The sequence below is a fragment of the Pieris napi genome, chromosome 2 (assembly GCF_905475465.1).
Source record: "Pieris napi chromosome 2, ilPieNapi1.2, whole genome shotgun sequence".
NCBI classification, from domain to species: domain Eukaryota; kingdom Metazoa; phylum Arthropoda; class Insecta; order Lepidoptera; family Pieridae; genus Pieris; species Pieris napi.
The window spans coordinates 13,779,010-13,900,905 of record NC_062235.1 but is presented as its reverse complement, the minus strand read 5'-3'; the positions used below and the strand labels follow the sequence as shown (position 1 = coordinate 13,900,905).

Sequence of the window (121,896 nt, the reverse complement as noted above, 5' to 3'; positions counted from 1 at the left end):
TTTGATTTTTTTTTAAAATACAGGTCACTTGTTTGCATCGTATCGGAACGTGTTCTACGAAATTTGAAGTTTTCGGAGATTTTCTCCTTGGAAAGAAAAAAATACTGGCAGGCGTAGCCCAACCTTTAGATATAATGATAATAATAAGCAATCAATTTTATTTGGTGTTTTTAAAATAGAATTCATTTGTTTGCTTTGTCTTTGTCGGATCGTGTATTTAAAAATGTCATAAATGTCTCATCTTTAACTCTGAAGAAATTTTAGGCCATTTATAATGTCATGCTTATTTTTCTGGGACAGCCAAGGGGTGTAATAATCGAATACCTTCTAACCATGGAGCAACTATTACGGGGACTTTGTACGTAAGACAAGTAACAAAGTTGCGTGAGGAAATACTGAAGCAACAGTGTGGCAAACTCGCTAAAGTTGTTTTGCGTCACCAAAATAATTGATATAACATCCTTTTTACAGACCGGATCTAGCTCCTAGTCATTTCAGGGGTCATATATTCGATGACGCAGTAGTCGCCGCTGTACCAGATTTTTATAAGTTCTGATGCGTTAAAATATCGAAAAAGATTATATTAACCCTAGAAAGATAACGTGCGCCTTAGAGGCGCCCGCGAAATATATATTTCGCTGCCATTTTGTTACCGACGCGCATACAAGTTTGTGTTTCCGCGCCAATTCAGTCCTTGGTCATCACTTCCGAGAGACGGCTTCTTCTGTTCGGTAAGTACCACAGGTTTGCTGTTAGAGCGATGCGCTGCGCTCGGGAGGCGCATGTTTATCTTTTGTGTAACTTTCGCCACTTTCATAGTGATTTTGTTTTATAATTTTTTAGCAATGTACGGTAAGTTTAATGCTGATTTTATTTGTTACTGGGGATTACTTATTGTAATTAATTGTTTTTAGGAGCGTTTTCGCATCATGGCGAGCAGAAGAGTGTTGGATGAAAGAGAAATTGTTTCTTTATTGAATGAAGAAGATGAAGGCGCAGATGTCGGCAGTGACAGTGAGATCGAGGACCATGTAAGTGAAGACAATGTGCAAAGCGATACTGATGATGAGTACGTAGATGAAGCTATGATTTATGAACATTCGAATGATCCTTCATCGCAGAATGTCTCTGAAAATACTGGACATGACCAACGCCGCCTAATGATGTGATCAGGGGCAAGAATAGGCATGTTTGGGCTACTGCTAAAGGACAAAATAACAGAAGAACGTCTGCGATCAATATAGTTCATTCCAATAGAGGGCCTAGTCGCATGTCTCTAAATATTTTTGAACCACTTCCATGCTTTGAGTTATTTATAGCTGACGAGATTATGCAAGAGAAAGTATTGAGAATATCCTCCCTCAAACTAACCGAGAGATGTCTGAAGAAGCTGATGAGGAACCTCCAGCTAAAATTCGACGGTACTGTAGCTTATATACAAAAAAAAGAAGAGAATGTCCAAGATGAGTTGCAAAAAATGTAAAAAGACAGTGTGCGGAGAACATAAAAAAGATGTTTGCAACAATTGTCTTTAGCCGTTGATTTTTCCAGTATTTTTTTAAAATTGAGACTGATTATATTATAATTAATTAATTAATAAGAAAAAACACTATAAAAGTTACCTATTTTTTAAAATTTCTACCTAAGTACAGAAGACTTCTAATTTTTGTTAAGGGTTTATAAATACCTACAAATTTTCATATTTTGAATAAAAATTTATGATAATACTTATGTATTTTATTTACTTATTAATAATTCAACATTTTACAGTAGTGAATGAAATAAAAATAATTGACATTCATAAAAAAATCTGCTATTAAAATAGTGCGCCTCACAGGCGCATGTTTATCTTTTCAGTACAAAAAAATAACGTTATCTTTCTAGGGTTAAAAAGGGAATTTTTGCTTTAGAAAAAAGATACACAAAGTGTATATAAAGTAAAATAACATTGAATAAAAGATAATTGCGTCATATTCATTATCACATTTTGTTGAACACCCGTAGTGTATAATAATAAAACAAGTGTACGATGACTAAATATGTCTACTGTTTTTAGTTTTTATTATGCCTATATAACAATCCTTATCGCTGAAAGTATTATCAGTATCAATGTTATATTAATGTAAGTGCATTCCTACGTGATTTTTTTTTCTTACAATAAAGTTCACAAAAAAGACTGCTGCGTTGAAGTGGTGTCCGACCTTTAATGAGACATTTCAGTTAATACCCTGAAAACGGTTAAACGGATTAAGAATACTATACGAAACTCTTTGTGTGAGTATATTATGTATGTATATTTCATCGCTTGATACACTCTTTGTACGGCTCAACTTGCATTATCAAATAAAATACTCTTGCTCCACGGACGGAAAAGTTAAGTTTGAACGTACTTACAAAACTTAAACAAGGATATTTTGATAATTATAAGAATATAACGTGAATTATGGAATGTGATTAGGTTATCACTGATACACTATCAGGATAACTATTAATTCAATGCGGTTTTGACAACTTTATTTCGGAGATTGATTTGTTTGTTCATTCGAGTTTATTTATAAAACAATTAAAAAATCTCCATATGACTTATTGAGTTGTATTTGAATCTGCTACATACTGCAAATCATTGTAAATAAAAAGACGCTTATTGTGACGTAACTATAAATGATAGAGACATGCTGTCGCGACATTTTTTATAGATAGTGATGTGTCCTGAAAAATTGAAATACATAATTTTGTTCTATCAATAATAGTTATCGCAGCGCACGCGATTGAAGGAAGTTTTTTGTTCATTTTTTACATCTTGGGTTAGATTATTCAAGTTTTAGTCAGCATCCCTAATTTTTTTGAAAATGAAACATAGCCTATTTCACTCGAAAATAGTGTAGCTTGCAAATGATGAAAGAATTTTGAAATCGATGGAATCGGTCCAGTAGTTTCGGAGCCTATTCATTTCAAAGAAACAAAAAATCAAATCTTTCCTCTTTATAATATTAGTATAGATAAATAATTGTCTTGCATCTATTTAAGGATTTTTCCTTAAAAGCTTTTGTTTGTTTGTGTGAGACTGATGCCTGCTAAAGGTAAGAGTACCTGTGTTACAGGTCATCAGAAGAATGACACGTGCATCACTTAACCCTGAGCTCGTGCTTTCGATCACGGATGGGCATTGGGCATTCTTTCTATGTGTATGGCGGTTTTTTGTATGTGTTTTTGTATGAGATATGTAAATACTTTAGATAAATGAAACACTTTGTTTGAAGCTGGGTAACAACTGACTTTAATTGTTTAAAATATAAGCTTATAACTAACATAAATTATGGGTAGTGGGTTATAAATCTAAGTGACACTTCAATACAAGTGCAGCATATTTACTAATGCAATGTTTAAGAAAATGTGCATGATTTTTGAAAAAATATAGCCAAAAATCTCAAAATGTATTGCTTACTACTTAACCCTTATCCAAAATGGTTTATTTTTTACAAATTAGAGTTTTTCTTATATAACAGGTCTCAGGTCAGGACTCATTGCCAGAAAGTGCAGCAAATCAGCTAGTGCGTTGCCGGGCTTTTAAGAATTGGTACGCTCTTTTCTCGAAGTACCCTATTTCAAAATTATTCGGAAAAACTTTTGTGCCACAAAGTAGTGGTGGAGCTGGTACTGGGGAGCTTCCGCCTAGAGGTGACACCAATACCGTTTCGCCCAGCATACCAAGCTTCTTATGAATGTTGCTAAGTCCCAACATATAATTGATATGCAGGAGGAACAGGATCGGGGATAGGACACAACCTGGATGTTGAACCCAGCGTTCACGCAGTTACCTCAGGAGCTGGCCGTTAATAATGGTTTCAATTATGTTTGAGAACAAGGAGACTATAGCTATTAGTTAGGCGATAGTTGGCGGTCAGGAGCACACATTCTCAACACAATTGGGGGGATGCCATCAGGCCCACTCGACTAATGAATGTCCAATAGGTTGTCCGGATAGCACATTGCCGGAATATAATTTCGAGCACCGAAGCATCACAACTTGGTCATCCAAAGTCGAGTTCCACGCAGTGACAGCCTAAAAGATCGGCCTGCTCCTTCGCGGTGTGGACCAGTGAATCATGCTCCCTGTGAAGTGGTGGCTGGCCGAAATTCCTTTGGACAGCGTTGGCAAGAGACAAGAAGAGAGAAAAGAAGGCGGGCCAATTTCTCGCCAAATCTGACAATGTGCTCAGACTTTCCCTAGCAATTTCCCGTTTGAAGGACCTGGAGGCTGAGTTAATGCTTTTTTAAGTTCGCTAATAGTCGCATACAGAGCTCCATTCACCATTTATTAAAACATTCACACTATCGCGTTTAAACCAAGGCTGGGACTTGCCACCGATTGACATCGCAGAGAATGCAATAAATAGTTCCATACCTTGCAAGACCACCTGGGTGACAGAGTCAGCAACGGCGCGTGAAAGCACAGTGCGCTGGATCGATGCACAGGACCGAGGCACAATGATCCGATGAACCTAATGGCCGGTCAACAGAGACTCGGTAGTTCTCCGGATGCGAAGTTCCGAAGTACGTTCAACAAAGAGGGTTTGTATGACCATCCATATCTGGTAGTCGCGTAATCGCAGGATCTATTTGTGTCAAGTCGTATGCCAAAGCATAGTCGTGAAAGGATCTTTCCGCGTAATTGATGATATCAGAGCCGAGCTAATCGGCATGGTGAGCGTAAAAATTGTCAAACATCACGAGTTCAGCGGTTGCAGCCCTTTCGCGCAGAGAATCTGTTTGGATTTTTTCGATGAGTCAGTCAGTTTTGTCGTTTCCGCTATGCGACCTACACAGGCATGCGAAGAATCGCGGATTGTCGGGCACTGAGCGTCCGAGTGGAGCTCGACTAGAGGAGTATTCTTCACAGCGAGCGCGTGCGAAAGTTCGATGGTTAACATCGAAATAATAAATTAAACGACTAAGAAAACGGTTTTGAAAATGGTCGTTATCTATTATTATTTGTGGGAATGCGGTACCGTAAGCGTTAATAATAATGAGCGTTTGCGGAAAACCGGTGCAGTCGTAACAGAGTTGGTATCAGGTTGTCGGAAGTCAGAACAGGACGCTCAGAGGATTTTGAACTTGACTTTCCCTCTGCCGGCCAGAACCACTCGCGACTCTATACGGCGAATATTTTGTTGGACTTAGAAAGTGCCTATTTTATTATGTTTTTTGCAAAACGAGGCTTAGCATGAAGACGAAGAGGTACAGACTTTTCATCTGATTTAAAAGGCATGCTTTATGGAGGGAAGTATTGCAGAATTTTATGAGTTAAAAGTTAGCTAATACTTCGCTCCCATTCAGGCTCCCGGTCTCTAGTGATAATAATATTTAAGATTTCACTTATATATATCTTAAGAACCATAGATTAACAAAAAACCTTTACAAGGCCTCATAATGTCCTTCACAGTCGCAAGTCTTTGTGAAAATAAATAAAAGTGACAAAAATTTGCGTATGTTTGTTTACTTTCGTAGAAATTGTCAATGTTAGCAGTACCTACTACGAGTACGGAGCTTTTTAAAATTATGCAACGAAGGCATTAATTTGACATTCATTATTGTATTACGTTCAATGACTGGGCAGTTTGAAATCGCCGTACAAGAGTCGCACGCGCAGAGGTGGAAGCGAACTTATAAAGTAAGGCGCGGGTCTTTAGCACTTTCATTTATGTTGCATTTGTGTGGAGAAAAGTGAGATGTGCTGTGGTCATAAGGTAAAAACATTTCTCAATTAACCTATTGCTCCATTAAATTAAATAAATTTTAATTGGCTTTTCTTATCAGTACTTAAAACAATATATGGTCTATTTTCTGATGCCAGCTTTCGTAAGTAGCTACTTAAGCATATCTTTGGTTAAAGAAATAATATATGAATTAAGAGATAATTAAATCTAATAAAGAACAAATTTACTTTTTTTTTAAACACTAACAAAATTAACGATGCATTATTTTTATAACATAATGAATATATTATCTCATTAAATTAGAAAATATAAGCACCCGATACGAATCATTTTATTATCACTTATTGACAACGTGACTTTTCAATAATTGTTATCTTTAGGGCCAAATATAAGTAATCTTCTACTTTCCTAATCTTTTGGTAATTCCACTTTTATCTAGTTAGTACTGACTAACTTATCCACTGGGATCAAAATATTATCATACTGGATGTTATCTACAAAGTTTTTATGACGTATCATGAAGTATATCATTATAACGATATATATCTTTAATAATTTACGACATTATTTAAATATAACCTACTGGGGAAGAATACAATAAAAACATAATAATAAAATACATTGAAATAAATAATTAACCTTAACATAAACTAAAATATATTATTAAAAGGAGTCCCTTTAGGCAAGGTTCCGAAAATACTGGCAGCGTTCCCCCTTTGAATAGCTAGACTAATTCTTTGTCCGAGGTAGCTGCCAGATCTTCGGTCTCCTGTGATGTCGACTAACCTTTTTGATATTTCTAAATTATCTTAGATTTCTAATTCCTTACATGCATTCCCCATTAATAACTCTTTGTAAATAATAATGTATTTTTTAATTTGTGTGAAAATAAAAAATTTGGAAGTTGGCCACATTCGTGTTTAATAAACGTTATTTTAGAAAAGATGCGGCTTTGTATTTTGTTCTTTATATTTTTTTTTGTTTTGTTATAATAAATAAAGATCGAGTTAGAATTATAATTGGAAATAGACTGAATATTTATTGGCTACTGAGAAAGGAAATAAAAGTAGATTCTTCTGCCAATACAGGGCAGTTTGCTTTTAAGCAACTGTTTTGTGTAAATTGTTCAATAAAAATATTTTTTTTGTGTACACAGTCAGTTTACAGATGAATTGTGGTATGATTAAAAGCTTTATACTCCCTGCACTCCAGTCGGCTGTATGATCTGATGCATTTCTGAGTGTTTCTGAGTTATGCTCCATGTTTATATAGTGCTCTTACAATTATTCTTAAAAAATGAATCAACGGAAAAAAACATACTTTTCCATTTATAGATATAATTAAATATACTAAAACTGTTTGTGTGTGTTTTTTACTTCAGTAACTAGGAGATTTTTTTTTTGGAAATAACCACAGTTAAAATTTTATAAATAAAGGAATATTTTTTATAGTTGAGATTAGATATGCTGATGCAAGAATAAGTGTTTAATAATATTTTAAGTTTTGTTATGGGGCTTTGAAATTCAATCAATTTATTCGATTTTTCAAAAATTTTTGTAAATAAACAATTGAATTTGGCCAATGATTTTTTTTAATAAGAGATTTTACTTGGTGCAATTAGCGGTATTCGCTGTATTACAACTTTCCCATAAAGACTCGCTTATTTTATAATACAATAAATTTATTGCTTCAATAAACGCGATAACTTTCTTTTGCTTTCGTTAACATTTCAAATGAGTAACAAAAACACTTAACTACAACTTCCTTACTCCTGTAACTATTTATATAATAAACAGAATAATATTAATAAATAATAATAATTTCAGTAAAAAATGGATGCGCTGTGTGGGTTGTCGATTATGTTAGCGGTGTCTGCGGTGCACGGCGGTGGAGTTACTAAGCCTTCTGGTAATATTCTTTTAAATACTTTAATCTTGAAATAAAAAAATATTAATTTATGATTGAGTCTTAAAAAATACCGATACAGTATCGAGATAGATTCGAAAGTGTTGTGAGAAGAATCAAACTGCGTACTTTCTCAGTAACAAGTTTAGAGAGTTATTGCATAAATTTGACCACAGACATTATTGATATAACACAATACTCTTACACTCAACATAAATGACTTAAATATAATTTAAAAATATTATTTTGTCATAATTACTTACTTTTTTGTCAAATTTTCAGGTCTTGCCCAGTTTTGGATGGATGACATTAAAGTGCTAGACCAAATATATGGAAAGACGTCCGATAAACAGCTTTACGGATCAACTTTACCACCAACTATAACTTTTGATTTTGATTTAAATAAAAAAATTAAAGCACAAGAATCAAAAAAGAAGGAACGCTTTGCCTCCATTGACAATGAAGATTTAGGTTCTGAAGAGCAATTTCACCCTTTTACGTTCGGAGACCGTTACGCTCAGCTATTCAGCAAGAACCTTAAAAGTGAAAAAACAAAGAAGACGAAACCGTTGAATTTTGTAGGATTATCAAACTTCAAACCAATTAGCCATTCAAGTGATCCAGAAATGTACAGTTACCTCAGACACCTTGAAGATTTCCAAAAATACAAAGCCGATCTATCAGAAACCGAAAGTGATTTTAAGCCCTATACAGCGAAAACGGAAGAAGAAGAAGCATATAGAAGCATTCAAGATATCCTTGATGCTCACGAATCTAATAAGGGACGTAAGGCTGAATCAGATTTTAATGATAGTATCGAGAAGTATCCAAAATATCAGCCTAAAGATGAGGAGGAATTCCCTCGATACGCTGCAAAGGCAAAGCCAATGAAGAGCAAAGTCAGGTTCTTGAAGAATAACAATTTACGTCCAAGATGCCGTTCGGGTAGGTGCAGGAAAAGACTTTCCACTTCCTACAGATCCGGTACACGACCTTACATCCGGAAAATCAAGCGTTATAGAATTGCATAATTGGCAATATTTCAATTATGTTACATTCGATTTTATTGTAATAGGTCTGCCAGTTGCATATTTGAATTGGCATAATAAGCTTTGAGACTGCCCACTTGTGCAATATTTATAATTAACTATTTAAGATTGTTATGTTTGTTAAATTATTATTGTAATGTTAAGTTAAACACTGTTGATCGTGTGAAATAAAACTCATTTTATCTTACTTAATTTTATTTATAGATTAATTATTAAAATAAGTTTTCTAATTCCTTTTCGAATATTTCAAAAGGAACGAAAACTACTGCATTTTTACTCCCAGTTAGCAAGTGGTTTTGATAAACTTTAGGAAGAGCCATGACCAACACGCTCAGTATCAAAGTATTAAATATTTTTTATCAGTTTGTTGTAATATTGTCGCGAAAATAAACATAATTTGCGTCCTCAATGTTTGAATCCTTGGCAATATCACTTTTTCTTTTTGGTGTGTTTTAGGTATACTATGAATATAATTGTTTTATTACTGAAAAAATTTAAAATATAAAGTTTGGATTAGTGTCACTCTGGCGTCCATTATTTGTAGTCGGGTTTGCCATTTGCCTGCTCTTCCTCTTGTTATCTTCTATGCTCTGCAGTAAGAAGGGGGGCGCCTGGCCATTAGTCTGACTCTGTCTGTACTGTCTGTCGTCAATCTTACGAGTCAGCTCCTCTACGAACTCCCCACTCGTCTGCCTGGAATACATTAATTTTTGTATAAATTCTTACATCAAACTCAAGCAAGAAGCCTATAATTTAGCTATCTGTTATATGTCATATATTTATAGTTGTATAAATTGGTTATTTACGTCAGGCAATATAATTAATTGGAGAAAAAGAAACACAGCCACATAGCCAGATACTAAATTCATATCTCCAATGTCAAGCAATGGATTGTTTGGAGCAAAGCCAGACATTACCAACAGAAGAAGTGTTTTGTTCCATCAAGACAGTGCCACACTCACTTTGATGCGGTCATTATATAATCGTAGTCTGGCCCTGACAGCAATAAGACTGTGAAAATCGATTACTAGAGATTTCGCTAATTAGGACCAATACTGACAGAGGCATTATGAAGCTACCTTTAAAATGGCAGCAAGTAATAGAATTTTATTCTGTAACAAATTTTGTCGGTGCGTATTTGATTCAAATGGTAAAATTCGGAACAATAATAAAATAGTCCACGCAAAACAACGGATTTCTTTTTCCCCAACCGAACCGAAGTATGGTTGATTGAGAGTAAAATCATGATTGAAATTGGCTAGACATCGAAATTCAAACTATTACACTGAAGTTATGCTCAGTATTGTTCTTATGCATGAAGAATATATATATCATACCGCTCAGTACCTCTACCACTCTCAACGTCCTCCTCCGAGGGCTGGTACATAGAGAAGCCACGGCGAGATAATTCCTCATCGGGCACAAGGCTGGGGTTGTTGAACGCGTGGTTTCCCTCAGGACTCATTTTAAGTTTCCTAAAATAAGTACGAATATTTTTGTAATGATTGCATTATGATTTACTTACTGTAACGTGTCTTTACAATACGATGAAATATATGGAAAATCACTAACTGCACTCGCAATCGTCCTGTGTTATTCAAATCGTGTATCTTGCGCCGGAGGCTGGCCACCTGCGTGCACAGTACTATACACACCAACAGGAGAAAGATCCACGCACCTCCGAATACACTTACGATTATTATCGTATTGGTGTCCTGAAATTAATAATAATTAAGCGTTAATGTTTATGCGCTTTCCAAAATAATATGTAGTGATTCATAGTTTTATGATCACAGATATTTAAATACCTACTGAAAGTATTTTCAACTTATTAAGCAGCTTTTTTCGGTCATTATATAAACTAGTTATATTAATGAAAATCAAGAGATATTGTATTTTTTTAATTAAAATAAAGTTCGTATGCTCCTATTAAACTTTCTGTAGCAAAATACAACGTATTATACAGACGGACCCAAATATCTTATATGAATAGAGATAAGCCACCGTGAGAGACTTGCGAAGTAAGAGATCTTTTAATGCAAAAGTGTAAATAAGTACTCAAGTTCTTCTTTATTGCATTGCTCCAGCTGCGATTGGACGGGTGTCCGATGCGACTTCAGCATCATAAAGGCAGGATTAAGACGGATAGCTTTATGCCCTTGTCAGAAGCTGGGGGGTGTTCAAAAACCGCTACTTCCAAATTTAGAGTTAACAATTCTTTCTTAGAAAATCGCTTGACGAACCCAAGACCTCAAAATCTGCAGTCGAATATGCCAACCAATAGAACAATAATTAAATTACATATACATACAATTTGGATTCAGATACTTTAACCATAAAAAAGATAATTCAAAGATACTACTTTGTATCCCACGATTAATCAACGTGTATATTTTTGCTTTAAGAAATAGAACAGGCGTTATCTTTTGTTAAGAATATAAATTCCTTACGATAAGAAAGATAAGATACGTATTGATATAATTAATAACTATATTCATGTTTTGTTTGTGTCGATAAATACGGATATGACGCAGGTATTCGAAGCAAAGCTTAAACAAATTATTTTTTTTATAATTAATCAAACTAAATGTACCACTTTCTTTGCAAATAAAAACTTATTATTATTATCTTGTAAAATTTTTAACTTTGTTTATTAGTAATCGAAAAGCCCCCAAATAGTAAATGAAAAGCTCTAACTCACATTTAATGTGAATGGAATATTGAAGAATTTATGTTTTGAATAAAGTCTGTACGTTCCGATTCCCATCTTCGATTACCTTAATTTCTTTTCAATAACATGTTACCCGTGAACTGGATATAGATAAACAAAGATAACAGATTGTTGAAACAATTTGTAATACATCATTTCTCACTTATTTGATAGAAAATTCCGCGAATGATGATAGCATACTAACGAAGCTGTTGCATATATTCTTAAAATGTATTTTCGAGTTTCTTTAAAATTAATTTAAAAAAACAATAAATATTTAAGAAATATTTTATAGTTTCAAACTAGGGTTGCCTGGAAGCAATCGCATGTTAGCGATAAGGCCGCCCGTTGCCTTATACCTTACGTAACTTGTTTTTTTTATACGTATGTATAAGGTAACAAAGTGTGAATCAGTCAATAATAATAATAGCGGGGAATACGGTAAATGGAGCTTTGCATTCCTTTTGTTTACACCAAACGTCTTTTGTCTCTAATGCATAATATTTTATAACTTTAAAACATATTTGGATAACTGTATAACATGGGAAATTTAGATGTCTGTTTAAATAAATATTGACAGTAATTGAATAACAAACTTACCATTTTGCTACGTATTGAGGAACATTGTTTTAACTCCAACAACTGAATTCACACTGGCGCCTGTTATCAGCACTTATCTGTTATCAGGTGGCGAAGTGATAACAGCTGATAGCGGACATCTTGGACATATCAAAAGATAATAACGGAATAGTATCACGTCTTAATAGACAAAACTTAAATAAGAAATTTGATAAAAATTACAAAACACGGGTTAACAATATAAAAATATATACTTAAAGTAATGTTTATAATTACATTAAAAGTATCGCAACGTAAATAAATTAAAGAAATATATATTTGTACTATACTATCTACATAGTGGTGCAGTATATTTGAAATCTAATACGGGTACATAAAGTTCATTAATTTTCTTCGACAATGTGTAATTTATATTCTCAATAATTCATCAAGTCTCATTTGTATACATCATTATATATTACGAACGAACGCCGTTGGCGATTTCAAACGTGCTATAGAAAGGTGTAGAATAATTTTTTTTTTGTATATTATTTAGCCAATGGCAGCCATTGTAATATCCTAATTAAACATATACGAAGAATGATCTTTCAAACAGATATAGTACGATTAGACGTTAAATAAATGAGTGCTCTTCTCGTGATTCATATATCATTCAGTTATGCGAAGGTTGAATCATAAAAATCGTGATCCATTTGGAGTCAAGGGTCAGTGGCGGAACGGTAACAAAAGCACTTTTAAACAACAAACCGAATACCAGCATATATGTACTGGATAGAGCTCCAAAGAGATACTTCGATACATCGATATGTTACTGTCAGTTTATGATATAATGAAGTTTCCTTACATATTTTATACTGAAACTTATTTTATTACGTTTACATAGTAGGTTCCTTTTACGTCAGGAACTTTAGAAAACATATAGGTATATACATTTTAAACAAAATTTATTTGCACAGAAGTCGACGAAGATGAATACAATAAACTAGGTACTTGACCTTCCATGTTCAAGATATGAAGGCGGTTTAATAATGTTATTAGATGCTAATTATTAATAAGTTTGGTTGTACTTAGATTTTCCAAATAAATTACCTAAAGGTCTATCCATAAATATATGTGCGTGTCAGCGATTACTAAGACAGAAGTGACAGACGCCTTGTCACTTATCAAAATCTTCATTGATGTATTGACTTTGAATATGACCATGTGTCATGAATACTACCTTTAATGATACGGCTATCATGTCTAAAAGGTATGAGATTCTCGAAACTATTGACGAAAGAAATAGAAAATAATAAAGTGTCTTATTTAAATCGGCCTTATGTTAAAATGAGATTTAAATTTGCTAATTGCTAATAAGTATACAAAATAAACACCCTATGAAGACAATTTTTGTGATATTTAATACAATATAGTATACCTACATTTAGGAGGAATCGAAAACAGCTTCACTCGTTGGTACAGAGAAAATACTAGTGGCCAGTAATCCCAACTTGCGGTTTTAGAAGGAATCAAATTGTCTTGAGGGTATGTATCGGGTAATTTATTTGAAATACTCTTAAAAATTGCACGATTCTATACAATTTATAATAAGCCACACAACCAACAAACTAAAATATAAACTCTAAGCGTAGCTATAACTTAAATATCAAGAACTACTTGAATATATTGTATAATAAATCGGAGTGTACAACAAAAACTTAAGGGGATTTAATTAGACATTTAGGGGTTGTTGAAGTTGGTGTAAGGGGGAACATTTTGGGGAGTTTGCATCACTGCCAGAGGCGCGACGGCCGGCCATGGCGCTTGGAATTCCAAATTATATCTTAAAAACTAAGTGTATCTTGATAGATTACAATAATAATAACTCGGTCTTAGTTGGTATAAAACCAGCTATGGTGGGGCACGGACAGCAGCAGCATTCATCCTAATCCTGGTCTGCAGAGGGAGAAACTGTATTTAAATATCAGAAAAATACGTGTTGTTTGTGGAATTTTTGTTTTGTTCTGTGCTTGCATCATAATTGGAGTTTGTTTGCTGGAAAAAAATTTAACATTTCTTGACATATTCAAATTGATGCAACTCACTTCCAAGCACTAGTTATCATTCGAACTTTATTTAACAACTAGTCGTTGACCGCGGGCTTCTTCGCGTGACATATAAAATATTAAAGCCAAATATGTGAGTTGTCATTGTCAATGTCACTTAGAAATAATGTTATATTTTCCTGGAATTATAAACTTGACTAATTATTTTTTTCTTAAAGTATACTTATGACACCAGCTTTCAAAAAAAAGGCCGTAAAACAAAGGAGAGAAACTAGAAACACACTTGCCAGCAATGTTTATAAGTCACGAAAAAGCATGACTCATTGTCCCATTACGCTCATTGTACGCTTGCGCCGCATCTATCTCTCTTCCACTCGATTGGCCTATGCGTCCGAGGAGAAGAAAGACAGTGGCAGCACACAACTTACATAATATCTACACGTGAACTGTTTCGTTGTGTGGTTTTTATTGTTTATTACAACAACAATTGCAGCAATAATGGTTAATTATTTTTGCATTTTAAAAATCTGATTGCTAGTACAATTTTAAGTATTTATTCTATTGTTATAAAAAAAGTAGCATCAGTTGGCGGGTGCAGTAATAATAGGTTGTGTACAATTGCCTAAAAAAATATGGTGATTCATATAATTGATGATAGATAACAAGTTATCTCTTTCTAATTAAATAGTGATAATTCAATAATGATTCAGTTTTATTCGTAAAAGTATGCAATCATTTAATCAATGATTTGTTATGACGTTGTCACGTTAAACTATCGTAAACCGACTTTACATCAACCATTTTTTTATTTTTTTAAGAGTGTAAGGAGCTGCATAGATACTGCATGCTCTATATGACAAATTGAGAAAAAGAATAATAATAACACTCACTTACTTTAAAGACAGTGTAAACAACAATGGCGTACCAATGAACAGACGTACGCTTTATGAAATGTCAGTGTAAATACGATGTTACGTAGTTGTAGTATTGTGCTAGGAAAGGTGTCAAGTTGAGTAGAGCTAAGAGCCCGTGGGCAACCTGCCACGCCTACACAATAAAGATGTCTTAAATGTATTGAGAAATTGTTCAAGGTATTGTACATTTTCATAATTATCATTTATCGATCGATATTAGAAAGTCTATGTCATGGTCTGTCATTAATAAAGCTGTTAAACTTTTCTTATTCAAAAAAAAAAATCTAATTCGGTTATTAAAAAGTTAAGTGGGTAGATTAATATTTATCCACGAGCTACCCTCACTATCTTGCGTGCCATGACTTTGTTGCGAGGAATCGTGGTTATGTTATAGTCTAGTCGACAAGTTGAAAATGGAACAAAATAGAGATACTACTCTTAAAATTATGTGCGATAGCTCATTACATCCGGAATGACGTCTAGAAAAATGTGCTAAAAGCGTGTATTAGCACATAAAAAATTGCAAAAGTTATAGACCATTAAAGATGGTCCACAAAAGTTATAGACCATGATAATAAAAAAAAATTGTAAATTTTTTGATTATCATGAATTTTATTTAAAATAAAAAAAAAAATTTTCTATACTTTGTTATATATGGTTAGTTTTGTTAATTTTAGAAGTTTTAGAAAAAAAATAAACAAAAGTTGAATATTTGTTTATAACAAATTGGTAAGTTAATAAACAATAGAATTGTTGATAAAAAAAAAATTTTTTCTGTTACTTTATAGAAGACTGTCAATTATGATTTTTAGGTAAAAAAAAATGTCTTAACTAATTATTTAAACAATAGAAAATTAAAAAAAACGATTATAAACAATTAAAAATTGTTATTAAGGAAAAAAATTTTTTTTTAAAATCATAAAATTTTTAATGTAATAAAGTTGTGTTAAATTTAAAAAAAAAAAATATTGATTTAATCAATTTGTTTAAAAAAAATTTATCAACAAATGGCGGGATTTTTTTTTTGCAAATCAATAAATATCTTGTATTAATAAAAAAACGATTATATGATGATTTAGAAAAAAAAAAAATTTTAACATCATTACATGGATTTTTAAGTTTTTGTTTAAGTAAAAAAATTGTTATAAACAAAGTATAAATATTTTTTTAACTTTTATGGCACGATCTTGTTAAGTATGTATGTAAGAAAGGCTCTACGAAGCGAAATATTTTTACGACCATTATTTAAACATTTTTTTTCACTTACAATTAAGACGGTCGTTCGAGAAAATTTCGTTAGTTAACAATTATTTAACTTGTTGAAAAATTAACTTTAAGTAAAATTTTCAACGGGAATAAATTAATTATAGTGTTCAGAACACACCATATTTTTTTCAAATTTAAAAAAAAATATTCAATACCTTAAATAAATTAATTAATGTGCCGTAGTCGCTTTTGACGCCACGCGCGAATCCTAAAAATGTCACCCGCAGACCTATTTTCAGCGTTAAATTAACATTATAAATAATGGAGATAGAGTTCTGGGAGTCAGGAGTTTTTTATTAGAAATTTCCTCCTCTTTCAGAATCTTTATTTGAAATTTCTTAAATATTAATAGTTTATTAAATATTGGCAAAAAACTAAATGCCATTATTTTTCCATCTTTAATGGTCTATAACTTTTGCAATTTTTTATGTGCTAATACACGCTTTTAGCACATTTTTCTAGACGTCATTCCGGATCCAATGAGCTATCGCACATAATTTTAAGAGTAGTATCTCTATTTTGTTCCATTTTCAACTTGTCGACTAGACTATTAGACAGTGTAACAAGTAGGATAATATTCTCCAGACCACTTGACTTCTCTAATGTCACTCAGATGTGACAAATTTAAGTTAAGCAATGCCATGCACCATAGTGAGAACTAAAGTAGAGAGTAATTTTGCCTATTTAGGTACGTAAAAAAGACATATCAACCTATGTAATGAATTAAAAAGCATGTTATCATGATAGATTAATTAACACTCAGAAATCTCATGAAATATAATAGCGCATTTATTACTTTAATTCGTTTGACTGCCATTCTTTTTAAAAAGGCGTATACCTTTTATTCCTTCCTTTATACCTTTATTCAACAAAAATTCAAAGCACATGTATAAAATCTACATTGTATAGCAAATTAGATACCATTATGATGTTCAATTTGCTTAAATGGAAACATTAAGTATACATATGACTGTCGTAATAATAAAGAATATACTTACAAACTTTATTTTTGGGTAATTTAAAGCGTTGGCTTGATACGATTAAGTACTATTTTACTGTAACTTGTTTTAGACCAAATAAAATATTGTAATTGAGCAATTTACAGTGCGATTTTTTTGTGTTTATTTTGGTTTATGATTAATTTACTTTGTTACATCTACAACCACGCAAATTTGATCTTAACTAAAAAAACAAAACACTTTTCAGCAATCCTATCAGTTATAATTCAATTACAATAAAATTAGATCTTTACACGACACATGTACACAAATGTAAACAGTATGACTAAGTCAATGTCTCTCCTGTACATATTATAGTAGTGTGCATTTAGTCATTACACAAAGTCTAGGCAGGATTTCTCTGGCGAAGACAAAGAAGTCACGATTAACTATAAAGAGATTTACTTTTAACTGTTACGTGACATCTCATAAACGAGCTTCCGGGTCAATCTCTATTAAAATCATGACAAATACCAAATGCTATTTATTGAAAGATTCTAACTTGAATATGACCCTCCAAGTCTCTTTCAACAAATCCAATACGTTTTTGACATACTGGAGTTATACTTAGCCCTAAGTCCCGACTTTTTAAGTTATAAAGTTTTTTAATATTACTTTATTGTCTGGAAGAATTAAGAAAGATCATTTAAATGTTTCATCATATGTATATGTAACGTATATAAATATTTCTTCATATGTGATTTAGAGTTGCGTTAGTTAAGACATTTGAAATGTCTTAAATCTGCGTTGCCCAGACCCGCCCACCTTATTCAGACACAAAACAAACACGTGCAGATCTCACGACACTTACAAAGGTGCTAAAACCATTATATCATCAGGAACTAGTACCTAATTATGGGGTCTGAAAACCAATTGTCTTAACAAGTTTTTACTGGCTATAAATACGCTTAAACACAATGCAAGACTTTACTTCAAGTTAGACAAGACATTTTGTCATAAAAGATAAAAAAACGTACATACCACTAATTAGTCTATACATAGAACCGTATAGTCATAGCAAAACTATAATTTTTTAAGTCTGCCATAAGGCATTACAATAAAAGCAGACATCTAGAAACGTACAAAAGTAAATTTGATTAAACTATCCCACGTCGAATTGATAACATAATCCTTCAGTTTTTTAAGTCAGTTATAAACTATTTGCCCACCTTTAAATACAGGCATTAAATGTGCTTAAAAACTATAACTAAAAAAATACTGTAAAATAAGAATTAGAGCTCTGCGACACTGTGGGTAAGACAGACTTTGTGTTAGAAAGTACAAAAAGCTTAGCACGTCATTTGCCCAGTAAAGGTTACAGAGATGTGTTTGAGGCTGCACTGAAGGTCTACACTCTCATAAACATAAGAAAATATGAACAATACTGTGACCGAAAATAAACTAATTAAAATGTTGTTTCATAATTATTCACTCGTTAAACCGATTATTTTGTCAAACTTACAAGCAACTCCTAAACTCAACACTTTCCCAGGGTATTATAACACTTTTTAACCTTCTAAATAAGTATATTATGTGTAGAAACAAATACAATTGTGTGAACTTCCAACAATGTGTCGTAAAACAGGTAACCGATACGTATCAATCATTTTAAATGTTTAGAAATACAATTTGGCACTACTTTTCACTTAATTTTTTAATGTGTCTCAGATAAGTGATGTTTTTCTTAATAATATAGTATGGTTTCTGAGTATTTGAGAGCAGTATTAGCCTAGTCGGCGTGCGATTCTCAAACCCTGAGTTCGTAGGTTCGCTCCCCGGCTGTGCACCAATGGACTTTCTGTCTATGTGCGCATTTAACATTCGCTCGAACGATCGGCTCGCTTTCGACCCAAAAAATCATTGTGTTTCAGGCACGGGAGGCTGATCACCTACTTGACTATTAAATTGACAAATCATCATAAAAGAGATACAAAAATCTGAGGTTGAAAAGGTTGTAGTGTAACCTATCAAAGCAAATCGTCCAGTAAATTCATAAGATGTTGCGAATTTGAAAGTGATGTACCTGCTCACTGTAAATCTGTGGTACAAAAGAAAAATCTCTTTACCAACATCCGGGCGGAGCTATAATAGAACAATTAAACACTTGCACAACGACGACAATACAATCAGTAAGACAATGATTTTTGGAAAATTTACAAACCACAGTGACAGAAAAACATTTCTGTATTATTTTACATTAATGTTTTTTTAACATTCGTTCGAACGGTGAAGGAAAACATCGTGAGGAAACCGGCTTGCCTTAGAACCAAAAAGTCGAAAGCGTGTGTAAGGCACAGGAGGCTGATCACCTACTTGCCTTTTACATTAAAAAGTTATCATGAAACGGATTCTGAAATATGAGGCCCAATCCTAAAGAGGTGGTAGCGCCACATATTTTTTTAATAAATAATTTGCGTGAACCACAGGTTAAAAGTGTATTTAGGAATTTTATATCGTCGTTCGTTAAGGCTTACTGCTTACTTAAGTTACTTAGTAAATCGATTAACCAAAAAATATATTTTTTTCTATAGTGTGTATACTTCAGGATACTTTAAATTTATGATTTACTTTTCAATTGACGACTTTGAATATGTCTCAGAAGTCCACAAATTTATGGTTAGCGTCGTATCCATACAATAAATCCCGACGGGCGATACGTATCGCCTGGTCAAGCGCAGGTCAAGCGTACGACGTCTGATCCTTATATCCGTTCCTCAAACTTACTTAACCTGAAACATCGACATTGACCCGATTCACCAGACAAATTTAACCCTGTAGCGCGTTTACTATTGTGTTGTGTCAGATGTTAGGTCAGTTAGCCTAAACCCTATTTGCCATATTTTTATTCCAAAGTAAAAAATCATTTATTCATTTATTTTTTCAATGTACACTTATGAACGTCAAAAAAGAAATATACATTAAATGCTTCTAATTTTACATTTACTGCCAGTTCTTAAATCAAGGGCGTAGGACGGAAAAGAAGAACTGGCTTTAAACTCTCTGCCACTCTTTTTACTCGCCATGTTTTTTTGTTTTACTCAACGTTTGTAAGGAGCTGCAACCATTACACCATGTTCCACATTACATCTTAAGTATTAAATAATAATAAAATAACCAAAAATTTGTCCTCTATCAGCAGGAGGCATGGTGAAATAGGAGCACGCACTTACATTCTCGTACTAACAACGGGCTGAAGCGTAATGTAGTAGATGAAAAAAAATCATAGCTTACATATTATAGGCTTTTATTACTATTCCTATAGAACATTTTAAACAGAAAATATACATAAAGCTTGCATATACCAATATATATAAAATGCGTAACAATTCTTAAAAGGTCGGAAACGCACTTGCGGATCATCTGCCATTGTGAGTGTCCATGGGCGGCGGTATCACTTAAAATTAGTTGAGCCTTCTGCCCGTTTACCCCCTGTTCCATAAACACAAATAAAAAAATATAGATTGAACAATATTCCTTTATTTTTTTTTGCATAATATAGTATTTCTCTACATGTAAATAAACAATCTGTAGTCCACTATCCTCCAGTATAGAGCGGGCATATGTATGTCTGTTGATTAAACCTATCATTGTTCTGTACCTGCCAAAGTAATATCTTAGCGTACGCCACGAGCTACCAATGGGCCATAAACGCGGTTTAACTTAACAAAAATAATAATATGTTTAGTTAAATTTGCTTCTTTAACCCTCTATTTTATGTAACATTGCATTTTTGGGTTAAAACTTCCGTAGATAATAATTGTTATTTTTAACAATGTGGTTTGTTCTCGGTCAAGGTTCTACCACGAAAGTTATAGTGCCAATGTTGTCGTATTGTAAATAATTCTGATGTTTTATTGAAGTTTCCTTGAATGGTTCTGATCACTGAAATATGAATTACCTACTTTCTGCGCCTCTATCGAACCATTTGGAGAGGAAATATTGTCCATTACACATACTGTGCATCTTCAACGCCACCTGTGCTGTTTTGTCAAAAATTGTTTAGCTTTTAGTTTGGCATTAACATTAAAATATAAGGATGCCAATAAACAATTAAATATAATAATTCTTGAATACCTTATAAAAATTATTATTTGTTCAGTTTTAACATTAACAGTATTTAGAATTTCAAATAGTTTTATCGATATTTTTCTTTATACTTGAGTAATTTCATGTTTCTGTGTTATTTAGCACTCAAAAAAAAGTAATTAGTATGGTCTTTTATTGACATAACTTTTACACAAATAAGGAAAACACTTTTTTACTGGATTGAGGTTATGTATAATTATAATTTATAATAATACATAACAAAAAAAAAACATAAAAGTAATTATTTAATTATCAGTTCAGATCAAATACAAAAAAGATAGGTACGGTATGAAATATAACCACATACCTACCATACATATGAAATCGCATACCACTAAGGCGTAGGATAATCGTACAATCGATCTCAGTATTTAGACCAATCAATTATTCGATTTTGATTAACTGATTATTTTTTAATTGTGTAATTTCCTTTTTAGCAAGATTAAAATCTAAAAAGCTGTCTAGTAAGCGATACATTTTTGCGATGGCTATCAGCCTCGCCTGTAATCTCTATTGAGACTGGCCATGCCGAAGAATATGAACCCGAAATACAGTAGAATATGCTAATATGGAAACGTAGAAAACATTCGCTGTTGCCTGCGATCTTTTCATATAATTAATATCGCTTGAACATGAGTTTTGTTGTATTAATGAGATACAACAAAACTGTATGTACTGACTGTATTCCATCTCTGTGATAAAAAATTATCTAATGTAGTTTTATCCAAATTTGTTAAGCTCTTCATGATAGAATAATAATTATTGCGCATTTACGAAGTTGGAAGAATAATGCCCAAGTGGCATTTACACAGAATGCAAAGCATTTTAACTGTGTCAAGTGATTTAATAAATAATTAAATAATGTTTTACTGCATCGGGTTAATCAGAATATCATTAATCACGCATCAATTGTCGGTTTGTCAATCACCACTACAGCCTTCACCCGGCTTCGTCTAATTACTCGACCGTTCAGTTTTTGTGTTTGACCCTTGCCTAGGGCGGTAGACTTTGATTGACTTAAACATAATCTTTAATCAACATTACAATAACTATATTTTATACGTAATAATATATACCTAGTATAAAACATAATCGTCTGCGGTTGTATGGATGCTAAGATCTTAAGTGAATCACTGGAACCCAAATGAATAGAAAAACTTTTTAAAAGAAGTTTTCAAATTGGAAGTTACAAATGTCGCAGCTGATTACATTCCTATTCCCAGATACACGCTTGCAAATGTGTCTTTGAAATCAAAAATAAGGCTTTCCAGTAATAACGTTTTTAAGTTAAAGAGGTCCTAATAGATATGTGTATCTCACGGGGAAGTTATGGGAATTTTTTTAATATGCTTACAAACCATTTATGATTCATTGTCTAAAGGCCAGAGGCCGGATGACCATTACATTCTATGTACATAGTTGTAATTTTACGATACTTGTATTTTTTGCTAGCACATCTGCTGTGGTAATTAGGAAACATCTTCAAAAGAATGTAAAAAATATCCCAGTAAGGTTTTATTTTTCTGAGTCATAAGTAAAAACGCGAAATGATTTCTAGGATCATTTTAAGGTGTACCAGTCAATGTCCGCTATTCTTGTTACAGTTTACATCTGTGACAAATTAACATTGTTTTATAAGTGAAGAGAGTTGTCAAGTACTTTGTATTTCAAAATCAATGTTTTATTAATCTAAATAATGTTTAATTAGTTGACGATAGTATAAACGAGTGTAACAAAGTTATGCAGGCGGTTACATCATACATATATTTTCGCTCTTGTCTGTTTAAGGAATGGTTATAATAGTAATAGTAAAACATAACCTATTATAATAGGTCAAATAACTATCCTTATAAGTCATGTCGCCAGCCTTAACGATATTTAATCATACCATGTTTACAAAAGATTGGAAATATTATTTATATTTAATTATTTTTCTCATAAGAAAACACTCGCCCAAGATGTTGATGATTTAGATATTAATGGAGGAAATCGTACTGAGTTCTGAGCTTTTAGTAACATCTTTGGTTCAAATTAATATCTACTCCCATAGCATTAGTAAAAGGTTTTTCATTTATTCTCAATAATAATTAAGGTAATGTTAATTTAGCTCCATTACAGATGAAATTAAAATGGATATATTGCAAGGTGTACAGACAAAAGATGGGACGCCGAAGTTATCCGTAGGGACGTCCAGGAAAAAGAAATGTGGGAGGACCACAAAACAGATGGACTGACGAAATCATACAGGGCTCTTGGGAGAAACCGATGTAGGAAGCAAAGATCAGATCCAAATGGAAAATTCAGGAGGAGACCTTTACCCAAAACAAATGTCCATACAGTACATGAAGTAATGGAAACAACAATAACTAACACTCATCTGATTTGTACATTGCAAATCAGATGGGTGTATAGTATGGAATTGGCTTTATTATTATAAATCTTCTCAAATGTAATAAAATTATTATAAAACACTAGCTGTTCCCTACCACGCTTCGCTGTGGCACATTGTGATTGAATGCTTGAGAAATGAGACACAAAATAAAGAAAACATTTCATATAAGTTTAATTTTACAATACTTGTGGAGAAAAAGAAAAAACATAATAAAAACAATCCTTGATGGGGATTACATATGCTGCTAAAATTTAAGCTCGATTGGTGCAGAACTTTTTGAGTTTTTGAAGCGTACACAAACCAACATAACATTTTTATATATATAGATTTAACACATGTCACAAAACAACAGGTGACAGGAAGGAATATTAAAATTACATAAATAAACTTGTCAGTTGTATTTGGCAGTCGTGACAACATAGACAATGGCGACCTTTGACACACCTAATTTTTTTTCCACAAATCGACCCATTTAGATTCAAAAGAACGGATGCGCCATAGCCCGTGACTAAAGTGTACGTTCAAGGACGCAAGCAAAGAAGGGGTATGATTAGAGTGCTCATCGTAATATCAGTCTCTATCGAAGCGCGGCGTTCTTCGCACGAGTCGCGTTAACGAATTTTATCGAATCGAATGATCATAGGATCGAATATCTGCGCGAAATTTAAGAAACATATTTTTAAATAAGTAAGTTGACGGTTTCTTAATTTTAAAGGAATTTATTATGCATGATTGTATGTAGATTAGTTATTATGAAATCAAACAGAAGTTTATTAGGTAAATTAAAAATTATCATATTCATTGACTTCTAGTGATATATGATTTGTTTGACATAAATTTTTTGTTTATATCTAACACCTATAAATCCATATTGTGGCTTTATTAATAAGTTCGTTGCTAACAAGATTTTGTGCAAAAACTATTAATATCTTAATTATTCGGAGTTGTTTAATTTATGTTAATAGTACAACTTCGTAATTTCCAGGTAAACTTCAGTGATGCTAATTGGACAGTGACTATATTGTGTCAAAATGAATAAAAACATTGTCTCATTGTGTGCAACACTACTGTGGATCTATTCTGTTGCGAGTCAGGTGAGAAGTTTTTCTTTTGTTTACATACACATAATTATACACTATGATCATGAAGCTATATACATAGACTGTAGAAGTTTTCGAGAATCCATTAGTTATTTTAGTTAGTTATTTATGTATCAAGTCTATGTTTATTTGTCGGCAACGAGTCAAGGGGAGAGGTTATCGTGGTTCTGATTAAAATTGTTGTTATTGTTCTATCAAATATTTACAAAACCGTTTATAACTTTAAACATGACCTACATAAAATAAGATCGTTGATCAAAGTTCATTAATTGTCAACGGTTCCTTCAGCTGTTTAGATTTTAATAAGTTCAATATTAATCTAATCGAAGAAAAGAAGAGTCCTTTATTTCCTTAAATTAATCGTTAATTAATTTGGCAAATGCCATTACCATGCATTTTCATTTTAATAAATACATTTCTATATTTGTTTTGGTGTATGATAACAATTGTATGTTTTGATCTAGTACATCTGTTAGTCTAACCATGAATCTTCTAAAGTTGTAGTATTTAGTATGTAAGTGATAATGATAACATTTGTGTCACTCTCACAATGGTGAATAAAACTAGTAACAACTTTCTCAGATAGTAATCTTACAATTTTTCCCGTAATCTCTTAATGTCAGGAAAGAAGTTTGTAAGTGTTCAAATGTTAAGTATAAAACGATTTCTTTAACCATAACTAAAAAATTATAAAAGTATTGTTGTTACAATGTGAAACTGGTTTCTAGATTACGATTTAAATTAGGTCATTGGTTTTTAAAACTGCATATTACATGCACATTTGAATTAATTATCATTATAATACTACATATTTTGATCCTAAATTTCACAACGAAATAGACAAGGCGATTAAAACTATTCTAGTAAATACGTTAAGATTGATTCAACTTTCTATATTGAGTATTAATTAGGTACATGAGGTTATTGAAACATTTATTGACGGTTTTTTATTATACCAGCTTCTATCCTCGCGACTTCGTCACACGAAACCGTGGATGTAAGCGAACCAACAGTTAGAGTGATGATTTTTTATATTAATTAGAGATTCCTTTCTTTGAATTATTCTGCGTCTTGGTAAAAAATTTGCGGTTGTTTATGTAGATAAATAGTGAAGGTTTAGTGTGTTTCAACGTCTACATATCAATATTACCTTCGGAGTGTATATGTGTAAGTAGATTCGTTAAAATATTTATAAAATTATCCCTCCAAAGGTATAGTCTACGAGCAGTCCTTCTACTACAGCGTAGCACTGCCCCTACGATATCCATTCCTTAATGTCGTAGAGTCTCATGACCTAAAAATGGAGAGCCTCTAAAGATAATAAAATTGATCATATAAATATCAAATGCGTGACTCGTGTGATACCAAATTGGGCATTACATGGCCGTGTTTGTCAAATTATAATAATTTGTAGCATCAAGTGTGGTAATCCGTTGATTGTTATAGCCGTGAATACTGAATAGTTTGAAATTAAATTTTAAAATTTGTTGCAATACAGATACAAATAAAGTCAAAGATATTCACATATTTGGACTTATCAGCTTAACAAAACAAATGATAAATATCGCTACCAATTCCTAATTTTATAGTAGGTATACAAGATTTTTCTTCTATTTGGAGTAACTCATGGGTCATGAATTACAATTAAATAGAAGCTTGTGATGATTTAGTCTAGTCGACAAGTTGAAAATGGAACAAAATAGAGATACTACTCCTAAAATTATGTGCGATAGCTCATTGGAACCGGAATGACGTCTAGAAAAATGTGCTAAAAGCGTGTATTAGCACATAAAAAATTGCAAAAGTTATAGACCATTAAAGATGAAAAAATAATGGCATTTAGTTTTTTGCCATTATTTAATAAACTATTAATATTTAAGAAATTTCTATATAAACTATTAATAAAGATTCTGAAAGAGGAGGAAATTTCTAATAAAAAACTCCTGACTCCCAGAACTCTATCTCCATTATTTATAATGTTAATTTAACGCTGAAAATAGGTCTGCGGGTGACATTTTTAGGATTCGCGCGTGGCGTCAAAAGCGACTACGGCACATTAATTAATTTATTTAAGGTATTGAATATTTTTTTTTTAATTTGAAAAAATTATGGTGTGTTCTAAACACTATAATTAATTTATTCCCGTTGAAAATTTTACTTAAAGTTAATTTTTCAACAAGTTAAATAATTGTTAACTAACGAAATTTTCTCGAACGACCGTCTTAATTGTAAGTGAAAAAAAATGTTTAAATAATGGTCGTAAAAATATTTCGCTTCGTAGAGCCTTTCTTACATACATACTTAACAAGATCGTGCCATAAAAGTTAAAAAAATATTTATACTTTGTTTATAACAATTTTTTTACTTAAACAAAAACTTAAAAATCCATGTAATGATGTTAAAAAAAAATTTTTTTTTCTCAATCATCATATAATCGTTTTTTTATTAATACAAGATATTTATTAATTTGCAAAAAAAAAAATTCCCGCCATTTGTTGATAAATTTTTTTTAAACAAATTGATTAAATCAATATTTAAAAAAAAAAATTTAACACAACTTTATTACATTAAAAATTTTATGATTTTTAAAAAAAAAATTTTTCCTTAATAACAATTTTTAATTGTTTATAATCGTTTTTTTTAATTTTCTATTGTTTAAATAATTAGTTGAGAAATTTTTTTTTTCCTAAAAATCATAATTGAGTCTTCTATAAAGTAATGGTCTAAGATCCCCCTATACAACGACCTTCACCGAGATGCTTATTTAATGAAACGTATTTTATATTTAATTTAATATGTCAATAAATATAATCCATATGGGTTGTCTAGCAAATTTCAATCCAGAGTATGTATAATTAATAATTTAAAAAAAATATTTTTTGAAACATTTCACCGGTATGATTATTAGATAAATTCTATACCAATCGAAAGTATGAAGCCCATAGAATATGCAAACTTTATGCTGCCCATTCTTTTCCGGTCACAACTATCGGGTTGCCAGGTATAAACAGGTAAATCTGTACTAGCATTTGCAACGGTCTGTTTATTGAATGAAATTTAAATGAAATTAAAGATTATTTTATTCTGAACACGGTGGTATAGGGTTGGCTGCGAAAAATCAGTCCAGAATTGCGGTTGTCGAATTTTAAAAAGTAAAATATTGCTCCAAGTGAATGTGTGCGACTGAGAGGTCCCAACCGACCATCCCATGCGATAGAAGAGGACACAGCATAGCAGCTGTTTAAAGTCCGCCCACTTAAAGAAAGAGAGTGCGCATGCTATTTGAGCTTGGAAAAGAAAAGGATAGCGATGGACTCGTATATACTATGCATCATTTTAGAGTAGTTTATTATTTAAATAGAGAAATAGTTATTTAATTTTTTTTATCAATTAATTATTTATTTGTATATTTTTTATGTGACACTAAAGTATATTTACATCTTTAGTAAAAACGAAGGTTATAGTGATTCATATATAATACTAGCCTGATTAAAAATATTGATTGAAAAAAATTAAAAAAATTACTACATGCAAATTATAAATCTATAAATATATGTGAAACTTGAGCCTGAGAACTGCGGATAGTTCTTAGATGAATATTTAAAACCAGTAGGATTCATTGGGGATCATACACCTTTAAAGATAGAAGACATTGTCGAAAAAAGTGAAACAGTGAGTGATGACGAAGAAGATTCAGAATAATAAAAATATAAAAATTGTAGTTTTAATTTTTTACAATAAATAGAAGTAATTTTTTAATTGTTGTTTTTGTATATTTCGTCTTCTTATAATAAAAATAAAATTTGCAAGATTACCCTGATTAAAAAAATTCACTTTTATGGGTTATGAATTTTTTTCAATAGTTTCAATTGATTTCAATTTCTCTGTTTACATTTATAGATTTATAATTTGCATGAAGTAAATTTTTAAATTTTTTTCAATCAATATTTTTAATCAGGCTAGTATTATATATGAATCACTATAACCTTTTTTACTAAAGATGTATATGTTAACGTAAAATTGTAAATACCGTTAGATTGTAATCTATCTCGCGAGATTATAAACTGTCGAAAGATTGTGAACCTCAGCGTACTGCTTACAATTTAACGTATTATTATTCGGTAGATTGTAATCTATCGAAGTGAAGCCGTCAAATTGTGAAACGGTACGCACCTCGAGCGCTGATTGGTCGGCTTTATAGTAGACCGTTATATGTCCATAGAGTTAGGAATGAAACAAGGGTATCGGTCAAATAAAATGAATGCACTTCAAAAATTAGTATTTATTACTTAGGGCCAGTTTTTTGATCCGTAGTAAAAAATGGTTTTACCATTTGTTACATTAACTATAGTTAAATGAATAACCATTGGTAAAATCGTAAATGCGTTTTTCAATGCCTTTTTTAACTATAGTTAATCTTAACAATTTGTCAATTTGTTGCCAGTGCAATGAGCAATGACATCCCAAAAAATGTGGTTGTTTTTTGTGGGGAACATTTATTTTGTATGACAACACTAGACATATTGAGTGAATGAAATCCATTTTTGCCATCTTCATTCGTTATTTGCGCTTTGAAGAGTTTGAAGTGTCAAATTAATCTAAATAACACGATATAAATAAAGTTGTTTTTCTGTGTTTTAATACGGTTTACACTTTTTACGATACTTAAATATATAATTAACGATGTCCGCAAACAGCCAACGGTCAAATAAGTAAGTACAAACATATTTTCGTGTTATTTATTCCGGTTTATCTTGTGTTTCGTAATAGAAAGTAATACATTTATATTTTGTTAAAGGGACCATACTGCTAACTTCGCCAAAAAAGAAACTGCCAAACTGGTGATGCTTCTCAAGGATTACACAGTCGTCACCTGCAAACAACTGATCACTGCAGCAATCTACAAAAAGATGCAGCTTGGAAATCTCTGTGACGTTTTCAACTCAGATGGGTCTAGACACCGACGTGTTAAATTTAATATACATTTAATGAAGGTGTAGGCACATTTTTATATTTATTCTTGTATAGCTGTGTCCTACAACAAAAGGAAAAAATCTTTTAACCCTTTGGAAACAAGGAAGCGGATTATGATCCACACGGATAAAAAGATTGAGTTTTTGAAACAAAGACAAATAAGAGAGGATGATTTGTTCAATTATGCTAAGGAAGAGCATCAAAAACATTTGCTGCACCAATGAGAGGCCCACCAAAAATCCATACTGCATAAAGAGGAGGTGCACCAAAAAGTGATGCAGCAGATGGAAGAAAGGCACAATAAATATATGTAGCAGCAAAAAGAGTTGCATCAAATTGAGGTGAAATGCAAGAAGAAACAATTAGAAAATATTTAATTGCTACTTTAGGGTTTCATGTAAATGTTGTAATGTTTTTTTAATAAAAATGGTTTGTATTTAAGTTATAATTAAACAGTTTATTAATCAAGTCAAATGTTTTATTTATAAATTCTTGTAACAAAGTAGGTAGATGCTAACTCACAAATGTAATAAAAGCCCTAAAGAATATCATAGGTCCCTAACTAATGTGTAGCTGTAGTTTTTAGTATAAGTACATACTTGTATGTACTTATAATAATTATAAGTTAATATTATTAGTAATATATAAATAATATTAACTCTAATTCATTATGTATTCTATTGCCTATAATATTAACTTATAATAATTATAAGTTAATATTATAGGTAATAAAACACATAATGAATTAGTAATATACTTAATTATATACTGCTGCGGTTCTGTAACTAGTAATGAAGCAAAATAGGTTTGTATGAGCTGCTGTCTATATAAACTCATGTTCTTGTATTTTATTTAATTATAATAATTATAAGTTAATATTATAGGCAATAAAACACATAATGAATTAGTAATATACTTAATTATATACTGCTGCGGTTCTATAGTTAGTAATGAAGCAAAATAGGTTGGTATGAGCTGCTGTCTATATATACTCTTGTTCATTGGCAGTTTAAGATCATTCCCAATTTCAGTAACAATCCAGAGCACTGTTCCCTTCGATAGGGGGTAACAGTGACAAAAATCTACATCATCCCAGGTTTCTAATGGCGGATGACATTGCCTAAATATTTTTGGTCACTCATTGACACATTGTCATATAATATTATCGTCTTCTTCATCGTCTCATTAATTAAAGTATCTCAATATGTTTAAATTCATCATTAGATAGTAATAAACGTATTTATCATAGTTTGATTTCTGTGACAAACAGCTGTTACTATATAAATTACCAGCGGCCATCTTTTTAACCCTCCGATACTGAGTAGTTAACTTTTTTGCCTAATGGTTAGATATTTTACCATTGGATGCTCTTACCACGGATCAAAAAACGCATTTTGCTGATATTTAACTAATAGTAACGATTTTTTACCAATAGTTGATTTAACTACGGATCAAAAAACCGCCCCTTAGTAGGTAATCAATAATTCTGACATCACATGATAAAAAAAAATATATCAAAATAAAAAAATTAGAAACATAACAATATTTTCTCTTCAAACACAAATTAAAATTGAAAAATTAGTTCAATTTTCTTTCATTTCATTTCCAACACTAACTTAGTTATCATTCAAACTTCTTTGGTCAATCACAGATTAATTTTACTTCCCAATAATTTCATATAACTAATTCTAAAGCTGTGAGTTACTTACAACACGACATCAATTTACATTCATCAAAACAATCAATTTACATTCGACAACAAACAAACAAATATGGTGGCGCGGGGCATATTCTGTTCTATTAATCAGCGCGCGAGGTGCGATCCGTTTCACAATTTGACGGTTTCACTTCGATAGATTACAATCTACCGAATAATAATACGTTAAATTGTAAGCAGTTCCTTGAGGTTCACAATAAGTCGACAGTTTACAATCTCGCGAGCTAGATTACAATCTAACGGTGTTTACAATTTTACGGTGACATATATATACTTTAGTGTCACAAAAAATATACACATAAATAATTAATTTATTAAAAAAATTTTTAATAACTATTTCTCTATTTAAATAATAAACTACTCCAAAATGATGCATAGTATATACGAGTCCATCGCTATCCTTTTCTTTTCCAAGCCCAAATAGCATGCGCACTCTCTTTCTTTAAGTGGGCGGACTTTAAACAGCTGCTATGCTGTGTCCTCTTCTATCGCATGGGATGGTCGGTTGGGACCTCTCAGTCGCACACATTCACTTGGAGCAATATTTTACTTTTTAAAATTCGACAACCGCAATTCTGGACTGATTTTTCGCAGCCAACCCTATACCACCGTGTTCAGAATAAAATAATCTTTAATTTCATTTAAATTTCATTCAATAAACAGACCGTTGCAAATGCTAGTACAGATTTACCTGTTTATACCTGGCAACCCGATAGTTGTGACCGGAAAAGAATGGGCAGCATAAAGTTTGCATATTCTATGGGCTTCATACTTTCGATTGGTATAGAATTTATCTAATAATCATACCGGTGAAATGTTTCAAAAATATTTTTTTAAAATTATTAATTAAACATACTCTGGACTGAAATTTGCTAGACAACCCATATGGATTATATTTATTGACATATTAAATTAAATATAAAATACGTTTCATTAAATAAGCATCTCGGTGAAGGTCGTTGTATAGCGGGATCTTATACTATAACAGAAAAAAAATTTTTTTTAATCAACAATTCTATTGTTTATTAACTTACCAATTTGTAATAAACAAATATTCAACTTTGGTTTATTTTTTTTCTAAAACTTCTAAAATTAACAAAAACAACCATATATAACAAACGACATAAAAAATTTTTTTGTAAATTTTTTGATTATCATGAATATTACTTTTATTTAAAATTAAAAATTTTTTTTTTCTTTTTCTGGATGTTTGAGTCTCCATAGGCGATTTAACATCAGAATTAATTAAAAAAGGCAGTTTTTATATAATATGATAAAAATTATTATCTATTCATCGCTAATTCAGTCGTTAACTTGGTTCTAAACAATGTTTTTTTTTGAAACTTAACAATTTACCTACTTACTAATAAAAAAAGTAAAAATATTCACAATATTATAAAAATGAAGTTTTAACGCTAAAACACTGACAGCCAAATATGGGAATTTCGGTAAATTAGTCTAGTCGACAAGTTGAAAATGGAACAAAATAGAGATACTGCTCTTAAAATTATGTGCGATAGCTCATTGGAACCGGAATAACGCCTAGAAAAATGTGCTAAAAGCGTGTATTAGCACATAAAAAATTGCAAAAGTTATAGACAATTAAAGATGAAAAAAAAATGGCATTTAGTTTTTTGCCAATATTTAATAAACTATTAATATTTAAGAAATTTCAAATAAAGATTCTGAAAGAAGAGAAAATTTCCAATAAAAAACTCCTAACTCTTGGAACTCTATCTCCATTATTTATAACTTTAATTTAACGCTGAAAATAGGTCTGCGGGTGACATTTTTAGGATTCGCGCGTGGCGTCAAAAGCGACTACGGCACATTAATTAATTTATTTAAGGTATTGAATATTTTTTTTCAAATTTGAAAAAATTATGGTGTGTTTTGAACACTATAATTAATTTATTCCCGTTGAAAATTTTACTTAAAGTTAATTTTTCAACAAGTTAAATAACTGTTAACAAACGAAATTTTCTCGAACGACCGTCTTAATTGTAAGTGAAAAAAAATGTTTAAATAATGGTCGTAAAAATATTTCGCTTCGTAGAGCCTTTCTTTCATACATACTTAACAAGATCGTGCCATAAAAGTTAAAAAAATATTTATACTTTGTTTATAACATTTTTTTTACTTAAACAAAAACTTAAAAATCCATGTAATGATGTTAAAAAATTTTTTTTTTCTAAATCATCATACAATCGTTTTTTTATTAATACAAGATATTTATTGATTTGCAAAAAAAAAAATTTCCGCCATTTGTTGATTAATTTTTTTTTTAACAAATTGAATAAATACATATTTTTTTTAAAAATTTTAACATAACTTTATTACATTAAAAATTTTATGATTTTAAAAAAAAAAAATTTTCCTAAATAACAATTTTTAATTGTTTATAATCGTTTTTTTTAATTTTCTATTGTTTAAATAATTAGTTAAAAAAATTGTTTTTCTAAAAGTCATAATTAACAGTCCTCTATAAAGTAACAGAAAACAATTTTTTTTTAATCAACAATTCTATTGTTTATTAACTTACCAAGTTGTTATAAACAAATATTCAACTTTTTTTTATTTTTTTTCTAAAACTTCTAAAATTAACAAAAACAACCATATATAACAAAGTATAGAAACATTTTTTTTGTAAATTTTTTGATTATCATGAATATTACTTTTATTTAAAATTAAAATTTTTTTTTCTATACTTTGTTATATATGGTTTTTTTTGTTAATTTTAGAAGTTTTAGAAAAAAAATAAAAAAAAGTTGAATATTTGTTTATAACAACTTGGTAAGTTAATAAACAATAGAATTGTTGATTAAAAAAAATTTTTTTTCTGTTACTTTATAGAGGACTGTCAATTATGACTTTTAGAAAAAAAATTTTTTTTAACTAATTATTTAAACAATAGAAAATAAAAAAAAACGATTATAAACAATTAAAAATTGTTATTTAGGAAAAATTTTTTTTTTAAAAATCATAAAATTTTTAACGTAATAAAGTTGTGTTAAAATTTTTTTAAAAAATATTTATTTATTCAATTTGTTAAAAAAAAATTTATCAACAAATGGCGGGAATTTTTTTTTTTGTAAATCAATAAATATCTTGTATTAATAAAAAAACGATTATATGATGATTTAGAAAATAATTTTTTTTTTAACAACATTACATGGATTTTTAAGTTTTTGTTTAAGTAAAAAAAATGTTATAAACAAAGTATAAATATTTTTTTAACTTTTATGGCACGATCTTGTTAAGTATGTATGTAAGAAAGGCTCTACGAAGCGAAATATTTTTACGACCATTATTTAAACATTTTTTTTCACTTACAATTAAGACGGTCGTTCGAGAAAATTTCGTTTGTTAACAATTATTTAACTTGTTGAAAAATTAACTTTAAGTAAAATTTTCAACGGGAATAAATTAATTATAGTGTTCAGAACACACCATAATTTTTTCAAATTTAAAAAAAAATATTCAATACCTTAAATAAATTAATTAATGTGCCGTAGTCGCTTTTGACGCCACGCGCGAATCCTAAAAATGTCACCCGCAGACCTATTTTCAGCGTTAAATTAAAGTTATAAATAATGGAGATAGAGTTCCGAGAGTTTGGAGTTTTTTATTGGAAATTTTCTCTTCTTTCAGAATCTTTATTTGAAATTTCTTAAATATTAATAGTTTATTAAATATTGGCAAAAAACTAAATGCCATTTTTTTTTCATCTTTAATTGTCTATAACTTTTGCAATTTTTTATGTGCTAATACACGCTTTTAGCACATTTTTCTAGGCGTCATTCCGGTTCGAATGAGCTATCGCACATAATTTTAAGAGCAGTATCTCTATTTTGTTCCATTTTCAACTTGTCGACTAGACTAACTACTTGGAGTGTTTAACCATGTTTTGATGGAAAAACTTAATGTTACAGAATTTGAAAGGAATGTGAGGACGAAAAGCTAATTAAGATCGATCACTATTAAATAAAATTACTATTTTTTTGTTAATCAGTACGTCTTTACAAATAATACGAGTAAAAAGTTATTACATTAGCATTATGAATAAAAGCTTTTGTGGTAAATACCTACTTCGTATAAAGCTTCTTTATGACCACTCTTGAAATAAATATGATCCAAATGCAAATAATATAAGAACATTAATTATTTGTAAATCTAGTTTTACGACTGTTAGAGGTGATAATGTTATTTTCGAAGGATTGTAATTTGCATATTCTTCCAATAGTTGATTGGCTGGAATCTACCGTCCTTGAAAAGATATATTTCTTTTTCAACGGTGTATGTTCTTTCTTCCATATAATAAAGTAATCAATTTACACGTACAATTTATTTATCATTCAAATACTAACTTTGCATATTTACTTATTTGTACATGGCTCATAAAATCATCACATGCTCGTCGCGATGTATCAAAGCAAATTCTTAAAAAGATGATTTTCTTTTACTACGTGGTCTATTTGTTTTCTTTATTTCCTTCTTCCTGTGTTGAATACACTAATTAAGTTTTAATCACGCTACCTTATTAGTTCTAATTACTTAGTTACGCTTACAAATTCCTTTTAAAGCAAAACATAAGAAAGACGCTTCAATTTCCTCGCACGAAGTCAACTCAGATAATGCAAAGATAAAATAAATATAACCCTTTTTACCAAAGAATTTTTTTTTTTTAACTTTTTATGAAATAAAAGAATGTAATAGACAAAATTAAATGTTAATCACTTTTAATTCTAGTTAAAAAGAGCTTATAAACGCATCTTCAGATGTTTTGATTTTAATTATAAGAACATTAAGATATATTTTCTCGCAGTCTTGTCTAAAACATAACAGGTAGACTGACATTTAGACCATATACATTTGCTTCTGTGAATTTTTAATTGTTGTTAATGGACTTTTATGGGAATTTTATTTACTTTTAGGTTCGAACCTATAAAATTTCGTAAACTAATGAATTTTATATCAATCACGATAAGTTATTTTGAAATCTCGTGTTGAAGCTACTGGTAATTTCATAATTTTACCTAAGGATGAGACGTAATTCTCTATAAAATTGTAAAAACAGTAGTCAAAGGCGCTTTCTATAGAAAAATAGTAACAGCAATCTAGGTAAAAGCTAGGTAGGTAACTAGCGAGCTATTAGTTGGTATTGTTCATTGAACCTAACGCCTGCTAGGATTAGTAAAGCTCCAAATATTCGTCTAAATTAAACTAGACTAAGTTATAAAAATGGCTGGCGAATTAAAATATTATCTTTAGTTTCACTCCTTAAAGGAGGTTATTAACCCTATAGCTATACCCAATGTAGAGTGGTAAAGTAAGAAAGTGAACAATAGCTTGTAACGAGCGTGTCATCGGTTGTAGTGTTACATAAATTGTAAATATTGCAATCGGCGCCTGGTCAATTGACTATCCGAGTAGTGAATGCTATACTTTATCAAGTTTTGTTTTAGATTAAAACCTTTTTACTCAGTTACATTAAGAACTATCACACACACACACACAACAAGCAAGGCATAGGTCTTCTGTTAAATCAAGTTTGTATTTATTAATATGCATGTATTATAGAATACACATGGGCTACATAAATTGAACTAGTAATACGTAATAGTAAGCTGCTGCTTCTTTTATATCTTTTTAGTTTTAGTTATTATTTTTAGTTTTTAATATATTTTTATTTTGGGTGTTAAATTTGCGATGTCATTTTCTTGTATTTTTTAGGCATACACATTGTTTTAGAACGTATAAATAAATAATAATATAAATTACAAATCAGTCCGTTCGAAAAATAGTCTTAAACTCTCTTTAACTGGATGGCAACCTTAACTTCCTCTGACCTTTGTCGGATCTGATGTTGTCTGACCACTTTTGGTGTCCGACTGCCATCAAACATGACACAGAGAGTGGGCTAGTATTGTGTATTATGTAAGCATGGCACCTTACTTTTGTTAAACAAATGAATTGATAAAAACGAGTGAAAAAGGCGTTCCTATTATTTGTTTTGTATTTATTTCGATCTGCTCCAGCTTTGCTTTGTACTGCGTTTCATGTATTGTAAGGATAACTTGTCATCTCATTGCCATTATGGTCATTATACCGAACTTTGATATCACAATTCGTGTGATTTTTCCTTATGAGCTGCGAAACTAAATATTTAAGATTCCCAGACGTTGCTGTGTCATAGAAAAAAAGCTACATGGTTGCCACGTAATTATAACGAAAAGCATCAATGAATCATACTATTACCCCTATTTTAAAGGTCAAATGTAATTTAAATATTCAGAAAGTTTCAACTGAAGTTAAAGCTATATTGCAAGTTTTTTTTTCCGAGTATGATTCCCGTCGTATCTTATGCCCAGCCTTTCCACTGCTGGATTTGACCTCTCTTCTAAATAGCACACTGCCATTCCGCCATTGTTAGATGCCGACGAAATAATAACTGTTACCTACTTGCCTTAAAAATATCACTGAAAAGGCGCAAAAACGTGAACAGGGCAGTTCTGGACTTTATTTATTTCTAAAAGATGTTTAATATATTATAGAATACCTTTGCAAAGCCAATTAGTCTCTTTAGTTATTTAAAAGTGATTCATATAACAAGTAGGTGTAGTTCAAACCTACAAGAATCCATTTATGTTCTAACCGTCATTTATTCTATGGCAACTTAAGATTTATTTCGTTGATAACCTAATATTAAGTAGGCACAGCCTTGGAACAAAAATTGGCGCCAAAAATGGTTAGACGAGAGACTTTGATTCCATTTTTATTTATAGAACGAATCAGCCATATAATCTGGGTTTCAGAATAGTATATGCTGTGTGATTTTGAGAAGAATTGTACGTACGCGAGATAATAAGAGATTCTATACTTCACTAAAAACTACTCGTAAACAAACAAAAGATATACCTTGATCATTCAGTATTTAAAAATTCTAATTTTACTTAACATTTATCATTTTCTTAAAATAAATTTTAATTATAAAAAAACTGTCAAAAAAGATATTTTGCACGGTTTTGCCAGAACTCGCGACGTTTTTAAACTCCGCTGGTAAGTGACCTACCAAGGTCACAGACACATTTTTGTGTCCCTATTTGTATCGACACGAAAGTGCGGCACTTTATTACCTAACCATTCATGTACACATTAAGAAACACTTAACGAGAGATTAGCTTAACAGGACAAAAGCGTTTGAGATAAACTGTCGTCTGACGAAACGTAAGTCAGCGTTGCCAAATCTAGGATTAAATACTTAAAGGATTTAGCTTATGTGCCTACGCATAGCATTAAATGGACCTAAATACTGCATGTGCTCTTTAGAACATACTTAACATTATAGCAAAGCTGGACAAAGTTTTGGTTAGGAATGCAAGTAAAAAAAAATATCTTCTAATAAATAACGTACGTGGGTGTAATAATGTGATGCCATTACTTTTTTATACGTTTAATTCGACATTATAATTTATTTATCGAAGTGGAATGTCTCTAATAACCTAAAGCATTCAATTTTTTTGGTCTAGTTGGGTTAAATAATGGACACTGTGACATTTTTATATCGGATTGTTCATAAATAAAAATATTTTTACATTGACATTGTTTAACATAATAGTATCTTTGTATATTCTTCTTTTATTTATTTTTTGAAGTTTTACTTTTGGCGCGTTAGGTTAAAACTATGAGAGTAAATTTTTACCGACACCCGCACACCGTCACAAAACACCGACACCCGCACGTCGTCACAAAAAACTGACACCCTGAAGTTAGCATAGTCAACATTTTAACATAAAAAATTTCCATTTCTTTAATTATGTAGATTTTTTTTGTGATATTTAAATAAACTTAATTTAACTAAATATGTAATGCGTTATAATAAAACTTTAAATTTTTAAGATTTTTATTTTCTTACGCCAAAGAAGTATAACTTCTAACGCGTGTACATATGTACACACACATTTTTTTAAATGTTTCTTTGACCAAAAGCTTTGCATCATAAAACAAGTTTCTAAGATTTTCTTATTATTAGGCTCAACACCAGAACCATATTTGTTATATTACTTAAAGAATTGTTGATTCATGAAGTAGTATGTAGTTTTCAAACGGCTTTACTTAAAAGTTAAAAAAAAACTTTAACCTTTAACCATTCATAGCATCGCCCCTTCACCCGTGCCAAGAAGTAATCTACAATTAGTTTACATAACGCCAGGTTAGCTAACAGAAGTCTTGGATAATCTGCCAGGAAAATAGAGCATTCGGCTTCCGGCTTACAATCACACAGAACATAGCTTAAGTAATACGCCTGTGCTAATAATGGTTTTTCATGTTTTCAATTGATACTGTTTCCGTCAGTTGACTTTGATTCGTTAATGTATAGACGTGGATTCGTTTTCCAGAATCCAGAACAAAGCATAGCCTAGTAATCTTTTGCAAACCATCAAAGCATTTTAATTGTGAATTATACATTATCTTTTTTATCAATAAATAAATAGATAATAAATATAATAGATAATCATTCTTTATTGCAGACAGCAATAAAGAATGGTGAAAATTTGCAAGAAAGATATGAGTTAGCTATTAAAACATTTATTTGATCTTATAATTATAATATATTTTTATAGTTATGTAGGAACCTAGCTTTACGGTGATAAACTTGAAAACTAATACTTCCACATCTTAATTACAAATAAATCTTATATATTGATTACTACAGCCTGTCTTTAAAATCCCCATTGCATTCTATCTCTTGCTCACCGCATCCTTTCTGAACCACATCTTCGTGGATGAAATATTGTCATTTGGAGATAGAATCCATTTGGTGCTCATTTAGTCCACCTATGTATAGTCTACATATGTTTAGTTGTGAAACGTAAACTTATAATTTTAATAAAAAATATTATTGGAATATAAATAGAAATGTTTGATATTTACTAATTTTAATTATTTCGCCAGAGTGGAAATCCGGTAAAGATCCCACCAACAAGATTCACATGCCAAGGCCGGCCCTCGGGATACTACGCAGACGTTGAGACTGATTGTCAGGTGAGCCACTCTTCAAATAAGCTTTTAACAGCGACTATTCATACAAGTTATAGATATTAACATTCACAGACCAACAGAAAAAAACATTTTGTAAAAAATACAATTATAAATAGCACTATTTGATTTAAAAAATCATCTGCAGTCTAATGTTAATACTTATTGAACCGAATTTTTATGTCATTATTGCTATGGTGGCGGTGTGTTTCCTAGATATGTTTGTATTGAAAAGGAAATTAAAATTATAACAGAATAATAGAGAAATCCCAGCCTTAGCATTGTATTTACTTATTTTAAAATACATATTGCAATTTATCCTTGTTATTATACACACTATCTGTGCAGTTTCTATACTAGTAGGAGGCACTACTTGGTAGTACCTACCCACCGTCACACTATTTATATATGCGCTACTTAACATTATATATATATTATATACATATATTCTAATTTAGAATAGAAAAGTTTATTGTATAGATAATAATCAAACACAAATGTTCTTGTTAAAAATATATTTCTCCATAGTTATATTTATGAATTTGCTATTAGACCAAGCGCATATCGCATCATTACCCATCTTGATTTCATTTACATACTTGTATATGTCTCCCAGATACCACAAGAAAAACTATTATTATTCTTTCGAAGGTAAACAGCCGATGAGTAGTTAAATATGCATCCGGAAAATTATGTTCAATTAGATTAACATACTTGATAACAAATTGATTGTTGTTGTGGGATGTTTGTTACGTAACGACAAGATTTATGTGAAGTTATGTAACATGATATAAGGTACCGTGATTATACACTTTTGTATTTCGAGAAGCGTTATTTATGTGGGATTTTCAATCCCGAGATAGAACATTTGAATCCTGAATATTAAGAAACAATTGTTTTACTTATGATAAAGGAAATCAATGTTGTGTGCAGGCGCAGAAGCTCCATACTATTTCTGATAAGTAAGGATATTAGGGACAAAAACGCTTGCGGCTTTTATTTCTAAGTACTTAGCTTAATATTAAAGATTTTTTTTATATAATAGGGGGGCAAACGAGCTTGCGGGACGACCAAAAAGGGCAGTCTTTGCAGCCCATAGACACCCATTTTTTAGTGGGTGCGTTGCCTGCCTTTGAGGGAGGAGTACATTATAAAGATTAGGCTACATTAATAAAGAACAAGTATTGATATGACTAAAGAACAATCCATTTAATTACAAACGGTTTATTTTATGCTTCTTGTCATTTATTAACAATTGGCAATATGCTAAACAAATACTAACTTAAAATATCTACAAACTTAGTTCTAATGTATCTTCAAAGAACAATAAAAAAGTGTATGAGAAAACTAAATTTGTAACAATGGAGCAGGGAAGACGCAATATCCGTCGATTTTACTTAAACTGGTTCAACGGAAATTGACTAAATAAAATAAAACATCGTGGTATACGTAATGTCGACACTTAATTCAGAATACATTAATAATGAAACATAATTGTCATTTGCCATAAAATTGACCTTTGCCTGAATACCTTTTATAAAATGTGACCTCATAGCGTGATTTAAGTATTTCGCATGATTAATATTTAAATGTCTCTTATTAAAACAATTTGAGGATCCAATAAAATATGTTTTGTTATTTTTTTACCAAAATACATATATTATCTTTACAGTTCTAAGCCAATACGATAATGTCGAAAATAAAAATAAACTATATAATATATCATTAACAACATAATATACAAAATATCGCTACTGTGAACTCACTCTGCGAATATATAAAGACGTCGATAGTGTTATTATATAATGTTTTGTTACACATATTATTTTAAGTGATAGTAAATACAAAATAACTGAAACCTCTTGATAATAAATTGAATGTTTAATCAAATAAAGAAAAAATCATTTAAAAAATCGAGCTTAATATAGAAGAAGTATATATTTGAAGTTCACGTGGTTTATATTCAAAATTAACATATTTTTCATATCGTAAGAACGCTTCCGAAGAAACTCTCTCAAAAATACTTCTGTGGCATGCTGTGGTAACCTGTTAATAACAAGCCATAATTTAGCTTATACGTAACTAATAATGTTAATTTAAAGGCATGCATATAATTTATCGTTAACATTTCACCGAGTCAAGGTCGTTCGAGGCAGATGCCTGCGCGAACTAGGTTATGATCCCACTCACTCTCACGTGATACGTGCGAGCGGGACACAAAATAAAGGTGAATGGGTAAAATCTATGGCATTTAATAATCATCGAGGATCACAAATGAAGCTGCATTCATACTATTTTAAAACTAAATTATAGAAATGTGGTGACCGAGATGATAGAAGTCTATTGGGACACATACTTTGCTTTGACTGACTAAACAATGCGGAGATTGTTTTTATCGGAATCTTTATATGTATGATCTACTGGAAGATATTTAGAAGTCCAATCTTACTTCAAAATGTACACTTTTCAAGTAAGAATAGAAGTTGGTATAAAAATTGAATAATTGACGAAATGTTTTAATATTCATAGGCTCTCTGACCCACATGCAATTCGCCTCTTAAGTGCAGTTTAGGATGAATTTGGCATTAAATATTGGATACATTCAAAGCATTGTCGTAGAAAATGCATTTACAGATACTGAGACTCAACAAAAATAATAATGAATTTTTTTTAAAACTTTATTTCTTATTTTTAGACAACAATGTTGACCTGTGACTGTCGTAGGATTGACCCCTATTGACCTATGAAACTTTCTTTCTATGTGCTTATTTAACACGTTTATCCGGGGGATACCTGCGTGTCTTAGACGTAAAAATCTGAGACCCAGACCTAAAAGGTTGTAGGTTCACCGGATTTTTTATGATTCTTAGATTTTTAGCAAACGTTATTTTCAAATACACCCAAAATAGCATACACAGGCAATCGGTATTATTTATAACAAGCCTAAACTATAAAACACTTTTACATAAAATTTTATCTCAGACCAAGACTAATCAAGATAACATTTACCTAAAATACTTTATAAGAATTGCAAACAAGTTATATTTTTATTGTAATGATTTATTATATGGTGATTCAGTATATCGGTTCTTTTGTTTTTAATAGATACACACAATTTTTGGATCTTATTTTTACTTAGTTCATATATAAATAAATCATATAAGCTTTGATGACACATACAGTTTGCATTTTTTCAAAATTTTTAAATCGCTTACATTTAAAAATATTTTCCGTCATGGTAACGATAACGATTAATAATAGCTGAACAAAACCGCTTTAGACACTAACGTTCAATTAATTACATTAATACGTATGATATCTGTAAATAAAACCAGTTTTGTTTTCATTAAAATACTCACACAACGTAAAATAAAATAATTACTTTTTAAAGTAATAATATTTCAATTTGATTTAGTAATTGTCACTTATTTATCACAAGTCATAATTTTATACGAAGCTTACCGATAAACTTCAAGGCAGTAAATCTATTGTTTTAAAATCGTCGCAGGCTAGTGAAGGTACGTTGAGATATTGTGATTAGTTTTTTGTTCCGTTTCTTTGAATTTTGTACTTGGGCACGAAGAGCTAAATCATTATCGAAATAGGTACCCTTAGTCTAAGAATGTTACATCTTACTTAGAATTTTTGAAAGGACCTTATACTATATAGGTGTACCCTAGACCATTAAATAAAATAACAAATTTAATTTGTATTTGTTTCGTCGTTAGTCGGATTCGCGTTGAAATCTTTTCTTCGGTGCGATATTTTTAAAATTATTATGTAGTTTATGAAATATATTAACATCCTAACTTTAGCTGTAATATTTTAAATATATAAAGGGCATTCTTCAAAAACTTAAACGTGCCAGATTTTTTTTAAAAATCAATAAATAGAACAAAAAAATTACTTGTAAAAAATTTTGTTTTCTTTAAACATTTCTTTATCAATTTATTAATACTTTAAGTTAAATATTGAAGAAAATCACGGGTCACGGCCACTGTTACGTTATAAATAAGACTCGCCGTGTGAACCCGCAATTGTACTGACTTTACGACAGTCTTACAAAATTGCCGACAATCATGTTTTACGAGCTAATAAGAGTAACTGCTTGAGTATGAAACATTATTGTTGAACGCATCAATTTTATCCTGTCTTAAATCAGGAATATCTGAATTAGATTAAACAGTAATATAAGTCTGTATAGAGCTTGAAAATATCCCAATTCTACGCAATCTACTTTAATAGCTTATATTACTGTATAATATTTAGATATAATATTTCATGTAAAACAAAAGGAGACGTGATACTACAAGTAAATTTATATAATTAAGAGTATTTTATTTATACTATGTATTGAAATATGCTAGATAATATGAAAGGAAACAAAAGTTATTGATGTAATATCCCATTGAAAAAAACTTAAGTAGAAATGGGCGGGCCACTCCGCTCGCATGGACAATGGCAGATGGACAAACAGGGTAATAAGGTGGAAAGGGCCACCAATGAAAAGAAAGATAGGTCGCCCTCATGGTGGGATCATCTTAAAGAAGATCTTAAATTGGTGGAGAAGATTGGGAGATCAAGAAAAAATGCTCAAGATAGAGGTGGAACCTGGTTGGAGGAGGCCCATACTCTATAAGAGGTCCTTGGAAAAAAAAAATATTTTTGTACGTGTATCTTTTATAAAATGGATGAATGTTTCGGGGAATAAGTGAGGCCTAATTATTATTATTAAACCTGTAAATACTATTAAAATAAAGGCATTTAAAATTAATTATCAAATGGGAGCTGTATCTTTGCCGCTCTGCTATGCTAGATAAGGTCAAGGGTTTGGTGGTAAATTTTAGTGTCACGACACCAACGCACTATTGTTTTATCTCGCATTGTTTACGCAGGTACGGCTTGCAAAATATATTTGTATATTTAATAATATGTGAACAACTTAATTTTTAAGGTCTGAATAGTAATTTCTTAAAAAAAAATTATATCGTAAATTAACGAATTAATTGAGTACAACAATAATTCTGTGTCCATTTTACTTCTTGCATTAATAACATCTTGCAATTTAAAACTAGTACGTTAAATAACATGAACATTAAAAATGATTTTAACCAAGCAATAATCCTGCACTTAAGTGGATTCTAAAATCAAATATTTATATATTAACACGTAGTTTGTACTCAATATATATTACTCTATTTTATTATTATATAGCCACCGTTTTCTTTTGTATTCTAAAAGTATTTTATGTTAACCAAGAATTCAAATATTCCAAATTAATTTTCAATGCGTAGAATTACAAAAACTTACATTGACAAATTGATATGCAAGTCATTGAAACGAAACTGACCCAGTTTCCTAGTTCCCTATATTCATGATGAACAATAAATTATTCCGATAGTGTAGTATTTGCTTGTAAGATTATATAATCTATTGTCTTGAGAAAATCAAAAATGTTCAGGTACTGACTGTAATAAAATTTGAATTAAAAAAGAAATAAACATTTTCACTATGGAAGTTTCAAAGAAAAGTCATAATAAAACAGCTTGAAACTTTATTAAGCTATTAGTAATATTATTTCACTTTAGTAAAGCATCGGCCACTTCGATTCACGTGGCGAGTCTTCACGGCGACGTTAATTTCACTATCATTGATTGCGTAAACTTAAAGTTCAAGGTGACTGACTCTCACTTTAGTGTATCCGTTTGTATTTACCGACTTGATTTTTAAATAATTTATTAAAAAGTGAGTATTTTACTTAAAATCTGAAACTTCGTTCTTTTTTAGGTTATCTTCCTGGACATTAACATTTGTACCATATTAGCCTTTCATTGTTCATTTTAGTCATATTATTATGATAAAATGTGCATGTTCAGCTTTTCGAATATTTTTCTAGATCATGGGACAAATGGGCAGTTCTTAATATATAAGTAATACCTCCATCCACGAAAAAATCTACGACATTGACACTACAGTACGCTTTTTCCTTGAAATCGAACAAATATTTCTATAGGTTCAATATGTGGATAGTGATGGAATTTCATGAAATATCTAATATAATAAAGAATTTAATTTATTCATAGCATCTTTGCTCGTTCTTGATTTATTTTTTATTGAAACAATGTTTTGATGGCGTCTTCATTTTGTAAAGAATGAGGAAGTTTGAAGGTCTCAACAATAAAATCGTGTTCTAGTTCAAACCAAAACCAATTATTTTAACATTGTATAATTGTTTTTAAAGATCAGATTTCTTTGCTATTGTGTTCTTTAAAGGATGCTATTTTATTGCTTGTAATTTAGATAACTTTTTTTTTTAAATATAAATTGTTTGTTATGTCAATTATTAAATTAAATCTTCATAACTCTGTTTAAAATTTATGAGAACATATTATTAAATCTACATTATGCCAAAAAGTTGTAAGCGTGTTAAGTGATTAATTTAATTATGTTATGTGTGTTTCTGTTTCTATGTTTATAAAGTAAAATTTTAAAATTATTTATTACATTATAAATTTGTTTTTGTTTCCTTTTTTTTTTCGGTTTGAACGAAATCGCAACCTTTACCGGAAAGAAGGTTATTTAACAATATTTTTAGATTTCAAGAACAGCATTCACATTGCAAAATAAAAAAACAATTATATATTTACAAATAAAAGCAAAATGCGCTGACAGAAAAACAACGCGTTGCATGTGTGTATAACGTACAAAAAATAATATGTAGATTTGATATCATGTGTACATCATGTAATCATTCCGGTACACAACTTCCTTAAAAATGCCGGAATTAATTAAATAATTAGATTTGTAATTACAGTAATTATTGAGATCATCAAATAATTTACATTCTGACTTTAGGAACTTAAGGAACATTGCATTTATTTAAAGAAATGATATAAATACGTCTGGTTATGTATTTATTTAAAAGATTCAAAATTTAGTATAAAATTGCTATATGATGATAAATTTCAATAACAGTTGCAACTATCACAAGAAGAAACACACACGCATACACACTTTTATATGGATCGGTGTACATAATGTATTAATTATTTTCTGACTTGATTCACCTTGATATTACGTGTTCGCGTTTGTTCCCACAGTAATGTTAGTGCATACTACATGATCCTATTTCACCGTGTCTTGCTGATAGAACCTTACAGGTTTGGTTTTCTTATTTATTTATTCATTATTTTTTATTTAATTGCAATAATTAACTGCTTTGACGTGTGATAAGGAGCATGATAGTTGCAGGTGCTTACAAACATTTTGAGGAAAAAACCTTGGCAATTTAAAATAGTGATGGAGACCTTATTTCCAGTTCTTCTTGTAAGTGCTACGCTGTTGATTTGAGCAGTAAATGTAAATTGAAAACCATTAACTGTTGTTCTACTTTTTATGACGTTCATAAGTGTCAAATAAGTTACCTACATTAATAAATTATGTTTGTATATGAAAACAGTTTAAAATGCCTAAATCACGTCTGCGACATTGTCTATCTTAGATTTATAATAAATAATTATTTTTGTTATGACTATTACGTAATGGTAATTTTATTTAAGCTTAAACAGATATCTACAATCGTAGTACTAAGTTCTTAACCTTTACCGAAAAATGTGTCTTTCTATGTGCGAGATCAATACATGCTCATGCGGTGAAAGATAATGATTGTAAGGAAACTGGCATGTATTATGTATTAAACATGTGTTAAACTAAGAGATCAACGCGCTGTGACTGGCATCGCTCATCACTTACTTGACTATAAATGATGACTAAAACAGAACCAAATATCTAAGACCAGGACGCAAAGGGGTAGTAGCAACCACTCGTTACCGCAGAAACATCTGTTTTTCATTGTTCAGGTAGTCAGCATTCTGTGTCTAACAAATATCGATGATTTGTATCTATAACACGATAGTATTATTACTGTAGTACATACATTGCTTTATAAATGAAAGTAATGTAGCGTACGCATCTGTAGTAAAAACCTATTGCGTATTAAAACTCATAAGTAATTGTGTTTAATCTTGGTTTATAACAATGCACGACGAAATAACACATCACTAATATTGACCATTGTGGTAAACTTGTCCTTTTTACTTAATCCTTTAAACCGTTTCAATTCTGCGTACTGAAGATACCATTAATTTTGTTGATTTTAGTTCTTGTTATAGAAGTTATTAGAAGCATAAATTATTTCTTAGAAGACGTCCTTAAATTACTTATGTACATAAGTGATGGTTTTGTAATTATTATAACATAAATGGTTTGTTGTTTTTGTCATTGCAACGATGGAGATTGTCTGGGTTACGTTGGGATTTTAATTTGTCAACAATGTCATTACAATCTATATAAGTATAAAAATGAACTGCTGTTTACTTGTCTCGCAAAAACTCGAGAATGGCTGGACCGATTTGGCTAATTCTGATCTTGAAATATTTTTTAATCTCATACGATTAAAATTCTAGCTTTAAAACATTCGATGTCTTTTGTTTTTTATAGAAATAACATAAGTTTTACGACATTTTACAGAAATATATGTAGATGATACGAAGTTCACCGGGTCATCTACATAGTTATATTACAAAGTAAACTATATTTTTTTGTACATAAACAATTAAAGACGTCTTCAACCTATAAAAAATTTTACAAACATGAATTAATGTGTATGTTATATGCGATACATTATATGTAAAGTCTCAGAATATCTTTCTATTTAGAAATAGATAATAGACTAAATATTTGGGAATTGCCACTGTCGACGAAGACATTAAAAGATCAACCGTGCGATACAAAATGAGACTTCAGCATCACGTCAACCCCCTTGCTTCGGGCCTCTTGGAAACGACGGACTGTGTGTATCGGCTGAGAAGGGCGAAACTTACCGCAGTCTGATAGTTTGCAAACTACGGAGGAAAATAAAAAAAAAATGGATTTGCATTTGCCTAATTGCCACCATTTAAAAAATCTGATATCCATCGGCTGATTGACGATGAATTAAAATATATAAAAAAAATTTAGACATACAAATTATTATCATATTTACAGTAAACAATTTATATCTAATGAAATACATTAAAGCACCATTAACACGATACAATATAATCAATATATCGATAACATTTATGCGTGTAATTAGATTTAACGTCAAAATCTCTATTGACTTGTTGTCGTCTTTGCTTTCAGATCTACCACATGTGCGATGGTCTGGGAAGGCAGTTTAGTTACTCTTGCCCCAACACCACTCTGTTCCAGCAACGAATGCTCGTATGTGACCACTGGTACATGGTGAATTGCTCCAACTCAGAAAACGATTACGATGCCAACCTCCTCATTGGTATGAATTTTTATTTTCTACAGTATGTATACCTTTTTAGTCAATACATTCCCCGACATTTAATGTCTAGCCTAGTCCAGTGGTTAAGCCGGAAAATGTAAAACAATGAGGTTTTATTACTATGTGCGCACTTGCTCCTACGGCTTGACTACCCAGAAATGTGATGATTACAGTAGATAGTTGATAGTACCTTTACTTTGCCCTTTAGCCGCTTTTATTTTTTATTTAAATAAAAGCATTATAAACTGTATCAAACTCTGAGTAAATAGAAGATGATTCATGCAAATATTTCGTGTAAATCAAATTGATTGATTGCGCGTGCTCAGCCTAATGCATTTTTGATTGTTAACAAGAGAAGCAAATTAAACATTGTGGTATAAGTAGTATCAAGTAGCAAGGTTTGTGTGTGGCCTCAGATGAAGGATAGCACAGATTGCGGGTTAATTGGCAAGTTTATATTTTATTGTTATTATTCTATGAGAGCGTTAGCCTTCTAGCTCGTAGGCTTTTTAGGAAGTGTTGAGTTTTTGCAGAGTCATCTAAAGGCATTTTGGTATTCGGCTAAGGAATGAATATAATATGTTGAATAGTTTTTTTTTTATATAATGCGAGACTACGGCAAGCCTAAAAAGGGTAGTCATCGCAGCCCATGGACACCCAATTTAAGCGGGTGCGTTGCGGGCCTTTGAGGGAGGCGTACACTCTAACTTTGAATGGTTGGAGGTTGAGTTTTAAGTAGTTAGCTTATAAGAATAAACCTTCATTATATACTTACCAAGAGAGTAGATCTAAATAATCCGATGGATTTCATTTTATCTGAATATATGTTTTGTATTTCAATAAATTTCGTAATATATGTTCTATATAGCATTTATGAATAATACTTTTTGCTTGTTTACTTTGTCAGTTACTGTGAGCGTATTCTTGGTTCGGACGTAACAGAGACTAATGTCCTTGGTTTATATTTCCGTCTGCCGTATAAACTCTAATTGGATAATGTATGAACATTGGATTTGGTGTTTTGAATTACTTCCTTCTCAAATACTAAATATTACTCGTGTGTATTAAATAATTTATACTTATTAAATAATAATTAATTAATTAATTATAAATAATTTTTACTTTATTGATCATTCAGATAAATTTTTTGGTCGGTTTTGGTTAATCTTAGATTACAAATCTACATTGTCAGACTAGAAACGTAGTAGGTACCATACAGTTACAGTCGCAGCTTGATATGCTAAGAGTGTTAATTAATGTGTAGGTACTCTATGATTATGTACGTCGGAATCAATTTAACTTTGTCTATGAATAATTATGTTTATCTATGGCTTAAAAGAAATATTTAGTTTCACTAAGTTTTTCTTCTTACAGCTATGCTTTCGTTCTCTCTTACAAAACAGCAACTTGGGTAAAAAATATTTGTCCATTATTTCAGGTCAACGAGATAAACCGTTTGTGTCTGAAGAAGAAATGCGTCAGCGCACACCACGACCAGACATACTCTCTGTACCGCCGAATACCAACTATTACGATGGATTACGAGAATCTGAGTCAAAGGTTTGGTAACAATCTTATTTTAATTAAAATTAATGTTTTTACCATAATACAATAATATCACCTGATGATAAATCTTAACATCAGCAGCACCTCGATAAGTAAACATAATAATAAAGTAAAACAATTGTTTCAGTTCTCCATTCACCCTGGAAACAGTATTGTTGGAATAGCTGATTCTATTTCAAATACTAACAACAATGGTCTCGATAGTGACAAACAGAACTACCGACCACCTTCTTCCTGGTCTACAGGCATCGGTCAACGTTCCACAACACCTAGGTCCATTAACAAAAAGCAGTACAACGCCAACAATGATTTGAATACAGATTTCACCAGTAATGTTTTTGGTAATAAACAAAACAATGGTGACAATATATTTCAATCAACAGTTCAGACGCCTGTAACAGAAACGACGCTATCCCCACCGTCTCAAGACTTGAGTTTACCTTTCTTGCCAAAATCAAATGATGGAGCTAACCAATTAGACATCAGAATGACAGACAAAGATCCAGTATATAATTTCATTAATCGATTTGACCCAAATTCTCCAGACACCAATTTAGCAACACCAATGACAAAGTCTCAAATATTGGATATAAACAAACAATTGCCATCTGGACAAGCTAGCTCCGAAGAAGATAGGTCATCACGAGGAAACAAAAACTATGGCAATAAATTCAACGTCGTACGAGATGAAAAGAAGAAAGGAGAACAAGATCAATCAAGAATTGATACAATCAACTCCAAATTACATACTGATAAAAGCGTTGCTACTAATTCAGTGCCAGAACCTAACAGAAACTTGGTACCACCAAAATTAGAATTTCCAGCTCAGAGTCTGACAACAACTATGGGTCCTCCGATTTATTACCAATGGAAGTGGGCAGTACCGGCTTTTGATTTAGAGCCTCCAAAAGTAGGGAATTTTACTTTAACTGGTACCTCAAAGAAGTCGCCAGGAAAACGTCCATTTAGTTCTGTTCGTTCAACAACAGAAGCAGCCGATCCTACACCTAGTAGTTACAATACAGAATATAATATAAGTTCATATTTCGTACCTGACTACGTATTCCCTCTGGATGGTCCTCATCCAGGCTACGGTGATGAAGACGCCCAAACATCTTTCCAAGTTGAGGTTTCAAGACCTGGTAGATCAAGCTACGGAGAGAATACTGACTGTCCTCAATGCCATCCAGCCTACTTAAATCCTGGAACCTGTGAGCCATGTATAGTTAAACGGTAACATTTTAACAATAATGTAGTTTCTTGCCATAAGTTTAGTATTGTGGTGATTAATTTGACTTAATTTATCCATAAATCAGACAGCGAAATGATGCTCAAACACCACTTTAACTTTTGTCTACCTATTTGTGCTACCAAATTTGTCGACTGATTTATTTTCAAAACACAAATTCGCGATGCGACGTAGAAATAGTTATATGCATTTAATGTTTGTGTCTTACTCATCCGTTAGAAGAGGTTGAATATTTTGTATTTTGATATACATATATAATAAAAATAACACGTGTACTCATCAGATAATTATTTTTAGGTAATGTATATATGTATACGTGCCTGTGTAAAAATATAAGTTTAAATTAAATAGTTTAAGAGATCAATGATGCGTTTCTATTATCCTCACAAAATGTATTCCGTATAAAAAATGTAACCGATATGATGAAGCATTTTCTAAAATATTGACGAATATTGCTCACAAATACTTAAAAAAAATTAAATATTAAAAAGTGACTTAAATATACATATTATTATTATTATTATTTATTACCTAAGTTAAGAATCATAAGCAGTTATTTATGTTTTTTACAACCTTGTATCTAGTATTTAACTTTGCGCAAAACTGTTTTTCTACCATTTGCGTACAACATAAATAAGACGAAATCTTTTGTAATACCATTTATATCTGGTTTACGTCTTTATTCATATTTTTTGTTTATACAGATTATACTGAAGCTTTTTTACAACATTCCTATACATACGTATACAATACACCGCATTCAAGTACAAAAATACCCAACAAGCAATTTTATTGTACTATAAATTCCAAAGACTTTAATGTAGAATCTTTAGAATGATCTATAGCTGTTGTAGTACTTTAAAACCTATTATCTAATCATTATTTACATAAATAAAATCAACAAAAATAGGCTAAACCTACCACCATATTGCATATTTTGCGTATAGTGTAGCTGTATTGTATTATCTGATGATCTGCTTTATGATCTGTTACATTTTTAGTATATTCCACAAAACATTATTACTTTTAGCGAAGAAGAACATCAACTTCATAGTAAAAAAATGCTTACACTAGCGCTCCAGTTAATGCCATCGGTACTATAGTATGGCGCGAGAATTTAAAATGCAAGTACATAATTTTAAGGAATAATTTGCACACAACACATAAGCATCAATATCTCACAGTAAGAGTCTTTATCTCGTTAAAACGTTGATATCACAACACAAAAGCGTGAATTTACCACTGGAGTTTCTTCGTAATAATTGATGATTGTACAGCACAATTAGCTTTTATTTGCAGTAGCTCTCTTTTCAGCAAGAACTATTTACGTTAATTGAAACTTGTGTAAATGAATCGGGTGGTAGAAAAGAAACAGCAAAACGATTTCGAGATTTTCACTTCACAACTTCATTTTGTATTGTGTACTATTAAAGAAAAACCTCAAGTCCCTTGAAAATAATTAGTAAAAAAAGTTTTTTTACATTAGTTATGTACCCAGTGAAGATTTCTATTGTAATAAATTTAATGGATAGCCATTATTATAATAAAATTATATGTCTATAGATACTGATGTTGTTGTTGTTGTTGTTGTGACATTAATAACAAGAAAATAACGAAGGGTTGCACTCCGGGAGTGCCGGCAGAAGTGAAAACTTGAATATTAACGTTGTGCATTTTTCATATTTTGGAATGGTTAGGAAATAATTTTGCACGAATTGCTTTAATTATCAGTATAAAAGTACTATCATTTATGTGGTAGAATACAATATTTATTTATTGCGCTATCGTACACAAACATGATAATTTATATTAAATTAAATACACCGCGCCAGCTGTCTACTCTCCATCCGTATTACTAATTTTCGATCAGGTCACGTGTCCTGACGCGAGTTTAACATTTTTTACCCATTCCAAAAAAAGTGTACAACGCCGCTAAAGAAGTTTTCATTTCAAAAATATGTATGTAACTGCCATCTTGTTATAAAACTCAGAACCCGATAAGACTATGACAACTGTGTGGCTGTTTGAACTATAGAGTCGCAGTAGCTCTATTGTATGCTACGAAAGTGCAGTGTAATAAAACCAGCTGTCTACTCTCTATCCATCTTACGAATTTTCGATCAGGTCACGTGCCCTGACGCGAGTTTAAAATTTTTCACCCATTACAAAAAAAGTGTACAATGCCGCTAAAGAAGTTTTCACTTCAAAAACCAATAAAAGTTTGCTAGCGTTGAATAATTTTAACTAACAATTCAAATTCAATTGAAAAAAATTCAGAATTGCTAGCCTTCTTTGAAGAAAACAAGAAGTACCTAGGTATTATACAATCTATACTGATAGCAGTAATGTGAAAAGTGCAGTAGGTATATACTATATACCCAAAAAGGTGTTACAGCGGAGGCATTTTTTGCAGCTTTAAAATTGATACTTATATAAATAAAGCAGGAAATTTCTTCAAACGTTTTTTTTAAACGTAATTATATATGTATAGGATTAGGATGCCAAATGTTCACTTTTCAGAGACTAGTATTGGCAAGCGAAATAATGGAAGTAAGTGATCCCTCCTGATCCGCCGCCACTTGTGTGATTTACTTTAAAACAATAAGTGTTATAGTATATTATACAAATAAGTTAAAAATACCATGTGGTTGATTTAAATAACCAAATGAAATTACACGCTTTTCAAAATAAGTGAAAATCTGTGAACGAAAATAAGACTTGACTTGACTTAATCTGTGGAGTATAATTCAGATGACAGATAATTTACTATTTAGATTTTAGATTGTGTTTAGTAATTGTAATTTCTAAATGCTTTTTTTGTAAATTTGTAATTAATAAATAAAACATTTGCAACTAAGTTTCAATCATCAAAGTGTCATAACAATTTAAAATAACATTAAAAAATATGATAACGTAAACGGCCGGTATAGTGTATTCAAAAGTGGTTGCCAAGTTGTAAAGTGTGGTTTTACATTCGGCATACTATAACAACCTCGAATTGTATAAATATGAATAAAACTAATCCATTAGGCTTACTCGTAAACTACGGTGATTCTGATGAAGAGTTGGAGGATGCTTCGCCGGTTAAACAGATACCCCATTGTGCACCTGCGCCTGCTGCGTTGCCCTCGAACTATGCGAACCACCACGCGTCTGCTGCCATTCATCCTCCGCCAATTTCACACTGTCGTAAGCTTTTATTCAAGTATTATACCTGTCATTATATAATAATTCTTTATTTATAATACATACATTATTAATTTCGATATAGTTAGACTAAATAATCGAAACTTATATTGAGACAAGTCACAAGACTCAAGAACGAGACACAAGAGATGTTACAATAAATAAGCAATGATTCATTAAATAAATGTTCTGTACAATATCTTCTAAATGTTTAGTCTTAGTGTTTTTATCCATACAGTTCTTATCAATTTAATCTCTTTAACCTTGACATTCGCATGATAATGTGTAAAATATGCAACTTAAATATAAGTTTTATGAAAAAAGAAAAGGATAAAGTGCTTCGAAGTGTTTATGTCTTTTATATTAATAAGTCAGTAACAATTTGTTTGTATTTTTGTAAACTTAATTTTATACACCTAAATAGATGAACAAATACATAACATTAGTTTATTTTGCTTTAGCTGATCAATATTGTATGACTTTTACTGAAGCTAAATTAGTTGTAAACTATGCATTTTTAATATTGTTACTTTTACATTTGGACATCTTTTATATTGAATTTAACTTTTTCAGCTTGGTCTGCCTGTTATGATGAAAACAGTGGTTTCACATACTATTGGAATCAACAAACAAATGCAGTTACTTGGGAAGCTCCACCAGAGTACTTGTTAGCCCTTAAATTAGCACAACAGCATTTGTCAACATCAGGTTTGTAGAATACATTATTATTATTATTATGTATATAATGTATTATTATGTAAATAATAATAATACATCAGTATCTTTGATATTTATTTTTAAAGGAAGTAATCAATCAGCCTTCAGTGCTTGACACATGGTGTATATTTTTGGGATTTTAGGCATGTCAAACGTGTCTTAGTCCTGGAAGAATGGGCATTATGGCTAATTAATGGCAATTATTCAATATAAAATTAAAACAATTTTTTTTATAAGCAACACAATAACAGCAAAGCAGACAGGAGCAAATAATTTAGTATACATGTTTTTCTTTACATTTGTAAGGGGGGAAAAAGGTTAAAGTTTGCTGGACTCACTTAAAATCTCACTAGGTCTGTTGTGCATTAACGGGGTGTCAATTGACAATGTAGCGCTACCATGATGACAGACATGGTACTTAATATTCCTTATTGTATAATTATCGCTATAATAAGTCTGACTCATGCGCAAATCATATAGTTATTTTGCTCATCAGCCCCCTAGACAATAGGAGCATGTGTTAAGTGCACACTTAGATAGAAAATTGGATGCATGATTCAAATGCACAACATCCGGATATATAGTTGCATATTAGCCATTAGGCCCACAAAATGTGGTGTTTATAATATTCCATTAAAATGTTTTTCATACAAGGTTCTCCAAAAAATTATAGGGATTAACAAATATGTTGTATATGTGTATCTGATTGATCTCTATCGTCCGGGTGGTCACTGAATGTTTCGTCCTTATTACTCTTGTGTCACATTATTATTAATATACTTCTATAAGTATTAATTAAACTTATGTCATTCAACTGTACATACCACTTTAGGAAACACAGAGGTATCAGCAGAAGAATGGCAGCTATACCAGCAAGCGTTAGTGGAAAAGCAAAATTCAAATAAAATACCAAAAATTACAACAAAACCTAGTAAAACCAATGAAAAATTCAAAGACAAAAAGAATTTTAAGAAGAGACCATCAAATGATAGTGACGATGAGTGAGTATTGATTTATTTTTAGAACCTATGAACACAATATTTGCAAGTTTTTTTTTTTTAATATAAACATGTATATTTATAAATTACTTTTCAGATATAAAATAGAACTGATAACATCCTACCATAATTCAGATTCTGAGTCCAATGATGAACAAGAAAGTCCAAAGATACCTTTGCCGGCATCAAAACCGGTACCTAAACAAGTCCCAGCGAAACCAGTAGTGAAAAGACAGAAAACAAAGGCCTCTCTGCCAGAATTTGGACCCTCGTTGCCAGAGAGTCAAAGTTATTCAGCACCTATTGGACCTGAATTACCACCAGGTTTAGTTGTTGAAAAGCCAAAGCCCCCGGAGGTTAAATTAAGTGAAGAAGTTAGGGAACAGGTACATATGTTTTTAGAGATTTTTTGTGATAAATTTTTTATTGTAAGAAGTAACTAAAAGAGGTAAATAATTTTTTATACTAAACAAAATAAAGGTGCTCATCAATTGTGTGACATCAGCTATTTATGTCACAGATATGAAAAGTAAAAACAAAAAAATAATAAGAAAAAGAAAGAAAGAATAACGAATCTTAGGTTATTATAAATACTAAAAATTTTCAAATGATGAAAAATGTTCACTGAAAAGCGCCTTTTGTAACAGTTCAAAGTTGGGACAAGTTTTTAAATATAAGTGGTGCTTCATTAATTATATTTACAATGTAGACATACATTTTCGGCACATTATGTTTTGAATGACATAATGTGTCCAGAATCTTGTCGATATTGAAAAGACTTGTATTGACATTGAATTAGTTATATGCACTTTGATAGCTAAGTTTTCAATCTGAACTTGGATAACAATTAGTTTTAGTTACGTGTCTCTCAACAAAACAATAAAATTATTTTGTATTTTTCAGCAAATAAAATCCACCTCGAAAGCTGGCGACGAAGACAGCGAGGAAGAGAACGAATTATTAAAACAGCTCAAAGACAAAGCGAAACTATTGGAAAAACTCGGCGGAGATATACCGTCCGAGTTACAGAAGATCCTAAAGGAAGATTCTTCGAGAACCGATTCACCGACATCGACAAGAGATCTGGATATCGATGAACTTCTACAGGAGATTGAAAAGAAAGAGTTACCAAAAATAGCAAAAATTGAGATTTTCGATAAGAATAGTGCTTCCAATTCGCCAAATCCTCGACCGCCCGAGGAGATCAAAGAGAACGGACCTGGGTTATTTCCCAGCGCAATAAATATAGCAAAGGAACCGATCCCTTTACCCGAACAGGCTCAAGAGAAAAAGGAAAACATTTACCTATCACACACGACGGAACCGAGAAAGAAGCTGAGAATATCTAACTCGGTCCTCCCAAAGACACAAAAAATAGAAGTTCCCGAGTACACGACGAAATATAGTCAGTTCATCGAAGGGTTCTCGACCGAACGAACCGGCCTCGGCTTCAGCAAAGACGAAGACCCCGAAGGTGGCGAATCCAAAGAGGCCATCCATTACGGAAACGGCTTGTCGTTCACGAGGGGAGAAGTGTTGAACGACAAGGACGAGGTCTTGGACGATTTGGCGGAGTTGGTGGAGGCCAAGTTGAAGTATTTGAGCCAGGTGCAACCGAGCTCGCTCACCCCGCTCCAGGAGATGATGGTTCAGATGCAGGTAGGCGACATTCTATCTTGGCTTTGGATATAGACTATACGAGAAACTATTTTAGTTGACCGTATTTGATTAAATATTTATTTAACGGCCATTACTTAAGGTTAACTCGCGACTTAATTAAAAAAAAAATATTTTGTGGTTGCTTGTTAAAATTTTCCCTTGCTAACTTATATTCTAATATAATTGATGTGTATTGTGTAAAGTTTGTGATTTCATATTTTCTTGTATAATTTTATGCATACACATTATTTTAGAACTTATAGGATATACGAGCTACATAAGAGATAAACAACCTTGAAAGGGCCTTTGTGGTAGAGCCGGAGTCTCTTCATACTGTTTAGTTTACTTTTCAAAAACTATCAACTATACGTAATAATAACGAATGTTTCGTTACAACGTACACCGTGTACTCGCGGTGTCCTATGAACTATGTATGACACTGCGAGAGGTATAAGCTAAAGATGCGTTCACTCCAGACCCTGGTGTCGGCGTTCCGGGGCGGCGCTCTGACCGCGACCTACTGGCGCCGATGGGTGGAGGGCGCCGCGCGGGCGCTCACTTCCCACGAGCACCGAGCCGCACCCGCGGGATGGCTCTGCATCTTCCAGAGGTACGCGCTTCTCTATTCTCATCTACGCACTTACACACGCACACGCATACGCAGTAACGTACACGTACGATGCGTCGGGAGAACCCGATAGGCTATACGTTTCGTCGATTATAGTATGATTTATATAATAAATTATACTTTATGCATTATTTATTTTGAGTAACCCGAAAGAATTTTGTTATAAATTACGTCGGAAATATTCGTTCGTGATATAGTCAATTGGATTCTTCCTTCGCCCGCGAACTTTGTATTTTTAATCTGTTCTTAATTTTTTGTATTAAGCAATGACAATATTCTCTTTGCTCAGTAACAGTCGAGTTTATGTTTAAGTTCAAACAGATTCAAAGTTCGTATTTGACTATTTTTAAAATAAAAAGTTGTCATATATTGTGTTCGTAGATAATTTGATTAGCGCGAACGTTTATAATGTGTCCCACTAATATCTGCCGACATTTTATTAATGTATTAGCAAAGGGGAAATAGAACTTCGCGACTCGAGTGCACCTGTGATAAATAACCCGAAATAAAGTATTTTCATCATATTGAGTTTTTTTTAAACGACCCGACGTAAAAGTTTTTCGAAATTTCTAAAGCCCGTCCTGACGACACACTTCGTGTCGGCCAGACTTGTTCAGACTTAATTGTAAAGGATTAAAAATTGCAACAACAAATTGTTGAAGCAAAACAAGAGTGAAGAATCGTCGACCGGCGTGAGAGGCGAATCCGAGATGGCGGCCGCGAACTCTGGTAAGAAATGATTTCAGTTATTTCTAATTTTACTTCTTTGATAATGCGCTTTGATCTTTTCCAGAAGTACCTCCGGCGATGGCCTTTAAAGATTAAATACTTTAATAACACCGTAATCCATTGTGCGCCATCTTAATGTTTCGTTCGAAATGTCTGGACGACGTTACGATTGTGTTGCGGTGTTATTTTAGAGTTTGTATGCTCGTCCGATCGGCACGATTACAGCTTAATTTATGGGTTTGGTATACATTTTGTTGGGAATTTGCAGAAACGTATATTAAGAATATTTTTCGGTATTGTCAATATAGGTTTCTACATTAAACGTTTGATGTTTAAGGCCCCGTGATTTTACATCTGGGCTTGGCAGTTTAAGTTATGTTTTTGAATATACATATTTTTTTCGAAGGACCTCTTATAGAGTATAATCCAACTGGTTCCATCTCTCTCTATCTCGAGCATTTTGCTCCCAATCTTCTTCACCGACTTCTTTAAGCTCGTCAGCCCACCGTGCAGGAGGGCGACCTCTCTTTTCCCTGGGGACCCTTTCCACCTCGTTACCCTCTTTGTCCTTCTGCCATCGTTCATGCGAACGGTGTGGCCTGTTAGTGAAACGGTAAGATAGTGAGGTTATTTTAACTTAAACTGTTATCCGAGAAGTAAACGCACCGGGCACTAACGTAGCGAACCACGGCTGGTGTTTGTACGCATGCGTCTGTCGCAGGTCGGAGGCGCGATACAGCTACAAGCGAGAGGCCGACGGGTTCGTGCAGTGGGAGTACCCCGCTGTCGCGAGCACCGACATGGACATTTGCACAACGCCACCACCGCCCGACACGGCCGTGGTATGTACATCATTTTCATTCTTCAAAACGAGGGTTTAATTGTTCATAGTATCATTAGGAATCAGTCTCGATTTCATCAGAATTTGTTCATTAGTTTTTCGGGGATTACTCGTATTTCTGAATATAGCGTTGATATTTCTTCAGTTGACAGGTATTTGCAGTCGGTACCGCCGCCCATGGACTCAATGCCAGAGAGAATATAAAGCATAATATATTACTGATTATCTGTAGGGCTATTTAGTTTTTATGAGATTTTTGTTCTCTATTTCATTATCTCTTTAAATTTGTTTCTTTAATAATGAATATCGCTATTCCCAATCATTTGGGAAACGGTAGGTGTGTTCGATCAGCTCTAAAGAGATTCCAGGAGTACATATTAAGATTTAAACGATTTACTTCAAACTATTAGGCCAGACTGAGTACTAGCCTACCACGGGATGTTCCCGAGCTATGATCTCGGCCACAAATGTCAAAGCAAGGGTTCAGAATAACTACACACGTTAGCACACATATGCAAATGGTGTACGTTTCGTGTTTTTCAAATTATAGTTTGCAAGAATTGAATATTCCTTCAGAGCCATAGTGAACGAGGGAATGGCCGGGCGATTTCTTTTATCGTTTTAACATATAATCAAATGATTTTCAGGAAGAGCCTCCGCCGCCGTCGGCGTCGTCGCCGTCGCGCGTGTCGACCCCGCCGCCGCCGAGTTGGCACGACCCGCCGCCGCCGGGGACCGACGCTCACTTGCCTCTACCGCCGCCGCCGGTACTTTCCTCCATTATTATTGATGTTCAGAAAAACTTGATTTGACGTCTTCAATATTCTAAATGGCCTTTTTTATTTTTATTCCTTCTTTATAAATTTTTATTGAATTTAAATATTTATTATTTAAAAGTCTGTTGCATTGAATTGTTGTCGGCTCCTTGTAACGTGTCCAAAAACGCATTATTATAAATTATTTATTAATATTTTTTAAAGGATGTACGCCGCTCGTGTTTCCATTGGAGCTGCAACACATCGATTTATAACCGGTTGACACTTAAATAAACATTTAAATTTTGTGATCTAATAATTATTATATTACATATTAATATAAAAGATAACGGTTTGAGTAGAAATCTCTTTATATTATTAACGCCATCTACCGACAATAAAAGTCAATTTGGCCAATGAGCGTGAGTCTGCAGCAAGTTGTACAATAGCACAATAGATGAGGTAAAATGTGCAGAGTCGTTTGACAATGGGTTCTGATCCAAAAAGATGGATTTGTAGTTAACGTAAAGCTAAAGGACAATAAAAGAGTATCTGATCAGTCGATAAGTCAAGACGATCTACGACTGAAAGGGATGAATTATCTCAACTTCGCAATGAAAAAGCCAGGATTTCTAGAAATATAAATTAGTTTAACGTTAGGTTGTCTGTAGCGGAGGAGAGTTCAGTTCTAACATCGAAGAAATACTGCTTTAGAACGAAAAATTAATTGGAGACAGGAGTTATGTAAACTAACATTAGTTAAGTTACATATATATATATATTTTAGATGATAATGAGAAGCGCAAACCAAATGTTAGCAATTTAGGCCGACTAGACTTATATTTGTGGCGAACAATAATAGCACTCCTCTTTTCCACCGCGTCGGTGATTTTTACCGCTATGTGTGACGACACGGGCGCGGTGGGTGGAGCTTGCAGCCAGTGGCAGCGCGACCAGCGGGCAGTGCGTTGAGAACACCCAGAGGCGAAACCCGCGTCCTATTTTAGAACTATCCCTTAGTAATCATTATTATATACTTTTTGTCGTGCAGAAGTTTTTTACTTTGTCTTTCCACTGCGGCTATTTTTAGTCTAGAAACTATTTTTATATGGTGCTTACCTCTCGCGCACCTATATATTCTTTATACAATATACAACACAAACATAGTGTGACTTAGATTTTTAAAAACCTTTTTAGTTATAAGCTCATGTTTTAAACGATTAAAGCCAGTTGACACTCAGCTTCAAACAAACTGTTTAAATTAACATATATCTACAACAACAGCCGTTTTACTCAGGTCAATAGTTTTTCAACAAGAGAGACAAATAATAGCAACCTTGACATGTGAAATAATACAGTTTAGGGGTTCGTGAATACCACACATTTTGTATTGCGACAGTGTGTAGCGTGCAATCGGTAGCGCCCGTCGTCTTCCCACGCGTAATAAATATTGGCTACTGATTATTTTTAATTTTCTACACGCTGTTTGACAAGGTGACCGCGACATATGCCATACCTATGTATGTGTAATAGAATGTTCATCCAAAATACGAAACCAATTCTCGATTGATCCGAAGTCACTTTGAAAATGTATTAAACATTTTAATAAACTTATATATTTCAGGAGTCTAAGAAACAAATAGGCGACGAACTTTTATCTTTCTACAACGATTTGGCCGAACTGGAAAAGTCCAATCCGTCATCGGGCACCAACTCTCCCGAACGGAAAGAGAAGAGCGAAAAGGATGTAGTGAAAAAGGAGAAGAGAGAGGAGAGCAGATATGAGAGGAGCGAGCGAGATAAATGTTTGAAAACGCCAAAAGAGGAAAAGATTAAGAAGAAGTCTAAGGTGAGATTATACTTTGACGGCAGTTCGTCAAGGAATACGGCATTACGCGATTGCTTACTCATCAAAAATATTGATTTTACAGGTAAAGATCTCGAGCTCGATAGGAATGAAGCAGAAAACAGTCTCTTCCTTGGTCGCGAAGTGGCAGCAGGTCGCCGAAGAGATTGACTCAGATTGAGTTGCTTCCTTCGCAACTTACGTTTATTGTCCGCATTTGTACAAATTATATGAAATTAAATGGAGGTTAGACCTGGAGAAGTAATCTTTGTTCTAACGTTCATAGTGATACAAATATCATGAAGACGTAAATGAACTGTTCAAAAATAAAACCCGTCTTCGCCTCTAAAAATGTAAATACTATAGTTAATTTTGTACTTAGAAAGATTAAAATAATATAATTATTGTAATGCAATTTGTTTTATTTAATTAGATTATAATTTTGGCTCCAGAAATACTAAGGGTATTCCATAAAAAGCACTATTCAATGATACTGAAGATAATAGATCTTTTATTAAATGTTATTTTAAAGAAGCATATTTTGAGTAGAGGTGCTACCGTCGCAACGTCGTATAGGCTGGATCCAGAAGTTCTCTAACGAGAGAGTTATTAATTTTTTCTTATTTTTCAATTATAATGGGTTAAATCCAGGGTAAACGGCGTGTGAGAAGGAAAAAACCATAGCAACGTTAATGAGTGGACGGGTATTGCGACTGCAGAAGAGTTGTTGCATCTGGCACAGGACTAGATATGGTTGACGAAACTGTCGACCAGACTCCGGTAATGGAGAGGCACCAAAAGAGGATGAAATGTTATTTTGTCGTGTTGTGACTTCGGAAGCAAAAAGGGATTGGGACTGAGAGATTAAGTCGGGAAAGTTACAGTTTGAAGTCTACTTCTCCAGTTCTTCAAAATTTAACGTATTTTAAAAAACCTAAACCTAAAATATGTCAACTAGGTAATTTGTAATCGTCCTGCAAATACGAGTTTATATTGTATAGAAAATTGTCGGAAATAAAAAAGGTAGAATATTTATCCCAACAAAAGAATTGAAGTGGTAACCTGGGATTTGGATCTGGGTCAAGTTAATCGAGCGGCGCCTTAGACGTGTACAATGATTTTAGGGTATGTGAATAAAATATGTCTATTCTCTTAGTTATAAATCCTTCACTACAGCATCTGGATTTTTTTAAATATTTAAAATAGTACACAGGACGGCGGTTTTGGAGTAGCGTCGTAACGATTGTTTTTAGGACTGAAAATCGTAATTATTGTAAATTTTGGCAAACAACGTTAATTAAGTTAACCTATATAAATATCTACGTTAGGTTTTGTATTAGTTTTAAGACATTCTGTCTTTTTATTCATTTATCTATCCAATATTTATAGTTTTTTCATTAAGTCATAATTAAAATACAAAAATAAGATTGGGATTTATTATACTTAACTTCTCATATCTTTGCTTAATATACAACACAACACGACTCCAAACAAGAACATTCGTCTCTTGTTTTATACAGAGAATTTATGAACGAAGTAAACAAAAACACTTTAACAAAGAGAAAATACAGTTTCAAATAAATCACGTCCCATTTTTCGCCGGCAACACCGAATTACGAGTAACGCATCCATTTCTTGGTAGATTAAACTTTGTCCATTAAAAGTTTTCGCCCGCTATAGGCACGATCTATTGATGAATATTTTATGTTCTGCATAACTTTACCGGTTAACTTTTGCGCATTAAATGTTGTATTATATTATTTAGTCGTGGTTTGGAAAAGTTTTGAAACAAAAACGCTTTTAACATTTCTAATTAATTTAAGTAGAGCTTTTTAGTTCATTGTACTGCAAGGGTCTCGTGAAATCTAGTTATTTACGGCCGAACCGCGTAAAATAAAAGCAATATACTTTACAGACAATCCATTATTTCTGAGATAAAAATGTAAAATACGACCCGTGGGCGTCGTCATAAGGATTGGGTCGGGATTGTAGTGTGGTCTTAAAAAATGATAAGATATGAAAGAAGTTATTTTTGAGTCAACCTATCGGCATTAAAATCAGCTACGACAACGATATTAATTATAATAACAAGTCTTTTGTTTATGCAAAAATGGAGCCTTTTTTTACGCTGACCATACTAGGTTGGTCTTAATTTATAAAACTGCGTTCGCATAGTTTTCACGGCGTCGGGACGTGACGACCCCATCGCCCACTGGTGAAATAACCTGTGACAGAGGTTATTTCATCAGCGCAATCAGTCAACCCCTTCCTAGTGGGAGTGCCATGCTGTTGCCTTCGGGCTTCAGCCAAATGGGCAGGCACGACCGGGGCAGTACCACTGTCTCTTAGAAAACCGGCGTGAAGTGATGCAATAGGTTCGCCTTATTGTACTCGCGTTTCGTGCGGTGAGAGAGACTCCCGGAGCCCCCCCCCCCCCATATGAAATATGAAAAGAGAATCTACCCCAGGGGGGTACCACACGCGCTCGCGGTGGAGAATCCCCCTCTGGGCGTCCAACACCGGGACACTCAGCACCCGGTGGTGGACGCACAGGCTGCCCTTCGTATTCTGTCAAACAGTCCGAAAAACAGTTATCGTTCTCGGGGCAAACGGAGCAACTCAACAAAGGCACCCCCGTCCACGCTCGCCGTGGACTTCACAAATGTTAGGGGGCTCAATTCCAATATCAACGCAGTCCACTACCATTTAGAGACTGCGAAGCCGGCCTTGCTCTTTCTTACCGAGACTCAGATTTCCTCCCCGGCTGATACTTCCTACCTCTCCTACCCGGGGTACAAATTGGAACATTCATTTGTGCCGCGGGCGGGAGTTTGCGTGTACGTCAGAGAGGATATCTGTTCTCGTCGCCTCGGGACGCTTGAAGGAAGGGACCTATCTAACCTCTGGCTGCGCGTAGACTGCGATGACCATCCGCGATTCTACGCATGCCTGTATAGGTCCCATAGCGGAAATACCGAAACTGACCGACTCATTGAGCACATCCAAATGGCTACAGATTCCCTGCTCGAAAGGGTTCCTACCGCTGAAATCGTGATACTTGGCGATTTTAACGCCCACCATGCCGATTGGCTCGGCTCTGAAACCACCGATCACGCGGGAAGATCCTTTCACGACTTTGCTTTAGCCTACGACCTGACACAAATGGTCCCTGCGATTACGCGAATACCAGATGTGGATGGTCATAAACCCTCTTTGTTGGACCTTCTGCTGACTTCACATCCGGAGAACTATCAAGTCTCTGTTGACCCGCCATTGGGTTCATCAGATCATTGTGTGGTCCGGAGTACTGTGCCATCTACGCGCCCTTCACGGCCCCGCTTTATGGGTTGTCGCCGTATTTGGCACTATAAGTCAGCAGATTGGGACGGGATGCGGTCTTTCTTTGCGTCCTACCCTTGGGGGCCTATGTGCTTTTCGCTGGAAGCTCCAGATTCCGTCGCCGCCTCTGTCGCCGAAGTGGTTCTGCAGGGCATGGAACTCTTTATTCCGTTTTCTGCGGTGCCGATCGGTGGCAAGTCTCAGCCCTGGTTTAAACGATCTTGCAAGGTGGCCTCGCGTCGAAAGCGAGAATGCTTTAAAGCATGGGCGGAAGCGGCGAAATCTCGTGATGCCAATACCAGCGAACTTAAAACAGCATATAACTCAGCCTCCAGGTCCTTCAAACGGGAAATCACGAAGGCAAAGTCAGAGCACATCGCCAGATTTGGCGAGAGATTGGCCCAACTCCCATCAGGGACTCGAGCCTTCTGGTCTCTCGCCAAAGCTGTCCAAGGGAATTTTTGTCAGCCCGCCATTCCGCCACTGCACAGGGAGGATGACTCTCTGGCCCACACTGCGAAGGAGAAGGCCGATCTTTTGGGCTGTCTCTTCGCGTCCAACTCGACTTTGGATGACCGAGGGAGATCACCACCGACCATTTCGCGGTGTGATTCTTCGATGCCGGAAATCACATTCCGGCAACGTGCTATCCGCAAAGCACTATCTTCCTTGGACATTCATAAGTCGAGCGGGCCGGATGGTATCCCCCCAATTGTGCTGCGTACTTGTGCTCCTGAGTTGGCTCCGGTCTTAACGCGCCTTTTCCGGTACCTGTACTCGCTCGGCACTGTCCCGAAGTGCTGGAAGACCGCTTCGATACATCCGATCCCAAAAAAAGGCGATCGCTCTGATCCGTCCAACTTTCGCCCAATAGCTATAACCTCCTTGTTCTCCAAAATAATGGAAACCATTATTAATAGCCAGCTCTTGAGGTATCTAGAGGGCCACCAGTTGATTAGCGATTCTCAGTACGGCTTTCGTCGTGGTCGCTCAGCTGGTGACCTCCTTGTATACCTTACCCATAGGTGGGCAGAGGCAATTGAGTCCAAGAGGGAGGCGCTGGCGGTAAGTTTGGACATAGCGAAAGCCTTCGATCGGGTGTGGCACAGAGCACTGCTCTCGAAGCTTCCAGCCTATGGGCTACCCGAGAAATTATGCGATTGGATCTCCAGCTTTCTGGCCGATCGGAGCATCAAGGTCGTCATCGACGGAGCATGTTCCGACCTTAAACCCGTGAACGCTGGGGTCCCACAAGGCTGTGTTCTATCCCCGACCCTATTTCTTCTGCATATCAATGATATGTTGCAACTTAGCAACATTCATTGCTATGCGGATGACAGCACTGGGGATACTTTTTACACTGGCCGGGCAGGTATTTCTCGGGCAGTTGTCGATGAGTACCGGAACAAACTTGTGTCTGAAGTCGAAACTCTACTACGTGGAGTCTCAGACTGGGGCAGACTAAACCTAGTCCAATTTAACCCCAAGAAGACACAAGTTTGCGCGTTTTCCGCTAAAAAAACACCCTTTGTCGCTACTCCTCTTTTCGAAAACACTCTTCTTAAAGCCACAGCCAGCATTGGAATACTTGGCGTTGACATATCGAACGACGTTCAGTTTCGCGGTCACTTGGAGGGAAAGGCTAAATTAGCCTCCAAAAAGCTTGGTGTGCTCAGCAAGGCGAGGCGGTACTTTACTCCGGGCCACCGCATGCAACTATATAAAGCGCAAATTCGGCCCCACATGGAGTACTGCTCTCACCTCTGGGCGGGGGCTCCCCAGTACCAGCTCCTTCCACTTGACCGTATACAACGCAGAGCGGTTCGAATCGTCGACGACCAATCCCTCTCCGAGCGGCTTGATCCTTTGGCGTTGCGTAGAGATGTGGGGTCACTCTGCATCTTCTATCGCATTTACCATGGAGAGTGTTCAGAGGAGTTGTTCGGATTAATACCTGCAGCTGAATTTCATCATCGGACGTCGAGACAGAATACGAAATTCCACCCGTATCACCTCGACGTCCGCCGTTCCACAACTGAGCGTTTTTCAAGGCAGTTTTTGCCGCGCACCACCACTATGTGGAACCAGCTGCCCACTGAAGTATTTCCGAACCAATTCGACTTAGGGTCCTTCAAGAAAAGAGCGTACCAATTCTTAAAAGGCCGGCAACGCACTCGCGAGCCCTCTGGCATTGAGAGTGTCCATGGGCGGCGGTATCACTTAACATCAGGTGAGCCTCCTGCCCGTTTGCCCTCCGTTATATAAAAATAAAAAAAAATAAAAATAAAATCAGAATTTTTAATGCTAAAATAATTTTAACAAATAAAAAAAAATCCTGTAGGGCGAAATAAAATGAGAACAAAACGCTCAGTTAAAAGTTTCAGATCGGTGAAGTAGTAGATCGACGCTTTCAAATAAGATTTTATATTTCTCCTTTTTGTTTTTTGCTACATTATCTCAATTTAATGTTTTGAATGGTTGTTAAATTTTAAAATTAGTTAAATCGACTGTGACTTTCGTTCCATTCCATGATTTTAGTCTCTTTCTTTAACATTAACAGAGCAAAACCTATTTATACCGCGATTTTACTTATTTTCTACCTTAAAGAAGCAGTGTTGGCCTTCAGCGTGTGACTCTGATCTCTGAGGTCGTAGGTTCCATCCCCGGCTACCCAATGGACTTTCTGTTTATGTCCGCATTTAACACTCACCCGTACAATGAAGGAAAACATTGAAAGAGAACCGGCATGGAGATTGGACCCAAAAAGTCGACAGCGTGTGTCAGGCACAGAGGTCTGATCGCCTATTAGGAAAACCACAGAGATCTCAATTAAAATAAAATTTGGTCACTACTTAGTGGGCTGACATCTGACCTCACAACCGTTTAAGCATATACATACATTATACAAACATGAAAACTATAAAAGATTTCAAAGATTATGGAGTATTTGTTGAGTGTAGTCCAGTAAATTAGTTAACCTGCAAGCTTGAAGGGTTTATATTGATGCTTCCTAGTTTAATATAACTTTTTAAATAGCATAGTAAAGTATCCGTGAAAGTAAAGTTTCGTCGACGAAGTGAACATGCGAAACTTTCTACTCCCAAGTACTTAAGCGACATCAAATGTAGTCCGAGGATTATAGGTGACTCAAGTTATAATTTTTGGTTGCAGTATCAGTATAAGGCAAAATATACTTTGATAAATTAACACAAACCTAGAACTAAGTAGGTCATATTGATTCTGAACGTTTAAAACGTTTTAATCAGATATAAATTGGTATCTAATATGTCTATACTCACGAATATCTTGTTAATGGAATTAAAAGTAGTGTGTGGGTATGTGTTAGTAGTTGTATGATGGACTCAGTTTCCGCACTTAGACGCACATTTGGTCCGTTGTAGCCTAGCTCCATTCAGAAGCTAAGAAGTTTCCTGGGCACTTCGCAGGCTTCACGGAGCGGCATAACTACGAGTATTTCTGCTCGTAGGGAAGCCACAGCCGGCTTCAGAGCCGAGACTCGTCGCATGTTAAAAACTATTGGATTTGACGTTTCCTCATGACGTATTTTTGTTGCGCATTGGCACTCACGACAGAGAGATGTAATGGTCTAAGATCCCGATATACAACCTTCACCGAGATGCTTATTTAATGAAATGTATTTTATATTTAATTTAATATGTCAATAAATATAATCCATATGGGTTGCCTAGCAAATTTCAGTCCAGAGTATTTTAATTAAAATTAAAAGAAATTTATTTTTTTAAACATTTCACCGGTATGATTATGAGTTAAATTTTATACCAATCGAAAGTATGAAGCCCATAGAATATGCAAACGTTAGGTTGTTTTTAATCAATTAATTATTTATGTGACACTAAAGTATATATACATCTTTAGTAAAAAAGAAAGTTATAGTGATACATATATAATACTACCCTGATTAAAAATATTGATTGAAAAAAATTAAAAAAATTTACTACATGCAAATTATAAAAAAAATAAATATTTTTTTCAATATTAATTAAACATACTCTGGACTGAAATTTGCTAGGCAACCCATATGGATTATATTTATTGACATATTAAATTAAACATAAAATACGTTTCATTAAATAAGCATCTCGATGAAGGTCGTTGTATATCGGGATCTTATACTATAAGCATTAAATATTTCAGCATTATACTTTGTAATTCATATAAAAATTAAAAATATTCAAAAATAATTGATTTACAAATATGAAAACACATTCTCGAGGTTTATAGTTACCAGATATGTCGTTTGTTAATTAGTGGGTGAGCTATCATCAAATTAATTAATCAAAATTGATTAAGGTTCATTCCTGCGAATGTATTTCTCAGTATTACCTCAATTCTCAATCAACGACAGAAACTGAACGCTGAATTATGCTATACGCTCGAGTGTTCGGATTCAATTAATACTGGCTTACACATCTCTACACTACAAAACTATTCTACGATATATTGGCCGTTAATTTCTTAGAGCCTTCTTATTACTTTTCTATGACAGCTTGAAGACAATCGGTATTGTTTAGTACTTTCTTCTCTATCTATACGGTGTTTTAGTATGGATATTAAATGGTTGGACCTAAGACACATAAACTCTCGTAACGCTCCACAGGACAGATAGGGTAGCAGATCTGCGTCAGGCTCATACATTTTTAAGGCAATATCTACTGGTTTATACCACCCAAAATAACGTATTGCAAAACAAAGGGCAACAAATGAAATTTGAAAATATATTTTTAGCGTCTATATGTCGTCACCATAGCACGTACATCACCGATGTCACACAAATGATATCAAATTTGTTCAACGAAATCCATTTCGACCTATGTGTAATTCTTACTACTTCTAAAGGCACGATGTTATTTCCTTTTCATTCCAATGACTAAGCGAGAAATATCCCCGGTTGACTTCGTCTACAGAAATATTATAAAGAGAGTTGATATTTTACGTTTGTTTATAGGAAGTACTTCGAATCTAGATTTATCAGACTTAATGTTTTATGATATTAAATAAGAATATTTGTTATTTTCAAAAATATTCAAAGTAATTTAATATCTAAACGTAAATAAACTAATTGTAATTATATTTCTAAACATTTTTTAATTATATTCTTAATAAGTTACGATTACTTATTTATTTACATACATACATATAAAAAAAGCAGGTTACACAAGTTTTTAGGCAACGGGCGGCCTTATAACAAATGATTTCTTCCAGGCAACCCTAATAAGGAACAATAAAAAAATTATTAAGCAACATACACGTCAAAACTGTTTTAATTTATTATCTATAGTGAACTTCTTTATTATTAATTGCTTCAATATTTTGTCACGTATCATTGTGTAATGCTTACAGCTCTTTACATGCACATTGTAAAATATAAAAAAAACATAGCGTTTTAATAAATGCCGGAGAGTTTATTTCCAGTTGGCTTCGTTTGTTCTACGTCTACGTAACGTAACGTATTTAAGGATAAGAAGCCGTTTTCTCTTTTAATGAACAACTTTGACATACGCTTATATACTTAATAGTAACATACAGCATACGTATACGTTTCTGAATACTAGAGATAATTCATAGCTGTGATTAATTTGTAGTATTAATTAATAGCAGGCTTTGATATTGATTATTATCAATTGAATCGTATTAATTTGATATTGCTTTTGTCGCAGTTATATTATAACTGTAAATGCAATGAATGTATTCACCAATATAAATATAATATACATAAGCTTGAAAGTTTATTGTGTTTTAAACACATTGATAATAACGATATTTCTACTAATATATAAAAGACAAAAATTGTATTTTACTATATTTGTAACGAATTAATTGAAACACCACTTTTTCATTAGTATCCGTGAGTAACTTGACTGTATCCATATAACCAACATAATAAAAAAACATGTTGAAACAAATGAAGCAAGCTAGACAGACAGACGTTTTAGTTTAATTACCATGATTTTGCGTTCCAGATCCATTTAGTACAAGAAATATAATAAGGCTGTATCCATTAAGAAACCTTCCTTTCTAATAAATGAAAAGTTATAAGCATCATACAAAGCCATAATTCGAAAAGCTCCGTTACAACTATAAGTAGGAAAAGTTTTTACAAAAGAATAATTCAGAAGATTTATTCTATTTCAGCGAGGGAACTGAGAACCACGTCCCGATATAAAACGAAATAAGCAGCTTTTCTGTTAACTTTTATTTTTCTTTTTAACTTCAAGACCTAACTGAATAAGTTTTTATCGGAATTCCGCTCTGAACTTTGCTTAAAGAGAACATTAAATTGCACCTTTACAGATTTAACTTGGATAAGTTATATAATTGGCTCATATTATATAGATTTGCATAGATTTTAATGTAAAATTTAAGGCCACACTTGGACTTCTTATGAGAATATTCGAAATTTGCCAACAAGAAAGAGAGAAATGACCGTACCAATCCTTAAAATGCCAGCAACGCACTCGCGAGCCCTCTGGCATTGAGAGTGTCCATGGGCAGCGGTATCATTTAACATCAGATGAGCCTCCTGCCCGTTTGCCCTCTGTTCTATAAAAAAAACACGTCTGTTACCTGCCTATGTAAATTAAAGTGCATGTGCACTGAAATTCAATCTTTTTATGAGCATCGGGCTGTGAAATGTGATAAACTACACACACAAGACTTGCACAAATTGATTGTTTGTTGAGAGCTATGAATAAGTTATCTTGAACCGTATAATGTGATCACTGTAAATAAAGTACATAATTCACACTAATATTTTTTATGTTTAAAATTAAATATTATCTCAAAGTTAATGTAATTCTTAGAGAAATAAAGTATCTTTGAACCGAATCTAATATGAACCTGATATAGTAGCAAATATCTAATATATTTTTTTATGACGAAGGTAAATAGTCATGTAAGTCACGTGTATCGATTTCAAGAAAACTTACGAATCAGTATTGCCATCGTGTCCTCCCTTCACGTGGAGTACACGTGAATTGTCACTGATGTGCCATCTACAGCATTCGTGGAAATCTAAGATTGTTTCTGCTTACATTTTTTTTACGACTGCGATATTTACAGTTATGCACAAAATCAGTTTTGAATCTTTTCGTTTATGTTATTCAATCATAATATACTCATTCGTAACATCATAATGTAATACTAATCCTTCAGAGAATCTGCAAGTGCTGTGATATATTTTCAGTGCGTGAAGTGAGTGGTAATAAAACGAATTCCTACCGTATTCCAACTCGATATTACGAACATTATAGGTACGGACGAGGATTCGTATTACTTTATTTGGAATTCAGCACCTGTGTATTGCGAAGTGATTTATATGTATAGCTGGGAATGTACTTATTTTCATAAAGCCGAAAGATTATTAAAATGGTTATAAAAAAAAAAGTTTAAATTCTCTAACACAGTCATCAACCAAACTGTTGAATTCACAACTTTTGCTTACGCTTTTGTGACCAGCAAGGGTCATTCAACGTAAAAGCCTCTCAAGAGTACTCAGCAACTATTAAAAATACAGCAAATCAAACTCTGTATGTTTCATGTTTTTAAAATAACTTCATAATATTCTACTAAGTGTGTTTCGTAGGTGATAGAAGCAAAGATAACGTGAAAATACATTCCAAACTAACGTTCCTTATTATCACTGCGGGCGACATAAGACACAGGGTGGTTCAAGGTCAAGGGGACAGGGTGTCACGAAGGGTCGATAATATTCTTAGCAACAAACTGTCATGGGAATTATTTAGTATATTGAGATAGACTTACTAGCGAATAGTAGTAGAGTGTAGACAATAAATTGTAGTACATTGTGTCAACAATGTTGTAAAAACTTTATGCCGTATATCAGGTTGTTACTTTTTATGGTTGGTTAAGTGTAGTACAAGCATTGAAAGAACCTTTATTAAAATCTATCCCTAAAGTGAGCAAACACCTCACACATACACAAGAGATGCTGTCGCTCCAAATCAATTCAAAATATTTTACTCTTCTCTTTATTTACTCTTGTTATTGTAATGTGAAACGCCTAAAATTTCTCCTCTTAATTTAAAAGCCTCACATTTAAATGAAGTTGTCTTAAAATTTCCGTTCACGTAACCGCTGCGTAATTCCTTAATTTTCTCGTAGATTAGTTGGAGCTTGTTGCGAGAACGCTAATGGGACGAGCGTTGTTCGTATCTCGTTTAGTTTTACCGCTTTAGTTACAGCAGGATTACTCAAATGTTATCTTGTTTACAGAGAGTGAAGAGGTAGTAATGAGATCTATACCTGCTGATACACAATCAAGACACACAAATCACAAGCCGCCCTACCGTATCATCGTGTCGTATTGTCATTGTCGTAAACACTAAACATACTTTACTAAAAAGACTTTATATAAATTCTTATTTTTCGACTCATATACTAGAATCTATAGTATTGATTGCGTACTGCTAGTATTGCTTGTATTATTATAATTAAGGATTATTCGGTTTACGGTTTCGGACGATTATATCTATAATTAGTTTTATTTAGAAAGATGCCGACATAAATTTAGGCTGCTATTAAAACAATATTTGATAAGTTGTTTTGTGTAAAAGATTTAAAATGTTGCCTATAGAGAACAAATAATTAATCAATAAAACTAAATAAATCTATGGCTTTCAAGGGGTTATTACGAGACTTCAAGTGGTAACAACATTTATATTACAATCAAGATTTTGTTCTTTATAACATAGTTCTTATCTGAATCTAAGTAGGTGGATTATTCACACAATCTGTATGATAATCAATTCTGGTAGCGGGAATCTCATAACAGCTGTTCTGTATAATCAGGGAAACCAATTATGTGCGATGCTGCAAATTGTATTCTAAGAGCTAAGCTAATTTAAGATAAATGTGGGAGAGCCACGGTAGTCGACTCTTGAATAGTATTACTTGTTTTGAAGTTTTATTAATGTCAGATTATGCATCGAATAATAATGAATAACATGTAATATATTTTTTTTTAAAGGCACAAACACTTACAGAGAACACATGACATAGAAAACAACATATACGTACATGCATGTGCATCAATGACAAGTGTGTACAAAATTTAAAGGGAAACATTACAATGATGAAGAGAAAATAACTTAAACATTAAAAGTGAAAAACAACAATTTATGTTTATATTTAATTAATTTATGTTTGTATTAAGTGTATATTTATATTTTTAATTTTAATTTATCAAAATTGAGTTGCCCAAGCCATCAATGACTATTACCGCGACATATGACAAAAATGTTCCATGGGTAAACATGGCCTTCGTGAATTCTCTATTTATATTAAATTTATTTATAGTTCAACGAAGTATTAATAACCTTAACGAAGCACAATGCACTGTCGCCTACGTCCAGGATTAAGTGAAACGTATAAAATGCAATGACTTCCGATAAAGTAAACCCAAAATATAGTAAATTTATTTTAATCAAATGCTGTTTTTAACAGTTTTAAATTTACGTCTTATTTGTAAAATCTAAAAGCCCCTGATGAAGATTATTCTCAGTAGTTATAGGTAGACTTTTGTATAATTTTCTTTTCTAGTGTCATTCGAACCTTCTTCTTTTTCCTTCATTCAATATCCCACTTAAAAATTATGTTATACCCAGAAAATATGATTAAACAGGTTCATATTGAATACGCCCCTTACTGCACTTACATAATATTATATTACGCACGCTAATATCGTGTTAAAATATAAAAAAAATTAATAGGTTAAATTTATTTGAAGAAATTGTTCATTTAATTTACAAAATCTCATCAAACGCTCAAGCGAAGGCATGACTGATTAAAACAAGATTAAACTTAGCGCCGCACTAGATAGTGTTAAAGTGATTTTGTATCGCACTAGCATATTCAATTTCTAGAACCAACAAACAATTAACGAAGTTAATTAAAAGCGCATTTTGTATATTATTATTTTTTTAAAGAATAGGGAGCAAATGAGCAGGCTCACATGATGTTTAGTGATACACATGGACACTCTCAATGCCAGGGGACCCTAAGTCGATTTGGTTCGGAAATACTTCTGTGGGCAGCTAGTTCCACATAGTGGTGGTGCGCGACAAAAACTGCCTTAAAAAACGCTCAGTTGTGGATGGATGGACGTCGAAGAGATACGGGAAAAATCTGTATTCTTGCTCAAAACATTAAATAATTAAAGCAGTTAAATTGCTTGATCACCTACTTTTGTTGCTTGTTATCTGAATTTGGTGAAATTTGGGTTGACTACACTTTGCATTTTGTTTTGACTTGTTCCGTAAAAAACACAATACTTTGCAAAAAACATAAGCCTCTGTGCTTGAACTGGAAATATGCTGACAAAATGTTAGAAACAATCTCTGTAGTTTAATAACCTAATCAATGAACGCAACCACTTGCTTAGTTAAAGTGGTATGATGTCAAAGACACGAACTTCGGATTATAGCTCAACTTAAGTTGGCAATGGTAAATTATATGAAAATATTATAATTCTGTCTTGTAAGATCTTAATTCCAAAAAAGAAATATAAAAAGAATAAGCTAAAAACTAGAGTGATAAAATATAAATTTTAGTGTCAAGTACTTATGTTTTATTTGTAATTCACGGCCGTGTTTCTCCGAATAGCTACTAAATAAAGTTTATTTCTCGCTTCGTAGAGCGCTCAACGCTTTACAATTTACTTTAGTATCAAGATAAAACTAAATTCAAATGTTTTATTCAAATAGTATAATAAAGAGCTTTGCTCTTAAGTTTTTTTATATAATATTATAATAATTATTTATATACCTTATACAAGACATAATTATTTGACTTGTTGTTATTGATATATTATTTATTAAATATATTAGAAACTAAAACTTAAACACTAAAACAGCAACATAACAGTAACAATATCGACAAAATCGATATAAAATAAATGATTTCATCATTAAGTTCCCTCCTAAGCTTAGAAAAGCTTTCAATCCTATTTATATAGTTTTATAGCTATTAGAAGTTATCCCGTTAAACGTTGAAACAGATATAAAGTGTAATAGCAAATAGTAAATAGTTTATTTTCTTTCGCAAACAGCTTTGACCTCTTTCTGTGTTGCAATTAGCTGCACTCTGGAGACCGCACTTGAAATACTCTCGAAATTACGTTACATATACATTTTGCGAGATTTAAGAGGAGAGGAATCTCTAATCCTATCTAAATTAAAAATGTTCAAGTGAGGTTGCTTGTCTCGACTTGATGAATGTTGGCTGAGAGATAGATAAGATATACGAGAGGCAGAATATCTCGATTGAGCTGACAAATTATCAATATTATTAGGAACTCGATATTTTTAAAGAGAAGGCCGAAAAAAACAACACGTGTATCATTATTTTATGTATTGTGTATTTATTTACTGACAAATAAATATAATAATAACACCTCCCCTGCGATTCTGTAACTCACTTTTCGTACTCACACAGCGGTTTTCGCAACGGCGGTCGCTCTGAAATCAGTCGTGAAGACATTTTAGCATTGAAGCAGTCATTTTATGATTTGGCATTCTAATAAACAATAAACTACAAGAATACCTTTTCAGAATGCCAAATCATAAAATGACTGCTTCAACGACTGATTTCAGAGCGACCGCCGATGCGAAAACCGCTGTGTACAGAATCGCAGGGCTGATTACATAAAATGTTATGTGCTCACATTTCAGTCAATCGATTGGCAAATGAATATTGCATTTTATAAGTTGAAACCTTATTTGTATTTGTAGTATTTAATAAGAAATAAATGATTTGTAGTCCCGTATTAGAGAAAATTACGGGGAGCTGAGAGTTTCAGAAATTGCGTTCTAATAATACTAATTCCCACATTCTCATTTCCTACACGTCGCTACATAATATCACATTATGTAATCTGTGTTGCCTCAAACATTGTTATCACTCATGAAGCAGCTTGTTAGGTGTATTTGTACCACAAGTATAGTACTATATTTTTTTTTATTCTTCTGTTTAAGGGATTGTGCCTATTCAAATTCTACTTATTAAATTTAGACCTGACACTACATTTTTTATGATTTAATAATAAAATCAGATTGCAACTCCTTATAATTTTTTTGGGATAATATTCCGTATCGCGCCCACCAGCGATTTTGAGGCTGATTTTTTTTATGCCTTCGTCATGAGTTCTCAGCTCCATAACTAGTGTTGTTATGATGGCGCATGACTTTTTTTGGCTAAAAAAATCAAATTTTCAAAGTATTTGGAATTGATTCTCCTGTATTCACACAAGCATAAGTGCTGTGGCCACCTATACTTGTGGGGACAATGAAACCAAACACAAACAGAAACAAAGCATCATTGAGTCGTATACCAAAAAAAACTGTTTTTTGGACAGCTCCGGCGCTGCGAGAAACCCTTGCGTACCAAAGCACAGGCATTTTATTGTTTACAGATCATAACGCGACTGTAAAAAAAATCAGCCTCAAAATCGCTGGTGGCGCGATACGGAATATTTACCAACATACCAAAGTTTACATGTGCCAAGCACAAAGAACGATATATTAGCATATATATTTTAAAAAAATCACGTAATAGCAAGCGTTGATTGCACACATAGAAAGAACAGTCATGGACAGCCGGGATTTGATCGCATCGTGAGTTTTAATGCGACTGTTAATTATTAATAAAAGAAATCCGAATTTATTATTTGAAGCTATATTTACTGCACCGTTGGCTTTATGTCTTATAGAAATCTTTTGGCATCCGGAGGGCGCTTTACACAGATGGAGTTCTATTAAATTATTTTTCTTGCCTTTTGAAGTTTGATTAGTGAGAGAATTACGAGCTGCCACAAAATTGTATTAAGTATTATTTTTAGAATGATAAAGGAATATTATTTTTTCCAGATATAAACACCACAGAGTTATCTTGTGTTTTAATAATATTTTTCGCAATTTGCATTCTTTATTATGTTTCATAGCCAGAATTAGAATTTATTTTAACATTAAGTATAGTACCTAGCAATAACCTAATATATATTAGATTTTTATTTTAAACGAGCTGTGCTGTGAATTCTCTCGTATTCATTTATACGCCTATAGCCTCTTTCAATAAATGGCCTATCTTCTATCATGACCGTCACCGTCTTGTGTCTCATTAACTCATTCACTTATGTCCTGACTTACTAATAAACACATGTAAAATAATTATCTAATTTGGTGTAGTCGTTCGGAAGTTATGCTTGAAAACATTTCGAAGATTCCTTTACCTTTATAGAGCGCTAAAATAAAAAATCTTCTATGAAGCAAATATCTATAAAGTAATTCTGGTCTATGACGTTAGGAAAATGTCGAAGTAAATGTCAAGTTGCTATGTTATCTATATTTGTGTTCAATTTCAATTCTCAATTCCAACAAAAAAAAATCATCAAAGTGGGTCCAGCCATTCTCGACTCATTAATTTAAGTTAACCTCGTTTTTTTATATTAGAGATATGTGGATTCTATTTTTAATTGAAGATACATTCTTCAAAAAGAGGGATATCATAATACCTATTCTACATTATTAATATCAAACTACAGTATCGCGATGGCAGCTTTTCCAAGTAAAATGCGAACTGATAAACCGTAATATAAATTCTCTTATGTCACTTTGTATCTCGAGAAAAACCTATTTGAATATTTTCACCTCCGTTGAATGTCTGAAGAGGTTCACGTAAAATTCCCCGCAAAAATTGAATCCGCCCTCATTACACCGCGTCTAACACCAATAATATTTCTCGCTACAACGAAAATTGACTTCCAAAGATTTCTACAAACAGATATTTGCATTAAAAAAGATCTTCATTTGTATTCCGTTGGGCGGTTTATTTGCATTACTAGTAAACAAATTTATTAGACGTTTTCGTAGATTAGGTATTGTTTACTTTTGATTTATTGATATAAAATACTTCATTCAATTCATAATACATAGATTCAATTCTATGTTTATTTTTTTACACAGATAACGTTGTGCAATTATAAAACACGATAACTAAACGACGTTCTTGAAACATTAAGTTTTTAGGATTTCATATTTTAATTGAAGTTTTTCTGTAGAAGTTAGTAATATATTTCAATGTTATATAAATGTCACTCTCTTTGGTATATAATAAAATAGATTGTACTGTGTAGTGTTTCATTCCGGTGTTAGGTTGTTTTTGTTCAGCATATACGTCATCATGATTTGTTTTTGTTAAACAATATATTGTTAAGCTTAAAGCGAGTTTTGAATATTTATAAGTATTTTCTTTACTTTTTTAAAATTATCTTACGTTCTCTTCTTCTGTTTTACGACGATGACGTCTTACTTAACCAGCCGGTTAACTTAAAGATAATCTTTGTTATTTTTAATAATATGCGTGCAATATTTATATAGCAATCAAAACGTATCTAAAGTATATCTTTCCGTAATTAAACAGTATTCTCTCATTCAGATGAAGCAAAGTAAAACCTGAAATCGATACTTAAGTGTCGGCAATCAAGGTCTTTTCCATCAATATCCCAAACTTCATTGCTGTAGAGGCAGTCCTCGTACGTACGGCATGTTAGGTTCTCGAAATACGCGAAGTAAATCGAAACAACGAAAGTCGAGACATATTTTTTCGTCATGTAAAACTCAAGGGTTAGGATCCACACGGACTCGAACCATCCGAACTCGGAAGTTGAGCACTTATTACAATAAGAAATAATTATATATGCACTTAGGAAATTGCTAGTTATTTTTGGTAGGTGTGTGTTATTAATTTTAATTATAATCATAAAACTTTAACATGTAATGAGAGATAATAAATTAAACTTTTAGCTTGAAGAAACTATCAATTCTAGATTGCTTCGCTTCTTTCTTCTTGCTATCATACAGATCTTGAACACTGATAGGCTGAACAAATTTTGTTATTAACGTTGAAACTTCTCTCAAGATTAGGATCATTTTCTTCAAAAAATTTCATAGCATTCTCCAAATTTGCACAAGACCAGTGAATTCTCCTATGCCTGAAATCGAAACAAATGACGTTAGCTTGAGGAATAGTGTCAAAACATTGTTCGACGTAACTTGAAACGACGTAAGTCGAGGACTGCCTGTACTTAACTAACAGTTCTACACGCCATGAATATATCAGGTTTTATAGTCTTACGGAATGTTCCTCTGCCTTTGCAAAATTGGTTGACATGTTATATTCAGTTCTTCCCGAATATATTTTATTGTTTCACTTATCTGTTATAGAAATTAGAAATTACGCGCCTACTAAGATAAAAACTCTTTCTTTAAATAATACATAGTTCGTGGAACTGATTAGTATCGTAATGAACATTATAACATTATCAAATTATAATAAAGATCACATTTAATATGAAGAATAAACATTAAACATTTTTACGAGAGCCATTTTATCTTACTATATATTTTATGGGAACAGCTAACATCGATGTAGCTCACAAATTGGCTAGAGACGTATAACCCGGTAGAGTCAACATACAGTTCACGTTAGCACAATTTTCCCAAATAGACTACCTGCCTTCAAATTGCAGACTTGTTATTTCAGAAGTTCATGTTCCTCCTATACATAGTCTGAATTATTTATAAATGTTATATGGTAACTAACGGTAGTGTGTTTTAATATCATTATTTCATTTTCGTTACACTACTGTAAACCCATTTAAGACCATTTAAGAAGTATTGGGTTCAGGGACAGACGGAATGTAGAATATTATGACTTACAAATTAATTAAGACTGTTTGTTAAAAGCAGGTACTGTATTTGATAATTAATTATATATTTTCTTATTAATTACGCTTAACATGCTTTGCATAAGACTCTATAATATTTATATTTATACCCTCATGGCATATACAACAGATGGCAGACACAGACAAGGAATAGTTTTTAATATATTCCAATTCTCAGAATCTGGTATAAAATTTTCAATTTCCTTGCTCATCATTCGCATATGTTAGACGTCTTATATTGCCTTTGAATATAGGAAGGAGTGAAATTACTAAGTAATGAACGTAATATCGCAGTGAGCGCACACTCGGCTAATATTAGCATATCAGTGGGCGAGAAATAAAAAGTTTATGGCTCGTAATAAGGCATATGGGGAAAATTATGTACGAAAGCTTAAATAGAAAATACGTGTAGGTTTATATGTTTCAACGTATCAATTCTATATTTATGCTTTTCGAGAGGAGGCCGAGTACTCTCTTATGAGATGGTGGATTCCGTAGTGGCAACACTTGTGTGATTTGATATGTGCTAGAACCGTTATGCTTTGCTGCTTCGAGCAAAACTCAGCAATGTCAAAATTGTGACAAAATCCCCTAAGTAAGTTTTAAAATCCGCCGTATAAATACCAGCTCCTGTATAAATCCCTTAAACTATCCTGGAAATCGTGTTCCGCGTTCGACAAAATTCTTAATTCTCAAGGTCGATTTACATCAAACGAACATAGAGCTAGAGCTAGAACAAGAGCATTCTTTCGTAATCTTTTAGTGTAAACGAAAGCTAGAGGTATCGATTTACATCAAACGAACATAGAGCTAGAGCTAGAACGAGAGCATTCTTTCGTAATCTTTTAGTGTAAACAAAAGCTAGATCGAATGTTCTTTGCTCATTCGTGTCAATTCTGTGGTTAGTATTGGTAGTGCTTCGTTATGTCTGACTCTGACAGCGATATCATTATTGCAAGTGCTGCATTTATTATTTTGTCGCGAAAACTCAAAAATAAAAGAAGGAAGAGACGTTGGTGGGTTACAAATTTAATGCATCGAAGGACACTGGATAATGTAGGTGAAACAATGACGGATATGCGAAAACAAGAAGAAAGTGGACAATTCCAAAACTTTTGTAGAATGGCGTCGGAGGATTTTGATCATTTACTATCTCTGACCATCGAAAAAATTCGAAAATCAAGTACGAATTTTAGAGACTCGATTCCTGCATATGACAAACTAGCAGTGACTTTGCGATTTTCTATCATTAATAAACATTTTTCTTGAGACCAATCCATAATTTAATCGATAAGATACGTAAACAATCGCTAGAACACAAGAACGCTTTGAAAAGACCGCTCAGTGGCGCGAGCACGTCCGAACACGCTAGAACGCTCTAAGCAACTGTTCGCGCGCTCTTGCGCCGTTTACATCAAGCGAACGAGCATTCTTAGAATATTCTATAGAATCTTTGCGAACGCACTAAGAACAACGAAAGAATGCTCTGCGCCTGTTTACACTAGAAGAATTTGATGTAGTGGGGATAGAATGAGCATTCGCTCGTTTGATGTAAATCGACCTTCAGTAAAAGGTTCGTTTCGCTGCTTCGCGTCTAGCGTGGCAGCGCAACAAGCCAAGTATTTTTTTTAACTTTACTGCTACAAATACGGAAGATAACAAATTCGTAATAGAAATTTTTAAGCCAGTATTTAACTGCCCTAAAATACCCCTTAATTCAGGTAATAGGTGCACTTCGCTACTTCTTAGCAGCTTTGCAAGCCGATACTTTGTTAACTACTGTGCCATACTATCGCACCCTATCACCTCTCCAAGTAGTTTGGTTGCTCAATACTGAACAAAGTTCGAAAGTTATGAAAGTCAGAGACCGACACCGGGACACCTGTTTCCTGTACGCCGATGCTGCTGTCTGACCAAATAGAAGACGCCTTGCTGAATTTCAGCCTCAACGGTCCACACAGAGTGATTTTAGCCAAGCATGGCGGCCATCTTGTGTTAGGATTTTTTGGACTAAAACTTCCACCCCACTAAATTGACCCAATCCCGCGAAGTATTACCGTTTAGGCAGGCCGTTGAAATTTTTTATCTTCAGACCCTGGACTTGCCCGATTTATCTTTACCCCGTCAAAAATATCCCCCTAATCCCCTCCCCTCAATATAAACGGCGATGAATGAATGACACTTTATTTATATTCAATAATTTTGGTACAGATATAATAATGTTAGACACAAACGTGTTTAAAATATCAGTGATCATTAATCACGGGGAAGGATCCTTCAACACGTTAAGATCATAACAAAAAGCCTACGAGCGTGATAACACTGAGTTATATTCGAGCAATTACACTTTATTGCCGGCGCGCTCGTTTATTGCCAGCCTTAAGATCAGTGATAAATTGTTTGTACACAGCCTTATACGCAACACCTAAGCCCCTCAGCTATCTTATGAATTTTTATGCTCTGAAGTGATGGTATAAAGATGTATAAAGCTTAGGTGTGAGCTACTGAATTTTGATTCAGTTTTGTCCTTTAAAAGGGAAATTTAAAATAGGTTCTTGTTTGTTCATAATATGATATTTGTTATTTTTAAGTATAGCTTTTCTATTGGAAATCAGTTTTTATCATATAAAAGTATTGCCGGAACAGTCAATGCCAAAATCATTTCCCATCTAGACCATTGTGTTTTGATCTAAGAAAAAAACGACAAAATATTAATAGAACAAAATTTATTCCAAATATTTTGAATAACTTGCAAAAGCGTTCCAGAAAATTGTCAACTTATTATAAAAATATCTTTGACAAAGACAGTGCTCTCCGAGAGGATTAAGGCGCCATCAGGAAACATTTTAGATGAAAAAACTAAAAATGGATTTTCCAGAACAATTTCCTTAAAACGTCGCCGGTGAAGGGTGAGCGAGAAAAAGGATATGGTATAATAAGATAATGTGTTAAAATTTTAGAAAATATTAAAGTTATAAGTGTCAACCCTAATTAATTTTCTTCCTTTACATCTACATAATGATAATGTTAATTATTATCGATAGTAGTTAATATAGAATTTTCATGATTATATTTTTTTTATCAGTGGCACAACCTTTTTTCGCTCTGGCCCTCAGATTTCTGGATCTGTTTCATGATAATTTGTCAATCTAATAGGCAAGTAGGTGATCAGCCTCTTGTGCCTGACACACGCCACCGCGTTGGGTCTAAAGCTAGCCAGTTTCCTGTTGTTTTCCAATCCTGTTTCCTTCCGCTATTGGGCGAATGTTAGATGCGTACATAGTCAGTCCATTGGTGCAAGTTGGGGGTCGAACCTACGACCTCAGGGAAGAGAATCGCACGCTGAAGCCACTAGGCCAACACTGAATTGACCTTTAATAGTGCATAGAATGCATAACATACATAGACAAGAATATATTATTATCATAATATCAGGATTATAATAAAAAATTGTAGTTTAGTAAACTTTGAAATTCCATTATACTATCAACAAACATATTCTATGTAGATGTTTAGATTATGTCTTTTAGTTATAATTCTATAGTCTGCGTATTAAAATATCAGTTTAGAGCCTAAATGTCAGGTATATTGGATTGTATCTCACATCTAAAGTGTCATAGATTACAGACCTGTCACATAACTTTTGACTCTGGTTGGGTTATACGACCTTGACCCTTTGTCACTCCGATTGGGTTTACAGCTATTAGGTGTGAAAGCAAAGTATTTGAGTTTGATAAAGAAACTTTATTTGGAAAAATTACATCAAGAATGCTCTAGGTATAAAAAAGTAAAGTAACACTTACATTGATTCGTATCAGACATAGGTCGGCATTGACATAGGTTTGCACTATTTTTTTAAAGGTTTTATGGTTAAAAACTCTTTGACATTGCTTAAGTGTTTTTATGTAAATAACAAAAAAATCACAGAAACGGAAATATTTTCAAGTCAACGGAAATGGACAACTGTAGAAGTAGACATGGGGAGAAATTATGACAAAAATGTATCTGGAATTGTATAGGAAAAACACCTTTTGTAAGGCAATCAAAGTATATATATAATCATTTACCAAAAACATCTTACTACTAGAGTTTTTAAAAATCGACTCGAATATAGTATAGTATTAATAAAATATATAATTGGAAAGAATTAGGTATGTATTCTATTAATGATTATTTGAGTTGACATTACAATGATTATTTTTCCGACCCAAATATCGGCCAATAGAATTGCACCATTCGACGTCACGTGGTACAACCTACATGGTATTATACTGATAATTTTTTGTGAAAATTTTCTCTGGTCGTTGCTTCAAGAAAAGTATTAAGTAGTTGTTTTATTCATTATGAAATTCTTATTTGTTAACTGTACATTTCGTCTCATGGTGCAATTCTATTGGCCGACATTTGGGTCGGAAAAATAATCCCCCGAATACCACACGAGCTTCAAAATTATCGGGCATTTCCCTCAAGGTTCCCTGCAAACAAATATAGTCGTCATGACGACTATATTAATTGTTTGCAACGAACCTATCGGGAAATACCCGATAATTTTGAAGCTCTTGTGGTATTATAAGTGAATATTATTTAATAATGTAATAATATATTTAAATAGTGTGATGATGTGGTGATAAAATAATACAAGATTTGACTATAATGATATGATTCATATCAAATCAAATCAGTGGCAGAATATGAGAAGTTTAGATTGTAACATAATATTTTGTACCATATACCTTCAAATAAACTATTATTATTAATTTTTTCCTAAAGAAAATAACGTAACTGAGTGTTTTGTATAAGTATCCACGTTACATTTAGTTCATAAAATTATAATTATCCACATTGATCAATTTCCGCTTAAATAATGACTGATCATTAAAAGTTACATCCGAATTTCGATTAATGTTCATTAACTCACAATTTACGCTTAATTAGAAAGTACAAAAGGTTAATGATAAAAATATGCAAAATACCTGCTGACCTCTAATACCTCTTACGGATAATAAGGATTCAAATGTTAAATATACGGAGGTGCCTTTTGAACGGAAGCATTTGACCATTTTTCTTAACAATTCATATAATATGACATAATATGTCTACTATGGAATATAAGATCACAAAAAGAACCTTGTAGGCTTGTACTATATATCTGGTAATTTTGGTGGAAGATATGTCGTGAAATACTGATTTTTTCATCATTTGATAATAATTTAAATTTTAGTTATATTTTTAATAAACAATATTGACTTGTTATTATTTATATTCATAGGACACGTAAGGGTTTTTCGCTATTCATGTAATTACGTCAAATCGACTGTAGAGCGTCGATGTCCTACATAGTAAATGGATTTTTCATGTCATTCGAGTCTGAATTTAATTTACTGACCTTTGAGTTAGGTCAGCGTAAGATTTATTCAATTGGCATTTTTTTAAAGTTAATTGTTATTTAATTATTTTATTTAAGAAATATACATGACGATAAAATATTTAAAATTTAAACATAACGTTTTTACGCTGTTTTTTCTAAGCTACATTTGAACTGAACCTAAAAATATATATTAATGGTGAAAGTCGATTGTTGCACAGCCGGGGTTCAAATCTATATTCGTATATCATTTGGATTTCACTGGAACTTGACTCTTACTAATAGTATGAATGCATAAATTGGTTTTCATTTAATTATATTTTACCAAACCAAGATCCGTGATTTAACCTTACCATAGATTGAAATGGAAATATTTGGGTAATGTTGAAGTGTTTTCCTTAAAGCAATGCTGTCAATGTCTATGCACTAATACCGTTCTAACTTGTTCGAATGAAATTCCTGAAATTCCTCTCTGGCTACATCTATTTTCATGAAATTCATCATGCATGCTCGTCGATTATGGGTACGTTTGACTTCTCCCTTCTCTTGGACGTCGTGTATTTGGTCCAACAATACGACTAGGCCTATCTGACCCTAACTAATTGTAAGCCGCTTCTCTCGGCCAACCACCTAAATATTTGTGTCACTTCGATAGAATATAAAGTTGTTTAAGTGAAATTTAATCAAGAATATATATATATATATTCTATATAATATATATAATATATTCTATAATACTTAACTTTTAAGTGGTGTTATAATCTGTATTTTTGAAATAAGACGGAAATAAGCAAAGAAAAATAACTATTCGTGATCCCGTATGTTTTCACAATCGAAGCTCTAAGGTCGCCCCTGCTTAAGTATGTAGGATGACACACGGCCCAATCAACGTTTAAAATTAACTTCCAAATCTCATTCCCCACATTTGGGTAATTGTGTAACTTGGCTTTCATGTGACTCCGTGGAAATTTATACGGATTTACATAAAGGTGCGGACATATAGGACAGATTGAGAATTTACTTAAAATAAATTGAAGAATACATGAATACTCTAAGGAAGAACTGCCCTGCGATTCTGTAACTCACTTCACGAACTCACACAGCGGTTTTCGCATCGGCGGTCTCTCTGAAATCAGTCGTGAAGCAGTCATTTTATGATTTGGCATTCTGATAAACAATAAAGTACAAGCTCCCACCTTTTCAGTGAGTGTGAGTGTGAGTTCGTGAAGTGAGTTACAGAATCGCAGGGCTGGTTAATATTATACGGGATAGTATATTAAAAAGATGTTTTTACGATATATCGTCAGAGCACAATTTACAAAGCATTTATTGTAAAAAGTTTTGTTTTATTAAAACAATTATGTCACAATCGTTGTTTTGTTTTTTTCGTCCTAGAAAGAAATTAGAGCCACCCATGGCCATGTGTAATACCTTTTCAGAATCCCTATTAAATGCGCCAAAACTTGTAATAAAGTGTCACTACTTATCAGTAGAGTATTTTTTTCACAGTGGGGTCCGATGGACACAAAAAGTTATTATGATTTGAGAAAATTTTATATCGTATATCTTAATATTATCTTCAATACAGCCAATAAACAACCATAAATATCATGTCTAACGCAAGGACTCGTCAGTACCAATCTAGTGGATATTATGAATTTGAATAAGAATTGGTAAAAGAAGAAAATTTTCTTACAAAAACGCAAAATAAATTATAACTCTGCAGGGGTTGAGCTTATGGACCTCCCGTAGAACAATTTTTTGCAGCTGATGGCCTCTTCTATCAACGTCGTGGATCAAACGCAACTAGGGGAGTTGCGTTTGATCCACGACGTTTTGGCCACCCTGTATATGTGTACAGAAATTCGTTTGCAGATGACGTTACTTAAATGGTGACGTCATCGATCGTATTTAGAACTAAAAGTTTTCTATATCTACGACTCGCTTATCTGCTACTTTTAATGGTCCAGTGAATAGGCTTTCTCGCTCTTACAACTTGGTTACTAACATTGATGCAAATATTGATATATTTTAAAACAATCTTCCAACTTACCATAACTTTCTTTATGCTCTTGATGAGAATTAAGTTTCCATTAAGTTTAAGTTATTATTATTATTTTAATTTATTTATTAAAATTTGTGATGTCTATGTTTCCCTGGGCACAGATGAGACATCTGACCTGGAAATCTCCGGGTTATATATCAAAGCCTGCTAAGCCATGCTGGAATAGTGAAGGTAAATTAATTTTTCGTAATTTTTGTGTTGAATCTAGAAACACAGTAGTAGTATTTCATAATGCTAAATTTGAAGATTTTAATAAAATAAATCCTAGGTTAACTACTGACCTAAGTCAACCTAGTATTTCTTAGTTGAACGTACGAAGGAATGAACGCAATCAGCTCGTATTTCCGCCACACTCACTTCCCTTTTACCTGTTTCCCTCTACGATAACGTAAATCGTATTTTCTATTGTTAGTGTTAAAGTGACACAGTTTTATATTATTAATTCTCTTCTATAATACTTATATTTCAAATTATGTATGTTTATTTATAATGAAACTATGACTAACAATATAATCAAGAATAAATATCAAAATAAAACACTATTTAAATTAAAAAAAGTATGGTTCTTGTGGCAGAATTATCTCGTGGTATTACGATACTTATTCGTTGGGCGAGGAAAGCACCAGCTCTGGGATTATCTATTTGAATAATGCACTTGTGTCACATAGTGTCTACTCCAAAGGGAACTACATCATGGTTGGAGGAAAGATTCTGATAAGAATTGTGAAGCGACAATAAAGTTTATTGAAAAAGCTATTTATTGTATTCGTATGAAAAGCATTCGACTTGAGAAGTTTCAATAGCAGTTGCAGTACTGATCCCGATATGGTTATCCCAATAGCAGCGCTCATGTTTCAACTTTGAGATATCTAAGTGAACACTCAAGAAGTCTATAGAGACTATATTAAAAATTTACCTGTGAAACCAATTAAAATTTGGAAATTTTATTATATTTGCTATATTATACTTACACCATGCATATTTTTGTAACTTCGCGATGGGGCAATTCCTAGTTGCCTTCACTAAGTATAAATATAAAAATAACATCTAATAAAAACATTACCTTCCTGGGCTTAATATGGTTGGTTAAAACGAGAGCTTTGATTTCGTTATAACGTGTAATAAAATTAACATCAAAAAGCCGTTACGTAGAGAAATGGTAAAAAACAAATACTGACCCGTTCCCCACGACCTCACTTCTTTTCTATGTTTGCTGAATTTTTATTTTCATCTTCTATAAAATAAAGCACTGCATTATGTTTCTAAAAATCATAATTGATAACCTCAACGACATTTACGTACTATGTACCACAATTGTCAGTATTTTTAAATTCATATTACTTAGGGACACCAAAAATATTGCACATTCTAAAATATAGATAACACACTTGTAGCTTGTGCTGCATAGTAGCGTTTATCTTTTAAAGTTATTATATTTTATAATGTATATACCCTATCTACTGTGTAATTTTAATTAAATGAAAATACAAATTATATACCAAAAATATAATTATTACTTTTAGCGTTCTTAATTTAAGTTCAATCGGAAAATTCTACTTTATAACCAAATCGTAACTGGAAAATACATATATGTTATAGCTCGTTTTATTTTTTATGATATGCATACTTCTACTGTAGAAATAAAATGTTTAATCGAATTTGATTGACGCATGATATATGAGAAATTTTCGTTAAATATTATAAACTATACGTTTAAATCCACAAGTATGTGGACAAAATGGATAGATGCCTCCACAAACATCCATAAATCTTAAGGTGTCGTCCTAATATACTGCGCCTATTCATCATTATAGGGAACTAATCTCTCAAAGGGTTGGCAGATCATCAATCAGAGGTTAAGGAATATTGCGCGTTTCAAGTTATTTTATCTTTACTCAATTGGAGTGTCTTGAAAGTGATAAAAGTCAAAAACACATTTTCTATATCTAGTATTAGTGTTCTTGAGGTGGCTTTTAATATGTAAATTTATGTATAACACAAACCTTGATTATTTCTATTCAATGCATTTTTTATATAAATTATTTGGTATTTGATATTAGTATATACATACCAATGGCGCTACAACCTTTTAGGGATGGGCCTCAGATATCTGTATCTGTTTCGTTTTCATTTAGTGAGTAGAGTGTTAAATGCGCACATAGAAAGTCTATTGGTGAACAGCCGGAGATCGAACCCACAAACCCATGGATAAGAGTCGCACGTTGAAACCACTAGGCTAACACTGCTCTGATTTTATATTAGTATTAATTCTCAACATTTAGTCGTTACTCGTTTCATTGAAATATAAAACAAAATATCTTCTACGTATAGAACAGATTAAATAATATTTTACAAAATGTAAAATAACAAAAATAAGTTTTCTTACTAAAGAATGTGACGTTTTCTATTAGTTTTCTTTCTATCCTCTGTCATTTATTTTTCGTGAACGAGATTTATATTATTTGAAGATGTAGGCTCATAAAATGTGAACATATTTACTTCTTACAGAAGTTGGAACGTGAAGGGATACAAGCCTCTATATCGTAATTCTCACAAGTAGAAACAATTAAGGGCCATTTGCGGAACGCTGACGGTGCTTTATTGACGTTTCAACGCGGTCCCTCACAAGAACTCTTGTAATTCGGATCCCTACTTCTCCAACACTCGATCCCTACTCCATCAGTGCTTTGCCTTAAAATATATAGCTTTTACTTTATATACTCCAATGTACTAGAAATGGGTATTTACATTTCTTACTTAGAAACACCTTACTTATGAAATAGATTATCACCACCTTATTGTTAGGAAAAAGTCTTATTTTTTAAATAAAATTATGTAATGCATATCAACATGAATGTAATTAGTTATCAACTCCATGTTTCGTGATCAGCAAGAGACGCCATATTTTATTAGTCTTTTAGTACTCAAAAAGGTTAAATCACTTACGTTACGTTACTCACGTTCGTGTGCTTACCGAAATGACGATTTATATAAAATAAAGTTCGGCTTACTATTTATAGAGTTTGAGCGGAAATTCCACAAAGGTTCTCTTTGTGGAATTTCCGGTCGCAGCAGTAAATTACCTTTTCATGTTGACAACACTGTTGCCTAATTATAATACAAGTTATCATTCGTAATCATTGAAAATCCATTTTTATTGTTAATTGCAGATAGGAATTGTATTAGTTCGCATTACCTCTACACCGCTTTTCTTTCCGCACAGACTTTAGTATTAGGTGTTAAATAGATGGCTATGTCTAATATGTTGGCCTAGTGGCTTCAGCGTGCGACTCTTAACGGGGATCGAACCTATGACCTCAGGTCATAGGCTGTGCACCAATGGACTTTCTTTCTATGTGCGCATTTAGCATTTGCTCGAACGGTGAAAGAAAACATCGTGAGGAAACCGACATGTCTTAGACCCAAAAAGTCGACGGCGTGTGTCAGGCACTGGAGGCTGATCACCTACTTGCCTAGATTTAAAAATGATCATGAAACAGATTCAGAAATCTGAGGCCAAGACCTTAAGTGGTTGTATCGCCACAGATTTTTTTAATTTCTAATATGATTATAACGTCGAGTTATGGTTAATTTTGGAAAAATAATCTGTCGTATGTAAAGGTTTGTTTAGTGTTTATGGATAACCAAAGAACTATGTGTGTAAAGGGAGAAATTTGTTTATTTAAAAAACTGTTATTAGTTTCTCGAGTGGGCGAATAGCGGGTCACATTCTCATAAATCTTTAATAAAATCTAGTGGATATTACATTACAGTAATGTGTTTTTTATTAAGGATGTCTAATCTTTTAAAAATGAAAAAGGGACTTTAGTCTGACGTTTGACGTAACTTGCTACGTTTTTTTCTGTAAAGACATTTTACCCTTAATGTTTTCGCATACAAACCTTTTCCTATTATACCCTTTGATATATTGTAATGTAATCCCTTTATAATGGAGAGTTGTTGTACAATATTGTGTTTTATCTAGAACACCCTTTTATTGAAGAGTAATTTTGGGTAGGTGTATTCCAGGATGGGTTTTTCGTGTTAGTGCTATTGAAAAAAAAAACCGTTACAGTATAATATATATCCAAGCATATGGTGCATATTATTTTCAATCAAAACAATGTTTTTATGTTATTACATTAAGTAGTAGTCAAGCAAAAAAAATAGTGGAATCGATAAGTCAAATATTCTTGCCTACATTAACATTAATGGTACATGGTATTGGAAATGAATCAGAAACATACTAATTTAAAAATAGAAAACAATAGTGACGTCAGAGTCGCCAAGCACCGGAAATGAGAAAATACGTTTAGTAAGCTTCTACGGATATTAGCTGCTTGTATAGTCTTGATAATGAACAGAAACTTATTAAAAGCTGACTATTTTAATAATTGGTATTAATATATTCTACAATGCATAACAGTCGTTAAAATTTCATATATCGAACAATTAGTTCAAATTGTTTCGTTAATTATAAATAGAAAAGTATTTCCTTATTATCTTACGGAGATTGACTAGTTTTACCAAACAAGGAATATAAATCTTAACTCTATGTAAAGTTAAAGTTCTGCTTCCAAGGAAAGGTAATTAAATTTTTAAAAGTAAGGTGACTTTATAGTGTGGGAGAGTATTTAGACCATAAGCCTGAAAACAATTTTAATTAACTGTTCTTATTATCATGACATCGTTTATATGTTGTGAGGTGTTTTTTTTATTTAATTAATCAATCAATCTGAACTTCCATATAAAGCGTTAATTTACATTTCCTTCCAACTGCGACTCCTGTTAAGCACTCATGGCGGAGTTATAAAAATATATTTTATTTATTTACATGCGTAAAAAATATTTCCTTAAAAACATCTTTAAAATATTTTTATTCCGTGGCTCAGTGGTTCATACATGGCCTACACAGTACGGAGTTCAAGCAAAAATATAATCATTTGTTCTAGTACGTAGGAGGTTAAACAATAATTGTAATATATAGACTATTCACATACTACCTAAGTTAGTAGTTACTTGTTAGTAGTTACTAACAAATTATATAAGGTAAGCCTGTTTTAAAAACAGCCTATTTTTAATATCAGCTTATTTCCGTGAAGCATGACTTAGCCCTTCACGAGTGCACAAGCTAGGCCACAGGAAGCCTTGATGGATGGTGGCCACTTTACAACAGCCTTTGGGCAAGATAAAAAGGTTCCCACAGAAGAAAAATTACTTTAATATCATTGTGAGAGGACGAATAAACATTAGAAAGCAGGGAAAATGATAAAACGAAAAGTTGCTATGTTTTTAATAATGGTGAAAGGGCATTTTACTTTTTATTACTAAAATTATATTTATTTTGAAATCTCAAGAAGATTTTTAATACCTAAATGAATAGTATACCTATATACTTACACAAAATTGAATGTAAGGCACATTTCTGCATCTATTTCTAATTTATAAATAAATAAATCATCACCGATCCGTGTCTGAATGTATACTCGTATTATAATCTGATAAAAACAATACGTTTTACCGCTAAGATACCACTATATTATGTAAAATGAAGATTATTAACAATCCTGATTGGATAGTATGACTTGAAAACGTTTACATATATAATAAGTTTTGTTGTTTATTAATGAAGGATGAATACGATTTAAAATTTATTTTTGAACTTTGAAAAGCTTCATTATTTCGGCAGTGACCGATCATTTTTATTGTTTATACAGTGTTATAGCACTCGCCTTTGTTTATCTACACGTTATGACGAATATTGTATGTTTAGTTTTGTCTACCGTTATCGATTATTTACCACAGACTTTATCCATAATTTATTTTCAGACAACGATAAATCGTATTTAGCACCAGAAACATTAATAAATGTCCATACTTCGTTATTATAACTGTCAAACATAATAAAGGTCATACGAAACTACTTGATTGTCATGGTTAAACAAACCTAGTTGTATTAAATGTTATAATAATCAATTATTCAACGCTTAATAATTCTGTATAATGTGCATTCGTTAACTGTAAAGAATTGTTTTGTTTTATATACTGTATGAAGTGACACTTCTAGGTGTAACAAACACAGATAAAAAGCGATCTAAGGCTGATATCCCTAAAAGCTTCTGTTGTATTATTTTTATATAATTTTTTTTTCCTAGTAAATTTGATTTTATTTACACAAATACAGTATTTACAATTTTCTTAACCTATAAAGTAATAATTAAAAATAAATAAAATGAAAATGTATAATCAGTGCTCAAGAGAACGAAACACATCAGGATTTTAAAGTGTTTTAACGAGGCTTCAACTGACGTGCCACGCTTTCAACAATCAAACGGATTCATGACACTGTTGAGTTTTTGTGAGGTTGTGACGTCTAGTGCTAAAAGTGACTAAAGTGTCTTCTGAAAAATCTTAGTGCAAAACGAAATACAAATATTAAACAGACATTAGTCATCCATACGAACTGGTTACAAAATTATCTACTATACCAAACATTGGTTCAGTTCATCATAGTCTCAGATAGCCACTTATATAAGGGTATCGACTACGTGATGAGCGGTCCAAGTTCGAATAATCTGACTTACACTATTTATGGATTTTATTTGCTCCTGTAAAACAAATATTGTAAGATAAATACGTCAAAACGCCCCCATCTAGTAAAATATCTAGAATTAGGAAAATATAAATTTATCGATAATAGTTTTAACTTCGTTGAAAACTTCATATTTCTTCGGATAGAGGGCACTGATACACTATGGAAGAAATTCATCAAATGTTACTGAACTTACAGCAAGACATCAAACAACAAAAACAAGATATGCTGGACATGAAAGAGGATTTAAAAAACATAATAATTAACAACATTCACGAGAAATTTGCAAACCTTGAATTGAAAAACGAACAATTAGAGAAAACTATTGAAGAACAAAAAGTCAAATTAAATAACTTAGAAAGGCATTCACGACGAAAGAACCTAGTCATGTTCGGAGTAGAAGAGAGTGAGAATAATTATTTTGAATTAGAGAATATTATAGTAAATATAATAAACATGTTCTTTGAACTTCAATGTGACAAAAATAACATTGAACTTGTCAGAAGGTTGGGAAAGAAAGGTGACAACATAAGACCAGTTGTTATAACGTTTAACAGCATGAGTTACAAGATACATATTCTGAAAAAAAAATCCTGTCTAGAAAATACGCAGTATTACATAAAGGAGGACTATCCGATTGAAGTCCTTAACAGGCGGAAGGAACTCCAAGTCCAGTTACAGAAAGAAAAAGAGAAAGGCTATACTGCCTTCATAAGATACGATAAACTTATAGTATTAAAAGGCATATTTGAAAAAGAGAACCCCACCAAGAAGGTACTAGAAACTAGAAAACAACTACAGCCAAAAACAGAGGAAGAATGGAAAAAGGGAAACAAATCTTTTTTGAGAGGAGACCAATTGGTGACTAAAAAGCTGCAGGATAACCAGCGCGAAAAAAGGAAGAGAGATAAAACTGTATCTCCCAACTTGTCTACACAGAAAAAACAGAACACATCTAACAAGTTTGAAAACACATCGACTAAAACAAACAATGTAGGACAAAAAGAAAAATTACAACCAAACATACCACAATATATAGGAAGAGATAGATCGTTTTCGACCTCCGACATTTCAAAAAACTAACAAGCATACGCGAGCAACCTATCAAAACAAAAACAACAACAAGTAAAACCGGAAAAGCAAAACAAATATGGAAGAAACACATTCGAAAACAACCTAATCAAGAAGCCTTCCCACCACGGTTGGTCGCCGCGGGAAGATCAGACCACCACCCTCTAACAAAAAAACATAATATATATATAGCAACGCTTAATACTAGGACTTTAAGAACTCCCGAATCACTATCTGAGCTTGAAGTTGCGCTGAAAGACCTTAAATGGGACGTATTGGGACTAAGTGAAGTGCGCAGACCAGGAAATTCAATCGAAGAACATGAAGATTATATAATGTTCCATAAAGGCGAAATCGGAGGCCAAAGAGGAGTTGGTTTTTTAGTTAAAACCCACTTAAAAAACTCCATAGAAGATTTCATCGGTATGACGGAAAGAATAGCCATACTGCATTTAAAAATACCCAGCTTCAAAAAAATATGGTCAATCATCCAAGTCTACGCACCAACTGAACAAGCTGATGAACTAGAACATACATCCTTTTATAATTCACTATCTCAAATCATATATGACTACTCTAACAATATTATCATCCTGATGGGGGATTTCAATGCGCAAGTAGGCGCTAGACAAAACGATGACGAATACATATTGGGAGAATTCGGCTACGGAAAAAGAAGCATCAATGGCCAAAGATTAATAGATCTCCTTCTAGAACATAATCTTACAATTATGAACAGCATCTTCAAGAAGAATAAAAACAACAAGTGGACATGGGTCTCCCCTGATGGAAAGTACAGAAATGAAATAGATTATATTATAAGTAGCCACCCAAAGCTATTTACAGACACCACAGTCATTTCTAGGTTAAATTTCAATACTAACCATCGCATGGTTAGAGCATCGCTCAAAATGACGCCCCCTAAGATCCGTAGAAAGCACATTAACTTGCATAGCAGAACCGATATCGCGGAAACTAACGAAACAACATCATACCCACTAGCAACTCAGACCAGAGAAATCGAAGAAACAGAAGGACTTGACATAAGAAACAAATACACCAGATTTCAAAATCAACTTCGCTATGCTAATACTAGAAAAGAGAAGAAACAAAAATATATTTTGAGTGATTCTACCATGCAGCTTATAAATAAAAGAAAAAGTCTAATTGCGAACAAAAACGGCAAACGGAATCTGAGAGAAATAGCCGAAATAAGCAAGGGAATAAGGAAGGGCATACGCAAGGACAGGAAAACAAGGAGAATACAAACACTCGAAAAACACATAATTGAATCAGGCGGAACCAAAAAAGCTCTTAAAGAACTTCGTGAAGCGACTCCTTGGGTACCTAATCTCAAAAGAAATCAAATTAACATCACGAACCGCAAAAGTATAGTAAAGACAGCATCAGATTTTTACAGAAATCTATACTCCAAACCAGCTATCGCAGGAAACGAACAATGCAACAACTACAAAACGACCATATACCCTCCAAACTTAGAACCAGATATATTACAAAGTGAAGTCAGGAAAGCTATATTAAGCCAAAAGTCAGATAAGGCACCAGGTCCAGACAAGATCACGAACGGATTACTGAAAGGAACCCTTAAAGAACTGGTGCCCATTATGACAAAAATCTTTAACGACATCCTAACATCAGAACAGATTCCTGAACAATGGCAAACCTCGCACATAATTCTTATATACAAAAAAGGCTCAAAGGAAGACTTATCCAACTATAGACCAATAAGCCTGATGTCAAACATATATAAGGTTTTCTCCAAGATATTACTAGATCGATTAAGCACCACATTAGACGAGAGCCAACCAATGGAACAGGCTGGATTTAGGAAAAACTTCGCAACGATAGATCATATACACACAGTCAAACAAATCATAGAAAAATACAGTGAATATAACAAAACAGTGTATATGGCTTTTATAGATTACACCAAAGCTTTTGACAGCATCAAACATGAAGTGATATGGGAAAGCTTAGAAAACCAAGGAGTATCCGGGGCCTATATAAACATCATAAAACAAATATATGCTAACTGCAATGCAAGAATACAAATGGAAACACTCGGAAAGACATTTAAAATCGAAAGAGGTGTCAGACAAGGGGACCCATTATCTCCAAAGCTATTTTCTGCTGTGCTCGAAAACATATTCCGAAAACTAGAATGGAATGAATTTGGACTAAATATAGATGGGAGAAAACTACATCATCTTCGATTTGCAGACGACATTGTATTGTTCGAAGAGAACCCTCATAAACTTGAAGAAATGATACAAGACTTAAACAAAGAAAGTAAGAAAGTAGGCCTGGAAATGAACACAAGCAAAACAAAGCTACTATCAAATTCAATCCCATACGAAATAAAACTTAATAATCAACCTCTAGAATATGTTGAAGAGTACATTTATCTGGGGCAAATTATCTCTAGAACTGATATAACCACCAAAGAGATCAAAAGAAGAATAGCAAATGGATGGAAAAGATATTGGTCACTGAGGGAGATCATGAAAACAACAGATTTCAGCAAGAAAATAAAGAGAAAAGTCTTTAACACATGTATCCTACCCTGCCTTACCTATGGCTGCGAAACTTGGGCACTATCTAACCAGCACAGGGATATGCTATCACACTGCCAAAGAGCCATGGAAAGAAGCATGCTGAGCATAAGAAAATTAGATAAACAAATAAACGCAGACATAAGAGCTAGAACAGGTGTGACAGACATTCTCACTAAGATTGACCAAATGAAATGGAGATGGACGGGTCATATGCTACGGAGCTCTCATGAAAAATGGAGCAAAATAGTGACGGAATGGTACCCTAGAGACGGAAAACGAAGAAGAGGTCGACCACGCAAGAGATGGGAGGATGAACTGAAACTAACAGCAGGCTACAACTGGAGAAGAGTCGCAAAAGATAGAGAACAGTGGAAAGGGTTAGAGGAGGCCTTTGCCAAGAGGCAAACCGAACTCCGAGATATACTGGAGTGAAAATATATTAAAGTTTAGATGTATAAAGTGACAGAGTTTCGGAATTTAAAGGGTATATTATTATTATTATTATTATTATAAAATGAAAATCAAAACAAATTTAAAAAGTTTGGTCCCTGTGGCAGTGTACCTTTAACGCTGGCAGCATTTCCTCGCTGTATTTTATTTAATTATATATTATTATCTGGTTACCCGAAATATTGTTAAAAAATTTTTTATAAAATAAAACGTGTCTTTATTTTCAGAACAGTATTAAAGTAGTGCACGTATCGCTACTAGTACAATTTTTGATTTTCTTAAATAACATATCAAACCTTTTATTCTCAATAGGGGAGCGAGGGGCTAGTTGTAACAATTTTAACAAAACATTGAATATCATGAAGTGTATTGGCTAAATTACTACCAAATAAATTTTGATCGATACTTTAACTATTAATCTATGAAGTCGAATTGAAATATTATCAAATCTACAGGTAACTATCTCACAATTATGATTTTTTTGAAAAAAGGGAAGTGTTACAACTTACCCCGTGGTTGGGGCTAGTTGTAACAACAAAAAAAACAAAAATGTGACACCTTCAATCTTTATTTTTCGCAGATTTTTTAACTTTTCCTTTCCCCTTTCGCTTTTCTTTATCATCTTTTTTTGCTTTTTCTTCATCTTTTCTTCATATTCCACTCTCAAAGCTTCTTTTTCAGGCGTATCTGTCAGAATAGGAGACTTCCTTTTGCGTCTGCAAATTATATTTGTTTTTCGTGGTGGCACATTTGGTAATGGTCTAATCTTTCATAATTCATCATCATAATTGGGAAAATTGATTTTGACCAGAGCAACTTGGAGTTGGTTTGTTCGCAGTTTCAATGTGGCGTATATTTCTGTTATGCTGATATCCAATTCAGGAGCAGAATCTAATAAATAGTTGTGGATGTTCAAGATTCAACGATAAATTCTCACTTTCATTTAGAACATTTTCTGATTGTTCTGTAGGATCTGGACGATCAGTAACATAAGAGGGCGCAAAGTCACTATCTTGGAAAATATAAACATTCAAAGACCAAAAACCAGAAGCTTTAAATCCACTGATAATATTTGCAGGGTTCAAGGCAAGTGATAATGACTCCTTCACTACATTTCGGATGTCATAAATTGGCATCGTTTTTCCTGGACTATTATACATCCATGCAGTCTGTGCTCTGTTCACGTGGTTTTTAAAAGGGCCGTAGACTCACCATCACAACCATAGGTTGCAAATTGTGGGAGCAATGGGGGGGAAACGATAACATGATAACATTGTTTTCTTTGGATTTTTCGACAACTGCTATATTCATACGTGAGCCATGATTATCGAGCAGTAACCGAACTGGCTCTTTCTTGATCGGTTTCGCGTGTTTGATAAAATGATCTATAAAAATCAAGAATTCTTTTTCAGTCATCCACCCTGAAGAATTGCCAGCTCCAATGCAATCTTGAGGTCCACCGCGAATGAACATTTCTGAGTATTTAAGCCGGGGAAAAATAAACATCGGTCGTCAGTAACTTACAGCAATCTGGGGGCAAATTGTAACATGTTACAACAAACCCCGAGGTTTTGTTACAACTAGCCCCTAGATATAGTTCTTAATATTTATCACGATAACTATTAAATCAACTTAGTAATCTTGAAAACTGTTACACAACATCATAAATAGTTATATTTTAGCATAAAATAAAATACATAAAACTTCAAAGCTACGAAAATAGTAAAACTAACCAAAAATTTACGTAAGTAAAATTATAGGTTACCTGTCAACAATAAAGCGTTTGCACACACCCACTCACTACGCCGTCTGGTGGGACCCTGGCTGTGGTTAAGTGGCGTGGCACGTTATAAGTTTAAGATTAGGTAAAAAAAAAACGTGAATAAAATTCAAATTCCTATTGAAAAAGGTCTGTTACTATTTACCCCTGTTACAACAAGCCCCGCGCTCCCCTACGATAAAGATACTGAAACACGTATGCCCCGAAGGCATCGTTTGCAGATAAAACTATGATATCCGACACCGCGTGAATGCCAAGTTCTGACGAGGAAAAATAGCATTTATTGACGAGATTTTGAAATTCGGAAGGTAATTTTAGATGATCGAAAAAAGGACAAAGGTTAAAGGGTATTTTTTCTGATAAGTCGAGCACACAAAGAACACATCACTCACCTGAAATAGCATTTATGAACTTTTATAACATGGATCTGAAAATAAGTGAGTCACTTCTAAGATTTCGATTTAGACATAGTCTACACATATTATATAAAAAAACGCGTGGCACTCGGGGACTGCCGCAGTAAAGCTATTGCATACCATTTTTTATCAACTTAAGCAAATATATTTTTTTTTTATTTAGGCAGTAGTTATTTTCTTTGATATTAATTCAAGTATTTTCTTTCATATTAATTTAATTTACTATTCTACCAGATTCAGACTAACACGCCTATATAGTCTGTCTCACTCTAACGCGTACCGCGTACCGCGGCTGCACCGGCCGCGCTTACGCTATGTCACCGAGCTCGTCAGAGAGATGTGAATACGCAGTATGCGTTCTGTCCCACTCTATCGCACCTGCGCTACGTCACCGATCATGCCAGACCGATTTGAGACGCAGTATGCGTTCTGTCCCGATCTATCGCGCATTGGCCGCACCTATATTACGTTATGGTCCAAGATCCCAGGGCCGCCAGACGTCACGTATTTTCTGACGGATGAAATGTGGACGATTGGGTTGTGTTAGTATGTACTATGATCGTATGCCTACCTGCTAGCTTGGTCAAACGGCCAATTTCCAGGTATCAGGTAATCAAGGTACACAAAAACATTACTTACTTCACGTAAATTCTCATGGCTGACTTTTATATATGTTTTCGAGTGTATAGTTAAAAATAAATTGTCAATACTCCCAGACACTTTCCGTCGGCCATATTGCTTGACAGACGCTTTAAGGGTCTCAAAATAATTAGTCAACTTCACGTAAATTCTGACGCTCCATTTTTATATATGTTCATCCCACAACTATTTTAAAAGCTTTGACAAGAAGACAGACCGATCCAAGGGGCCAATCATCCCCTAAACTAAATTTTAATATCTCTATGAGTGGGAGCGCGAGAGCATTATCTACGCGCATGAGACTGAGTGAGACCGACTGCGCTGTTAAAGCCATGAAAATTACTTGAAAAATTATTATTATTCAAAAAGGGCAAGCAAAAGCCGTTTAATATTTTGAAGAAAAATGAAGAGTACCAACAAGCATTTCACCGTTTTGGTACGTTGGATTTTGTTGGTGATGTAGATGAAGAAGAACGTGTATTCAACATAATACAAAAATGTATCTGTGATGTTTACAACGTTCCTGGAATAATTGATGTAGATGCTGCCAGACTACAGTTGTTTATCATTTACATACATGGTATCTGATATAAATGAAGAATTCAATCGAAAGAATTTAAGAAACTTCGATGCCAGTAACTTACCACCTTGTAAAAGTGAGCTTTGGCAACAGTTTCGACGGGCTAGCTTTGGAACAATGCAAGTATGAAGATGATAAATATTTTCAACCCCGAAAACAATGGCTGGACACTACAAGATGGTAAATATGATTTTCATTGGTTCGATGGAGATCAATTACCGGGTTTTGTCAGTGAGTCGCTGGAAGAACAATCAGGTAAATTATTTTCGTTTCTCATATTATTTGTATATTTTTAGTTTTTTCAGACCTTCATTGTTTAACTTGTTTTTTACAGAGGAAGAAAATAAGGATAATGCTGATGATGACGATCACGATTTAGATATTCAATTTCAAGATTGATATTTGATGATGATGATAATGAAGATTAAAAGCCACTGTTAAGAAATATTGAAGAATTAATATTTTTCCACTTTGTTTCCAAATTTCCAATAAATAATTAATTAAAAAAATTGCTGCTATTTAAATATAAGTGGTATTTTTAAAAAAAATTTTTTTTTATTTCTAATTAATAAATTGAAAAAAAAAAAAAATGTCGGCTAACTTTAATATTATTTATTATGTGTCAATTTTTTTCTTATTTTTGTTGCTATAATTTACTTGTCAACAAAAGTTCTAAAAATTATAAAATATCTGTTCAAGTAATTTTCATGGCTTTAACAGCGCAGTCGGTCTCACTCAGTCTCAAGCGCGTAGATAATGCTCTCCCACTCATAGAGATATTAAAATTTAGTTTAGGGGATGATTGGCCCCTTGGATCGGTCTGTCTTCTTGTCAAAGCTTTTAAAATAGTTGTCGGATGAACATATATAAAAATGGAGCGTCAGAATTTACGTGAAGTTGACTAATTATTTTGAGACCCTTAAAGCGTCTGTTAAGCAATATGGCCGACGGAAAGTGTCTGGGAGTATTGACAATTTATTTTTAACTATACACTCGAAAACATATATAAAAATCAGCCATGAGAATTTACGTGAAGTAAGTAATGTTTTTGTGTACCTTGATTACCTGATACCTGGAAATTGGCCGTTTGACCAAGCTAGCAGGTAGGCATACGATCATAGTACATACTAACACTACCCAATCGTCCACAATTCATCCGTCAGAAAATACGTGACGTCTGGCGGCCCTGGGATCTTGCTCTATTATTGTGTGTAAGGTTTTTATTTTCGTTACGGAATTTTTTGTGTCAGTCGCCGCGCTCAAAGCCCGCGATAAAATCTATGCAACAGCTTAAAAAGTTTATAGCACTTCGATATAGTCTCAGCTCAGTTTAACTATAATGATGGAATTAATAGTTTAACAATTGAAGCAGCTACTAATAACTGTTATGTTATGTACAGTCGACTCTCGATAATTCGACAATCGTTAATTTGAATCTCTCGATAATTTGAAATGTATCTCTGGTCCCTTGAGTTTCAAATTATTGAGAGTCGACTGTACTTTATAAATTCAACAAAGATCAATTTTAATATGAATTGATTCAAAATAAAGTACCTAGTTATTTGATTATACGTATAATATATTGATATTACATCTAAAGTTAAATTAGTTAATACTGTATTATGTATATATAGTGACTAAGTAAACTAATGTATTCAAAATAAAGAGTAAATGGAAAAAACGGGTTGCGTTTTGGGACGTCCAACATGGACAGAAAAATCTTATTAATTACTTGACTGAAATTAAAAGACAATATCTCAGTTGGATCGGTTGAACGTTGGACCAAGGGATATGCATTGAATAAAACAAATCAAAGATGCATAATTATTTAATTCATTCCGTTTAATTTACATACGATTTACATATATGTTGCATAAATATTATTTTCTACGACATAGTACAATATTGACCTATAAAAATACTACCAAGTGCTACGTATTTTATGTTCCCGAATCAAGTTCGTTTATTTTATACCAATACAATTCTACGAATCTAAAGATTTCATACAAAATATATAAATTGGTAATACTTTTTGTAAAAGATTTTTGACACTACAAATCGAGTCTAATAATTTTAAAATTATTTGATATGACTACTGTTGTATATCTACGCCTCGTAGCTTTCTACTGTATATGTCTACTTGTACGTGGGGTACGAGGGTAGTATGTATTTAAGTATACATACATAGTGCTTCAATTATATTCTAATAATTTAAAGTACCATCGCTTCGAATGATAGAAAATTATCTAAGATATAAGTTATAACTATATCAAGTATTGAATCCTTGACATTAAATTATATTTAATAAAAATTTGAGGTCATGCATGCATGCTATGCACATTATGTGTTTTTATTGACACAAAGTTACAAAGGACACTGTAAGTCGCATGTAGAAAAAAAGCGTTCATATTACATTACACTTATCCTAGCTAATAGTTAATACAATAATGAAGGTTAATTAGTCATATAATTCATAGGCTCCTCTAATACGCAGCATATAAGGAAGAAAAATAACAAAAGCACTAATGCGCGTACGATTTTATCACATGTTATATTCATGCCACTTCTATATTATATCAAGTATTTATTAATATAGACACTTATTATATCTACGCTTCAATTCTAATCGCATTGCATTAATATACAAATGTTTTATTTACGAAAAAAAGCACCGTACAAAATAAATTCATTGATCAATTTGGTACTGGGTATCTTAAGCAATAAGCATTTTCGGTAAATTGGTCTGTGTAGGACGATTTGAAGGACGTATAAAGCTTTTGAACTAAAGTGGTTTAAGATAATTATTTTTGCAAAGAAATTCGATATCTATAATTCTATACACATAAGCAGTGTTGGTCGATGATTGGCTTAGATCGGAGTGACTACTGTGTATTTTGCTGCCTCAGTAAAGTCAGTCAGTAAATAATTTAAGATTCGTATCTGAGTATAAATATTGTGGCTGTATAGTGTTATTATAGTGTAAGATTTTTAAAAATAAAGTTTATATTATTGGAATAAATAAATGAATAGTTGTACAAGTCTTAACGTCGAAACCACGAGAATATAAGTGCGTGCTCCTATTTCACCATGCCTCCTGCTGATAGAGGACAAATCTTTGTTTTTAATTTATTTTATTATTATTTATTACTTAAGATGTCACGTGAGTGTATGGTTATGTTGTGTAATGTTTGCAACTCCTTACAAACGTTATGTAAAATAATAGACTTGGCTATTAAAAAGAGTGGCGGAGAGTTTATTACCAATTCTTCTCTTCCGTTCTACGCCCGTGAATTGAGAACTGGCAATAAATTTAAAATTAGAAGCATTTCATATATATATATATTTTTTTTTGAATTCATAAGTGTACATTATGTTACCTTTATGAATAAATGATTTTGACTTTTGACTTATAATTTTGTGAATGTTTAAAATAAACGCGTATATCAGGATAAATTAGCAATAACTGTTAGTCAAGTTTAGATATTTGAATGATCCGAAAGATATATTTAATTTTGATATGTTGTAAATGCTTATATAGTAAAATGTTATTACGAATAGTGTGTTCTACTCCTTCGATCGCTTTAACAAACGTCGCTCCAGTTAATAGATATTATTTTTTACAATGTCGCTTGTCGATCGATTTTCTATCAGGAAAATTGCTACACAGGTAATCATTTCACGGTACACGAACATAAGAATATTGTGTTACATTGTATAAAGATATGTTAGGCTTATAAACGGTTTATTCATTTCGGTGTTATTTTAGTTTAATTAATAATGTACAATAGAAGTTTGATTTTTTTTAGTAATATAAACTGCTATAAATAAATGTAATCATATATCTATCATTTATAGTAAATAGTTTTCGCATCTATAAGCGTAAATATATTTGCTAACATTTACCACATATAAAAAATACAAAGGTCTCCACAAAGTTTAAAGTTTAAAGCCTGATCCATGCATTTTAGATGATAAAACAGGTTCAAAATTGCTATGAAAGTTTCTTAACTTGTGTCAATAAAGTTCTTTTTTTATTTAGACTGCAGATGTACGATCTGATTGTTTTATATTTTATATAGTGAACCTTGAACCTGAGCTTAATAAATAAAAATAACACCCATTTTAAAATAGACACCAAAAATATTAGTAATAGTGCATCGATACTACATTAATCTAAATTAATACGTATAATCATGATTTTTTTAAATAATCTTTCATATTTACAGTTGCTTTAAGCAATATTAAAACTAATTTAGTATATGATATACTAAAGTTTCGTTGTGTTTTTTTAAAGAAAATATATTTCAAATATCTGTTTTTGTTTAAGAATTACAATACTAATAATTTCACCAATTTATTAATAATTCCCATTTTATCGAAATTTTGCCTGAATCACTAAAGTCTCGTTGATTTACGTTAGCGGACAAATTATTTCACTTTACATTAAACACTCGATTGTTAGTTTATTATTTATTTGTGAAGCTAAATAAAACGATGACAAACTGTATAAATTCATCATATTACTGCTGTGAAATGCGTATCGAATATTCATAATTTTCGTGTTATAATTTTCTTACGCTTTTCTGATACCTACTAACAGTAGTTCTTGCCATATAACCTATACACTAAAGTAAAGTTCAAGTTCTCAAAATTTTACTAGTCAAAAGTAGTAAATAATGTCCGAAGTCTCAAAATGTACGTGCTTCTTCGGAAGCACGGCGAATAACCATCAAGCTGGACCCTTTGGACTCCTATCCTCTTCGGGTTCATTGATCTCTATTTTCGGTTTATCTCCGTCTGCTTGAGTAAGCACTTCCTGGACATGGATGGTGAGCTCTGGGCGGACGACTTGAGTGAAGGGCAGCAGCGCTCCAGCCACGTCCATAGTGTTGTTGATGTTTCTGTGCCATAACTCGAGCACGACGCTGCGCCGTTGCTACTTGTAGCGAGGGGGGCCCAGCCAGCCACAGCCGAAGACCTTATTACATATAGTGATATAGGAAAACTATGTGTTATGAGTACACAGATTTAAGAGATGAACAACAAATAGATGTTTTTAAAAACCTTACCTTTGAAATGACGGAAAAATAAGTTTATTTTTGGACAGAAAATCAAGTAAATCTATTAATTAAGAAATCGTAATTTTTTGTTGTGCATTATGTATATTTCTAGTGCATTAGCTATAAATGTTTCCTACTACCAAACGTTATAGTCTACTTGAATAAATCGATTATTATTATACTTTCAGACTTATAACTGTAACAACTTTACATAAATAGAAGAGAAAACTTAAGACTTGGTTATATAGTTATTACTTTGAGTAAAACACTTTATTCTAACTTACCTGGCAGACAACAAGGGATAATAGCAATAGTGTCATCAAAGCCAGAACGCCCCACATGACCCCAAGTTGAGTTAAAGCAAATACATAGAGAGTACGGTGGCACCACTTGTTTGGGTCGAAGAGGCTCGGTGCGTAGTCTGGCCACATGATACCCAGGGTCCAGTAATTGCCAAACGCGAACCTAGAATTAAACATATTTTCAAATTTATCAAGACTATACTATAGACTATGTTATAGTAACGAAAATATATGTTTCTATGCTACTTTATAAAAATAACGTTTCTACAATCTCGTCTAAAGTTTTCAAGTCAGGCTTAAACTCATTAGTTTCGATAGAAACGTAGAAAAAAATATACGAATTAACAATGTCTATGTAAATCGCTGACAATAGAATGTCCAATAGCACTCCCCCACTCGTGAAGCCCTCTCGGGAAATGTCCCAATTAGCGACACAAGAACGTTTGACGAAAAAACGAGGACAAGTGCGGGTGTACTGTGTTGATATAAACATACATTTAAAGTTTTTAAAGCCTTATATTAAAGTAAAATTGGAGATTTTTTCCAAGCATTTAGTTTACTGAATAATGTTTTGTAGATAAATCTACAACTCCATATGTATGTAAACAAATTAATATTCTTCTTCTATATTAGTCTTCACATATCAAATCAATGTATACAAAATATTGTAAAAACTATTTTAAAAGAGTAAGTATCGAGTTTCTTGTCCATTGTGCAACATATGAATCGACCTTTGGGACTCTTCCCAAAGAGTCACTAGTTAAAGAGCAACTAGAGTAATTTTTTTAATTATATTTTTAACTTGTAATTTTGACTGTCAAAAATGCCTCTTTAATACCCTAATTGAAATAATTTTATTAGACTTTGGCTTTATTTGCAATTGAAATGGAAAAGTATAGACTTTTTGCTAGTATTTCAATGTTTTAAGAGTAGAAACAAATTTAATTGCAGCTGGTGAATCCTAAACACAAACGACTACTTCATTCAAATTTTTAATACTAGCTTAATAAACATTAATTTACCATCCCATAAGAAACGCAGTGAGTGAATAGGCCAGTATTTTCTCCGGCACCGATGCTGAAGAGTTAGAGTTGCGGCTAGCCAGCTGTGCCCACAATAACCAACAAATACCAGCACCCCCTGCTGCACCTCCCACCACCATATAGACAGGTAGACGAGGCTGCGCCGGACAGTCCCGGATGTATTGAACGCCTATTATATATTCATAAAGACATGAAAATATTAATATAAATTCCAACAATACGAAGAATTGCATAGCGGCTAGTTGGCATAACAGTGTTATGCAGAATGCGTAGACTTGATAAGGAAATCTTCCTAGAAGTGCTTTCTGATTATTTTGCACTTATATCAAAATGTGCTAATCATAAATACGTTACAATAAAGGAAAATGTAATTAATAAGGTTTCTATGGAGGTAGACCTATTTGTTTGTTTTCTGACTGAGTTCACGATAGTGCCTTTTTTATTATACGTTATAAGATGTACGTATATGATAATTTCATTATTTGTATTTTAACTGTATAATTATCCGGGTGTATGGATTATCGTGCAATTCTATAGTATTAGTAATTATTGTAAAGATATAAAAATTATGTAAGAAAATTAATTTAATAAAAATATTCTTATTTAAATATATTCTATTATAAATTCATATATGTTCTAAAACGTGACGAAAATAATCATAACATGAAATACTCAAATTACCATGTCATATTGTTAAAATTATAACATTATTATAATATAAAAAAAAAAAAAAAAAAAAAAAATATGTTTATTATGGAACGTAAGATACATGTATCACTTATTCCACGTCATTAAATTTGAAGGCATCCCTACTCATCGGCAAAGAAGACAGAGGGTGTAGGCCGAGAGAAAAAGCCGGCGTAAAAAACTCTCGGTACTCTTTTAAAACAGCAAATCATCAAACAACACTTATTTATAACAAATATCGCAAATTAATTAGAAGTAGCCTGTCTAGTCCCAGGCCCTTTTATCAATTAGATAATCGTTGACTTTATAGTAAGCCTTTTTACACAGCTTTTCTTTAATACATTTCTTAAATTTATTGAAAGGCAGTGATAAAAGAGCTTCTGGGATTTTATTAAAGAAGAGTATCCCTTTCCCCAAAAAAGAATTACTAACTTTAGATAGTCTAGTACGGGGAAATTGCAGCCTGCGTTTGTTCCGTGTATTAACATTGTGCGTATGTTCTATTCTAGTAAACTTATCACTATTTTTGTATACATACATAATATTTTCATAAATATATTGCGAGGGAAAGGTAAGTATATTAATTTCCTTGAATTTATCTCTAAGAGATTCCCTACATTTTAAATTATAGATTGCACGAATAGCCCTCTTCTGCAGGATGAAAATAGTTTCGACATCAGCAGCATGACCCCATAATAATAAGCCATAAGTCATTAAGCTATGAAAGTAACTAAAATAAACAAGTCTAGCTGTATCGACATCAGTTAGAGAGCGAATTTTTTTAACCGCGTAGGCTGCAGAACTAAGTCTCTTCGCCAATCCGTTAATATGAGGGGACCACTGAAGTTTTGAATCCATGGTGATTCCGAGAAATACAGTTGTATCATCCAGATTCAATTCCTCACCGTTTATAATTGGTCTAGTATCCATAATCCTTGAATTTTTTGCACAAAATTTAATGCATTTTGTCTTTTTTGCATTAAGTAGAAGGTTATTCATACTAAACCAATGGACAATCGAAGACAGAGCATTGTTCACATCGTCAAAATTTGTTATTTGTCGTTTGATTTTAAAAATCAAGGACGTGTCATCAGCAAACAAAACTATCTGATGTTTTCTCTCTACCATGAAAGGTAGATCATTTATATAAACAAGAAAGAGGAAAGGGCCAAGAATTGAGCCCTGTGGTACCCCCATATCTACTGCCGACCCAGAGGACCTCTTACCATTCACTTCAACCTTCTGAGTTCTTCCGTGTAAATAGGAAGTCAGAAGATTCAGTGCGGTATTCTTGATGCCATAATGGCGGAGTTTCCCGATTAAGGTCTCGTGTTGGACACAATCAAATGCTTTGGATAAGTCGCAGAAAACACCTAAAGCGTCATGCGACTCCTCCCAAGCCTTAATTATATATCTATATAACTCAACACCGGCATCGGCTGTCGAGCGACCCTTGGTAAAACCGAACTGATTATTATGTAATAATTTGTTTACGTTAAAATGACTTACCAGTTGATTTAATATAATTTTTTCAAATATTTTACTACAAGTAGGTAGTACGGAAATTGGTCTAAAGTTACTGGGGTCGGACATACTACCTGCTTTAAATAATGGAATGACTTTACTATGTTTCATTAGATCGGGAAACTCGCCACTTTTAATACAATTGTTGAAAATTATAGCTAGATGGGGAGCAATTACATCAATTATGCTACTAATTATTTTTACAGAAATACCCCAAAGGTCGGTAGTGTTCTTAATATCTATGGTTCTAAATATCCTCACTATATCGTCGGCACCAATGGGTCGGAATATAAAACTGACCTTGCACTCGTTTACATTATCTTTGAGCAGCGATTCAGCGAGGGCGGGAGATGATTGAAGAGACTTTGTAGTCGAAATTGGAATGTCAGAAAAGTACTTATCAAAAACAATCGCTATCTCTTCGTTAGATTTGATTATAGTGTTATCGACACATAGTTCGATGTCTTGATTGCGATCCCTGACTCTTCCAGTTTCACTATCAATTATCTTCCAAGTCATTTTAGTTTTATTGCTACTATTTTTAATCTTGTTTTTAATATTTAAGGACTTGGCCGCGTAACAAACTTTCTTAAATAATTTCGAATAATTTCGAACATAAAGAATAAATTCTTCATTATGATTGTATGACTTTTCAGCGTAAAGGTCATACAACCGTTGTCTACTTTTATAAATTCCCGCTGTCGCCCAATCACTAAACGATTTACACTGCGAATGAGAGACTTTCTTTGGGGTAAAGATGGTGTTGAACTCTTTATTAATACAATCACTTAGATTGTTGTATTGTATATCAACGGTAGTACCTACCGGTAATAAAGGTAGGTGTTTACCTATATTATGTCTAAATCTCACCATTCGCTTTTTATTTACTGGAACAAACACACTGCTCTTATTTACTTGTTTCACCACTTTACATTTTAGCGCCACTAACTGTCCACAATGATCTGAGCTAAGATCAGTTGTAATTGAGGTTTGCATTGCCTCTGCATCTGTAAATACATTATCTATACATGTAGCAGTGGAGCTTGTAATTCTAGTGGGCTCAAGAAACAAGTTAACAAGATTGTAAGATTTTAATAACAGATTGAATTTTTTACTAATGGAGGTATTTTCTAATAAATTTATATTGAAGTCACCACATACAATAATATACTTATTGTTCTTAAAACTAACTTTACACAAAATTTCCTCCAACTTTGCTTCAAAAAAATCGTAAGATGCACTTGGTGGTCTATAAACACTTAAAATAATGCAATTCTCAATCTCTATACAGGCTACCTCCAAAGAGTGTTCTACAGACAGACACACGATGTCATTACGCTCTTTATACTTTAAATTTTTATTAACAATAATCAAAGAGCCCCCATGAATCGCCGACAATCTGCAAAACGAACTTGCAACTTGGTGCTGATCAAAGTTAAAGATGATTTGGCATTCTCTAAGCCAATGTTCGGTAATGCATAGGACATCAATTTTTCTTGATTTTAAAAACAACTCCAATTCTAATTCTTTGCCCAACATACCTTGCATGTTTTGATGCATCAAGTTTAAACAGTTGTTGTTAGTAATATTACATGTTTGTGTTGAGCTGAGTTGTACTAAATTATTGCTAGAGTTTGCCTCTATTGTCACACTATCTAATTTAAATTATTAATACTTAATGAAGTGCTACTGCAAGTATCACTACATTCTCTTAAGCTAAGCTGCTCAATAGAAGCAGTTGTCTCAAAAGCTAGCTGCTCAATAGAAGCAGTTGTCTGAAAAGCTAAATGTTTAGCTTTAGTTGTAAATAAAAAGTAAGATAGCATAGTAGCTATCTGTTGTAAATAATAATTAGGTAGGCGGAACCTATCCTTTGTCAATACATACTTATTTTTAAATATACAATTTATGTCCATTAAATTAGGTAGTGTACCTAAGTCACAATTTAATTGTATATTGTTAGTAGTTAATGAATTGTGCAATAGCATATTTAACTTATATCTAATTTTATTTTCCTTTGGTGCACCTTTGATGTAAGGAAATGTATGCAAGACAATATTCTCTACATTAAGTGATTTTAATTTATCAATAAATGACAACAATTCATTTTGTCCTACATTTCCCCTTCTCCCAAAAAGCAATATTAAAGTTGTGTTATTTGTGTAATTTCCACACAAGACTTTGTTGAAAATGGTTACAGGGGTGGCTCCGAGCATACAATGATTTGTTACAATTTTGCCGGAGGACTGATATAATTTAGTACCAATATTTTTCCCTATATCATCACTAAATAACAGAATTTCACTTTTATTTACACTGACTTTTTCTATGAAACTGTCACTCTGCACACTGGGCTCACATGATAACAATGGAGGCTCCGCATTTGTCCCATTAAAACCACACTGGCAATTGTTGGTCAATGACAAGAAGCGTTGTTCATTGTATTGAGACAGTAGCAGAACCTCATCCATGGCCAATATGTGCTCCCCTATTTGTTGCTGGGCACAACTATATTTATCTGTCATATCTTGAAGAGAATTATGAAGACTTGTAATCCTAGAATTTAATGTGAGAATGTCAGTTTCATATTTATTCTTTACTGATTCAACCTCACATGAAAACATTTTACATTGATTTAAAACATTTTTATATTTTTTTGATAGGTTTATATGATTTTTGTAAATATTATTTCCATTTATTAATTTTTTAGTTTTTTTAATGAATTTTTGCAATTTAATATATTTTTTTAATTTGTTTTTGCTGTTACAATTGAATTGAGTTGATGTATGTGACACAGAGTCATCACCTGTCAAGTCAATTGTTGCAGTGGACCTAATACAGTCTTTACCTAGATTTGAGATGACCAGTTCTTCATACAGACTTTGTGTATGAGAAGACTCTAATTTGTTAATATTTAATTTAAGCTTTTCAATTGTTTCATAGGCACAAGAGAGTTGAGACCGTAGCTCTGACATGGCTTTTAAATTATCCTCATATTCAATGGCACAGCGGTCAAAGTTGCCTGTTTGTCTTTTAAGACGGTCTCTTTCCTCCTGTGCCTCCAAGCAAAGATTGTGAAGCCGAGTCATCTCAGTTTTCAGTAAAGTATTTCTATTAATTACCTTCAACGTCTCGATTTCGTTGTCATTCCTTTCAACAATTAATTGTTCACACTGCTCCTTGTACTTTTTTAGTTCTTGGAGCGCGAGTTGGAGTTGGCTTTCCAACTGGCGACTCTTAGCACTACGAGTAGTCATTGTTTATGATTTAAATTACTTACTACTAGATACAATCATTCTTACTTAGCAACATGCTAAATGAAAGAAACTAAGCGAGTTGATTATAAATACAGTAAAGCGATTCTATTAATTGAACAAAGTTTGTTAAAGCTTTTAAATTGGAAGTCAGATTTTTATAAGATTGATGATAATTAAAACGCTAGAATCACACATTGAAACGTATTTAGAATATTAGGCATGTGAAACGTTACGTTACGTTTTGTCTACTCAAAACTACGCAACAACTGCGCCATTGAAAAAAATACATGAATAGAGAATATTAATAATAATTTTGTAAATTTTGTATGTATTCACTCTTTTTCCGTATTCTCTGAAAAATATCCAATGTTGAAATGTGATTTACGCGCCAGTAAGATGTAACGATATTATTTTAAAACGAATTGTGTATCTTGTTCGAGTTTCGTTAGGATGAGAGCTTGTGAAATATTAATCGTCTTACACTCTACGCGATTAAATTATCGTTGACATTTCAGACTTCATGTTAAATTTTCAATGCTCTTTGAAATTAATTATTATAGGAATACTGGAAATTTCTATTTAAAATTGAAATTAAAAAAGTTTACATTTCGCGCATTCTCTCGCGATTTACCATCGTCACTTGCGATTTTTTTCTCGTACATTATTAACCAATATTTTCAATCAATCGGACCGTTTATTAAAAATAATATATTATTTATTTGCAAGAATATGGTACAAATATTATGGTGGTACAATCTAAACTTCCATGTGGCATATTCTGCCACACAAATTTGACAAAGTAGTTATGACATTACATTATCAATAATAGTATCATAGTCAATTCTGATATTATTTTAATTAGTATTATGATAACAATATATCATTTGTGAATGTTTATAAATACTATTCTAATTAATGTACGAGTATATAAATAATTCTGTTTCCTTCTAAGAATACTATTTATTTAGGTTTTCTAACAGATATACAAATACAGTATATTGTAGTAGTAATGACAAGTAAATTAACTACATATTCTACTAATAAAATATGAATTGAGAGTCTATTGTCAGGTAGATATTAATTCGAATGCGTGCTGAATATTCATGAAATATCCGTATATTTCTGAATGTTCGGAATTTATATTGTCTGTCAATTCAATCAATGTCCTGTTGTGTATGTCGTATTTCCATGCTTTTACATGTGAATATATTGAAAACACAGAAGTTTTTTTATATAAAGGAATGTGTGATAGTTATATATAGGGCCACGATTAAAGCAATTTTTTATATTTAATTTTACAGAATCTCTTATGGACGTCACTCGAACCTGTTTCAGAACATTGGTTTTAAGAACCCTTTTACCGAAGTCACTCCGTATCTTATCCTTATCCTATCTAATATCCTAGCTATATATCTATGAGCTACCAACCCTTAACTTCTTGTATAATTAACATTTGTCCACCTCCCAATCCCAATCTAATCTTTGAATTATCTTACCAGTTCGCAGATTCTGTCCCAGTTCCATTTTTCTAATAGTCAAAAAAATAATTAAATCGTAGAATCGTCAGTCGCCTTCTGAATTATTTAACTTTCTTATCAAATTGTATTAATACGCAATGTGTATTAAGTAAACGTTTTTGATCTAAAAATGTACCGGTATAATTTTAACTTACCCATAATCATCATAATCACTGGGAGAGTTGACAGGACAGCTAAAAATACTGTCATAACAACTGAAAGAAATATATTACATATATATAAAATTATATTATTTTATTATTTAGAAAAATATCTTAACATAATCTATGACTTTTTTGACATTTAAAGTAAAATAGTAGGTTCTTAAACTACTTACTCGTTCTATTCATAATTTTAGCAGCTCGGCAGACAAAATCTATCGTGCCCGTTGCTTCCATATTAGCATCTTTTAGCTGATACGCTACTGAACCATATGTAGTCAAACCCACACCCAAACCCAGACCCGTGCGGTCATTATATTTGGTCTGTTCGCCGCACAGCCTTCGTTGCTCATCACCTGACACCTGCATTAATTGAAATTATAAATATACTGTATGTTATTATTATTTAAATGTACCATCTTTATATAATAAAACAAATAACTCTCACTTGGCTCACAGAACTGGACGCTCTGCGTGATCCTGTATCTGATAGGCCGGGACGACCTCCCAAAGACGACCGATACGGGGAGACACGGCCTCTGCCACCTAAGTTTAATAATATTAATACTTGTCTTACACACTTAGTCTTACGAATATCAGTTTTACAATTGTTCGTTCGTTATTCTACAAATGTGAAGAGGTGCAAAAGTCCGTCAATATGTTCTTGTTTTTTTTGATATTATAATAATAATCTCGTAATATTGAGTATGCGTTAAAATCGGCTAAATTGGGCAGAACCCCAGGTCCAGATAACATCCCAGTTGAGGTCGTTAAACTCTTGGAAAGTGTTATTCAATGTATATTCCGAAGCAACTATATCAGAGGGCATTGAGGGGTTAGAGGTCGGTGTGAAAGGTAACGGAAAGATCATCCACAACATTCGCTATGCAGACGACACTGTTTTAATAGCCTCGTCAATGGAAGATCTACAAACGCTTGTTAAAAAAGTTCATGAAACTAGCGAAAGAGACGGTCTGACTATTAATGCAGTAAAGACGAAGGTGATTGTCATTTCTCGAAACGACAGGTTTAGGTCTTAATTCATCTGTAGCTGGAAGAACGTTGGAACGGGTGCGGCAATACAGGTATTTGGGAACTCGGAGGTCTCGAATCGAAATTGCCCGAGGATCTTTTAACAAAATGAAGAAAGTTTTGTGCTGTCGTCACTTGACTCCATTAAACTCCGAGTCCAACTTCTGCTTTGTTACATATGGCCAATTGTGAAGCTTGGACAATTAAAGGAAATACCCGCCGGCACTTAGAGCATTTGAGATGTGGTGCTATCGTCGCATTCGTATAAGCTGGATCCCGACGGTCTCTAACGAGAAGGTTTTGAAACGAGTTGGAATGTCGAAAAAACTTTTGCAGAACATTAAACAACGGAAAGTTGCGTACTTGGGCCACGTGTTGCACCATGACCGCTACCACCTTCTTCAATTAATTATAGTGGGTAAAATCCAGAAGGAAGAAATCATGGCTTCGCAACATTCGGGAGTGGCAAGTATTGCAACGAGAGTTGCAGCATATGGCACAGGACAAGACACGCTTCAAGATACTGACGGCCAACCTCCAGTAATGGAGAGACACTAAAAGAAGAGAGGAAAGAAGTATTGAGTATATAAAAGAATATTATAATTAGAAACTAAATTCTTACCAGGTGTTTGGCTTTCATCACTTGCTCTCCTTTCCCTCGAAACTAATGGTTCTTGAAAAGTTAACGTCAAACTTCCCCTGGGGCTTAATCTTGACGCGTCTATATCTCCAGTGACTAAACTGCCTCGGCCACTTCTTTCAGATGGGGCAATGCTGCCCCTTGGACTCCTTTGAGATTCAGGTATCAATGTACTTCTAGGAGCCCTATTCAATTCGGCGAAGTCTTTTTTTAACGCATCTGGTGCTACACTGCCTCGAGGACTTGTGCGAGGACTTGGACCCAGGTTCTTTTGGTTTCTTGCAGGGTCAATTTGTATGCTTGCAACCGAATGTCTAGGACTTCTACCGACGTCTGGCACTAAAGAGTTTCTAGGCTGGTTCCATGATGTTCCTTCTGGGATTAAACTTCGCCGTGGTGTTCTTGCAGATGCGTCTGGAATGATACTGTTGCGTGGAGAGCGATTAAAGTCTTGTGGGTTTAAGCTCAGCCGAGATCCGTAGGCCTGTTCGACGCCAAGATTGTTCCTTGAGGGTGTGAGTGTGTTTCTTACAAGTGTTGTTTCTGGAGTGATAGAGTTTCTAGCTGACCGTGTCTCTGGAACGAGGGAATGACGAGGACTCCTTTGATAGTCCAGAGCTGCATCTGGAGCAAGACTCGCTCTTGGGCTGCGTTGTGGTGGAGGTTCTAGTTCATCGTCTGTTTCTGTAGTTGCTAATGAGGCGCGTCTCGACGTCTGTGCAGAAGGTCTCGGAGATCTGGTCTGAGGCGATGTTGCCGCACTTCTTGATGCTCTCCGGCGCCGGGATGACGATGTTCTGTGTAGCATTGTTAATTAATTTCGATTAACAATGCATTATTTTTTAGATCCTTTCAGCTTTACAAACATCTGTAACAATAAATAAAAGAACAATTTTGAAAACAAGCAAAAGATTAGCATTGAAAGTATACAATTTTACTATTACACGTGAGCTTTAATCGGACATAATAATATATTAAATAATGTATAGCAAGAATTTTCCGTTAATTCTTATAAAAAATTTAAACGACAAACAAGTATACGTTAATACGTACTTCTTCTTAAGCTTTAAAACTGAAAAACAAGCTCAAATATATTTCATATTCAATTCAGGAGTTGGAAACATAGTAAAGCTGTCTGAGACCTCAATTTAAAGTTTGAGCGAAGCGTCCAATATCTAAATTATGTTTTGAATGGCTCCGAAGTAATCACTCTAATTTGCGTCCAAGATGTTCCTAAATGCGGGAATCATGTTTTAGACTTTAATCTCAATGTTTTTATTATAAATCAAAACGTGACCGGAATCATAATGAACATTTTCCTTTAAATTAGAAGCGGGAAACAATATTGATATTAGAATCTAATGAGATGTAAGTACTTTCGTGGTGGCGGTATCTTTAACGTAGAAGATAATGTATACGTCAAGCCGCGATTATCGAAATCGTAGAAGTTCGCCAAGTCGCTCGCAGTGATTTATTTAGGATTATAAAAATTAGCTTATGTTGGTTGTCATAAATATATATTAATATGTAATTGAACAATCAACAGTGATGTTTATAAGTTTTATAATTAAACCACCTGACCTAGGCATTATCTTATCATTTCATTATAAACTCCTAACATTGTTGGTTGTGTCAATTTAGCTTTTAAACTTCGTCAATTACCAAATACGATAAAGTTTGGGCAATATTCTTCTGCACAAGCGGCCCGCTGTGAAACTATAATAACTTTGCATCTGCCCTCACAAACTTAAATAAGTAGGCTTCTACGTGGCGAATCTTATATAAACCAATTTGTTAGCAATTTATACATATTATATCGATGTAAATGCTGAAGTATTATGATTAGTGAATATATTAGTGTTAGCCTAGTGGCTTCAGCGTGCGAATCTCATCCCTGAGGTCGTAGATTCTATCCCCGGCTGAGCACCAATGGACTGTCTTTCTATGTGCGCCTTTATATTTCATTCGCTCGAACGGTGAAGGAAAACATCGTGAAGAATTCGACGGGGTGTGTCAGGCA

At 33.0% G+C, this 121,896-nt stretch overlaps 5 protein-coding genes and 2 long non-coding RNA genes across 7 annotated transcripts; 5 read left to right on the top strand and 2 right to left on the bottom strand.

Annotated features, from left to right (window-relative positions):
- Window positions 1-586: 586 nt before the first annotated feature.
- Window positions 587-1,727, top strand: LOC125063068. Its single transcript, XR_007119456.1, has 2 exons — window positions 587-731; window positions 915-1,727. It is a non-coding gene; the product is annotated as an uncharacterized LOC125063068 (long non-coding RNA).
- Window positions 1,728-5,649: 3,922 nt separating this feature from the next.
- Window positions 5,650-8,858, top strand: LOC125063003. The gene is made up of 3 exons (XM_047669190.1): window positions 5,650-5,747; window positions 7,544-7,625; window positions 7,905-8,858. The coding sequence occupies exons 2-3, from the start codon at window positions 7,550-7,552 to the stop codon at window positions 8,651-8,653; spliced, it is 825 nt and encodes a 274-aa protein (XP_047525146.1). The 5' UTR covers window positions 5,650-5,747; window positions 7,544-7,549; the 3' UTR covers window positions 8,654-8,858.
- Window positions 8,830-12,064, bottom strand: LOC125063004. Its single transcript, XM_047669192.1, has 4 exons — window positions 11,982-12,064; window positions 10,244-10,386; window positions 10,009-10,146; window positions 8,830-9,364 (listed from the first exon to the last, which is right to left on the bottom strand). The coding sequence occupies exons 1-4, from the start codon at window positions 11,982-11,984 to the stop codon at window positions 9,166-9,168; spliced, it is 483 nt and encodes a 160-aa protein (XP_047525148.1). The 5' UTR covers window positions 11,985-12,064; the 3' UTR covers window positions 8,830-9,165.
- Window positions 12,065-24,216: 12,152 nt separating this feature from the next.
- On the top strand, window positions 24,217-53,085 carry LOC125057748. Its single transcript, XM_047661623.1, has 6 exons — window positions 24,217-24,348; window positions 24,647-24,755; window positions 40,408-40,497; window positions 49,675-49,825; window positions 51,264-51,385; window positions 51,519-53,085. The coding sequence occupies exons 2-6, from the start codon at window positions 24,693-24,695 to the stop codon at window positions 52,626-52,628; spliced, it is 1,536 nt and encodes a 511-aa protein (XP_047517579.1). The 5' UTR covers window positions 24,217-24,348; window positions 24,647-24,692; the 3' UTR covers window positions 52,629-53,085.
- LOC125057757 lies at window positions 29,043-30,203 on the top strand. The gene is made up of 2 exons (XR_007118257.1): window positions 29,043-29,473; window positions 29,560-30,203. It is a non-coding gene; the product is annotated as an uncharacterized LOC125057757 (long non-coding RNA).
- A 2,299-nt stretch (window positions 53,086-55,384) lies between the features above and the next one.
- LOC125057985 (formin-binding protein 4-like) lies at window positions 55,385-64,409 on the top strand. Its single transcript, XM_047661970.1, has 10 exons — window positions 55,385-55,829; window positions 56,400-56,534; window positions 57,376-57,544; window positions 57,639-57,927; window positions 58,445-59,200; window positions 59,677-59,810; window positions 61,279-61,399; window positions 62,046-62,165; window positions 63,778-64,002; window positions 64,085-64,409. The coding sequence occupies exons 1-10, from the start codon at window positions 55,649-55,651 to the stop codon at window positions 64,178-64,180; spliced, it is 2,226 nt and encodes a 741-aa protein (XP_047517926.1). The 5' UTR covers window positions 55,385-55,648; the 3' UTR covers window positions 64,181-64,409.
- A 43,583-nt stretch (window positions 64,410-107,992) lies between these two features.
- Window positions 107,993-120,740, bottom strand: LOC125058312. Its single transcript, XM_047662380.1, has 7 exons — window positions 119,859-120,740; window positions 118,653-118,750; window positions 118,381-118,567; window positions 118,199-118,258; window positions 111,038-111,227; window positions 109,998-110,178; window positions 107,993-109,631 (listed from the first exon to the last, which is right to left on the bottom strand). The coding sequence occupies exons 1-7, from the start codon at window positions 120,682-120,684 to the stop codon at window positions 109,590-109,592; spliced, it is 1,584 nt and encodes a 527-aa protein (XP_047518336.1). The 5' UTR covers window positions 120,685-120,740; the 3' UTR covers window positions 107,993-109,589.
- Window positions 120,741-121,896: the final 1,156 nt, after the last annotated feature.

Excerpts from the sequence above, each read along its gene's own strand:
- LOC125063003 (XM_047669190.1), top strand. The coding sequence starts at position 7,550 with ATGGATGCGCTGTGTGGGTTGTCGATTATGTTAGCGGTGTCTGCGGTG. Across the intron at positions 7,626-7,904 it reads TGGAGTTACTAAGCCTTCTG|GTCTTGCCCAGTTTTGGATG; the intron begins GTAATATTCTTT and ends TCAAATTTTCAG.
- LOC125063004 (XM_047669192.1), bottom strand. Across the intron at positions 10,147-10,243 it reads ACAGGACGATTGCGAGTGCA|GAAACTTAAAATGAGTCCTG; the intron begins GTTAGTGATTTT and ends TACTTATTTTAG. Across the intron at positions 9,365-10,008 it reads AGTGGTAGAGGTACTGAGCG|GCAGACGAGTGGGGAGTTCG; the intron begins GTATGATATATA and ends AATGTATTCCAG.
- LOC125057748 (XM_047661623.1), top strand. The coding sequence starts at position 24,693 with ATGAATAAAAACATTGTCTCATTGTGTGCAACACTACTGTGGATCTAT. Across the intron at positions 24,756-40,407 it reads TCTATTCTGTTGCGAGTCAG|AGTGGAAATCCGGTAAAGAT; the intron begins GTGAGAAGTTTT and ends TTATTTCGCCAG. Across the intron at positions 40,498-49,674 it reads ACGTTGAGACTGATTGTCAG|ATCTACCACATGTGCGATGG; the intron begins GTGAGCCACTCT and ends CTTTGCTTTCAG.
- LOC125057985 (XM_047661970.1), top strand. The coding sequence starts at position 55,649 with ATGAATAAAACTAATCCATTAGGCTTACTCGTAAACTACGGTGATTCT. Across the intron at positions 56,535-57,375 it reads ACAGCATTTGTCAACATCAG|GAAACACAGAGGTATCAGCA; the intron begins GTTTGTAGAATA and ends ATACCACTTTAG. Across the intron at positions 64,003-64,084 it reads AGATTAAGAAGAAGTCTAAG|GTAAAGATCTCGAGCTCGAT; the intron begins GTGAGATTATAC and ends TTGATTTTACAG.
- LOC125058312 (XM_047662380.1), bottom strand. The coding sequence starts at position 120,684 with ATGCTACACAGAACATCGTCATCCCGGCGCCGGAGAGCATCAAGAAGT. Across the intron at positions 118,751-119,858 it reads TGATGAAAGCCAAACACCTG|GTGGCAGAGGCCGTGTCTCC; the intron begins GTAAGAATTTAG and ends TATTAAACTTAG. Across the intron at positions 109,632-109,997 it reads TATCCCTTGTTGTCTGCCAG|GTCTTCGGCTGTGGCTGGCT; the intron begins GTAAGTTAGAAT and ends ATATGTAATAAG.